General features: G+C 43.6%; 2 protein-coding genes across 3 annotated transcripts in view; both read left to right on the top strand.

The window, feature by feature from the left end:
* UROC1 (urocanate hydratase 1) overlaps positions 1–6,757 on the top strand; it is a 216,284-nt gene extending 209,527 nt beyond the window's left edge. For both annotated transcript variants that reach the window (XM_086950924.1, XM_086950925.1), the window contains one exon: positions 6,536–6,757. In XM_086950924.1, coding sequence (XP_086807050.1) covers positions 6,536–6,679 — 144 coding nt within the window. In that variant the 3' untranslated portion in view covers positions 6,680–6,757. The remainder of the gene's footprint in view (positions 1–6,535) is intronic.
* Positions 6,758–41,116: 34,359 nt separating this feature from the next.
* On the top strand, positions 41,117–103,244 carry LOC147662752 (zinc finger protein ZXDC-like). The gene is made up of 10 exons (XM_086950923.1): positions 41,117–42,215; positions 55,124–55,276; positions 55,409–55,487; positions 56,470–56,600; positions 56,921–57,091; positions 62,444–63,114; positions 73,318–73,402; positions 85,608–85,768; positions 90,319–90,420; positions 97,621–103,244. Exons 1-10 carry the CDS (start codon positions 41,225–41,227, stop codon positions 97,705–97,707), a joined length of 2,631 nt encoding a protein of 876 aa, XP_086807049.1. The 5' UTR covers positions 41,117–41,224; the 3' UTR covers positions 97,708–103,244.
* The last annotated feature ends 12,398 nt before the right edge of the window (positions 103,245–115,642 follow it).

Raw genomic sequence — 115,642 nt, 5'->3', positions numbered from 1 at the left:
AGGATGCCCGTAGGATTACAGTGCGCTTTTATAAAAGTTCATACAATAAAATACTAGTCTCTCTCTGTCTAACTATCGAACATACCAACCCAAATGTCTAAATTTCGGTTGGTGTGGTAATCAGTGCACACCATCCCGATTTGACTCTCCCCTGCCACGCCTGTATAGGGTGTACTGGTACCTCGTGAAGTAATTGTCGTACATTTGACCACTTGCAGCACCAATCCCCAATAGTGATGCCCTCCAGTTACATGATCACTGCAGTCCATGCCAGTTTGTTTTGGACATTGCAAGCTCTAATGCATAACCTTGCAAGCCTCATTAGAGTCAACACATACTTCAGTGGTTTACTTCGTACTTCTCTCACTGTCATCAGATTCCCTAGAAGAGCACAGACAAAGACCTAGACCTAGACAAAGGCTAATACCTGTAGTATATATTTGAAAGTCTCTTTATTTATCCATCATCCAAAAATAATGCTTTCGCCTTCTTAAAAACATGGAAGTCACCATTTGCCTCAAGTCAACAAAAATGGAATTTGCTATCCCAGGCAACTGCAGTAGCAGCAGCAGAAATGCCCAACGCAATAATTGTCTAGGTAACACAAAGGGGCATATTTATAAGATAATGACACAGGGCAGCGCCGAGCTGCGTCATTAGGAAAGTGCAGGGATGTATCTTATTTACATCAATACAATACATCCCCGTGCTTTCCTCTGCATTGGTGCACAATAGACTGCCTAGCGCCAACGTAGGTACCCTTGACTCCATGGTGCAGGGGTGCCTGCGGTGCAGGGATGATTGTTTTTTGCAGGAAGGGACACTTTCCTACACAAAAACAACCATTGATGGCTTTTTTTCTCCTATGTGTGTTGCAGAATGCAGAAACACACAGAAACAATAGAAAGAGGAAAAACTAGGAGAAATAAAGGTATTTCTCCTCGCTGCACCACTTTAATGCCTCCCCGGGGAGGCTTTAGAATCTGTTCAATTCCCAGGTTTACAAAACTTGTCAATCTGGAAATGCACCAATACCCATGGAACTCTCCTTTCATGCAGAGTAATGCGTGAAAGGGAACATATTTACAATCCCATGAAAAGCCATGCAGGGTGGCTTAGCACGTTCCTGTAAATATAGACCAGCACACTGTGCCACTGGAGCGCCCAAAAAAGTAAAGCTCCAGCGCCGCAAGAGGCTTGTGAATATGCCCCCAGACTTACATTCTAAAACAACTGGATGCTCCTCGTCAGTGACCTCTCGTTCAAAACATGCACCACCCTGACAGCATGTCCTGCCTTCCAGAACTGGTCCTCAAAGCCACAATACGAGTCCTATCCTCTCCTACGTGGATTGTGGTAACGACCTACAGATTATCATCCCAGACTCAACGCCTCATACCTCGGCTCAGCTAAAGAGCCTACTCTTATTTTCTGGTATTTGTTTACTTTTTGTTTTCTTGCTAGAGCACTTTACGCTCCATATTGGATTTCAAAGTCTTTATAGAATATATTGAGAGTAATCCTTTATTTAGAGGTGGGTATTTGTGTTTTGTTTAATTTAAAGAATTGTTTTATGTTTATGAAGCTGTATCTTTGTACACTGCTGCAAATCTGTGACCATGTCACTTTCATCACCTTCTGCATTCCATAGAAGGCTGTAGCAACCAGCACATCTGTCCAGCTCGGAAACAAAATAATTGTGGCAGCTGCTTGGAGCCAGACAAAAATCTAAGAGTTTGCCAGGCTAGAGGGCCTGAAGTGTTGGGACTCCATCTTAATCTTTGTGCGAAAGATCTTGAAAATAATCTTACCACGCATTAGACTAAACCAGGGGCGGCTCCTCCGCTAAAGCGGAAGAGCGGTGCCTCCGAGAGCAGGGAAAAAGAATCACAATAACATAGTTATTATCATTATATTTTTCGTAGTTTCGGGGCTGGGTTAGGGCGGGGCGGGCCAGGAGGCACCAGGGGAGGGGTGGTTTGGACACTCCAAATGTGCATAACTGTTTTGCCAGTGGTCTTGGTCCGGCCAAACAAAATTTGAGATGTCATCAGTGATGTCATCAGTGATGTCACTGACCATGTCATGAATGATGTAATATGTGACATCAGCAGTGGATTGCGGGTGCGCGATATATAGTTAGTGCAACTAACTATATATGGAATTTCAATGGTTTTGTGTGAGTAAAATAAGGTTTTGTAAATGCGAATTCCTAACTATATATGGTCTATAACCTATGGTTTTTTCAGTGAATTTTCAAGGTTTTGTAAATGCTAATTCCTAACTATATATGGTCTATAACCTATGGTTTTTTCAGTGAATTTTCAAGGTTTTGTAAATGCTAATTCCTAACTATATATGGTCTATAACCTATGGTTTTTTCAGTGAATATATATATATATATATATACATACATATATAAACATATATCATCTGTATATCTATATAAATACAAACATAAATGCATGCATACATATACTTATATGCATACAGATGCATGTTATTTACATGAAAGTTGAAAAAACACTAATAAAAGCAAAGCTAAAAAGCCACCTCATTACAAACCGAATGGCTTTAACTTAAACGAGGGCGAGATCTATTGCATTTTCAATGCTTGTTTACTTTGGTTCCATCAAGAAGGCATTCAGATGTGTCACACATTTGCCATAAATTCTGAATGTTAGCACTCTAGTTGCACATTAGATCACTATAGTAAAGCTACTGCTCACCAGGGACGTCTGCTGCTGGTTTTCAAAGTGCATGTTTCAGTCTGCATGTCAGAATGTTTTTAATGAAATAGAAGAGGATTTGAGAAGTCACTCAAAATGATCCCTAATTTTTCTTTCTGAAGCACTAATCATACTTTCTATGGCAAAATTAACCCCCTCATGTTGTTCCTTTTTAAATTGAGTGTTTTCAGACTTACCACTTCATTCCAATCAAGATGGCTTCTGGTGTGCCATACTTTTGTCATAAGTAGGACTGTTAGCGCTCTAGTTGTTCTTTAGAACACTCTGGGACATTCTGTCATTGGGCTATACTTGGGGTACATCTGGGTGATATTTGGGCTACATTTAGGCTCTTTTGTCTCTGGTGGCCATCTTGGGAGACTGTATGTCAGAATTTTTTAATGAAATTGAAGAGGGTTTGAGAAGTCACTCAAAATGTGCCCTAATTTTTCTTTCTGCAGCACTAATCATAATTCATATGGCAAAATATACCCCCTCATTTTGTTCCTTTTTAAATTAAATGTTTTAAGAGTTACCACTTTATTCCAATCAAGATGGCTTCAGGTGTGCCATACCTTTGTCATAAGTAGGACTGTTAGCGCTCTAGTTGTTCTTTAGAACACTCTGGGACATTCTGTCATTGGGCTATACTTGGGCTACATCTGGGTGATATTTGGGCTGCATTTGGGCTCTTTTGTCTCTGGTGGCCATTTTGGGAGACTGCATGTCAGAATTTTTTAATGAAATAGAAGAGGATTTGAAAAGTCACTCAAAATGTGCCCTAATTTTTCTTTCTGCAGCACTAATACCTTCTATTGCATAATATACCCCCTCATTTTGTTCCTTTTTAAATTAAATGTTTTAAGAGTTACCACTTTATTCCCATCACAATGGCTCCAGGTGTGCTATACCTTTGTAATAAGTAGGACTGTTAGCGCTCTAGTTGTTCTTTAGAACACTCTGGGACATTCTGTCATTGGGCTATACTTGGGCTACATCTGGGTGATATTTGGGCTACATTTGGGCTCTTTTGTCTCTGGTGGCCATTTTGGGAGACTGCATGTCAGAATGTTTTAATGAAATAGAAAAGGATTTGAGAAGTCACTCAAAATGTGCCCTAATTTTTCATTCTGCAGCACTAATCATACTTTCTATGGCAAAATATACCCCCTCATGTTGTTTCTTTTTAAATTAAATGTTTTAAGAGTTACCACTTTATTCCAATCAAGATGGCTTCAGGTGTGCCATACCTTTGTAATAAATAGGACTGTTAGCGCTCTAGTTGTTCTTTAGAACACTCTAGGAGGCTGCAGTAGAACACAAAGGAATCAACTGACAGTCTCTGTCCTTGTTGGATGTACATGTTTTACTGAGAATGTCAGACTTCATTTTCACATGACTGAGAAAGATAATGTGAATTTACAGAAAATATGCTTTCAGTTTAGCTTATAGATCCCCTTCCAAACCACTGTGGGAAAATCATGAGATATTAGTTTACTTTCAAACAATATTCATGATATCACAGCAGAAGTTTTTTTCACATGGTAAAATCACCTTAGAACCCACCACAATTCCTAAAACGAGTATGGTACCATCAACAAATGATTTATAATGTAACTAAAGTCCTAAAACCCTCTATTAACTACAATGCTTTTTATTGAGGTGCTATCATGTATATTGGTCCCAAGATGGCTGCCAACACTTCTTGGATGAAGTGCTGACAGCCAATCAGATCAGATGTGTGGTTAGGCTCCGCCCAGATATATATCTTTTTTTAAACCTAAATTACTCAAAATCCACTGGAGCACATATATTGAGACCTAGCAAAGGCACATCGGGCTAACCGTCCCTACAATTTTGCCAAGTTTCGTGCAAATCCATTCAGCCGTTCGAGCTAAAAGTGAGGCCAACCGCTCTATGGAAATTAACATGGGAAAAACTCGTTTTGGGACCCCCCTTTTTTCTCGGCCCCCCCTTGCTGAACCCCCCCCAAATTGTCAGGGGCTGCTCAGAAACAAAATGTTCCATTTTCCTGAAAATTTCAGCCAATTCCGTCCACAAACGCCAAAGTTATTAGACATAGAATTTTCAAAAATCCCATAGAGAAAAAATCCTAACTATATATACCTACTGGCGACCGCCAGTAGGTAATATATATATATATATAATATATATAATATATATATATATATATATATATATATATATATACTCCCAACCTCAATTTTTTAAATAACCTTTACCACCACATATCCCTAGCCACCACGAAACCCTAAAAACACCCTTACCATCCAATACCCCTACCCACTCCTAAGCCCTAAGCAACCTTACCACCCAATAACCTTACTCACCCTTAAACCCTAAAAATATCCTTCAACCTAATACCCATCACTAAACCCTAGAAACACCCTTACCAACCTTTATCCCTTCTCACCCTTAAACTTTAAAAATACCCTCCCCACCCAATACCCTTACCCACCACTAAACTCTAAAAACTTCCTTCCCACCTAATACCCTTACCTACCCCTAAACCTTGAAATACCCTTACCTCTCTATGACCCCACCCACCCCAAGCCCTAAAAACACCTTTACCATTCAATACCCCCACAGACCCATAAACTAAAAAAACACCATTACCTACCCACCGCTATAAAGTTTATATATAAATGTGTATCTATCTATCAGCATATTCATGGTAAAAGATTGTGTTGTAAAGGCAATTCGTGATTAAGGCATTGTGGATACGTGGTAATGGCATTGCACGGTTACAACCGCATGGTTAAAGCTCTTTCTCCAGGAACCGAACTGCATCGGTTAATAGACCCACTCCCAAAGAGATTACTCGCTCTACCCTCCCCCTCGTGATGATCCCGGTGCCAAAAGTGCATTAATTTGAATAGAGTGAGCTATGCTTTATACCCTGAATTTGCTTTTCTATTTGGATTGAAGCATAAACACGCAAAATATATACATAATACACTAATGGCGAATGAATAAATACATGAACAAGTTAAATAGCAAGAAATATTCATGAGACTTTTCCACCATGCTTTCTTTTTCGCATTTTAGGCAAAGTTTTGAAGTTTTTCCAGCTAGGCACCCCACATCAAGTCTAGACAGTTGTCCACTACGCTTGTAGCAATGTCCTGATGCAGAATTAGGTTGTTTTCTCAACCAAGGAATTGGGGACCAGTCGTAGGGAGATATTGATTTTTGTGCTATCATCAACCGGGACCCAAGGAGACCAAATCAGTTAAAATTGAGGATTACACTCCCAGCCGGCATACACTTTAATAGCATAGCTCGCACCAGACGAAGTGCAGCTGTAGAGCCATCTGTACCTCACAGATTTGACATGTGTGAAGAACATCCTCAAGCAAGGGCCCTAACCAGAAAATCTGAGGTCCATTTCCCATTGGTGTTAGACTGTGTACATGTAGTTACAAATATTTATCTAAAACAACTCATCCATTGCAGGATAGCAGGGCTTTGAGGACATGCAAAGCAGAATCTGTTAATCTATTACATGTTGTGATTACCTGTTTCAAGTTCAAACATCTGAGTGTAAGCGGGGAAGATGGCCTAGGACAGTGAGAAGTTGTAGAAACCTCTTCAGACTATATTGAGACTCACTGTCTCTTTGCCTAAAAAAGGGACAAAGTTTACCTGTGCGGGCCAGGGAGCATTCAGGCATGGAAAAGTGCTTCTACCTGTAATAAGAACTTCTGAAGTAAGGTTGCGTGTTCTTACAACAGTGGTGTGTATGTCAACTCATTATGAATTAAATTATTATTGCTTTCTAACAGGTGGCAAGGCGCTGCTGGTCTGGTAACACGAACGCGCATGAAACCATTCGACGAACCATGGAAGAGAACAGTGGACTTAGGGTGACTCTTCCATACCGTGTGGAAGATGAATTTATCCTTCAGAAAGCCCTAGAGGAGAACTGATCCCCGAAATCTTCTCCTTTTGTGACATGATTGTAAAGCATTGATTGAATTACCCATAAACGTGAACACCAGCTCCAACCAGTCTGTCTAGTATTTTATTCTTTTAATTATGCTCTTGTTTTTATTTAGATAGTAATTGGTGAATGTGGAAGACTAAAGCATTGGTTTTTACAGCTAAAACAAGGATTAGGAAATCACTATAGTAGACTAACTTGCGGTGCTGTTGACTTCATTGCCAATAGATGGATCAGTGTAGATGCCTTTTTCTTTCAGGCTTCCTTCATGTTAGCTTTTTATTTGTGTGGGTTTCCCCTTCCCTGATAATAATCCACCACCTCCTTGGGATTTAGATTTAATTAGAAAATAACCATGAAAGGCCACCTTCGTTTGAACAGGTGGTAATCGATGGTTCTACGGTTACCTATATTGAAAAAACCAAAGCCTCCTTCATTTATCAGCCACTTTTATAATCCACTGAAATTTTCTCAGAGATTTTGTAGTTATGTGGTAAATTATAATGTGGTACAATTTGTTACTGTAATATTTGCACTAAAATTACACCAGACACTACTCCATTGCCTCCATTTAATGAGGACAACTGTCGGACACGGGTTGGAGAGGGAGAGACGGAAATCTATTCTTGTGGGCAGGAAAAACAGTTGGACACAACACAGCCATGGTCTGCATGACTATTCATCTTGATCAGGACTTTAACACCACAACACATGAAGGACCATGACCTAACACAACCCTAAATGACCTAAGCGTTGTACTAGAACATGAAATTGACCTAATAAGAGAACCACGTCAAGCTAGAATAGGTTTAGATTGTACTCTGCAGAAAGGAAGGACCAGGCTCCAAGGGAGTAGCAATACTGATAAAGGCATGCTATGAAGAAGTTCAGGTGATCAAGACTGCTGGGATAAGAGCAGAATGTTCCTACATTATGCAATTGAAGGTACTTGCACTATCTTCCTACTCAGTTATTCTTATTAGCGATCTCTGGCATATATAGCAGTTTCTGGGTAATAGGACTATTGCCCGGCACTACAGTCTCAGTTACTGGTCCCCACCAGTATAGTAATTGTAATAGATGAATAACTTTGCTGGGAAGTGACCAACAACAAACAGTAATTCTTGTACTGTTTTCTTATGACTTTCTTTATTTTGATTCTTTTGATGAGTCAGTTATTACAGCCACAGAACTACAGCCAATATGTGAGTCGCGCACACTAGCGCTTCTTCAGGGCTATTAAATATAGAAATTAAAAATCTGTGTCCTACATACACAAATTCAAAACCTACTCGACACAAATTATAAGTGTTTCCCTTACAATAAAAAGTTTTTTATACACATAAAATTACGTAACCTACAAAATGTACATTCCTATGCATTTTTAAGTATACGTAACACATAAAAAAAATCAAATGATTAAAATCAAATTGCACTATGTTTCATGCAAAACAAATGTCAGGAGTCTATATTATTCAACATATACGCTTATAAAGATCTAAATTCCAAACCCAGGAGTATTTCAAGAAAAACTTAATTGCCTTTTTAGCTCTTCTCCTTCAGGTCCATGAAGTTAAGTTACAGTAGTGAGCTATGCATGCTCCTTCCTATTCAATTTGAATAATTTAGTGCTAAGCAATTTACCTCAAGTTCATTCTTGTTCAACAAGCTGAATCCTGTCAATTGAGTGAAATCTTCAGTCTGATGTATCTGCATTAGTGTCACTCACTGCAATGGGTAAAGGAAATTGTGACTATAGTTCAATATATTTAGAGATTATCTCTATAAAAAGCCTTTCTATATGCAAGTCAATACTTCAAATATCAATGGGATGTTAGTTCAACAATATTCCAGTAGATCCTATTTGTATGTCTCAATTGCACTTTCTGCACGATCTTCAAATTAATAAGTAGTAGCCTGAAGAAAAACATGCAAACTACCTTAAGCGTCCTTAATTATATCCCCTTTTCTGAGTTCCTCTTTGTGTATGTTATTTTATTAAGTTCTCATCTGTGTTAAATTCTTATAAGTCACTTGCCAACATGCATCTAGTCAAGGCAGTAAGGTGAACGATGGATTCCCCTGATCAGGAATACTGTAAATAAAATCGATAAGTTGCTCTTGTCATGTGTGGATAGTTATAACTTAAGATTTAAAAAAATATACATTTAACAACACTTGATTGCAATATATACATGCAACACAGGGGGTATCTTAATCTCTTCTTACTGGAATATTTCAATGCTTAGTTCATTATCGAGAAAATTGAGGATTGAATTTGTATTTTCACTGCATCTTATTCTCTAGCTAATATCCCTAGGACATATCCATACTTCCCACAAGTTTTGTAGTTTAGTGCTTATCAATAAAATACACAAAGAGGATGTAATAAAATACACAAAGAGAAACTTGGTAAAGGGGATATAATTAAGGACACTTAATAAAGGAGTTCTCATGTTTTTCTTCAGGCTGCTACCTATTATTAATTTGAGGATCGTGCGGAAGATGCAATTGAGGCATACAAATAGGATCTTTTGGATTAGTGTTGAACTAACACCCCATTGATATTGGATGTGTTGACTTGCATATAGAAAGGCTTCTTATAGGTTTCATCTCTAAATATATTGAACTATAGTCACAATTTCATTTACCCATTGCAGTGAGTGACACTAATGCAGATTCATCAGATTAAAGATTTAACTCCATTGACAGGATTCAGCTTGCTGAACCACAATAATGAAATTGAGAGGTAAATTGCTTAGCACTAAATTATTCAAATTGAGTAGGAAGGATTATGCATAGCTCACTACTTTAACTCCACTCCATGGACCAGAAGGAGAAGAGCTAAAAGGGCAATTAGGTTTTTATTGAAATACACTGGGTTTGGAATTTAGATATTTCTAAGTGTATATAGTGAATAATATAGAATCCTTGAATTTGTTTTGTAACTGAAATAGTGCAATTAGATTTTTTGTGTGTTATATAAGCTTATAAATGCAAAATAATGTACATGTATGTTACTTAATTGTATATGTGTGTAAACATTTTTTATTGAAAGGGAAACACAATTATAATTTATGTAGAGTATGTTTTGAATTTGTTTATGTAAAACACTGATTTGTAATTTCTAAAGAAGCGCTATTGTGCGAGAAACGTGTTGGCTGTAGTGCTGTGGCTGTATTAACTAACTCATCAAAAGAATAAAAATAAGGAAAGACATAAGGAAACAGTACAAGAATTACTACTTTTGGTAACTTCTCAGTAAAGGTATTTATATATATATATATATATATATATTGTGTGCAGCTCACGTTGGGACACCACGAGTTGTTAATCTATATGCGGCAACCCAGCCGCAGAGTCTGCACCACCCCATGACACCCAGGGGGCCACAGCAATGGATTCACCGTTTCCAAATGCGGGGCGACATGTCAGGATTTATGATGGACACGATGACTGGGGCCCAAGTCGGGCCTTATCTACGGCAGAAAATAAGTGCACCGAATTAAAGGAAGGCATTACAGGCACTACAACTCCCAGATTTCCATTTACGTGAATTAAGGGTGTGACATTATTTAAGGAGTTGTTGCCTACCAGCAGCGCGATCTTCTTCCAACTGCCTCTGATGAAGGGAGTATCCAGAAACGCGTCAGGCATACGAGAAGCTGCTTACAACACCAGTCTTGTGCCCATCAGTACCTGTGATTGAGGCTGGTAACCTACATGCCGTTCGTGTGCAGCTCACGTTGGGACACCACGAGTTGTTTATATATATGTATATATGTATATATATATATATATATATATATATACATATATGTGGGTATTTATCTGTTTACTACTGTCAGTGCGCAGAAGGTCATTGGCTTTAACCATGCTCCATTACCCTATGGTGCTTAAAGGCCACACATTTGCAGGGCCTAGCATATGCCATTCCACTATTCATGCGGCAGCCTTCTTTTGTGATGTGTCCAGGTATGTGCTTATCCTGCCTCACTTTGGTCATATGTCTCAAGTCTGGACTATACGCCTCCCTTCGTTCCTCAGTCACTCTGTTCCTGTGTCAATGTGGGACATCTGGACCACGACATCCACCTCATTGGGTGACGTCAAAGAGTTCATGAAATATCTGCTGGTTACCCGGGTGACTGTACGGCCTCTTGCAACTACTGTGGTCTTTTATTACAAACTTGATGTGCAGTACACGAAGAAAGGCACTTTATCAAACCTAAGCAGGGCACAGCATGGAGTGGGTCCTAGAGGTCTTAGCGAAGCATTCACCGCCTGACATCTGCCATCATTCGTGAAATAGGAGTCCCATTGTGACAAGTGGAATGGTGTGATGTCCTAGCCATGACATTAGGTGGCACCATGATTATTCCATTATAACTCAACCCTACTATGGCACTAATAACTGGCACTTGTGATCCATATGTGGTGATTTTAATATTTCTGCAGTCTGGATTGGAGGGCGTAGAGGGCACCAAGTAATTCAGTGTTTGTCAAAACCGCTGAAGTCCCTTGAGCAGTACTTGAGATGGAAAATGCTGAAGTCGTGGTTACAGCACCTACAGCAGATGGTGCTCGAGTGCCAGTAGATGCATCAAATCAGAACATTTTAGTATATGTCGCGAAAGAACCTACAACAATTTGAAGTTGTACCTCAGAGTTCTGAGGTTGAAATAAAGACCAAATCCCAAAGAACTAGTGACTACAAAGTAGGAGGAAGATATGTCATTACTCCCAAAACTCTAGACTTCATCAACAGTAAGAAACAAAATATGAAAAGCAACTGTGGTACTTTACGGTGGTAAAGATTTTCTGCAAGACAAAGTAAGGAGCCCAACAATACGTGTGTATGAAGGGTTAATTATAACATGCAAGCCCAGCGACAGGGCAAGGTACACAAGCGTTCAAAGGGAGAGGGTATCCATACGAGTGAATGAGGTCTTTTAAACCCGAAGTCTGTCTGCATGTTTATTATTCAAGAGCAAGCAATTAAATGAAGAGATGCATATCAGATGACCTCTTCAACTAGTTGTCCAGGTGTATGGGTGTTTGTGTTCACCAACTTTAAGGTGATACAGCGGAACCTAAAGTAGTTGTCGGGTGGCAGGCGGCATTCTCAAGGCACAGTGGAGATCCTGTTGGTATGATTAGACAGGGCGTTGCCTCTATTGATATGTGAGAATCCAGGGCCTAAACAACGGATTTGAATTTTCAATCTGGAAAGATAGGCCTTGAATTTTCAGAGTAGTGAGAGTTTGGGGCGTGCGTTTTGTCTCTTCTGGGCTGTGTGGGATTTGAAGTTTTCTGGTTTCAGTTTTGGATTCAAAGGAGGTGGCTTTATTGGAGAGTTGTAGAGTGAATTTGTTGAGGTTCACTGTGGAAAGCCAGCTCTGCGTTTGTTTGTGGTCATTGGCGATGAGCACGAACAACCTCTTCAAGGCCATAGCCTTGACGTCCTTGCCTTGATTTATTGTGCTGAGCAGTCCTTCAGATGGCTGGTGTCCCCTCAAATAAACCTGGATCTCAGCTGCATGGTGAGTTACATTGTCATTTTTTCCAGCCAAGGACTATATGCGGGTTTCCGTGTAGAGAATGAAGATCAATGGAGCTTTGAGGAATCTCAGGTTTATGGAAATGTTTGGAACTGGAAGTGCTGCTCCTGCTGTAAGGAAGAAGCCCATTGACTGCTGAGGATGATTGACCCTTGTAAATAATACCCTGGGCAACATAACGGCTGTCTAATACAGGATGACTATGAGGAGCTGTGCAGAAAGGACTGAAGCTGGTCTTCTATAAGTCGGACACTAAAATTGGAACTACTGTCTTTGGAAGAAGCACCACCTGTGACAGGTGCTGGAAAAAAAAAAGTTGCAGCCTTATTTGGCGGCTTTACCTCAAACCCCTGGTAAGGTCACTGCTGTGACCTGGGGTGAGCTCTGTTTTGGGTGGCATAGGAGAAAGATGCCACCCCTTCCTGTGCAAGCTATTGTGGATAGCCTGAATGTGCGGCCCATCCTCTACTGAAACAAAGGTGCACCTGCACATAGCCGGTGGGTGTCAACAAGGCTGGGGCAGAGTCAGCGCTGCCCAGCGTATTTTATAATTCAAAGGTAAATTGTGCGGCCAAAGCAGCAGGGACGGGCATAATCATCTCATAATCATTTATTTATGTTTGTTGCTGTATGAGAACTGAGAAGTGTTGCTGATATTGGCACTATGTCAGGCTGCCCGGGGTCCACGCAGAGGGCCTTCCTAACAGGGCGGCCGCCTTAGTGCCACAGGAAGGCACATAAGTCAGCGTATTAGGGTCCCCGGTCTAGGGACCAGTGGGTCAGTCGGCTGCGTCACTTCCAGCTGTGGCGGCGGAGGACAGGGGTACAAATACCTTCCCCCACCCACCACAGTGCAGCCTCTTTCCTGCTGCCTGTCTCCCGCCCTACCTACTGAGAAAAGAATCAGAATTTCTCCTAGTGGCATGGCCGTGATATTAATATTGAGGAATTGATTAGAATGGCATTCGTCAGATACACATTTGTTTAGGCGGACATGCAAGTGGATAAGAGCGAGTTGCTAATCGGATCTTGCAGAATATAGCCACATATTTTATCATTTATATATGCTGGCTTAAGTCACTGACTTTCTCTACTTCGTTTTTATCAAAAGATTATGGAATGCAGATTCATGCAGCACCGACCACTGAGCATATAACGATTCTACTTCCTAATATTTTTGTTAGATGGTCTGCATCTGTCTTTCGTTTTGGACAATACAATGCAGCTTGTTTCTATGGAAATATGTGACCAATGTTGTCAAACTTGAGAGAATAGCACTTTACCATGCCCAGGTGATGAGTAAATAGGACTATTAAAAGAAGATATTCAGGGAACTAGAACATATTACAGAGATCTGCAGGAAGGCATTCGGGAGTCTCTTGATAAATGTGGCATGACAGAAAAGACACCTTTCAGGGGGGTTTTGGAATAGGGTTTCTCTAACACTGATACCCAAAGTACGGCCCGGGGGCTGCATGCGGCCCTCCTGACCTTTACATGTGGCCCCCTGGTCAACAGCAGCGCTAGGTTTCTGTTTCTTGACTCAGCACTAACGTTGAGAAATATGTTAAATAAAGGGGTACACAATTATTTACAGCTTAACTGCAGTTAAAGGGAGTAATTAAGGCGTTGTGCACCATTTAAATTTAGGAACAACTTCAGTTTTTAAAGACACGTTGCAACTGTAAAAATGTGATACTTTTCTAATTTTGAAGAGACTATTTCATTAACATGCAGAAGCGTTGTGTCTTAGTACATTAGATGATATTAGTGCATTGAAAAACATTTTTTCTTTAAAGTGATGGTTTGCAAAGATGAATTTAGAAACATTCATGCTTCCCCTCCACCCTGGCAACACTGCAAATAGTGAACTAAGAGGCAAGTCAGTTGTTAGGTTTACCACCTGAGTGGCCAGGGTTTCTATTATACATGGATGACATTGTACTTTAGTAAATAAAACGCAAGAGAAGGTTTCATACAGTGCGGATCCTGAAGTCCTGTATTTCAAGGTTTTCTTATATGTATTAATGAAGAAAAAGAAGGTAAAGTGAAATAAAACAATTGTCTACGATCACACAATTTGGTAAAGTTGGGAAGCCAGGATTGATCCCAGGTTTTCTTGCTTCATAATGTGCAATTCAGTGTTTATTTGTACATGCTTTGCGTCCGCTATGCCCACCTTACACTCCTTACCCCCACCTGCCATCAATGCGTCCCTCGATCACGCGACAGGCAAACTTTTTGGCGCCTTGGAAAATGTTTGCGAGTACCCATGCAGTCTAGCAGATCTTTACAGTGGTTGCTTCCAGGGCCAGAGAACAGATTCTGGAAGTGATCAGATCAATCTGGAAGTGTTGAGGGATTTAGTTGGATGGTGTGGAGTGGTACGGTAGGAGAAAAGAACAAGCATTGGCAAAACCAATGGGTTTTGTATATGCGAGAGATTGGCTTTGTCATTGTCTTTTAGCCATGTCGTATAGCAGTGTGGCTGCTGTACAGCATGACTGAAAGTTAGAAAAAAAATAATCTGATGTAGCCACAGCTGGCCATGTTATAGCACATTTTTCCTGACAGGGTGGGAGGTGGCAAGCAACAACCGGGAAGGGGTGGGGCAAGCAACTGCTGGGCACAAAACAATGCAGGAGGCACAGAATAAGCAACTATGTGGGAGGGACAGGGTAAGCAACAATAAATTGATACTTGTATAGCGCACTACTCACCCGCAAGGGTCTCAAGGCGCTTGTACGAATACCGCTGTGGAACCCATCCTGGCTTTCCCAGTGAGGCGTCCCCTCCTGGGCACCCCCCAGGTGGAGGCCAGGCATCCTTAGCGTTGTGGAGATTAAGCAAGCTATTGCCCAGAGTTGCAGAGTGGGACTCCAAGATTGGAATAGGCACTGAGGCGTCCGTGGAATTTTGAGCCCAAGACCCGCTGAGGAGGGGAATTGGACCCTGGTCCCCGGCTAGACCTCTGCATCAGGGTCTGCCGCTCTAATCATTGAGCCACACTTCTCCACTGAGAAAGGGTTGGGTGCAAGTAACAGAAAAAAAAGTTATTCTGAAAGTTCGAGCAGTGGATGGACACTTTACAAGGAAACAGTACTTGGACTATGCTCCAGGAGAGGGAGAAACATACACTGAGGAAGTAAAGCTGGCACTCGCTGACCAAAGAGAAGCAAGGAAATGAGTGATGATTAAGTCAACCAGTGGTAATCAAATGGTGGGTTCTAAGCCCCTTGTAAGTAAACAAAATGTCATGCAAACAGTGCATAAGCTGTCTCAGGTGAGACTTTAAAACGCTAGCATCGACAATCTGTTACAGAGTTATGGAGAGAAGAAAAAGATCTGTGATTCAAATAACAAAACGGACATTCACTCCGAGAATATTTTCAAATATTCTGTGCCAAAAGTTGTTATAAATATGGCAAAACATGTCATGAAACTGCAGGGGTTGTCATCACAATGTGCAAATGGAAAAGGAGTACGTTGATGGGGTGGAATATAGTAATGGTGGATGTGGGAAAACAATCATAGCTGCAAATGAAGCTGGAGGCCTGTTGCAGTTACAGTTATAACATTGATGAAATTGTACGCAGAAGGATATATTGATGTTTCATGGCATGAATGTTTTCTGATTTCTCTACTAGAGTCACTTGTAATTTCCTTTTTTCATTTGCCTGTTATGGTGGATGGTGTATCCAGTCACCATTCTAAGGCATGTCATTGCATCAACATCACTGTACTCCAACCATCATTGTGTAGATTCCAAGTGCCTCCAGTTTATGGAAGGATGTACAGGTTGTACCTTTGAGTGCTGCAGGCTTCCTGTTGACAGAGCTTTGTTTCACTCGCTGGGTGTCGTGTAATCAATTATATAGACTCCTGCACTCTGGTAGCCTGTGCCAAGAGCTCCTTCCATATCTCAGAGCTTGTATAATAACACAGCTGGATCCTACTGCTTACAACACACCCATGACTCTACCTTAAGTAATGTATGTCTCCTCCCCCTTCTTTGCTAAGCCCTGCACTCTCTAACCCCAGATAATAAAATACAGGGAACTATACTTACTCGGCTGTCCACACTCCTTGATTAGTGGGCAAACATCCTTAATAGCCCATCATTCTGCAAATTTGGTGATAGTGGTATCTCCAAATGAGACCTACTGAAAGCAGATTATGCTACTGGTCCCACTATTCAAGCCCTATGGGGGCCAGCCTCACCTCTTCTGACCCATACAACATAACGTATTGCCCAGGAAGTCACTTAGTAAATGGTCACAAGCAGAAAATGATGTAGGATACCCCTAGGCACTTTAGAACACCAACATCCCTCCTTACAATGCAATGTCCACAGAATAAGTACAGTAATTCCAGGCAGTAAGTGACCTGCTGGCCTTGCTATGTGCACCTATAAGGGAAACGGCGTTTCAGAACACTCCTCTAATGACCAATACTCCTACATTGCAAATGAAATTAAACCACAGAAAGGGTCCATATTGAAAGTGGAATTGGCTTCTCAACCTATTGTTCTTACCCATTGGCTGGTCCAACCTCTGGTCTTCTGACACATACCACACAATGTGATGCTCAGGAAGTGGCATCTCTAAATGGGAGCAAGCAGGAAGTGACTACAGACCCCTCAGCCAGCACCCTTTGTGGGTCAAGGCTTGCCTCCACTGGGCCACACACCACAGCAAAGAAAGCAGCAGTACCAGCAGGTTTGAATGATGTGGTGCAACACTATAAGAGCACTTTGCACAGACTTACCCAATGTAATCTTTTAATATCAGAATAAGAGCACTGAGATATGACCTGATGCAGCTAATAATTTTAAAAAGTCAATAAGTTTTGCCAGTGCAAGATCTTTTGGCTTTGTCAATGTTTTTTACACATGTTGCACGGCGGCATGAGCTGCTGTGCAACATAAAGTAAATAAATAAAAGCGATATGATGGGGCAAGCTTGACAAAGCTTTCACTTTGGTCAGTCCCTGTTTAGAAGATATTCATGAGCTGTAAGTTATATAGTGCTTACTTCCCTTGAGGAGGCGTTGTAATAATTTAAATATCACTATTTCTTCTTTTAAAGAACTATTGGTAGAAGAAGTTTGCGCTGACAAGAAGCAACATTGTTTTATGTGTAGGGTACAAAAGTGTGAATATTCTGCCTAAATCAGGAGGGTTTGCAAGTTTACTCGAAATGTGCTCCAATGTACTCCTGGTAGACAATGTAAACATATATGTGAGGGCTTAAGATCTGATGTCACTTCTTATGATGCCACTTCCTGTGATGACATTTCTTGTGATGTCATGCGCCCTGATGTCACGCGGCATACTAATTACCTAGATTAGTCTGCCTCACTTTTTTTTTTTTTTTTTAGGACTTGTGCCCTGGCTGTTACGTATTAAGTGTGATGAAGATGTTGAGAAGCTTGAATCTGAGTAGGTCAAAAGGGATCCTGGGAAAGGATGTACTAAGGTGCACCTCTCTTTGGTAGGGGTATTTTTGAATGAGCTGTTGGCAAAGACTGTAATGTCCTCGTAATAACAAACAAACACATCTCCTGATGGATGTGCATTAAAGATGTTCTCAGCACGTGAGAGAAGGGTGATCTCTAAACATGGTACAAATTCGAACATAAGAATATATGCACCTATAAAAACCATTGACACTTCCCAGGTAGAGTCACCTGAGCAACAGTGGCGCCTCTCCGTATAATGCTCGTGACACATGATATCAGGTGATAGTTGCAGGTGAGAGTTGCATAATCAATGTGTCTTTACTGGTGACATGGCACTGATGTGGTACTACATATTTCGAGTTAGGGACATGAAATACAGATGTTTTACCAACACCCAAAACGTGTTTCAAGTCAGTTATCTGGGACCTGGACAATTCAAGGGCACTTAGGCAATCGGTGTAGCAAGGACTGTCGACTGTCTATGAAATGCAGAAACCAGATGCTCTTCCAAGCTCACTGAAATCCCAAATGAGGGTGGTCGAACATTCAAGGCATACTCTTGGAGGCTGGTGTGGATGTACAACCTCTAGTTCTGGCAGGGCGGGCGTCAGCACAAGTATCAGCCTGAAAAATAAGCTTTTTATTGCATTACGCAACTATATGCAGTAATTGTAAAGGGTTTTATGCATACAGATACATTTGAGGTCCTTCCAGTAAATGCAGTTCCACCACTTTCTCTGCTTAATCGGGGTTAATGCGCTCATGAAATCAGTGTCACGATTGCATAAGAATTTAACTTAAGATGTGGCCAACTGCAGAGTCTGTTTTTAGTATTTGCACTGGTGAATTTGTATATGGCTAACTGTAGACACGTCTAACTCAGCTTTGTTTGAGGCCATCGGGGCCTGTGGAGACAGACTGTGCCGCACAGTCTTTCAGTGGTGGATGGCAAGCTGGGCAGTGTCAGTCATCTTATGGTGGTGTAAGTGTAGGCACTGTGGCTCAACAGATGGTGCCGCAGAGTTGTGGCTGAAGTGGAAGAGTCCTGCTGGCCTCATGAACAGTTGTGGGCATGCAAGTGAGATGGCGTCTCCTGTGTCGTCTGCAGCCATCACTCCACAGATGCTGACTCTTAGGAGCAGCTACAGGTTGAGTCGCAGAGGTTCTGTGGGGTATCCAGCAACCATGCATGGTTTCACTTGCAGGGTCAAATATAGCCTATATGTTTGCAGTACCTTACAACAATCATGCGGAACATCACAATGTGCCCCTCATATGGTGACATGCCAGCCAGAGGCCTGCTGGGGTCAAGGCTTGCAATATGGGGCATTCGGAGGCCCGTGCAATGCGGGTGGGGCCCCAGGGTTCCTCGTTTTGGAGGGGACCTCCTCACCTCCCAAAGCCATGCCATTGCATGTCTTGCAGAATGAGTGCAAGAGCATGGACTAAGAAATAGGTAAATACTTGGGAAAGTAACTCTGAATCTCAGCAGGCCGCTAGCAGCATAGGAGGACCCGATTGAGCCCAAGGACAATGACTATCCGTGCGATCTGGGGGACGAATGGGCCCCTAGTCCCATTTTGCAGGGGGCCCATCATTTTGTGTTACGCCACTGCTCGCAATGGTGATAGGATATTTGAGGGGATCCGTCTTTGGGTGACACGCCTTTCACTGGGAATCTCAGTGCATGTTAGAGTTGGATCCCTTTATCTGATGTTTGAGGGGTTTTGAAACACATTTTATTGTATATTTCCTTTGTGTATATCAACAGTATACACAACAATAATTCAAAGAAATGTTATCCATCAGTTTGCGATTTTAATAGCTGATGACATACCATTAGGAATGATTTTGATGGTTTGGTAATCATATACATTGAGTCTTGACCCACAGTACCCAGTAGCCACTGGTCTTGCCCATCCCTGTGTCCAGTACCGCAGTACCCACTAGTACATGACCGAACTATCCACCATGTTACGTGCCAGTATCCCAGCTGGTGTTCACACACAGTACTGCCCTGGCGGGCCTACGAACATATACTGGGGTGCTCTGGGTGTGGCTATGTCCAGTAATCAGTACACATCCCGAAATACCTCCCCGTGCCCCATCTATCCCGTTCTCAAAAACGTACTGGGCACATGCCTTGTTACCAGTACACCAACCCTAGTACTTGCTGGACACAAGCTTCAAATGCACTGCGTTTTCTAAACTACATCGCTTCCCATGACTCTCTTCTGATGACCTAGTTAGTCCTGGAAAGTCTGCTGCGCTCACCTTGAAGCCTCACATGTGCCAGGCTTAGCTATGCAGAGTCCTCTACTTTCACCTCTGAGAGGCCATTAGTCACTTGTACTTATGGATATGGTATTTCTGCAGTGCAAATCTAGCAAAAAGCCAGTAGAGCTCTGTAAATGGACAAAGCATACAGTCAACGAGTAATAGGAGATGAGGCTGAGCTGTGGATTAATAATGAATTGTGATTTAGTGTTCTTTAAAGAAGTGAGTCTTCAACTCTTTCCTAAATCAGCTTTGGGGCGGTCCTCCTGGATATGGGGATGCTGTTCCAGGTCCTGGGTACATAGATGGAATGGGTCTGCTGTCTTTTCCTATTTTTTCTTTTTTACACTTCTAAGTATGCAGGCTGATGGTGTCCTAGCTGTGGGTAAGCTGAGAAACACCAGAGGTGTTGAGCTTTCCTGAAAGATGAGCAGGGGTGTTGGATAAGATGGCTTTGTAAATGATGCAACTGGTTTTGAACATAGTCTAAGCAGGCCAGGGAAGCCAATGGCATTTTATCAGGGTAGGGGTTATGTGTTTCTTCAGGCCCTGGATGAGTTGTGCTGCAGCTGTAGGATGCTCTTAATTGGAGGAAACCCTTTGTCTATAACCCTGGGAATGAAACCGATTTTTATTTGCCATTCCTTTCTAGTATTGTAGTTCTAAATCGTGACCGACAGTGATGAACACTGTCATATACTTATATATTTGTTCCTGAATAGTCTTGGCAGTGAGTGAAGTTAAAACGAAATGTAACTCTATTTGTAATAACAAATACACAAGTATCATAACTTTTATGAAACACGTTCTAAAATATTACATAAAAAGGGCACAATTATTGTGTCTGAGAATTGTGGACCAAAGACCAGGAAAAAAGACTGGTGAGTGATTGTCATTGTTAATTCCCACATTCTTCCAGTGGTGACCCTCTTTGCCGGAAGAAGGGTCGAGACTTGCACAGTTTTCAATAAAGCCACTCAATTTGGCAATTGCAACACAATCCAAATGTCCTGTTGAGTTCGTATTGGTATATGTTCCAGGAGGAATGGTTGAATGAATTGCAGCTTGATCATATGTTAGAGAAGGTGGTGGAGCTGCTGAATGCTGGTTGGGTTTCTCAGAAGTTGTGTGATGATTCCTTGGGGTCTATTTGGAATGTTAAAGATGAATTGTATTTGAAGGATGGGTTGTTGTTGAGAGGTGATAAGTTGGTGCCGCCTACGTGTTTGAGAGAGCCAATAATGTCTAATGCCCTTGAGAGTCACTTTGGCAGTTCTATAGTAATTATTGGTGGCCAGGCATGGATTTAATGATTGAAAGAAGGCTTAGGGATTGTGGTGAGTGTTTGAATAGTGATAGAATTTTGAAATCTAGGACTGAACAGACGGGTTTATGCAGATTACCTTCTGGTCCCTGTGAGGAAATAGCATTGCATATTTTGGGGCCCCTACGACTATCTAGCGTAACTTGATATATCTTGAGTTGCATTGGCATGTATTCTCAGTAGCGAGAGATGAAAATTGTGAATTCCATTGAAACCTGTGATGTCATTTGTTTCCTGAGTGAGTTGTTTGACAGAGAGGGTTTCCCTCCTCTTTGTTGAAGGATACAAGAGTGCAACTCACTTCGAAGTGATGTAAAAATGTTTTGTCTAACAAAGGTATTGTAAATAGAAGAACTTCTCTTTACCATCCCGAAGTCAAAGGGATGATCGGTTTAACACCTTGCGTGCTCATGACGAGCTCAGCTCGTCATGAGGCACGGTGGCGCTGTGCTCATGACGAGCTGAGCTCGTCATGACTGCTGCGGCGCTCACACGTGGGGATAATTCCCCTGCTGTGCTGAGCGTTCTACAGCAACGGGCGTGGTCATGACGAGCTCAGCTCGTCATGAGCACCGCGGCGCCCCGCCAGCCCCCTGCGCACAGTGGGGGAATTACCCCTGCGGCGAAGGGGTTAACAAAGTCTCAAAAAAACTATTCCAAGTGTGGTAGCTTGTGATAGAGTTGGGTGGAGGAGTTGAAGGGCAAGGTGAGATTGTGTACCATTCCACGACTGATGTTAATCCTTTTGAACTCTTTAAAGGGAGGAAACCCAACTGTGTAGTGTGTCAGAGTTGGGTTAATGAAAGGATGGGTTGTGTTGAAAAACAAATGCGAATGAGGATGTGGATGTGGTGATGTATAGAGAGTAACGTAAGATGTTTGGAGGAACTGTGAGTTGGATGGTTGGAAAAGAGTGAAAAGGGCGGAAGTTCAGGTTGGTGATTGGGTCATGGTTAAGCTTCCAACTCAAAAAATACATTTGTTCAAAATTGGGCAAAATTATTAATGTGATTAAGTTATTTAAGAAAGCAGTTAAAAGAGAAGATAATAGGATTAGGAATTTAAGTAGAATTAATTGTTATGTGTTCTCCTTTGCTTGTGAATTCTTGTAAAACTGGTGAGAGAACCTCAAGATCCTCGCAGAAGAATCTAGAAGGTTCCCTGGATTCTCAGCCATCCGTGAGGGAAAGCCACCAGAAAGGAAGAAGGCCTTCGCGTTTGAAAGTCTCTGTGATTCCATCCATTTTTGGCTGTCTCAGGATTTTATCTCGCATCACTTCTACGTTTATATCATGGTTTTTGTATGTTGGATTTAATCTTTTTTTCTGTTTATTCATGTTGGCATTGAGTGTGTTGTTTGTGGGGGAAAGGTGTGTGGTATCCTCAGCATGTCCATGTTCTAGATTCTGGAAGGCTGTTGTGGGGACTCTGAGGAAGAGAAGAGATGAAAAGGATAGGCAAGCTGGCTTAGGTCCTGTTGATTTGTACTTAACAAACACTGTGAATACCTTCCTTCTCTTTACTACAGCCAGATAGACAATTATTATTTTTTTGCCAACAAATTTGGCTGCGGTCTAATGACCCACCAGTGTACAGACCCAGCAATGTTTCAAAGGCCTGTGGCCATCACCTGCCTGCCTAGGGACTTTGCCATTGCAGTATATTTATGTGGTCAAAGCCTTATAACTATCCATAAAAACGTACATAGTGCACAGTCAGCTTGGAAGGGTTTCCAGTTGTATAAGAATAAACATGCAAGGCAGCAGAGGAAAATATTATTAAATGTTTTAAAGGGAAAACAAAAATAGAACAGAACCTATAAATAGTATAACTGTGGCCTATAAGCCTAGCACATCTGTGGACAAAGTGTATTTAGCTTTAAGAAAGATGAATTGTTGTCAAATTCATTATCTGCAAGTGCTCCAAACTGGTAAATCCAGATAGGATATTTTTGATGTGAACATTTATCCACTATCGAGAATGACGGGGGGACTTCAAGCTTGGTATTTGGCGATGCTCTTTCAGAACATGTTTGCTTTGGGCCATTCCACATATCAAATGCATGCATCAGATTCATCTCTGCAATCTGTACTTTGATACACGTCTTTCAACGTGGGATTTTGAATAAATAAATGGCTCACATGCTATTAAATGTTCCGGTAGTGCAGTTTTACTTTTCATTACCGAATTTTACTTTTTAAAGGCTAAGCAAATGAACTGCTAAGGGCCTCAGTGAAAGTCTAGCAAGCAGTCTGCCAGGTGTGGGGGGAGAGACTTTGGCCTCAGCTCTGTGGTGGAGTATTGCCTTCCAAGGTATGAATTTGTTTCAGTAAAATACCAAAAACTGTGCTTATGCATTGGGAATTTTTTCCCCCTGCATGGGGTCGGCTTCTTCCGACCAACTGGGTGGTCGGCTTCTTCTTTCTTGCGACCAACTGGGTGGTTGGCTTCTTCTTTCTTGCGACCAACTGGGTGGTCCGCTTCTTTAGGTGAGTCTTCATGCTTCCGGTGATCAGCATAACCGCTCTGTCGTCTCTCCGCAGTTGCAGTGTTTTGACGCGCTTCTGACTGCGCTCTCCTGTCCCTTCCGTGACTTGCTGCTTTGGGCTGCTGTCTTGTAGTCTTCCGCTCCTGGAGCTGTAGCCGCTGTCTTTGTGTTGCTGCGCACTTGTTGGTGCTGGGTTCCTGAATCACTCTTGCCCTTCTTGTGATGCTCTTGCCTTTAACTGCTGCTGCAGCAACTACCTGTGGCCACCAGGTACCGCTGCGCCTTCTGTCTCATTGTGTTCAGGGTTCCCTTCCAGCCGATACTGTTCTTGCTGTCTGTGGGTTCTGCGGCTCCTGCGCTGCCTTTTACCTCCTCAAAGTCTGTGTGGTGACTTGGAGCCACTTGGGCGTGGCAGTTTTCTTGCGCATACTCCATGCACCCACTGTTCAATGTTGCCTTTATTTTCTTCCCCTGGTGATCTGTGTCGTTTAATCATGTGCTGCACCAGTCTGTTCTAGTCTGTTGCTCTTCCTGTTCTCTCAGTGCTTGGACTGCAGCCGCCGTTACACCATTGGCGGCGGTGTTTCTTTGTTGAGCTTTCATGCCTCATGGCCTTGTGCTTGGGGACTGGCGCTGCCTGCATCAAGTCTGCAGGGACTCAGGCATCGGGAGTGACCTAGTGCTCCTCGTACTGTCATGCATGCAGTCTAGGTGAGTGTTTCATTTCTTTTTTCTCTGTGCACCTCCGATGGGTGCAGCTACACTCAATCACCTGCTCGGCAGCCTTCATGCACATTGGCTCCTGTGATTGCAGCTTGGGTTCAGACGGTCACCGCTGTGCTTGGGTGGGCCTAAGCAGCTTTACTCGTGCTGCAGGCCGCACTCTACTGTCTCTTTGGGCTCGCGGTTGCTCCTGCCGCTTTCTTTAAAACTCGTGTCCCCTGGCTGCACCGAAACCTCGCAGCTGCCTGGCATGGCCTGGCTCAGTTCAGTCACTGCAGGCCACTAGCGCCCACTTCCGGGTGGTGGCACGGACACCGGAGTCTGCTCTGAACCTCTCCCGCCTCCGGACTCCTCTTCACTGCTGCTGGCCTTTTCTCCCTGCGGGTTGCGCAGGGGGTGCCGGTGCCGCTCTGGTCAGCCGCGGGCCACACTCTGACTTCTCTCACCTACCCCTGCTGCTGCAGCCTCTCTATTCACACGTGCTGCGCAGGAAGGGGGGGGGCTGGCTTCAGGTCACGGTGACCACTCTGTACTGCCACGGGCCGCCCGCTGTCTTCTTCTCACTCTCCCCGCCCGCAGCAGTCTCCCAGTTCACACGCTGCGCGCGGCGGGGGAGGGTCGCGCTGCTGCACAAACCTGCTTGCTCCGTCTTGGGCAGACTTTCACTCCCTGCCGGACGGCATAGCGGACCTCCGCGGGGCCCAGGGGTAAATGCTCTTCTTCTCCCGCGTTTCTTCACGTTGTTGGTGCAGCAGCCAGCCATTCCCTTCTCACGGCTATCCGCCCCTCTCAGCATTCCTTTCCTCACACGGGCTGCACCGTTCACGCAGGGGGTGCCCTTTAGACAGGCAGCTCTTTCCCCCTTTCCCTAGAGCAGGGGTCCCCAAACCGGTACTGGAGGGCCGGATCCATGCCAGATTTTTTAGATATCCCCATTGAGATACATGTAGTTATTTTTAAAATCTGGCATGGATCCGGCCCTCCAGGACCGGTTTGGAGACCCCTGCCCTGAAGTTTCAGCTGTTGCACGCAGGGGCACAGCTTCCGCCTTGTCGCAAATGTGGTATTTGGGCCCTAGGCCCTCATACTGCTAAATGAGGTAACACAGGAATGATGGTTAGTTAACTGGCCATGAGCACGTGCACTCAGCCCCTTTTATTTGCAGGGTCATCTGACTGATGACGCCTGTGGCGGGTGGGTGTTCAGTGTGTGAAACAACATGCTGGAACACTAGAATGTATCCCACGATACTACATCATTGATGACACAGTCACGCAGCAAGTCATCTTGCTGCGTGACAGGAAAGGGCAGGCATGTACATTTTTTAAAAGAATATGGTGCATTCCTGCCTTTCTCCCTGGGCTGGTACCGTTTTGGCTGCCTAGCACCAACACAGGCATGGTAAGGTGCAAGTGTACCTGCGTTGTAGGGAGGATTGTTTTTGTGCAGGGGCACCTTCCTGCACAAAACGATCCCTTGAGACACTTCCCTCTTTCTATGTGTGCTGCATAGAAAGAGGAAATAACGAGGAGAAATCTGGATTCATGAAGCCGCTCATAAATCGTATTTTGGGCGTGCGTCGCGCACGCACCACGTTGCATGGTGCAAGCACCACGTAACTCTACTCATAAATATTCCCCCTATTTTACAAGACACCAGCCATTACAAGCACTTTTTACAAATGTGTATGGTGTTTATTTGCCACTAGAGGGAGCTGTTTTCGCATCTATTCTGTGAATTTCTCAGTGCTTGATCATGCTTTGTTTCATATGGTCGCTTTAGGTGAATAATTTATTGGCACCTAATGTTCTTTCTGGTTTTTTTTTGTATTATCAATTTTTGACTTTTTGTAGTAGATAAATCAGATCACTCACTAGCATTTTTTATAAGAGTGGCAATCAAACAAAAACACCGGAAGCACTCCATCACTTTCCCGCCACTCCCACTAATTTAGCCAGAGCACTACAGGCTTTGTAGATAAACTTCAGCATACTTATTTACTGGTTTCCTCAAACTGCCTTTGGAAAGATGTGGGTGCAGCTCATCAACATGCAAAAGTCATGGCTGTGTTTGCAGGATGAAGACGTGTTGGTAATTGGACACTCATTTATGGTATATCAATGATTTCTCATGATATCATCATGGTCTAAAACTACTCTCTCAAGTCCTCTCATCTGAACCCATCATCATTAGATGTGATTTCTCTTGATGTCAACATCCGGCTGAACGTTTTGGGATGTCATTTTGCGTGATATCGTCATTGCTGGCTGCAAAACCTGTAGAATCTAAATTGCTACTTCTTTTAGGATGTTGTCAGATATGCCATCTTTTAGGGGCTTCACAGTGTTTCAGCTTCCAACCTATTTCCCCAGACTCCCACCCCTCCCCACACCCCCTGGTGCTCAACCTTTGATGGCCACCCCAATATTGCAAAACAAAGGGCATCGGAAGAACATCTCGCTGCTGGCCCATACATTCATCCCTGTGTCCTTTTTCAAGCACATGCATTGCATCTACTAGTGCATTTAGGCAGCCCCAGCACTGGAAGAATCTTTTGATGCACTTCTGCACCCAGGGACACCCCAGGAGACCTATTCATCACCATGGTTACAAGTGGTTTGTGGGAACGGTGATGGTGTGACAATGTATATTATGGGATAAAGTACCCCCTAGAGTACATGAAAAGGCTATTGCAAGTCACCTTGGAGTTCTATAACTTTATCAAGGAACTCATCTTATTGTTATGGAACTACACAGCGACTTGCAATGTCCGTATAATGTACTGGTATATTATCCCCTTTAGAACCATTCAACAAACAACATGCCGAGGCTTCACAACACTCATAGATTTTCAGGCACTCTGTTGAGGAGTTTCATGAGCTATTGATGGATATTTGGCTACCTGGGCTGTCACCAACAGAGGGGTGCTCTTTGAGCAGGAATTTACTGTGGATGAAATTATCCAGGTGATCCTGGACTTATCCCCGAGTTAGGCCCTAACAGACTTGCAATCGAACTCTACAAGCTCACAGCCCCTATGGCAGCATCCATTTGGTCCAAATGTTTAAGGAAAGCCGGGACTTGGGCCATTTACCCCGAGACCAGAGATTAACCAACACCATTGTGAAATACAAAGAAGGAAAAACCTCTCAAAGATTGTGCCTCAGACAGCAGGCCTCTCTCGATACTAAAAGTTGAAGTGAAAACATTTGCGAAACTGCTGCCCACGAGGCTGCTCCAAGTGATAATGTCATTAATCCACACGATGACTCCGACTTTATGCCCGGGCGCAACACCTCACTTAACCTGCGCTGCCTACAGGGCATTCTGGGATGTGCTTGGAGGATGCCTTCGTACTGTCACTTGACGTACACATGGCCTTTGAAACTGTTGGGTGGTCATACATGTTCGAGGCCTTGGCCGAGCTGGGCTTCTGCCTGCGCTTTTTGGTGTGGCTACGTCTTTTACACTGCTCCTCTGGCCCAGGTGACTGTCAACTGGGCTATGTCCTTGGTAATTCATCTGCAGCGCAGGACGCAACAGCATTGCCCACGCTCTTCACTCATATTTACCCTAGTTCTGGAGCCACTTGCGGCTTGAATCAGGCAAGATTACATGATCGGAGGACTAAAATGGATCGAGGACTGGAGGGACTGCTTCTCCTTCTACGCGGACGACATTAAGCTATAAATATTTAACCCAGTCCTTACCCTTGATAGAATAATGCAAATCCTTACTCTATTCCGCCGCTTCTCGGGGTATACCATCAATTAGGATATGTTGGAACTGGGGGTCTCTAGTTGGCAGAGGTAGGCACCACTGTCCAAATAGGGACCCTTGATTCTAGTCAGGGTAAGGAGGAAACCCTCTGGGATAACCCCTGCTCACCCTCTAGGTAGCTTGGCACGAGCAGTCAAGGCTATTCAGAAGGCAATGTGTAAGTATTTGTACCAACACTCACAGTAACACAGTGAAAACACCACAAACTGACTCCACAACAGTTTAGAAAAATAAAGGAATTTAATCTAAACTACACAAGGCCAAAACGACAAAAATTCAACATACACAGTTCAAGAATATGGTTTCAAAAAGAGATCTTAAGGTTGTAATGTAAGTTCTTTAGGTTGCGATAAAATAATCCACAGATGCGTGAAAAGTTCACAGTTGCGTCACGTTTACTCACAGTACCTTTTAGTTGCGTCAAAGTTCCAAAAGCAGAAGCTGTTGCGGTGGAAAACAAGCGATGCGTTGCTCCTGAGACCCTGGGGAGGCATTTGCGACAGCCTTGCTGCAGCAGCGGGCGTGTGCGACGAATCCGGTCTGTATGAGGAGGAAGGCCACTTGTATGGATTCCGGTGCAGAGGTTCTGTAGGAAGTTTGTTCTCGCAAAAGCACGATGCGACGATCTTTGGAGTTGCGACGATCTCCGGGGTGACGATGCGCGGACCAGCGGGGATCTTCTGTCTTGCAGCTCCTCGGCGCGATGGTTTCTGCGCTGATACTCGCAGCGACGTGATGCGGTCCGCAAGCAAGCAGTGCAGCGATCTCTCCCAGCGACGACAGGATCTGCGACGACACTCGCAGCGATGTTCAACTTTCCCGCACCGGTCTGGTGCGTCCCACAAACGAAGGATGCGATGACTCTGGCAGCAGCAACAGACACTGCGACGATCTCGACCTTCGACGTGGTGGGAAACTTCTCGCCCTGTCAGGTTTTATGATCTCCGCAAGCGAGCGATGCAACACTTTTCAATTGCAGAAGTCTCTCAAGCTTAGTTTCAAGCTTCCCAGCACAGGTACAACTTCCAGAGGGCCCACAAGTGGATCAAGCACTCTAGGAGGACAGAACTCTCTCAGCAGAGTTAAGGGAAGTTGGGGGTGAAGTCCTTTTGTTCCTGGGACTTCAGAACAGGGAGCCAGCTCTTCTCAGGCCCTTGGAGATTCTTTCAAGACAGGGGACACAGCACAACAGCAAAGTCCTTCCCCTCTCCTTGGCAGCAAAGCAACAGGTCAGTCCAGCAGAGCAACAGCAGGACAGTCTTCCTTCTTCAGATTCAGCTTTCTCCTTGGCAGAGGTTCCTTCTTGATTCCAGGATGATCTAATTTTCTGTTGTCAGGGGTCCTGTACTTATACCCCTAAACGTCTTTGTTCTCTTTGTGCATGTGGGCCCTGAGCCCGGTGTGAACTAGTTCTGGGTGTTTCTTGAGTACTTTGTTTTCCTGGCTTCTCCTTTCCTTTCAGAGTGAGGTGCAGGATCGTCAGCTGCCCAGCAGGAGGTGGAGCCAGCATTGTGGAAGGCAGGCTCAGCCCTATTCAGGCCCAGGTGCTAACTCCTCCCACCACTCAGGTTGCAAATGCAGTCATTCAGCCTAGGGCTGACTCAGCCAGCCTCCTGGGGAATCCCCAGCCCCTGTCACTCTCAAACCAGACAGTCAATACACAAACAGGCCAAGGCACACAGGAATGTCAGACAAGAGAACAGCAACTTTCTAAAAGTGCTGTTCTGAAACACAGGATTTAAAAACAACCTTTCCTAAAAATGTGTTATTAAATTCAGAGCTCAGGGATACTAGACTCTTATGTCCTATTTTGTTCCTATGGGACAAAATGCTGGTAGCCACTGTAGCCAGCACCCCGCACCCCCCCCCCCCCCCCATGTTAATCTATGGAACAAGATAGCTTTACAATAGTGAAAAACGAAAATGGCTGTATTTTACTACCAGAGCATGTCACCTGCACCAGTACATGCTCTACCTTTCACATACACTGCACCCTGCCCAGGGGGGTACCTTGGGCCTTCCATAGGGGTGACCAATGTGCACAAAAAGGGACGGGTTAGGCCTGGTCAGTGGTGACACTGACCAGGACGACATGGCAGTTCACAGACTGCACACAGGCACTGCGGTGGCAGGCCTGAGACACCATTTTAGGGCTACTCATGTGGGTGGCACAATCAGTGCTGCAGGCCCACTAGTAGCATTTGTCATCACCAGCCCTGGCACACCCAGTGCACTTTACTAGGGACTTCATGGTGATACAAATATGCCAATCATGTATATCCAATCATAATAACAATTTACACAGAGAGCATATGCACTTTAGCACTGATCAGCAGTTGTAAAGTGCGCAGAGTCCTATTGCCAACAGCCACGGGTCAGGAAAAATAAGGGAGGAAGAAGCAAAAAGTTTGAGGATGGCCCTGCGAAGGGCCAGTTCCAACAGGATAAATCCCTCATTTACCTCTTTCACAGAGAATCCCCACGACTGACTGAGACTAGGCAGCTGAAGTCGCTGATGGGGGGTTCCAATATTTTAGGGTATGACATTACTGCGTATCCAGAGATTTTCTTTGAAAGAAACCTGGAGCCACCTCTGACACGCCTCCACGGCGATAAATACAACACCGGAGGATCCTGCCTTTGTCACTTTTGGGGAAAGCCGCCCTGTTAAAAATTATGGCACTGCCCAGATTTTTATATGCACTTTGTAACACACCTTACCTAGTCCATCCCTTCTATTTTAAGGCCATTGAAAAGCTACTTTGGGATGGGGGACTTGCACGCATCGCCCTTCCTGACATACAAAAGTACTACTGGGCAGCGCAGCTTATCAAGATTAATCAGTCGACAGAGATCTGGAGGGGATAGAAGACAAATGGTTGGAGGCATTGGCATCCCCATGTTTTAGGAATCTTGCTCTGCATATACTATACCAAAGTAAGGTATAGTGTGTACAGAGTCCAGTGGCACCCCAAAGGTAGGGAGAGGTAAAAGTAGATAATACCTTACTCTCTATTTGTGGTAGTGTGTGCAAGCAGTAAGGCTTTACCAGAGGGCAGTGTTAACCATGTATTGTAGAGACTCAAGCAAGAAATTATGTCACACACTCAAAGACTGAACTCCAACCAATTTTGTTTGCATAAAAATATTATTTAGTTATTTTATTTCTAGAACCAAGCCAGGCCTGCTGCAGGTAAGTAAAATAATACTTTGCAATCTTTAAGCAGTAAATTACAGTTGAAAGCAGGCTCAAATGCAGTTGGTTGATTTAAAAGTAAGTCACTAATCAGAATTATTTTTCAGTTACTTTGTAGGTTACAGTACACGTTACTTCTTGGATTACTTTTTAAGTTACTTTTGGTGATTTGCCTTTATATCACACTGAGACATATCCTAGACAAAAGGTAAGTAATTCACTTTTTACACACATACAGCTTTTCAATGTTTCGTACAAACCAACTCCACACTTAGAAGAATTTTCAGAGAAAAGAAGTCAATGCAGTTTATGGGAGGAAAGGTAGTTATCGGTTTGCAAGTAAGAACTTTGTTGTGGGAATTGGGTTTCTGGGGTTAGAACCATGGTTACCCCAGGGTCGAGGGTGCACTCTCTGAACACCCTCCGCGACACTAGGGTGGCCGGATGCAAAGTGCTGAAGCCCAATGTTATCCAGTTGGGGATAGGGGGCCTCTGGTTGGTGGCTGCTCACAAGTAGGCCAAAGGGTGTGGGAGCAAAGCTCCTGGTGTTAGGCTTAGGGAAAGGGGGGTCCGAATTAGCACACAAGGTGCACCCACAGCGGCACTGGGGCAGCCGGGTGTAGAGCACTGTTTTGCCATCGGTTGCCCTGTTGTTTTCAATGGGAGTTGCCGGTTTTGGATTTTGGCTGCAGGCTTGATCGAGGAAGACTTCGGGGATGAACCAACAACTGGGCAGGTAAGTTGGAGAGCTCAGAGACATAGGTGCACCTCAGGTTCTTTTCTGCAGGGCACAGGGCAGCTGGATGCAGGGGTGTCTTTTGATTTCGGATTTTCCCTTAGCAGGCGACTCGCTGTTGGTGGGGTTGGGTCTCCGTGCAGAGGCTGCAGGCAACGTTGGGGGAGACCTTGAGGGGTCAACCCACAGTGGACTCAGGCTCTGGAGCATTGGGGGAGCTCACTGGGACCGATGGGCCACTCTGACTCGGGCTGTAGGCATCGGGTGCACTGGTGGTGCCAGGCGTCTGGTTTCTTTCTCCTCAGCAGGCTCGGAGTCTTTCTTTTGCGATTCTTTTGAACAGCGCTGATGTTCACAGGAGATCCAGTCTTTGTTTAAGGCAGTCAGTCCAACCTTGTTTAAGGTTGCAGGCATGGCACACAGGAATTTGTGCTATGTCGACTCTGCACCAAAACACGTAGCCTGCAATGGCAATATGTGTGTGTTGAAGTACAGGGCCTCTAAGGTTGGCACAATATGTGCCGTAGCCCTAAGAGTTATATAAGAGGTGGGTGACCCAATATACCCTTGCGAGCTTGGGCTAGAGTTTGATTCAATAAAAATGCCAACAAGGGAATTTTTTCAAAGTTAAATCACAGGTGATTGATCGCTTGAACTTTTTTGCTTTTGATCAACTAGATTCAATTGTTACCTGTTATTATTGTAATTTGTCTTATAAATTCAGACATAGTAATCAAATTACTGAGGAAGAAGAAAAGCTACACGGTTATTGAATTTTTAAAATAATATCTCTTTATATATATATTTGTTTCGAAAGGGTACTGTTACAATAAATAAGAAAAATTCATCCAAGACAAATGGACTGGAAATAAATAAATTGTTCTTCAAATCCACTTGCGCTGTAGTCCACTCTTATGAATACATAACAATGAATCTTGAATAACCTAAAACAATGATTCGATTGTCTGAGTTATTTCAACTTAGACGATGTGGACAAAAAAGTTGACGTTTCGGCCTTGTAGTTGTTAAATCCTTAAGGCCATCCTCAGGACAATTCAATCTTTAGAGAGTATCGACCCCCTGTATATTGTCTGGATCCACCTAGTTCCAGATAATTTGTCTTGACTGTAAGTTTCAAGCAACCTGCTCTTGAAGAAAATTTGAGCATGAGAAGATGGTGGGACCGGCGTATTCAATCAACGTCTCCACAGCGTATTTGTTCAAAATCCAAATGTTCGGACCAGTCTCAAACGAGGCGTAGTCTCGCGAGAGAGTAACTGATTGAATACGCTAATCAATGATTGTCAAAGTACAGCCCGGGGGGGGGGGGGTCCGTGAGGTCCTCTTCATGCGGCCCCTAGGTGAACAACAGCACTGATCATGCTAGATTATCACAGAACTAGATAATGTTAGAGAAAGTATAAATTCTAATAAAGGCACAGTTGAGTACTTTCACACCAAGGGGAAAAAGTATTTGTATAATGCTTTCTTACTTTGTATGTATTTCTTAATATTATGAGCTAGCGTTCAAATGTAAACTATACTATTAAACAATTCGGTGTGAAATCATTGAGGATGAAGGTCAACTAGTGTATTGAGTATTTGGTTCTTTTTCCTGATTGCCTCCTAGATGTTTTCCAATTGTTGACTTGCCTTTCAGGTGATTAGCAGAAGAAAGAATGAGAGCGGCTACAGGAATTATAATTTTTTCTTTGAGAGTCCACATTCAAGATTGCAAAATTGAGTAAAAGGGTTCCAGTTGAGGTTTTTGCGACAAAAAGATGACTCTGTGGAGCTCTTTGTCTGTGTGGTTATAGACCGATAAGCATGCTGATTGTTGGACTCAGTTATGTTTCTTCTGCGTTCATTGCATTTACAGTTGTCACTATAGACTCGTGGAAATAGAAGTTGTAGAGCATGTTTGTAATATAGAAGTTCTTTGCTTCTGACAGGAAACAAAGGAAAGTAAAGCAGAATACTCGTCTTTGTCTTGTTAGTAGGATCTACACTTTCTTCAATGTTGGCTTGAAAGTGTTAGCCCTTACTGCCAAACAGCAAGCAGTGGAAACATGCAGAATGAGAAACTAGTTTTCAATGATAACACCAACACCTCAGGAACTGAACACTTCACCCCCAAATCATTCAAACTGCTTATTCTCCAGCATTCTGAAGCAACGTGTGCTGGGATCCACATGCACACACACTACAAGAAATGAAAAAGGAAGGATAGGTACATACATGTCGGATAACTATCCAAATACTTTAGTATAATATAAAATCCATATCTGTCCTTTAAAAAAAGTCCCTCTTCTCCAGACCAATGACAGCGCTTACAGCCTCATCTATGCATTACTTGCCTACTGTAATTGAATATATTTGCACAGTTAATAATGAATGAAATGAAATTTGATTTGTAGAGCGCATGGCTGCCCGGAAGCGTCCCAGCGCTTGCTTAGGGAACCCGTCCTGGTATTCCCCTGCGAGATAACCCATTACTGGGCATCCCCAAGGTGAAAGCCAGGCATCCCGCTGCGAGGGGCCGTTGTGGAGATTAAGCAAGCTATTGCCCAGAGTTACAGAGTGTGACTCCATGATTGGAATAGGCACTGAGGCGCGAATTGTCAGGTCCGGGGAAATTTGAGCCCAAGACCCGCCGAGGCGGGGAATTGAACCCTGGTCCGGGCCAGACTTCTGCATCAGGGTCTGCCGCTCCAACCAATTGAGCCACACTTCTCCACTGCAATAACCTTTGCAAATGACGAACAAGCATTTGCAATGCAATGGGTCTTGCATTTACGCGAGTTTAAGCTATTGTCATTTACAATGCTAATAGCTCAAACTCACGTAAATGCGAGACCTATTGCATTGTAAATGCTTGTTTTTAAAGAAATAGAAATGTGTGTAATATTTCTATAACAATATATTTCTTGGAAATCGAATTTTGCTGAATCTGAAAGTGGTGTTGATTGTGGCTGCTGTTCAGGGATGTTCCCCAATGAGTGGGTTGTGGCCTGGTCAGTATTTCCTGTTTTTCACCTTTCTGTTGTGGTGGGGAGAGGTGTTGTCATGGCACTCGCCAAGCTCAAGTAAGTTATTGAAGGGGCCCGACCTCTCCTCCTTTATATGTAGGTCCCCCCCCCCACCCCACCCCCCAATGCGGCAGGGCCCTCTCCGGGTTGCATTGTGCACGCCTTGCATTAGGCAGTTCTTCCTGCTACGCTCGCTACTGATCCTCTGTGTGCTCTTGTGCAAACAGTTGCGCTTTGTTTATTCAACTTACAAGGGTCGCTGGCACTTGATGCACACGTCACTCCTTTCAACACTTCAGAGAGTATCTAGCACCCGAGGCCAACTGGGGGTGGAGATGTGTGTGGTGAGGGGCGAGCTGACTGGGAAGAGAGGAGGCATCAGGCCAGGAAGAGGGGTGGAGGACGGTGGACAGCTCAGTGCCTCTCAACGGGGATGGGGGGGGGCAGGCGGGGCAGAGGGTGGCTTGGATTGGAACTGTGTGCCCGACAGGGGGTTACTCTAGCGGTCAGACAGACCATGCCCTGGTAAAGGGGGAGGGGTGGACTGGCTGTACTGCCCTCATTGATGTCCCTTCTCTGGCTCACGAGGACCCCAGACCCTCTCCATCCACTTAGACCCCTCAGTCCACTTCCAGCGCTCCCTCTCAGACCTGCCTACAGACCCCAAGGGTCCACCCACCGCCCAGTGCAAGAAAAGGTCAGAGAAGGTTGTGTGGTCGTTCACAACGCGTAGACGTGTGGAGTGTCGTCGGCATGCGATTTTACCACCGCGACTCGAATCTGCCTAACAAAAGGAATATTTCAATGACTGCAGCAAGCAAAGCAGAAACAAGCCGTTCCTTTAATTGCTGCAGACGGACACCCCACTGACCGGGTGTCAACCTGACTTTTAGAAACAAGCTCTCAGCATTGCGCAAAGGCAGACACTTTTTTATAATTGCATCGCGCTTTCACTTTAAGTGAAAGCACGATGCAAAAATAAACATGCAGCGGCCTTTGCCAAAGCCGAATGAGATCTAAAAAGTGCGTAGCGGCTACTTATGAGACACTGTCTCCCACTGCCAAAAAGAGATGCAATCCCGGTGGGTGGGGACAAAAGTGGACAGGGTGGTAACCAGGAGGGACTAAAAACCCTCGTGGGCAATCTTAACACCCGGTTTTGCATAATTGGTGACGCAAAATGACGAGCACCAATGCAAAATACGGGCGGAGCAGAAAGCGAGCTTCTGGAATCGTATTGATTCCAAGAAGCCCTTGCAAGGCCTAGCGAGACTTAAAAACAGATATAGAAGGCATAATTAATACATTACATGCATCATGAATTGTACAGCTGCATTGAAAAGAGTGGTTAAAAAAAAGTTTCAAAAACATCATGGTAGGCTAAAAAAGGGGACTTGTTTAAAAATCCAAGAACCGTAGAGTGCTGCAGAGCCATATTGCCCTTTGAGATGGTGTATGGTGGAAGTGTATATGCTGCTGATTCCAAACAAGTCCTGGCGGTATGTATTTTGAGATCATCTCTGCTTTGTAGCGAGAGACCCCGTATGTGATAACTGGATGTTCGGAGGATTGCTAAAGTGCAGTGCATTTTAGTTTTTGTAAAGTTTAATCAAGTAATAAATAGGAGAGGGAGGAAGGTTGTTAAAGTGTGTTGCGGCCTGCTTTTTTTCTGGTTCCTGCGGATTTGGTTGTGGATTGCTTAATGAAGAGTCCGCCTCTAAAAGTAATTTTGCAAAGCATGCCATGGCTTGTGGAGTTGACTCCTTCATGCATAACAGAATTGCTTGGTGGCAGGATCTGATGCCTTTTGAATTGAAGATGTTTCGAAGATAAATTTTGTACCAAGTTAATAGGACTAGGCATATGCGCAGTATATGCAGGAAGTCTTTACAAAGATGTTGGCAGAACCTGCAGAAAATTGCCATCTGTAGGATGATCCCATTCTGGAACAGCGTGGAGTGAAGGAAGCAGCCCGAGTCTGGCTGGAAGCACTTTTATATTTGTGTTTTCTTCAGTATGCAGGGTTTAACTGATGCTGCTATTTTCTCCAATAGTTTGAATTATGGGGCGATTTGGATGCAATTTCTTGCCATAATAAGGGTCTTAGTGAGTTTGGGAGTGCCTGCCTCAGCATGGATGCGTATTTAAGAAAATAACTCTACTGTTCCTACTGTAATATTACCTACACTGGCTTAATACCCCTCCAATTCACTGTCAGGCTCAAAATACTTAAGAAACAGTTAGCAAGTTGTTGTATAAACATCAAACCTGCCCCTAAAGAACTCCTGTCGATGGTAAGATGAAATGTAATGTAACTGGTGCTCATGCAAAATGCTCCAATACCTTTGGGTCGAATTCGCGATACATAAAATAACCTGCAAATGTAAGGGTTAGTGCACTATCCAATAAGCGTATCGGGGCAAACACTCTGCCCTGTGGGTTAAGCATTAAGCACCCTGAAGTAACCGAACCAGGGGCGCAACTAGGTCTTAACTTCGGGGGTGGCTAACATAGCAAATAAGGGGCGTGGCTAAAGTTAATCAAGGGGGCGGAGCTAAAATGGCAGACAAGCAGGATCAGGTAATGCTCAGGCCAAGCTGAGAAACAGAAGTGGCGATTCTGCATTACAAAACTGCACCTTGGTATTCATCATACACTGCATGGAGACGCTTTCCACAGAGGCTCAAAGCAAAGAAAACACTCTTCCAACCACACACGCATAAGGTGTAACCTGCTACTCGCATGGACAAGTGCTTCAGCATCGCACATAGGGGTAGTAAGTGCTCTACAAATACAATATAATACGCCCTGCATTTTGTCTCTCTCTTGGAACACAATGACTATGTGAGGACTGTGCCTGCCCTCTGCATTAACGTATCTCAACTATTGATGAAAAGTGTCAGAATTGGTAGGACTGATCTGTCCCGTCGAAGGAGAATTCCAAACAGGCTATGGCTGAAGGATGCACTGGTTGACAGTATAGATTGGGTTCACAAAGATGGAAACACTCATAGCACAGCTTTGGGAGAGCACTGGTTATGGGAGCAGACCCAGGAAGGGAGGAACAGAGATAGAATAGGAGCCGCAGTCCCCTGAGTATTCTCACCTGCGACAGCAGTTGGTGAGTTACCTTCACTCCACGATGCTCTATCACATGTTTGTGTCACTACAGTTTTATTTTGTTCCGTATGGGGTTGGCTCTGTGGACCTGAATCTGGAGCTTGCAGCTACTTCACTTCTTTCTATGGGGTTGACAGTGTCTTCCACCTCAGCAAAGTATCCTGCCTTTCTTCTCTTAGGTTCTCTGGCTGGATTCAGGCAGTTGGGAGACTGGTCACACTCTTGTGTTGAATGTTAGCAGTAAAATTCTCTGTGCTAATGTGGAGATCTTTTGGTTCACATTTCTTACCTTGTATTTGGTCATATTTTCTCTAACCTACTCCAGACTTTCCCTCGGATAGATGGACCATGGCAACGCATTGATTGGCGCGTCCTTGTGGTGATCTTTTGGGGGGTCTCCCTTTTCTCTCTCCCTTATCCCTTTTTCCTCCCAAGGGTCAGTGACAGACCTCACCTCAACCGCTGTTGATATTCACCATCATAGGAGACTGAGTAAATTTGACAGCAATTATGCAGTCTCGTCCATACTGAATCTCGATCCTAACACCATGCCCATGATGTCCCAGGTGCTCATGTACCATTTCTCTTAAAACAACCGTTGACATGTGAGGCCCCTGTGCCCAAAACAACATGCGCCACCTATCTTCAAGCATAGTTCTCCGTCTGGGGCCAATGTTCCCCTCAAAGCAGCTGCTGCCTTGCCTTGTTAAAACAACTGAATACAAATTAAACACACCAAAAGTGCTTAGGTGAAATCCCTGCATTCAGGCAAGGATATCACCTCGGTGGCAGCCCGTCTCAAACAAAACAAGAGGTGTGGGGCAGGGAGGGTTGTTGAAACCTTTCAGAGGCGGGCTGGCAGGGCTTGGTTCTGGGCCTCTCCGAAAGGGTAAATAAAATCACATTCCCAGATGCTAAAGCATCCGATGCTACACACAGCCTAAAAAGAAATTTAACTGGGGAAGAAAGGTTTCCATGCTTTAATTATTTTAATGCGTGTCAGTAAAGTGTCATGCGGTCATGATATCTTAGCCTGGCAGACATGTACACTCATCTGTAGCTGTGTACCTTCATTTTACACTGCCGTCCCCTGGCCATTCCACCAACAGCTTCACTAATCACATTCAGCAGAAGACGTACATTCTTTTTATAGTGCAGCTTTGAGAACACCCACTTTTTCACAACTGCTGAAGAACGTGGATTGTCTACAAACAGCAGAAGTTCTGCAGATAAAAGAGTACGCTTCATGTATTCCCTTCTTTGAACCTCAGCAATTTACACAACGTTCAAGCAGGTTTCAGGCCTCCTGTTTCTGTGCGCGAGTAGCTTTTCCAGTTAAGGTTTTTCTGTAAATTCAGGCACTTATAGAAGTGTTCATCCCGTTACAAATTTAGGACTACAAGAACCAGAATGCAGAGAAAACGTTAACTGGACATTTCTAGCGCAAGGAATGGGGAAACGTGAGAATACTGCATAATTTCCTTATTCACGTAATGCCTATTTACTACGAGACAGCTTTCAGGACATTCACGATTCTGAGTAGTCAATTTTGTTTTTCTTTCCACTGTCACGTTAAAACCTTCACACCTCCCAGCAAATAAAGTCTCGCTTCACGCCATCAGGCTGGGTTCACAATGCACCAGAGAATACCGAATCCCAGCCAATCCCACTGTAAACAATCAGCAGAGGTGTGTGGGTGGAGGCGACTACAGGAGGCAGGCGGGGGGGGGGGGGCTAATTCTTCCAGAAGTAACCAGAGTGGATGCAAGAAGGGCTAAAAACATAACAAAAGCCTCATTTACATTTAAATGGTCTTTTACAGACCTGTGAAGTACTCGGGCGCGGCTGCAATTAAAACGTCGCCAGCCGCGAACCTGTGTCAGCCCGGGCTGACACACACGACGGGGGGGGCTGAAGCCCGGTGAGCCCAATGGGTGTTGCGCGCCTGAACCGAACGGTGGTAGGAAGGGGTTATAAGGTGGAAGGAATTCACGTTCTGTCATAATATAACGTTTTTCTGCTTATTAATATTCTCAATGGTTACTTACCTACTGTAATTGACTGGGGAGTTATACTTGCAGTGTATTAGTAAAATGTGCACTTTATCGAGAAATTGGATCAATAAAACTGACACTGCCCACAGCACCTATATACATGGGTATTTTTACTGCATTTCATAATGTCAGACCCAAGACGTTTTAAGGCATGGGAAAAGTGGTCTCCGGCCCAGGGCCCCAGCCTTTTAGGGGGGTGGGGGGGGGCTGATAAAGCCAGCTCTGTTCTGCAAGGCTTACCCTGACCACCTTGAATAATTCATCAAGTTTGTTTTAAATACTATTTTTCTTTAATTTCGTATTGATGCGTGAAAGTCTATTACAAAGATTTTGCAGCAAAATGTTCTGTTTGTTTCTTGCAACATCCACAAATAAAGTTTCATTTAGATCAAAAGAGGACTTCATATATGAGAAGTGGGCGGGTGTCACGAAGATTATTTGCAGTAATGGAAGTGACCTGCTGCTGCGCTACAATATTGAAAACAGTCACCACTATCCATGAACATTAGATGTAACAACTTTAGAATTGGACGAGTGTGCCTGTGCACTGTCAGTGACCAATCGCATGAGAAGTAAACATCATGCCTGACCTCTCCATGCTAATGGGTGCACAGAGCACAGACTGGTTCGATTCCTGCGCGACGCGTGACGAAGACGCGCACCGTGACGCGTCACACGTCCACTTCCTGTTCCTGAAGCTGTCGGGCAGAGGATCCAGGTGTAAGAGCCACCGCCGGCCCCAGCGGGGAGGTCGAAGGCGGCCGGGGCGCCGTAGGAAGCCCAATGCGGGTTCTTGAGGGGGGCTTGGGAGCCTTCACCCCCTCGTCCGCCCTGCTGCTCCCTCCCCGCCTGCTGGAGGACGGCGCTGCCATGACCGAGGGCGAGGCGGCCCCCCAGCTGCAGTCCAAGCCGGGTCAGGAGTGCCCCGTGGGGGGCACCCAGAACCCGGACTGGGAGATGCACTCCGTGCAGCTGGAGGCCGCCCCCGGCCGCACTGGCACCTTCTATGGCACGGTGACCATAGACGACCAGCGGCTGACGGTGCGGATCCAGGACGGGCTGCTGAGCCTGGAGGCCCGCGAGCCCCAGGGAGGGGGCACCGCCGGAGGCATGGACCACGGAGGCCTGGAGCAGCTGGTGCTTGTCAGCTGCGAGTCTGAACCCAGGAAGAGCAGCCCCAGCCAGGGGCGGCGGGGGGACACCACCCCAGGCGGCCAGGGGGACATGCATGGGCATCCAGTGCCCGCAGATGCCCCTCAGAGGGACCCCGAGGCCACGGCCACCTTTGAGGAGAACGGCATCGCCCACGGGCAGCTGGCAAACCTGTTCGTGGACGAGAACGGCGAGGTGCGGGTGGGGGCCGATCACTTTGGCCGGAAAGGCATGGTGGTAGTCTTCCGCTGCCCGCAGCCGGAGTGTCGCAAGACCTTTGACAAGAAGCACAAGCTGAAGCTGCACCTGCTCACCCAGCACACCTCGGAGGAGCAGCGGCCCTTCCGCTGCAGCATGGAGGGCTGCATCTGGTCCTTCACCACCGCCTACAAGCTGAAGCGGCACCTGCAGTCCCACGGGAACATCCGGCCCTACACCTGCCCGCTGGAGTTCTGCGGCAAGACCTTCACCACCATTTACAACCTCAAGGCCCACGGCAAGACCCACGAGCTCGGGGACAGGTGCGAGATCTGCGGGGAGTGCTTTCCCAGCCTGGCCAAGCTGGCCGGACACCGCAAGGTGCACTACGAGCCGCATAAACCCTACGTCTGCGAGTTTCCCGGTAGGTTGGCAGAGCCACAGATGGTGCTGGAGCACTCTTGGGGTGTTGATCTCTCTCTCCCATCATTTGCTAAGTTATTGTGTATAAATCAGCATTGTTCCTTTCGTCCTAACGTTGCTGCCTGTCACGTAGCACTGTTTCCTAAGTTGATGGTTACATTCTTTTTATTACTCGCCTTGTATCGTTTGTAGAGGTATCTGTGATGATGATCAGGGTGAACGGCATCAGGCTAACATGAATATGTGTATGATGTACAGAGAAAATATATCTGGGAGCTGAACAGTGGGCGAGAGCCATGGATTACGGGTCATGCTGTTGACAACTACGTAGGTGACAGTTGATGTCTACTGCAATAGGGATAATCTAGTTCGAGTTTGACTGTGTAACAAGTCCATGTAGTCGAGGTGTATTATTATGATAAATACTTTATTGATACAATTCTTAGTTGTGGGTATCGAGCATTAAGTAGTATTGGGTAAAGAATCACAGGGTGAGCCCAACCAGGAGCAGCTTCCTTGCTGCTCAGCCCATCCTCTCAACTGACACTCCACACACAGGCATACCAGCATTCTATTACCCCACCACACATACCAACATTCCACAGTACATCCACACTGGCTGAGCAGCAAGGCAGAGAAGCAGGAAATGTGCATTACACTAAAGACCAGCATACTACAGACTGTAACCCCATCAGTAGACATACTTTTGTGTGTTTGTGGTTCAAGCTGCTGATCTTTAAAATGTTGTTACGTTGCCATATATCGCTTCCTCATTGATTCATACATTATGCAGTCGTTTCCTGAATTATCTTTTTTGCTTTTTGGGTATATGATGGTTGCTGGTGTTCGTGGCCCAGGTGGGCATATATGGTTTGGGCTGCCCTCCTAAAGCACACAGAAGACCCCAACATGAGCCACCTGCATTTTTAAACTTAACAGATCGTCAAAAGTTACCTTAATTAAATTTTCGTTGTAAATCAGGCAAAAACTTTCGGTGAAAGCCTCCCAGTCAATTAAAAGCACCTAAAACCAACCTTACTGATTTCTTATGCGCAGGAAGGACATACAAACAGTGCTGCCTTATTTTGCCTCCTTTGATTCCCTATTTTGACACGTTTCTTTTTCATTCCATTTACTCCCCTTTACTTGTTTTTCTTCCCCTTGTGTGCTGTACACATTGTTGAGTCCATCTGTTTTCCCTTTTCCATGTTTCATTCACACAGATGCCGGGTATTGCCATACAGGGCATAATCGGAGAGGGCATCCCTAGGAGTTAAATGTGCGTTATAGATGTGGTAAGTCATTGTATTAGTAGTAGTAAGTCACTTTCCCAGGTCCTTCCAAAATACTCCACTGCCATCAAGGTACTCCTATCATATAGGTACCATTATGTGACCTAGATCAGGTTCTTAATGATTAAAAGCATATGTTTTGTGCAGGGGTTTCTTGGCACTGCAAGGAGACAAAAACACATGCACAGATACTTCAACCAATGTATTGGCACACTTAGCCATGTATGGACAGGCATACCTCCAGGTTGGTGAGCAGCTACATATTTGGAAATGCCTGAGAGGGTGGGGAGGTGCAGGGGGGTGGAATGATGTAACCATAATTTGAAACTAGGTGGGATTGCAGGCATACGTCACAGTGCAATAGATGCTACATAGGTGGGGTGACGCTCCTTGCCTCCCACCCTCACCTTCCAGCCTAAATGCGGTGCAGACAACTTACTATATCTTTACTGAGTGAGTCATCTGCTGACCTCTAAGACCAGGACTGACACAAACAGAACTCAAACATGCCTACTTTAGTCCTGTACAAATTTCACTGGACAATAAGTGTAAAGCTAGGATAAAAGTTGGATAACATGTATTTGAAATATAATGTAAACATACAGCTTGACATAATGTCTGGATGAAATCAAACCTTAGACTACAGGTCCCATTGAGAACTAAAATGTTTATGGTGCTTGCGGCTGTCAACCAAAATGCGAGAAAGAGGCTCTGATTAAGAGCTGAGTCTGTTTTAGCGAAGAGATTGCTTGTTGAGTGTACCTACCAAGATGGCACTGCATTGTTACCAACTGACTGACCAGGACACCACACAGAAAATGCTGTGGTCTGTTCTCGCAAGGAGATCATATCACCTGGAATAGATGGCCAGTCTACTTGGCACATCTGAAATTCTTATGCACCAGATCTGCTTCTCCAGAAACCTGTGTAGGGGAAGAGGTATGGTGCTGCATGATTTAGATGCCAGGGCAAGATTTATATAATACTGGCATGGTGCTTTATACTGTTTGGCAGTATGGATACTGACATTACACTGTGCTTTGTTTGCATGAACCTCTTCACAGCATCTAAATGGAAAGATAGTTCTGCGGTCTGGAGCAAAAGTCTGTTATTTGTAAAGCAAGATCACTAGAATTCTTTACAGTTACATCGGTTAGATTATTATTTACAGGATACTGAGATATCTGACTTCATTTATCATCTCCTCATTGAGTCTTCAATGGTTAGTTTTAGAATCCTCAAGTCTGAAGCTGGTGACTCATGAGCCAATGTGTTAAGTAGGCCAGGTCTTGATCTATCTGTCTGGGACTTTGTTTTGACTTACACATTTTCTTAAGGAAGTTTTAACTCTAGCAGTGTGGTGTCGTTTTGTCTGTGTCCTTTAGTTCAGACCCTTTGGACTCTCTGAGTCATGATTAGGAAATAATGTAGATCTTTTCACGTGGGTAATATCTCAATAAGTTTTGGTAAATGGTGTCAATCATCATGATGGAAGAATTTAATACCCACAAATGTATATTACCATCATGCTTACTTGTCAACGCAACTGGGAAACCCACATAAAGCATTGTCTCTCCCAGCTATTCTGTACCATACCTTCTAGCACAGCTCTTAAGTCTTTGTGAACATTGATGAAGGTTGCATATAACATTTATCTGGCGTAGCACCGTTCTTAATTTTTTTTGTTAACACCTTTAATTATTTTCACCTTGTCCCTAAATACCCCAGAGAATGAGCTGCAAATTTGAATACTCAAGCCTGATTCTCGAATTACTACAATCAATTCTGGTGTACAAGCATTTCGGACTATTTTCAAGAGTTTTCAATCTCAATCCTAATACGCAACCACGTTTGAGGGCCAAATATCTTCTCCATAAAATCGTATTATTGGCAAAATACCCCAAAATGTTAGTAGTTCGCCTATCAAAAGAAACTAGTTTCACATGGGATTCAAGTAATTACTTAACTTTTTGACCCATCGCTTTGTCACTACTTTCCATAGTAGTAATGTTGTAGGAAGCCCTTAAGTCGGCCATCATTTCCAGATTGATTTCTAGAGCAAACAGTGAGCATATGGAGTCCCATACATCCTCAGCACTATAAACATCATCTTTAACATTTCTAACTATGAGCACCATGTCCTTGGCATTAAGCCTTTCACTCATTTCACTGAATGTCCATCTCCAAATTGTGCAGCTCTAGATTTAAAGCTTTTCATACAGTCTATAAAGCCTTTAGTTAAATGTTTTCTCCACCACCAAAATTGTGCGTCTGGTTGAAACATTTGATCATTTGGATCATAACTCTTTTTAATTACTTGTATTGATGGAGCGGTAATTTCTTCTGGTAATTTCTCAATGCAAAACCCTCATGCTACCTCTAATTTACCGCTCAAAAGGTGTTGGGCCCTTCACACCATGTAATACCTTCAGGAGACTTTAAATAAAGATGAACAGTCAAAAATGCAATTATTATTTTAAGCCAATAAAGAGAGTTGTTGAGTATTTAAAGGGTTTTATTTTCTAGTCAAAAGTTAATTTTCTCTGACCCTTTATTCATTAATAAAATATCAATCAGGTTACAGAATTTGGAAAACAGGAAAAATAGCATTAATACAGAGCACATTACAGTCTGCATATAGGCATAACATGTAGGAATGTGGCGCAAAATGTCATTCAAGACTCAAAGAGTTTCTAAGAAAAATATAGTCTTGCAAGGCTAATCAAAAATCAAATAGTTTGCAAAAATCTCCCATTAAGAAAAATAAATGCATAAGTCAAATAAATCTTTTCAGACCTAATTAATTTGTCTAAGCATAACTTGAAGTTTAGCATCTAATTCTATTTAATCAGCTGTTCTTCTGCATCTGTCTGTGTCTAAAGAGCAAGCAGGGAGGGAGACAGCCCGCCCTTCACGAGACCTCAAAGGAATGTGGCCAAGATATGACATGGAAGCAAGAAACCTCCCCCTGATTCTCCTCGGACGCCCATGCAGCACCCGTGACGATCTCGTACCTAACCCATAGGCTGTCTGGCCTAATCTGTTCCTTCTCTTCAAGAGCTCACACACCCCCTAATGAGCCTAGAAGCCAGCTGAGCTGAGAAAACCAGCCCCTGTCAGTTTTTTATACACAAAATGTTGGCAGTCTACACAAAATGTTGCATTTCAGGAAAACCTGTACGTTGATTGGTCAATCATGGTGGCATGAGTTTTCATCACCCTGACTCATTCTAAAAACCTGACCATGCCAGTTTTTAACAAATGAAGCATACATAATAAATACATTTTATAAGTTTGCAACAATTGCTAGGGAAAATTTTCAATAGTCTTCCTTCCTGCCAAAGCGCAGTCAGATGGACACTTTTAACTAACACTGGTACATTTAGCAGAATCACAAGGATGTACAGTTCAAGGTGTTCTTGACTTCTTGGCATGAGGAAAGCTGCCACAGTCTGCGCATGCTCCCTTCTCATTCAAAGCAAGCCATAGCTTTTGATGGTTTCACAGGCAGCCATTTAATGGTAGGCCCCAAAATAAAATAAACACAAAGATAATATTAGTTTCATGTAAATCAGCACATTATGTTTCCAAACTCCATATTAATACTCATTATAAATGTTTTCCTAGCCAAGCTACTAGTGTAAAGCAGCTTTTCTATTATTTATGACAACATGTAAAATAAATGTGCAATGTGCAACAAAGAAAAAGAGGCGTTATTAACGGAAAATATTTATCAAAATATGCAACAAGTCAAAGTCTCTTTAGACAGAAATAGTGAATGTAGATTGCATGGGATGAGCTGGGAAGAGAGAAACATATTCTATTAATCTTCAAAGCTAAAAAGGCCACTTTTCTCTACATTGCAAAAACACATGTTAATTCAGCAAAAGCATGTCAGACTGATTTGGCCTAACTTTCATATTTTTCAAGTTCCATGTTTATAACTTGCACCAAAAGGTGCGTGGCAATTTAAATGCAGTCTGTCTGAAGCACAACAATAAAACAATGCCTGACTGCAGAGGAAATCTGCTCCATCAGTATTACTGTAACATACGTTTCTTTTTGTATCACTCTACTAGGGTACATACCCCCACATGCCTCTTATTGGCAGTGCTCCTATCTACTAAAACAAACCGCTATTTCTCTCTCTATATTACCCATTCTTGCACATTCCCATCTCAAAAGCAGTAGAAAGACTGATCTTCCTTTGTCTCTCATTATGCTTATCCTCCAGCAAAACTCGTCTCCCTACAATTAGGATATTTATTCCCTTCATTACTCTGAAAATGTCATATTTTCTGCTCACCACAATGGTCTCTTTTCAATCCTTCTGTCTGTAGAACGTTCTACTGCCCTCAATAACATTGGCAGTCCTTTTCCTTTTGGGAAAATAATCCCTAGGTATCATAAGTGTACACATTAGACTGAGCAGCTCCAAACGCCAGAGCGCCAGTAATTGAACACAACCATACATAACATTCGTCATCACCATGGAATACAGAAGCAATATTTGTCTGTGGAGTGACATATAATGGCATCAAAAGTAAAGCTTTTTTGTGATACATTTTACTGCACTAATCTACTTTGTTCAGGAATTTGCCTGCTGTGCGTTCAGTTTCTGGACTTGGCAAACGGTTTCTTTTTAAACACCTGCACATATGGCACTGCTCTGATAGAGTGGGAAGTATTGGAATATTTCTTTAGATCACCATCAGATGTGCCTGTATAACCAAAGTCTTTTTTAGCCAAAATATTTTACGTTTTGTGCTTTAAACTGTATAGTTTGGCCGCATGTTATTTTTCCATAAAAGTCTTTTGCAGGGGAAGAGATTCTTACACATGTTCTCTTTCAGTGCAGTGTGATTCGGTATAGAGTACTGTCATTTCAGCTTTCTGCATGTTTGGTGTGCACGTGTAGTCCAGTCCGTAAACCATTCTTAGTCAATTCTATTGCTGTGAATAGCCGGGGCGGAAAATAGATAGACACGAAGGACGGAGCAAGATTTATCATGGTGCTGCTGTATACCATTTAAACTTAAGTGCTCCAGCAGCTGTGGTTTAGCATCCATGTTCTTTGCAAAACCGCCAATTAGTTAAAATAATAATAAGACCTATTCTTAGCCTCCATGTTTATGCCCAGCACCTTATCATATCTTGTGCTCTTGAACCCTGAACCACTGCCACCCATATTTGGCAAGACCCATATGTAAAACCGTTTGGATTTGCCAGGGCACGTATTTGAGTATTGGCAGGTCAGGTTTTTTGCTGGGATTTGGGCATAGTGCATTTCACAGCTGAGATCCTACAACACAGATTGTCTTCTCGCTGTGGGTCTTTTGGTTAAATCTGGCCAGAACAAATAGATTTATATTGCTGAGTGGGAAGACGGGGAATATACACACAGCATTGTTTTGGATGCTGACTCTATCTTTCAGCTTTTCTTGTTGCTACTTTGGAAACCTCTTTTGCAGTAGTCTTCGGAGACTTATGCTCCAATTGGGTTGCCAAACCAGACTTGCATTGTATTTACTTGTCAGAAGCTGAGGTGTTCTCCAGTTAGCAAGCATCACACCATCCTTGTTGTGAGTATCCTAAAGGAGAAGAGGGAGCCCAGATTCTCCTACATAAGGCATTTTTATCCTAATATTTTTACTATGAATGAATCTTAAATGCTCAGTGTTCGAAGAATGCAAGGCTAAACCAGGCTTGCTGGAATTCATAGATGCTAACTGTAGTGAGTAGCGTTAAATTAGGTAGCAGTGACGTATTTTGCTTTAATTACTTAGAAATTGAATTTTTGCAATATGCTATAAAACGTGCTCTTATTTTAGTAATCAAAGAGCTTCTAATTCTAGGTCTTTAATATCAAAGTAAGAATTGAGTTGAACGTAAGTTCATTTAATAGTCTCTCAAACAGTTGTTCCTGGTAAGCCTGCAGCAGAAGTACTCAATACCCAGTTTAATATCCCTGAAAAATGAGGCTTGGGTAGTCTAATAAAAATTATCTAATTCATGAAGAATGAAATAAGACTGACAACCAATGTGAAGTACAATAGGAAAAACTCTACCTACCACTGAACAGGTGTTGATTGGCAGCTTGTCACTGATAATATGAAAATGCGTGACAAGATCTCCTGGGATTAAGATTCTGTTGACTTTAGCGAAGCCTTTGATACAAAAGTCGACACGTGTCTTTGTGACACAAAGGAAGTATTTATCACCTGCCTATAAAGATTTGTATTCTCCCTTTGCAAAAATAACAGTTTAGATTTGGATCCATTCCCTGTTCGAGTAGTGCATCTTTACACAAGGATTAAAATACACACAATGGTTAACAGTCCTGTTCACCATCTCCCAAAACACCCAGACTTCTCGTAGTGGGATCTTTTGGCTTGTGGTACATTTGCATTTCAGGTTCTGTCAAATTCGTGAGTGGCAAAGACCCAAACTCCATATCCTCCTCACAACATCTGGCTGTATGGTAATGTCCAGCCTTGAAGAAACCCTGTGGTACTGGGTAAAGCAGATTATTTCATCAGAAAAGTGTGGATTACTAACCTTTCAGAATAATCATTTCTAATACTAAATCCCAATTTGCTTTTCTTCTGTAAAAGAAGTAACCTGTTTAATTGTAAATGCTACTGTTTGACCACTGCCATTCTTTTGAGTATGACACTAAATTATTTGGCGACGCTGAATACATATCAGCTGGGTTGATGTCTTTTACTCTCATTCATCGACTATTCACGTATGCAACATCCTTCTAAGTGTTATAACATGCAGAATCTTGTCTTGGTTGCATCTGGACAAAATGAATTGAATGCTCATTTCATTGGACATTTAGACAACGGAAGAACATACATTTGTTGCTACAGAACTCCCCCCTATAAAAGCAGAGGATTAACATTAGTACTTTGTTAAATCATTGGATGTGTCTGCTTTCTTCAGTCAATACCCTCCAGCGGACTCCTAGTCTAGCACGTCTACATTATTGCTGCACAGCTTTCCTTGAACAATAGGAGTGCTTACATAAATACAAATTCCTATGAGCAGAGCTTCCTAGTAAATATCTGGGGAATTATGTATATAGAAATGACCCTTCTTTTTGCTATTGAGAACATTGTTGAGGTTTTCAGCAGTTTCCCTGAGTAGAAGGGTGCTGCAAAAGTCTGTTCTCTGCACAATTGTGAGATCTTATAGTGCTGTGTGTGATTCATTAGCTGGTGGTGGGGTGTGACGGTTTACTATTTCCACCTTTACAGACACTTTACAGTGCCGGTGCCACTGCCCATTTCATAGCGATTTCACGTGGTGCCCCAATCTCGTCCTGTTTCGCTTTTGGGCTCGCTGCCATTTTGGTGTTTGTTGTTGTGCCTCCCAGCCCAGCTCTCCACCCCGCTCCCGCCTCCCAGCTGCTCCTCCCTCCCACTAAAGTTTAGGCTACACTCGATAGTCCGAACGCTGTGACCGTCCTGCCTAACCCAGAAGCGGTCGCTCCTCACGCTGCCCCCTGCTAAAAGAAGTGGTATCGTAGCGCTTCTGCCAGACTGCTCACTGCCACTAATTCGAACTGCGCTCTGCTTACTGTATTTATTTATTGTGCCTGAATCGCACTGCTCGCTCTGGCCACTGTATCTATTTATTGTGCCTGAATCGCACTGCTCGCTCTGGTTACAGTATTTAATCATTGTGCCTGTATCGCACTGCTCGCTCTGCTTGTCGTATTCAATTATTGTGCCTGAATCGCACTGCTCGCTCTGCCTGCTGTATTTAATCATTGTGCCTGGTGATATCGACATCGTAGCGCTGTGCTGGTAGACTGCTCCGCATTTGTTTAGGAGCTGTGCACTGATCGCTTTGCCTGCTTTGGCTGTTTATGCCGGTGCCACTGCCCATTTCATAGCGATTTCACGTGGTGCCCCAATCTCGTCCTGTTTCGCTTTTGGGCTCGCTGCCATTTTGGTGTTTGTTGTGCCTCCCAGCCCGGCTCTCCACCCCGCTCCCAGCTGCTCCTCCCTCGCCCCTCCACTTTCTACTTATGACAGATGCTTTTGCGCGCAGCGGACGCGCCCCATGCGCTCCGAAGGTGCGCCAAAGGTAAGCCCGTCTACGCCAGGACCGCGCCAGACCCCCTGGTCCCTGCAAATTCCTCTCCACCCGCATAACGTACGACGCCGCTACCATCTCAGCACTTAATCCCGGTCGACTCCCAAACTGCTACCAAGCCGCCCCAGGACACACCCATGGACCCTTCACCTGCCACTCCCGCAAGTTCGACTACATCAAGACCCACATCAAATCCACTAACTCCAAACAGAACTCCGACACTAACCACCTGAAATGCATCCTACTCAACACCCGTTCAATCCACAGACACGCCATTGACCTTTAGAACCTCCTCGACACTACATCGCTGGACGTCGCCTTCCTTAAGGAAACCTGGATGAACGCCTCATCAGCTCCCGACATCGCCATAGCCATCCCGGACGGCTACAAGATCGTCTGAAAGGACCGCACCAACCAAATAGGAGGAGGCATCGCCATCGTCCGCAAGAACACCATCCGCATCACGACCAGCTCCGACAACCTCGCCACAGCCGAACACCTTCACTTCCAGATCCACACCGACCCCAAAACCACACTCAGAGGCACCCTCATCTACAGGCCACCGGGACCCCGCACACAATTCAGCGAAGACATCACTGACTTCATCAGCCCACACGCCCTCCCCTTTGAGGACTACATACTACTGGGAGACCTCAACTTCCACCTGGAAAAGACAAACAACAGCAACACCACCACCCTTCTGGATAACCTCGCCAATCTCGGACTCAAACAACTTGTTGACAATCCCAACCACTATGCCGGGCACACACTCGACCCAATCTTCACCTCCAGCAAGCACATCTCCTTCAACCACGCTACAGCTCTCCATTGGACGGATCACAGCTGCGTTCACTTCAACTACAAAAAGACCACAACCCACAACCTCCCACATCCAGTCCCCCGAAGAAACTGGAACAAAATTACCACCGACCAGCTCTTCACGTCGCTCCACCAAAACCCCCCTGCTAAATCACTGGACCCAAACCAAGCAGCCACCAGTGCCAACGAACTAGCACCCTTGAAAAACCATCAAATCAAGCAAGGTAGCAAAAAAGCCCCCTGGTTAAACGATGACCTTAAGAAATCCAAGAAGTTCTGTCGCACCCTCAAGAAAGCCTGGAGAAAAAACCCCACCACTGACAACCTGACCACCTTCAAGAACGCCACCCGCAAACACCACCAACTGATCCGATCCACCAAGAAATCAGCATTCAAGGATCGTCTTAACAACAATGCCCACAACAGCAAGGAACTATTCAACATTGTCAAAGAATTTACCAATCCCACCGCCGGCACCAACGACATCACTCCCTCCCTAGACCTCTGCGAATCCCTAGCCTCATTCTTCCACAACAAAATCGCCGACATACATAACAGCTTTGAAAACCAGTCCGGAGACCAGTCCACTCGCATCCGAACCAAAATCTCCTTCTAACAACCTTTGCGCCTGGAACCCAATCACCACTGAAGACACCATCCGCCTGATGAACTCCATCCACTCAGGATCGCCAACCGACCCATGCCCCCACCACATCTTCAACAAAGCAGACTCCATCATCGCACCCCAGCTCCGAGACGTCATCAACTGCTCCCTCAACTCTGCTACCTTCCTGGAAAGCTGGAAACAGCGCCCTTCTGAAGAAACCCACTGCAGACCCCACTGAACTCAAGAACTACCGCCCCATCTCGCTCCTCCCATTCCCTGCCAAAGTCATTGAGAAAGCCGTCAACAGTCAACTCGCCGCCTTCCTCCAATCCAACAAATCCCTCGACCCCTCACAGTCCGGCTTTCGAGCCAAACACAGCACCGAAACCGCCCTCATCGCAGCAACAGATGACATTCGAACACTACTGGACGACTGTGAAACTGTTGCCCTCATCCTACTTGACCTCTCCGCAGCCTATGACACTGTCTGTCATAACATCCTCATACAACGCCTCAGCAACGTCGGAATACAAGTAAAAGCGTTGGACTGGATCATCTCGTTCCTCGCCGGAAGAACCCAAAGAGTCCGCCTTCCCCTTTTAGATCAGAGGCCACTGAAGTCATCTGTGGCGTACCACAAGGATCATCACTCAGTCCCACCCTATTCAACGTATACATGAGTCCCCTCGCGTCCATCGCCCGCCAACACAACCTCAACATCATCTCATACGCAGACGACACCCAGCTGATACTCTCCCTTACCAAAGACCCAAACACCGCCAAAACAAACCTTCACGAAGGGATGAAAGAAGTAGCCGAGTGGATGAAGAACAGCAGTCTAAAACTGAACTCAGACAAAACGGAAGTGCTCATTTTAGGATCACCCCCCTCCGCTTGGGACGACTCATGGTGGCCACCGGCCCTAGGAAACGCACTCATACCAACGGACCACGCATGTAAACTGGGCTTCATCCTGGACTCCTCCCTCTCGTTGACCAGACAAGTCCACGCCGTCTCATCATGTTTCAACATCCTACGCATGCTCAAAAAAATCTTCTGTTGGATCCCCACCGAAACAAGAAAAACGGTCACCCACGCACTGGTCACAAGTCGACTGGACTACGGAAACACCCTTTACGCCGGAACCACAGCCAAACTACAGAAAAAACTCCAACGCATCCAAAACGCCTCAGCCAGACTCATACTAGACATACCTCGCCAAGATCACATTTCCGGTCACCTGAAAGACCTCCACTGGCTCCCAGTCAATAAGAGAATAATGTTCCGTCTCCTCACCCATGCACACAAGGCCCTCTACAAACTAGGACCCGAATGCCTCAACACGCGCCTGTCCTTTTACACCCCCACCCGACAACTACGGTCATCCAATCAAGCCCTCTCCGCGCATCCACAGATCCACCATGGAAGGTAGATCCTTCTCCTTCCTAGCGGCCAAGACTTGGAATTCTCTCCCCACCCACCTCCGCCTTACACAGAACCACCTCTCCTTCAGAAAGCAACTCAAAACTTGGATATTCGATAAGTAGAGTACCCCCCCTCCCTCAAGCGCCTTGAGACCCTCTGGGTGAGTAGTGCGCTATGCAAATTTCTGAACTTGAACTATCCTTTCCAGTCACGAGATTAAAGCTCTCAAATAAAAGAAGGTTTTGCTATTGTATAAAACCAAAAAAGAAAATGTGGCTCCCGTTTATTTCCCTCACCACATTTGCTTATCTTTAATCACTGCAAACCGGACCCGTCTTTAACTTTGGTCAGTATTTTCGTTAACAGACGTTCACAAGAATGTAAAGTGGTGTACTCCAAACTGGTGTGCGAGACATCGTAGCCTCTAGCATTCACCCTCTCATGTTCTGACTGGAAGATGGGGGAACGGAAATCATACAGTCTTGGGCTCTCTACCCGTAGTTTCATAAAAAACCTAAAGCCAGTCTCCTGATATTTACATGCTTCGCTAGCTGTTGTCTGCCTTTCAATGGTGTTTCTTATTGTTAAAATGAAAAGCGAAAACATGTTAGTCTTGATGCCTACTAAATGTTTAATATGTATTTTTTCATTTTTTTTAAGAGTGCGAGAAGACATTTACCACTGTAAGTGCATTATTTTCACACAAACGTGCTCACTTCAGAGAGATCGAACAGTTCAGCTGCTCTTTTCCTGGCTGCAATAAACAGTACGATAAAGCGTGTCGCCTGAAAATCCACATGCGAAGCCACACAGGTATTCCATACCTTTTGCCTACTTGGAGGGTAACTAATGTAGTTTATAGAGACACATTTATGGTTTCTTTAAACCACAGTTTAAATGTACTTAATGGTCGCTGTTTTTAATGAAGGATACTTTTATTCGCAGGGGAAAGGCCCTTTATCTGCGACTTTGAGGGGTGTGGCTGGTCCTTTACCAGCATGTCCAAGCTATTAAGACACAACAGGTATGTTTTGTTTCAGATGTATGGCAATGTTTAATGTAAGAACAATTTTCTAAGGTTTTTGTTAGGGTGACTTTTTAAAGCGTTTTTCTGAAGCTCCTATTGGCAAAGCCACCTGTTCCTTTGAGTGCTTTTATGCTCTTTTGAGAGTCAATGGTGCATGTCTGTAAAAAAAAATATACCCCCCCCAAAAAAAAACCTCTAATATAATTTACAGTTCCCTATAGGATAAAAGTTTACCGGCTGCAAAATAGTTGGGTGTATTCACAAATGGGCATATCAATTACGTTTACAAATATAATTCATATTGTGTTATGTTCAAAATGTCTTATTTAGTCTGTAAGGCGTCCTGCTAGGTTTTTCATTTTCTCTCTATTCTCCTTTCCTTTACTAACATTCTGTAACTGAAAGAGACTAATGGCCAAGAACTGAACGTGTTTAATATGTTAGTCGAATATTGGAAAAATAGATTGCTTCTGCAAAATGCTTTGACCCTCAGAACGATGCATGATCCCAGACCGCCCTACAACTGTGTGACTTCGCACATTTATTGAACCCTGTATGAGTAACATGGACAATCCTAATATGCAAAAATAATTTGATGATAATCCGTGAGACACCCTTTTCTGATCTGTGGGAAATTGTAATTGAGCTTTCAGGTGCTTACTTTTTATTCCCTCGGTAATGCCCTCCAAACCCGAACTCCTAAACTTATTTTAATGAGCATTAGGTGGTGTCTGCCTTTAAGCTAATCTTACCAAATGAGCAAACGGATGAGATATCAATCAGAAACCAAAATTTGGACTCATGGGCTCCTCATGGCAAGTCTTCGCTGAAAATACGAAGCCCTTAAGCAAATAACTTGCGCGTTTTTCCAGAGCCCAGTTTATAATTGCACATAAGTAATAGCTTTCAAAATCCAGACTCGTATTTTTTTATCAAAAAGTTATTGTTTAAATGACACACTCTTGTTTGGCTCTTTCAGGAAGCATGCAGATATTCGACGATTTACATGTCACATAGAAGGTTGCGGAAAATCTTTTACTCGAGCCGAGCACTTGAAAGGGCACAGTATAATTCACCTTGGTACCAAGCCTTTTGAGTGCCCAGTGGAAGGTATTTGGGTCATTTTATATTTGTGTTCTGTACTGTGGAAAAAGCTAGTTTGTGATTTTTTTTATCTTCTTTTAAAATGTGTAGTATTGCCAATATTTTATGCCACCAGCACTGTGTATCAAATGTTAAAAACGTATTTGTGTTTCATTCTTAAAAGAAACGGTCTCTTGCTGCTTTAACACCTTCTTCTCCTTTGCATTTCATTATGTATCTGCAAAGATTTGTTCAGAGTGATCTGAAACCTTTGTTTAATGCGATGCAACTGATTCCTTTGAAGTGATTTATGTTCATGCTAGATTTCTTTTTTTTCTATTTTTAAGGCTGTGGTGCAAAATTCTCAGCACGCAGTAGTTTGTACATTCACTCCAAAAAGCACCTGCAGGATGTGACTACTTTGAAGGCACCCTGTCCAGTGTCGAGTTGCCATAAAGCATTCACCTCCAAGCACAGTATGAAAACTCATATGGTCAAAGAGCACAACTTTAGCCAAGGTACAGTAAGCAACTTAGAAAACGTTTACCGTGTAAATGTTCAATTCAAATCGTAAATGCAAATACGTGGAGAAGTGATATATCCACTTCACTTTTCTGAAGCCAATTAGAATGTCATAACTGACTTAAAACACAAAAAATAACCTAGCACGATTGCTACTTGATTATTGCATGGTTAGTCATATGTTTTTCAGCTGAGTGATTGAAACATCAATCACTTCATTTGACACTCAAATTTAAACTAGTTTTTAGTTTGTGTAGGGTGTCAGATAGGAACTCCCCGTTACACTGTTGGTTTTGCATCACCTAACTTTTCCAACATGAGAAAATAGTACCATCTTGTAGATAGTGTAAAATGTGCTAACACTATGAGCCGAATAAGGATGATGACACTTGCGCCTCTGTACTCCCTTCAGTGTATCCTCTGCTCTTCTATTATGTATTTTTCAATGCTGTACTAGAACGGTAACAGATTATTTGAATTGCGGAGACTCAAACATGATTACCCCTCATGGGAGTGCTCTTAGAATACCTTAAATTGTCTTGTGAGAAAAACTTGTTAACAAAAATATATACATCCCATCCAGTTGAAATGGTTTGTCTTGATTTCCGGCCTGCCTGAAAGACCATCCTATATATTTACAGACCAGGGAACCCAAACTAATTGGCCAGGGACCTTGGGTATCGGTATGCTACAAACACAGTGGTCCCTCACAAGGACAGTGGGACAGAAGTAATAAATATAGACATACAATTAGATCTATATTACGCTGTCCAGCCGGACAGGAATATCTTTAATATTTCAGAATTTGTGACACAACAATATTGACTACTTATCTCCCATTGTCCTTGTGAGGGACTACTGTGAAAGTGGCATGTTTTTAATCTGTTGCGTTTTGGGTTCTTATATTGGCATTCCTGGCTGCAGAGTGTCTGCTCTCTGAAACTCCAGAGGTACAGTAAGGGTGATGTGGGAGAGACCCAGGATGAAGGCAGCTGAAACCCTCCATGCGTCTTCTTTCTCGAGTATCTCTGATACTTTAGAACCAGACGGTTTCCCTGTGGGAACCACCACCAAATAAATGACCTTTGTTGGAGGTGTTATAACTCCTAGCTCCAGATATGAGTGGAGTCTCTCTTCGCATGGAAGAAAGTGAGCTCCAAATGAATATGCTTTCTCTCTGGATATCTCCGAAGTTGTCAGTTAATTTTGCCCATTGCAGAGCTGATCGGCGTGTACCCCTTCAAGATGGATTCTAGAGTGACTTCTGGTATTTTTATGTTCTTTTTCAACATGCGCTTGGTATTCAGAAGGGTTGAATTTGACCAAGCAGCCGGTTATGCAACTCACTACAGGCACAACATACTGTCATCAGGACTAAGGCGAAGCAGTGGACAGAGACACAAATGTAGCCTCAGCTCGGAGAAGAAAAAAGTGGTGGCATCAGGTTTAGGACTTCTAGGTAAGGGGATATATGGTCGTTTTTCGGACGTGTAATCTAGCACTAGCAGAGGAAAGGCCTTGAAAGTGACAGCCATTGGATATTCCATGTCACTAAGTACAGTGTTCCTCAGAGTCTGCCTTAGCTGCAATTAGGTATCAAGTTAAAATGAGATGTAGGGAATATTAGTGCTCTGCAGTCATTCAGTAGCCATTTAATTAATTAATTAATTAATTGTTGTGTCTTGTAAAGCGCACTGCTACCCGGAGGCCTCGTAGCGCTATAGACCGCTGGGGAACCCGTCCTGGCTTTCCCTGTGAGATAGTCCCTCCTGGGGGTCTCCAAGGTGAAACCAGGCATCCCCGGCGTTTGTGTGGGGCCGTTGTGGAGATGAGGCAAGCTAATGCCCAGAGTTGCCGAGTGTGATCCCTGGTCGGAGTAGGCACCGATGCGAGAATTATCAGTCCGCTGATCCTGGTCCAAGACCCTGCCACGTCGGGAATCGAACCCTGGTCCCGGGCCGTTCTCTGCACTCGGGTCTGCCGCCTCTAACCAGTGAGCCACACCTCTCCAAGCAAAGAGAAAGCTGACCAGAATGGAGGTGAAGTTCCAGCCCGCACCAGTAAATGGCAGTGTACACATGCAGCGTCACTTTTAGTTATAATGAATGGCAGGCTCTCCCCACCCGTCCTTGTGTAATTCAGTTTCGAGGAGTATTTTCTGTCAGTCTCTGGCAGCTCCAGTGAAATCAATAAAGGTTTCTAGTGCAGCTACAGGAGTGTAAAGTGGGGTGGTCTAGATTTATTTCTGTCCCTGCAGCACATTCCTCGCCACATCATCATCTGATCCTCTATCTACTGTAATGAGCTTGCATACAAAGCCTTCTGGATATTGACAACTCCACAGCAATGATACCACAAGTGGAGAAAGGGGAGCAACATCCCTGTAGCTCTCTCTGTGGCAACAGTACCAGGGCACCTTAGGGCTAGTCTCGGACCGACAAAAGGTAGCTAGTAGCAATAACTTCCAGCAGCATTCCAGCCCACCGTGCCAACTCAGTTTGGACGGAGCCTTATGCAGCAAATCAGCCTTGATCCGGCTCCAGTTGGAACAGTCCAGCCCGAACTGCCTGGCTAAGGTCCTCCCTGAACTGAACCCAAGCAATCGAAGACAGGTTTTACCCTGATTGGGGCTAACCTCAGCAGCTCTGGGGTACGAGAGACTAGAAATTAGGCTGTGGTCTCTAGGGGCGTGCGGGTCGACTGGCGGGCGTCCCATCCCTTTATAAACCCCCCCCCCACCCCCACCCCCTTGTGCCCCATATGACAGTTGTTGTCACCACAGTTGTGCATAGGGGCAGTGTCATACTATCGGCTCCAGGCCCTGGGAAGCAGACGGCATACAGAGCTCAATCGCATCACCTCTGCAGCCAGGAGATAACTCTTGAAAGTCAACCAGAATTAGAGAAATCATTACCAGGTTTCTTAATAAATGGGACTGGAAAATATTACTTGGAGAAAATCAGAATCTAAAATCAAAACTTTGCCATGATGTAATATTTGTGTTTTCTGCATATGCACCCCCACTCCATTTCCTGTTTCATATATTCATTTACTTTGAGTGCACATGTTCTCCTTTAAAACATACATTGCATTTATTGCTGGCACATTTATAATGTATAGCATTTGCTTTGTTATAGTTTTGATATTTTATCAGTAGTTCGCATATATTACATGGTTTATGAAGTTTTATAAAATTATGTGAAGGTCCAACAAGATTAAAATGCTAATTCCTGCATTAGTCATCATTGGTATAGGGCCCGCCCTTTTCAAATTCATTTGAAAAGTGTATTTAGGCTGGGTACCGGCAAGTACAAGTCAAGGAGGCCCACTGAAGCCGAGCAAGTGGAAGCTGCAAGCGCCCTACTTGAAGGCATCATTCTTCTTCATTGGAGCCAGCGTGACCGTACTGCCTTGCTGGGATACCAAGGCAGCTGAGTACAGAGCTAGACAACGCCCTTCTTCATTCCAAACAACAACATGTCTATTGTTCTGCTAAAGTATGCAGTTGAGAGGCTACTTTAGAAACTGAATAAAAATCCTAAAACATATTCCTAATGCTTATTCTGGAATATCTGTTCATGATGAAGAGGTTCTAAACTCACTAACAATAAATATTCTTCTAGTTCCTGAGGCCTGATCGTTGCCCAGAATGCTTATGCAGTTTGTGGACTACAGTTCACTTGATTTCATGTCCACAGGTGGTAAGGTGGCATTAAGTCTGCACTTTTTCAAGTGGGTTAGAAAACCTAATCTCGAAATGTGTTTTGCTTAGAAAAACAAAAAACTTATAGTTGGAGTGTAGAGCTGTTCAATTGGTTTCACTTCCCCATAGCCATTGGTACTCTCGTACATTTTCAGAGGGAACAAAAAGTTTGGTCTATGGTATGACAGAGGGCCGCATTGATGCCAGCATGATGGCAGTCATTGGAGTAAGGTGGGGACCCATGCATGTGCATCTAGTGGCTGAACTGTTAAAAACGAAACCAGAAAACGTGCGATCAGTCCCGGATTCCCAACTTGACCAAATTGTGTGATTCTATGCAATTGTTTCATCTCACTGTCCCTCCTAATTTTCATTATCACAAAAGAACCTCGAAGTACTTTACTAAATCATGCCGCTCTGTTCAAAAGTCCTGTTTTTTATTTAATTAACTATAATGTTAGTATTGGATAATAGCAAGCCAGGCATATTACAACTGATTTGCCTCTTAGTTCGCTATTGTCATTGTTGTCAAGGTGGGGTAAGCATGAATGTTTCAGATTTGATGTTTGAAAGCTATCGCTTTAAAAATAAAATACTTCTAAATGTATAATATGATGTACTAAGTTGAAAAGGTTCTGCATGTTAATGAAGGACACTAACAGACTACTGTATTTTACACTTTTGCTGCAAGATATCTTTGACACTGAAGGTGTTCGTAAAGTTTAGTAATGCAGGACACCCTAGTTGCATTTTCTTTAACTTCATTTAACCTTTAAATAAATGCTTGCCCGTTTATTTAGCATAATTTTATAATTGCTGCTGAATTGGTGCTTTTGTTGTGTAGGGGGCCTCATGTAAAGTTTATGGGGTTGTGCTTTAGAGTATCACTTGCTCTAAGCAGACTAGCAAGCATGCCCTTTAGCCCTAATGGCCATTCCACCTTTGCAGTTAAAACGGATACAAGAATGGCTGGTAGGTAGACTTCCCTGTTTTATCTCTTTCCATGCCCGTTGTCTGGCATACAACTCTGTCCCACTTCCATGGTCTGCTTTTAAATACAGGAGAGACTGGCTTGTTTGAGAAAGAGAGGTTATTTAACTGTAGTCCAGGTCCTCCATCATGGGTATTCTCTCCAAATTCATAAGCACATAGTTTGTCTTTTGGTCTCTACATTGCACTTCTCAGACTGACTTCCAATGGCCTAACATGCTGTGAAGGGTATTATGGGATGATGCAGCCCCTAGAATTCTGAAAGTGGCAGAGTATGTACTTTGATTGTGTTTGGTTGTATTTGATATTTTGTTCTTTAAAGAAAGATATATTTTCTTTAGAAGCTTTTCAGAATTGAAAATGGCTATTTAATAAAAATAGGTCTTGGGATCTCATAGACGTGCCATAATCTACTGTTTAGAATTGGCATAAAATGTTCTATAAGAGAACTAAATATTGTGTAATTAATGTTCCTTCATACTGCTTCAATGTAGTGTGTTGCACGTTTTGTGAAATTTTTTCGAGTAGATTAAATGTAAACTGTCTAGTAAGTATATAGAGTGCAACTTCTCTGTAGGGTAAACAATGAATATGTGAAACAAATTTGTGTTTGATTATGTAAGTGTTTTAACATAAAACCTTTTTATGTTTTTAGATCTTCTGGCCCAGCTTGAAGGAGCAAGTTCTTTAACTCCCAGCAGCGAACTCTCGGGTTCTGGACAAAATGACCTCAACAACCTAGACCTTTCATCTCTGTTTTCAAGCACATCTTCCAGCAGTCCTGGCATCGCTACAGACATGGCTCTTGTCAACTCAGGAATCCTAACCATCGATGCTGCCTCTGTGGGTTCCACTCTTGGGGGAAACCTTTCTGTTGTCAACAGTTCCTTAGGACAGCCGGTTGATCCTTTGATGATAGTTGGTAATAACGACATGCCACATAGCCTGGACAACACTTTGTTACTTGGAGCTGCAATTTCTGGTCTTCAGCAAAGCACTTTAAATTTGGATGATGTGCAGACTGTGAATGCAGAAGCTTTGGGCTCCATGGCAGCTCTGTCGATGCAGAGCCCCAGCCGGGATCTTCATGGCTTGACGATAGACACCGCCACATTGACACCATCGACCAACCTGGCTGGAAGTAATGCTGTGCCTGAACTATTAATGACTGTTAAAGTTGAACCAAACCTGTTGGATGGCTTGGATGTTGCGGCCCAACAAGAAGGAAATAAAGTAGTGACACAGTTTGTTTTCCCTAACCCTACCGGAACCTACAGTGCACAGAAAGAAGTAGATCTTAGCACAGTGATTGGAAGTTCTTTTTTGGTACGGAATAAGTATATCACATTACCTCCCAATGACTGAAGCAAAGTGAGTCATGCTTAGCTTGGTTTAAGTTGCAGTTTTGTCATGAGGCTGACACACAGAACTTTTTTTATTTATTGCAATGGGTGTTTCTCATGATGGAAGCAGAGCAAGTAATGTTGGTAAAATATATTGAATGCCAGGATGAAATAACCTAAAGTTTTCAAGTTTGTGAGAAAGTAACTGTTCTTTGTAATAAATTATATATTAAGAATTTTAGACTGTTAGTTAACTGTGGATGAGAGAAATGGAGGAATGATGAATAGTCTTCATATTGTTAGAGACAATTACTCTGGCACTACTTCTAGTCTGGTGGCTTAGTGAACTAATGTGTCCACTGTAGGGGCCTATGTTCGACCTCGTGGTCAAGGTTCAAACCCTGGCAGGTCCACTCAGCCTTTCATCCTTCTGAGGTCGATAAAATGAGTACCATTGGGTTGGGTAATAATAAACATCTATTTTTCAGCACCAATATACCCTGGGGTTAATGTGCGCTTTACAAGTACACGTTATGTGCATTATGTTCTCGGTGCAGAAGCACTGAGATTCTCATGCCTCCACATTTGTATCTAGACCTTAAATGTTGTGAAATTATGTAACATTTTAAGGTACAGTTTCCTACACCAGGTTGTATCAGCTATTTTTAATAGTGACCGATTTCCATCTTACGGGATCAAAATACCATGTTTTGACTCTTATGTCCTAGCTTTTGCCAGTATACAACATGTGGGTATTTACGCTAAATAGGGGCAGGACTAAAAACCCACTTACCGGGTTGAGTTGAATTGAGTGTGGATACTGCGTACGCATAGGTACATCATAGATTAAAATAATCCTAGACCAATAGAACTTGCAGTGGTAATGGGATGGTTAAACCTTTGAAGTGGTCTCTGTTGCAGTCCCAATCACCTGTGGTAACCCACTTGCTTCACTCTGTCCCCACAATGTACTTTGAGTCCTGCAGTGTGAATTTGGCTTTGAGGAGTGCCATCTAGCCAAAGAGCGAAGAACTTCAGCATGAGTTGAAGAGCATTAAGCAGGCTCCTCCATGACGAAAAGCGTCATAAGAGAAATTTAAAGCTCTGAGGTGCCCTCAAAAGCTGTTTACCCTGGAAACCAAACCACACTATTCATTTTCGCCCTAACATCAGAGGTTCGCCATACCAAGAAATACATGAAGAGCTCTCTGTCTTGCCAACCCATGACCAGGAGTAGCAAGAGTTGGTAATGTGCCCTTCAGTGCAACAATTATTGAGCACCAATCAACCAGGAATTATCAAACCCTTTGTCCATGAATCCCCTGGCTCAAGTTTTTGATTGCAATGTTTTCAACAAAAGGCAAAACGTTTGCCTCCTGCTAGGTTAAAGAGTCTGAAGCCATGGGAAGATGTTATACTGCTCCAGTTACTCCTTCCATCGTCCAGTTCAGTAATGTCAAGCTAATTGCTCTACCATTAATTTCACCGCACGGTCTCTTGCTCTCGGACTATGACCAGTGTATAGGTTCATTCTTAACCTGGATGAGGAAACTGCACAACCAAATCTTCCTAGACACGTCCATTAGGACTGTTAACTCTGCTCTGGGCATTTACCTGCAGTCGTGTTTCAATAACTCTGAACTGACGCTTGATGCTCGGAAGTCGTCTACCTCCCCTTTGCCAGGAAGACATTGTTTAATCCCTCTGTGAATGGTGTCTTTAAAGTTGCATACAATGGTGACGCCATATTGCTTGTTGTCATTGCAAGTATTGCTGGCCAGACATCCTCCTCTGCTGCCTAGGGTGTTCCAAATTCATTCTTATTGAGCATTCTCGCTCTCAGAAGCAGAGAGTAAAGAACAGATGATTCATGAGCAAGAACAGACCTACTTGCAGCATTTTCCACAGTCTGCTTCCTGGAATAGCAACTCCCTTCTATACCTTTTTAAGAGGCCCACTTCACTCCTGTTGGATAAGGCGTATGGGGCATTTGGAAAAGGAACTCTCCTCTTTTTCTCCCCTAGCACCACAGTACCCTGATACCCAAAGCTGCATGGGCCCTCACAGTGTTGAGGAAGACTGTGACTTGTTCACCGCCATCCTTGCAGCCTCTATATCCATATAGGTATGTACTTCTAAGTGCATCTGCAGAAGGTCGCTAGGCGTTTGGCTGCAATTACTTCAGTCCCTTCCTTTAGATTGTGGAAAAGGATACTACTCCTATTATGTCTTTGTAAGGCCACACTCGACAAGTGGATAATGTCTAGATGCACTCCACTTGGACACTGAATAGAGGCTAGAATCAATGCTAAGTTGGCGTCTGTGACATGCAAGAGGCGTGCGCCTGATTGACATATGTGCTCAGCAGCTAGATGCATTGGCGCACATGTACTGTGATTCAACCGGTCTTGGAAGTTCTGTGAAACCTCTACTAAGGCCTAACTATTTCTTCTCTTCTGTTAATGGATCAGTATGCAGTCTACCTGGAGGATTAAAATGGAATAGAGCCCGGTTGTAACATTGACATTTAGTTACTTTTAGACGATAGGCTGTTTTCCATTATCAATGCCCGTCCTCTCAACTCTCTGCCACTGCTTAAAAAACCACGCTGCAAGGGAACTGATGTGGGTGCATATTCTTTCCGGGCGATGATGTACCTTTCATGACTCATGTGGTTCCAGGAAAGAAAGTTGTGGATTTAAAACAGCTGTCTAATCAGTTTTGATGCCAGCATTGGCTGGCAGAAATAACCTCAGGTTGATAATGGGAAGAAACTATGGTTTAAGTGTAAATGAGTTCCCAAGATAACCATGTTCTTTTGTAATACTTTAGGCTCAGTGCCTAAGATTCTCTTCATTAGTGTGTTCTGTTCAGCAAGTTCAGGATCTGCTGCATTTTCCAAGTTCTTCTTCTAACCCTCCGTTATCAAGGGCTGAAAATGTTTGGGCTGCTATGAAATTTTTTCAGGGGCGTCAAGTCTGAATGTATTGCCTTGATTTCGTTTTTGCTGCTTTTCATCAAGAATAGTTATTCATCTCAACAGTTCTCTTCTACTTGTTTGTCTGCAGCCACGAATCTCTCTAATGACAGTCCTGATTTGTTTTTTTAGATCTCTCAAATACTTTTTATGATACTAATCCAGTACCCACTGATATTTTCATTAGTCTGTATGTTATACGCTGCTGTAGTCAGAGCAGCAGGTTGAAGTGAGAGAAACAAGGCTGGTTTTTGGTGCTGTTGGCATGGTGTAGGTGCCTTTAAAAAGCCAGCTATGCTACATTGTAAATGCAAAAGTACCAGGTTAGTTTACTAAATGTAGCTGAGTGCAGCAGCAATGCAGAGGTTGGGTATGGATTGCGTACGGTCCCACTGCGCAGATGAAGGGTCAGTGATACACAATAAGATAATTTAATTTGTTGTCTAGCACAAAGAAACAACAATCCAAAAAACTTCCTTTAAAATGAGAATATTCTCTCCAGATTTTGTGCAAGCCTTTGCTGCAGCAAAAAAGTAGTCCGGTTGTCTGTCACACCCTTTTAATGACTAATACAGGGAGACTTTGTGTATTTAGTAAACCTTCCATAAAGAAATTGTATTGTCTCACTTCCTCGTGCTGCAACTAATTTGTGTAGATTGTTAATAAGAGCATTGTTTACATTTCCTATGTATCTGTATCCTGTACTAGCAATAAGTCTTGGAGGAAATCCAGAACCTTGTTTTGGAGGCAAAGTATGTACTGATGTACTAGATGTTGAGATTTACATAATTAGTTTTTTGAAATTCATGACCAATATTTCCTGTTCTTCATTTGCTAGTTTACACAGTGTCTGCCCTTTAAATTGTCTTGCAGGCCTCTTCCACTAGACAAGTCTGTATATTTTGGTGAGGAGTCACTCTCCAGAGCTTAATTTTCACTCACTAGTTTTGTTGACCAACGTTTTGACCACTGGTAGTGGACCGTAAAAGAGAGAGACTGCTCACCCATTTCTGAGAATTCTCTTTTTCAATTTCTGACATGTTGCCTTTGCAAGAGTTCTCGGACACAGGAAAACTGTTAAGTCTGCAATAATCTCCATCTCATAGTAACTGTTGCCCTGCACCAACAGTTGTAATCTCTATGGAGACACTCTGCCTGAGGCTTTTAATTTTGTTAGACAAAATATAAGAATCTAATTTTGATTGTTTCTTTAATCCATACATTTCATGTTTTAGTTGACTTCATGTGTCATTTTACAATGACATATGAGCCCTTTTTGTTGTCCTAGGACAATTATCTTAATTTAAATGATTTCAATAAAAGTAAGGCAGGAATGGATAGGCAGATTTTCATTGTGAAATTGATTTTTTTTCCGAGGGCAAGAAAATCTTGTGAAGAATACTATGAACACTAGAATGTGACATGTCATGTGTTTGTCTGTAAAATCTAACACGCGGATATTAAAACAATTAAATCCAAGATACTCATCACATCACAGTGTAAATGACATGTATCAAGAGACAGCAAGTAGGATTGATGCCTCTACATTTTTAAAAATCACTTAATGTATGATTAAAATATTTGTTATTGGCATCTTTGCAGTAAGCCTGCACTGTGGAGGTCTACTAAGTGGCATCAGCAGCTGTGTATATTATCTTGGCAATTTTAAGACATTTTAGATTTGGTACACTTTCTCTTTGCAAGGACTGATTTACACACATTGTTGCTCACCTCCAGGGTTCCATATGGGACATACGCATGTTAAGAATGGTTTAGTATAAGATAGGTAGATGTCCTAATGAAGTAGCATATGACCTAATGAGTGCAGGGTGCCTGAGTAAACCAAAAACACATCTACAGTGTTCTTGTTGTTTGTATTGCAGTGCATTGGCGACATACTAATGCCTTGCACTCCATCAACCTAAAGGTTACTAAGAAGTTAAGAGTATGTGCTTCCTGCCACCGATCTTTATTTTTAAGAAGTTCTACTCTCATGTCCCTTAGTGTGGTTTTCGTACTTCAACAAGCAAAATAAAGGTTGATAGTTGCTCAGCCTGATTTATTTTCAAAATGAAGTGATATTTGGGATCTCACTACTGTGTTTTTTAGGGGCTTTGCCACATGGGATTATTCTGTAATTTGTCTGTGGGTGAATTTCTTCAGCACAGGAGTGTTCGTAAACTGTGTACGTTTCTGAGGGATGTAAACTATTTGTGGAGATGAATCTTCCATTAGAGAACCCACACGCGGTGAACTTGACATAGCACGGTCTGTGAGGCGCTTTCAGCAACTTCATCATTTAGACTAGTTCGGTTTTTGTTCATTGAAATCGATTGGGCTTTTTATCAACTGTGAGCCAAGAAGCTTGAGGATGCCGGAGGCTACAAAATGTTAATTTTAGTATAGTAAGACTCCGTCTTTTCCTTGGAAAGGATCATGAGCTATTATACAGCTGATGAGAGAATGGTGCAGAGTTCCAGATATTTGGAAGTTCCTCCAGATCAGGGTATATGGATTCCTTGGATTTCTCATACATATTGGATATATGAAAATAAAAGTAATGTGAGGTTTCTACCTTTAAGAAACATCCGATTATAATAATAGTAAATGCAACATTACCTTTTGCTGCGCATGGCACGTCATCGCCATCCTTTATAAAAGGTTTCTGATGTATTAGGTTGTTCTTGCATCAATTCTTTCAACCTGAGAGCACCCATTACTTGATATTGATTGTTATGTTTCTCGACACACTTTAACTGCTTCCAGAGTTTTCTCTTTTTTCCCCACCAAGTTCTGTAGTATACAAGTATTACATTTGCTTTACATTTGAGTCACGATATCATCTTCAGATACATTTGTTATAGGGTAACACTTTCGGAGCAATAGTTAGTATTTAACACTTGAAGTATACAAGTATTACCATTTCTGTACATTTGAGTCACACAATCCTCTTCAAATACATTTGTTATAAGGGTTCATTCTTTCTGAGCAATAACTAATATTTAACATGTGCAGTAACAACTTTGGCGTATTGCTAGCAATAATTATCCAGATAAGTAGCTTCTTTCTGCTTATTGTGGTGTTTAACATTTTGACTATGTACTTAAATACTGTGAGCATTTCAAATTCATCACATATGTAAACATTTTGATCTGCATGTCGTTTCATACTTGCACTCTTCATCAGGCCATTTTCATATATTGGTCGTTGTTTACGTGATTATGTAGATGCATCACCTGAAAATATCACCATATAAACAAAAATAATTTATTTTTAAATTAAGTACACAGAATTGTGATGGATGGAATGTTTGGTGTAGCCATATCGTTTTTTGACCATCTTAGGGCAAGAATCATAGTGCAGGAATACTCCGTATGGCATAACCAGGTGCTTTACCTATTGTTAACCTGCTTGAATAAATCTCAGCAACTGCTAATCACTCGGGCAACATCCCAATTCGTTATTATATACAACATGCCAGCTTGGGGCGAAACTGGTTCTAGGTTGCTTGTATTCCGAGTCAGGGAAGGCCTGGCATGGCAGTTCAGGCTGGACTGATCCCATTGGAGTAGGGTCAAGACTGATTTACAGATGGCTGGGTCCAAACTAAGGTGGCATAGTGGCCGAAAAATTATGCATTGGGATGCGGTCCAAGCATTTGCTAGTGACTGAGATTAATTAAAGCATTCCATCCATCACACTGTTGTTTCTGTTTTTAAATTGGGCATTTTACCTCAGTCAGTACTTTTTATAAAGTTTCATTATTGATTCTAAGTACCGCTTTGCATGCGTCTTGAATAAATACTCTTATCGATCTGTTTTTGCAGACTATACCTACAATGCAGTCCATCTTGAGCAGCTGGATTGCGTCTTATCACAGTCGATATTTTTGTTTACAAAATACTGAGTACCTTGTAATGATCATGAAGCTGTGGTCTGAATCCCCAGTTTCCTAACTGAGTATCGGTTTTAGATTTTGGCGAATGGGTTAGTTTACCACAAACATGATGGATATCCCATCTGTTTTATTACATGGACATTTGATATAATGCACTTTTAATAAGGCAGACACAATGTTCGTCACATTTTTCACCTAGTAATCCATCTACCAAACTGTAAATTAGGCCCTTAGTCCTATCATACTTCAAGGTGCCTTGCTTATTAAAATGTAATCTGTTTTACTGGAGAATAGTCTTTACTATTTATGCGCGTCTTGTAGAACACAGTACTAAATTCTTCCTTGTATCTGGAGATTGTGTTGTTTTTATACCAGCACTTCATAATAATCATTGCAAGGTAGGTAATAGCGCTCAGATACACATTTGATTCACTAGTGTGACAAGGTACTATTCCCCATTCGGGTACTGATGTACACGTAATCTAGTTGAGCTCTGCAGAGGTATAACTTAAGCAATATCTAACTTGCAACAGGCTTCTTCATAATTTCATTTGAGAGATGCTAAAAGCTTGAGTAATATCAAAAATGACCAAAACTTTATTTGCTTTTTTGCCAGATGTGCATAAGAGAATGTACATATATGAATCGTCAATACATTCTTCATGTATAGATAGGCTACACAAATGCAGTGCTTTGGCTTAATACATAAATAACACACAGATCATTGGTGACCAATTGCAGCGACTCCAGATCAGAAGGGATATATGATCAGTGAGCAACCCACAAACTGTCTAAAAGTTTAGAGTGTAGAAATGGTGCTAGAGACCCAAACTAGTCTGCTGCACTAATGCTAATAACACCGGGAAGTGTGCAGATGTAATAAAACGTTTGTTAATTATCAATGCTGGAAGTAACCAACCGGGGTTACCACGTTTTTATTATTGAATAGTAGATTAAAAATTGTATCTGGTTTAGAAACACAATTGAAGATAATTTTATGATTCATACTCTAATGTAAATGTAATGACTAAGAATTATGTGCTATAGAACTTGGTGTATACGATGACTTGCGTTTTCTGATTCTCATTGGCTTTGCAAACCAAGAGGTGTTTTTTTCAATTCGTTATTCTTTTTTTAACTAGGGAGTGTTGTTTGCTTCTTTATGATGTAATTGCCATATTTTTGATTGGCCGTACAAAAAAAAGTTTATATTCAAGACTAATTACATTGGTTCTGAAAATCTTGTCTCACCCTCAGTATTCTCATGTCATTTTTATGACCGATGTAGTTTTTGTGAAGTGTTAGGATGTAATTTAAGTTATATGCCGGTAGAACACACTCGATTTAGAACACTTCTATCTTTAGAAATCAGAATCTTTTCTAGTTAAAATGTATAAAAATACTTTGCTTGTGTATGACAAAAAGTGAATGAACCAACGATAAGCCTTAACTCCAGTGTGGAGAAGTGTGGCTCAATGATTAGAGCGGCAGACCCTGATGCAGAGGTCTAGCCCGGGACCAGGGTTCAATTCCCCGCCTCAGCGGGTCTTGGGCTCAAAATTCCACGGACATGATAATTCTCGCCTCTGTGCCTATTCTAATCATGGAGTCCCACTCTGCAACTCTGGTCGCTTGCTTAATCTCCACAACGGCCCCCACAACGCTAAGGATGCCTGGCCTCCACCTTGGGGTGCCCAGGAGTGGACGCCTCACAGGGAAAGCCAGGATGGGTTCCACAGCGGTATTCGTACAAGCGCCTTGAGACCCTTGCGGGTGAGTAGTGCGCTATACAAGTATCAATTTACATTAACAATCTTCATTTTGGATTCTATTTATGTAGTGTGTATTTGCGAGTCTTGGTATAATAACGGTTAATTTAGAATGCCATACTTTAAAATTACAATTTACCCAGTGGTTCGTTTTGACTGCAGCTAAATGGATAAGCAAGTTTCTATATATTGCAAAATTAATGTTTGTGCACGTCTTGAATAGCATCATTTGTATTTGTTACTTCAAAAGTGATTGGGAAATACTTTAGTCAGGCCATTTTAGAGGCAGTGTATACATTAAAATCACCTGCTTTCATATACTTCCTTGGCGGCCTTCAGTTTTCGGCACTGATCAGCAAGGCAGTTTTATTTTCATGGGATTGTACTGTTGCGGCTCAGACGATTACTTCTAATTACTATTGCACCCTCTTCACCAAGGTGGAGTGAACCAATGACCAGATCTTCATTTTAGGACACCCTGAATACTGTGCTTGAGATTTGCAAATCCCAGCATCATATTACTTTCCTAGATTTCCTTGGCTTTTATTCATCGATCTTAAAGTTTACATCCTTTGAGATTTTGGAGCTATTTCACTACTGTTTGTTTACAATGAAGGTAGATTGTTTCCGTTGTTGACTCAGCCCCCAGGTTGCTCAAAAGGTGTCTGCTATGAGTCGCGCAACTTCAGTGTGTAGATGGTGCCTTGTTAATTGTAGCCGTTTATTTGTTAATTCGTTTGACTTTTTGATTTGTAGTGAGGGCATGCTTCGCAATATGTATCACAAGTTAAATGTTGCGTCTACTTTTACAGTTAACACTCGTAACTAGGGAATGTTTGAAGTCTTCAGTTGTGTGGTAGAAGTATCTGATTCCTTTTCATACAACATTTTATACAAGTCTGTAAAAGCCTGTAAAAGCAAATATTTGACTTGCACTATTTTGTTTCCCTTTCAGAGAGCAATCATGTTGAAGACTGCAGTGTCAGTTCTTTCATAAGCATTGTTGATATGTGAGAAATGTGCTTACTTTGCATCATTTTTCAATTGAATGTTCTAGCTCAGTTCATACTTTCTATCCTTTCCGTACACAGTAGTGATACTTATGCCAGATATTTTGCACAGCTTTAACAAACCAAATTACTTCTGGTCACTTAAACTTTAATATATTCTCATCTGAGTGTTATGCATTGAAGTAATATGCACTGTTAATGAAATAAAGATAATGGACATAGATGAAGTATGTTCTTCTACTCCTGTATTGTATTACACAGCGTTGTCTTGCATCTGGTTCCCACCTCACCCTCTCTTCCTTCCCCACTACATAACTACCAAAATACCGTGTTTCCGATTGATAACAATGATTGGTTCAGTTTCAGCTGTATGACTACAAAGGTATTGGTAAAAGTAGTGTTTACTCTTTATTGCTTCCAAGGTTTATTTTTTTAAATTCATGTCTTCTGCAGAGCCAGCATAGTCTTGCTATGCCTCTAAAGTGCACACAGTTGCCTTCTCTAACTGAGTTTTGGTGTTTAATCTCTTTAGGAAAGTGGGGGATCTGCAAGGACGGATTACAGAGCCATTCAGCTTGCCAAGAACAAAAAGCAGAAAGGGTGTGAAAGTAGCCCAGGTGAGTAATCCCTCTACCCCCAAAGTATTGAAGGGGAAAATCTACCTTCTGAATGTCATAATACCTAAACTTCACAACTCTATGTATCCACTTTATATACATTGTGATGACTACTATTCAAAGTAGTGCATTTTATTGTGGAATCTCCATATTAGATATGTCTTCAATTTTTGTAAGCTATCGTTCTTTTGCATTGACTTGCTCTGCTTCATGTTGTAAAGTAGTAACCTTGCTTAATCTACAGACTTTTAACTCTGGCTTTTCGAACAAAATACAAATCATACATTGTACCAGTTACATCTGTAATTAGTGGTTTCACCATTGATGCTGTCCCCAGTTAGCAGTTAAATTTTTTGGTAGCTGTCTTAATGCACAAAAAAAAGTTCTCAGATATACAAGGGATGCCTTTGTATGAGCATGTACAGAGACTATCGATCTTGCCTTTTTCCTCAGCTGTCAGAATGCTGGCTTGTGCTTTTTGCCACAGGTTACTGTTTTCAGCTCACTGTACTTGAACAATGACACCAACATACTAGTAGAATGTGATTTCCCTTTGCAATAGGACCTTGAAAAGCTGGCTACACCTATTGTCCATTTTCATATTTCCTAGTAGTTTTGCTCCCAAAATAAAAGGTAAGTAAGCCTATTTTATTTTTAACTTCACTAGATGTTCTGTTTCCTCTAGAATATTCATGTAAACTGAAGAATGACTCTTCAAGTCAGAACAAAAACAGAGGCGGAACCCCCTTTGAGTTGTGTCATAAGTGCAGCCTGCTGGCTAAACCTGGAACCATTGTGAGGCACCTATAAAGTAGTACTAATAAGTCATCTCGACTATTGTAATGCCCTCCTGATCTCAGCCATCGAACCCTTTCTTAATAGAATTTGTTGGACCTGGCCCTTTTGGTAGGTTCACCCTGAGACTTTTTGCTTTTTCCTAGCCTGTTTTTGTGACCTAGTGTTGGTGATTTTAGGCCTCTGCTCACTTTTTCACTGTGGTACAGTGTAAAGTGTGTGAGCTCTCTGTGTTTGTGGGGTGAGTGACCTGCCCTCCCATAGGAATGCATGGGGAGTACGTGTGACCATGGTAGTTCCTGATGTGTGGGGAGTGCAGGGTCGAGTTTGGTATGTGCGAACTCGTGAGATTGAATGCTGTGCAATGATATATGCGGCATGATTGTGTCTAGTGTAGAAGTGCCACTTTTAGAAGTTGGCATATTTGTGTAATTTGTGTCTGACGTGTGATTGGCTGGGGAGCCTGGCTCCAAGAGGCTGGGTGGACCTGCTTGTGGATTGACTGTCTGGTATGAGGCTGACAGGGGCTGGGGAGCCCCCAGGAGGTTGTCTGAGTCAGCCCTTGGTTGAATGACTGCATCTGCAACTAGAGTGATGGGAGGAGATAGCACCTGGGAGTGAATAGGGCTGTGCCTGCCTGCCACAATGCTGGCTCCACCTCCTGCTGGGCGGCTGTCACCTGTGCCCCTCACACTGAAAGGAAGGAAGAAGCCAGGAAGCCCAAGTGCTTCAGCAACACCCAGAACTGGTTTAGACCGGGCTCAGGGCCCACTTGCACAAAGACTTCAAAGACTTTTTGGGGTATAAGAAAAGGACCCCTGACAACAGAAAGGCAGATTCTACAATCAAGAGGAACCTCTGCTGGAAGAAGAACCGCTGAAGAACTGAAGGAAGATTGCCTTGCTGGGTGCTCTAAGGGCTGACCTGTTCTGCTGTTCATCTGAAGCTAAGGAGAAGAAGGGACTTTGCTGTGTGCTGTGACCCTGCCTGCTTGACCTACAAAGACTTTGCTGTGTGCTGTGTCTCTGAATCTCTAAGGGCCTGAGAAGAACTGGCCTCCTCTTTTGCAACCCAGGGACAGAAAGGTTGCTTAAGACTAAAGGACTCTGCTGTGCCCCCCCACCCCCGAAGCTGCTGTGTGCCATCAAGATCGTGGGCTGTTTGACAGAGTTTCTGCCATTTGCCCAGTGTAGTGCGCTGGCTGCTCTCTGACCCGAGTGAGCGTGCCGCGCTGATAATTGCCTGCAACCAGCTGCCGTGTTGGGGGATCGATGTGCTCATCGGCCCGTGTGTGGTGGTGACCGTGAGATCGTGGGCGTCCCCAGGGCCACATAATCCCCTGCGACGATTTGCGGCTTCAAGATCGGCCTGTTAACCCTGGGTGCGTTTTAATAATGTGCGCGCATCTCACCGCCGCGGCCCGGGGGCCTGACACTGATCAGAAGCTGCCGTTCGCATCCCCAGAGCCGCGGAGAAAGCACCGGAGGGGCCGCGCATTGATTGGCTGCCACAGAGGGTTTGCTGGTAAGAGTCGCATTCTGATTGGCTGCTGCTGTGGGCCTGTCCCGGAGAGTCGCGCTCTGGTTGGTCGAGGTGCCCGCCGAAGCTCCAATCTCACCGGGGGCTCGCCGCAAGGGCCGCACTGGGATTGGCCCATCGCTCGTGACCTGCTCGAGGAGGTCCTGCTTCGGAGAAGCTGTCCCGTGGGTCGCCGAAGCCCGAGTGACCTTCTGCCTGCAAGGAGATACTGCGCCCGGCCCGAATCCTGGTGAGTCCGTGCATCAGAGAAGCCTGGACTGTGAAGTCTCAAAGAGGGGGGCCGATTGCCTGGATCATCGGGGAGCGCTGTGTGAGGCATTTCTAAAGTGCGTCTGGAAGCGCTATGAGCATGTGAAGCGTCTAAGGGCATATTTCATTTTCAAAGCACTAGTGCGCTTCAGGTGGGCACATGTTATTGATAGAGCCAGATGGCTCCAACGTGTTGCCGCAGTGCTGTACTGAGGGTCAGTGAGGGCCCTGCCGCAGTTTTTGTTTGTCCCAGCTGCCCACCAAATTAGTGGGCAGCTGCACCGTTTAGGCGCTTGGGATTGTCCTCAGCTGCCCTGCAATTAGTGGGCAGCTGCAACGTTTAGGTTTTGCCCCTGACTTGCGCTGCATGGCAGCGCACCCTGACATTCTGGACACAGGGCTCTTTAGTCCCTTTATTGAATGGCCAGTTGGCCTGGGGGGCTGATAGATGAATAGGGCGCAAGGCCCTAAGGTGATTTTGCGCAATGTTGTTACCTGCTATGGTTATGATGGTAATTGCCTAATGTGAGTTTGCGCAATGTGATGTGGTGCTAGGAAATGTAATGCATTTAATGATTACGCACCTTGATCTTACACCTCTGAATGTTTTTATGCATCATGTCTTCCTTGTTCTTACACCTCTGAATGTATTGGTTTATGCATCATGTGTCTTCCTTCCCTGCACCTCTGAATGTGTTTTTGATGCATCATGTGCCATGTTCTTACACCGCTGAATGTATGTTTTATGCATCATGTGTTTTCCTTCCCTACACCTCTGAATGTTTGTGATGCATCATGTGTAATGTGTTCTTGCTTATACTCCTAATTGTACTGTGATACTTAGGTGGTTGTTCTTTCTAGTACAGGTGGTGCTAGTGAGGTCCTGGTTCACTGCATGACATTCTCCTAAGGTATTTAGGGTTGCGTAGGTGGTACTTACCTGTTACCAGTGATTACTGGTTGTGTGCTATATTTGCTAATTTGTGCTACAGTAATTTTATATCTTCTATTCTATGTTCTAGAAGTGCTATTTTCTACTAAGTGCTGATTCTGGCAGTGGCCCACGTGGCCCTGTCCTGTGTAAATAATCCCTTGTGAATATGGCCCGTGCCAGGTGGCACAATGTATATTGTGTGATTACTATCTGATGTGTTTTGACAATACAAAAGTTATTTTTATATAACCTTGTGTGGAGTTCCTTTTGTGGTGTGCCTAGGATGTTGTTGCTGTTGTGTGCGTGCTCAAATGCTTTACACATTGCCTCCGGGATAAGCCTGTCTGCTCGTGCCAAGCTAACAAGGGGGTGAGCAGGGGTTATCTTGACGTGAGACTCCCTTGCCCTGACTAGAATGGTGGTTTCTGCCTAGCTTTTGCGTCAGCCTTAGCCAACCAGAAATAGCCAGTTCTAACAGACTTCAGGTGGTCCAAACACCGCAGCCCACCTAGTTTCCAATGCTCCTGCCAGGACTACCTCTTTGCTGCTAATCTTTGGACTTCCCAAGCTACCCATCCGCAAGCAGATCCGTTTTAAGATATGCTGCATAGTGCACAAAGCACTAAATGGCAACGCCCCAGCTATCTTGCAGATAGACCCATACGTTATCAGCCCATCAGACTCTTCGGTCTGGTTCTAAATCCCTCCTCCTGGTACCTCGTGTAAAGAAATATCGCATAGGTGGAAAAGCCTTTTACCATCTAGCCCTCTCTTACTGGAATCCACTTCCCTTTCACCGCCGGAATTGCAACAATTATCTGCAATTCCATAAACTTCTAAAAACTGAGCTCTTCGGAGTCCTTCTTCATGATCCTCGGTAGCAATCCTGCAGCGCGGAGATACCCCTCCGGGGGGGATTTGGATGCTTAACAAGGCAAATAAATAACTAGCAAAAGGGAATTGGTAGATTGTATAAACTGTGTTCTGGACACTGCCCTTAAATATTCATGTGCCTGCTGGCATCGGTCATGGTGTGAAAAAAGAGAAGTCTCATGTAGCCAAGCTACGTTCACCATGGATGCTAGTGAGGATTTCAGTCAAGTAGTGTGATGTACGTAGTTTACACTAGAAACAGGATCTAATGGTTATACTGGGGAAACCTCAACAGGATGATGCAGCCACCGTAATTCTTGCTTTGAAGATACCTTTAGCTGATGATGAAGTTGACCACAAGCCTTCACCAGTAGTGTTTCTTTTACCTCAGTCTCCAGGCAGCGGGAATTAGTTATTCCGAATCTGTGTTTGTGCCTTTCATGACAGGAACCAGAGTACTCTTCTGTATCCATATACAAGAATGTATAAAAGTATGAAAAGCAAGAAAGTTTTTTTTTTCTTGTGATCTAGTTCAAGATGACTGAGCCCAGGTTTTAAGTAATTTGTGTCATCCTATTGGTGAAAGGTTTGAACACCAATCCACAAAATGCATCTTATCAACTGATAAGACCATATTCGTAATTATGAACCTGTGTGCCAACTTGTGTCGGAGGATTCCCAAAGCCAAGCTCTTGTCCCCTAATATAGTCTGGGGTCGCTGGATGACCAAACATATTTTGAAACTATTGGGAAATGGTGCAGCATATTGTTATACTATTTGGACAGGAAAAGGCATTATTCCACGACTGCAATGTTTTAGGAAAATACTATTCAAAATATCATTCACCAAAATGTATATTTCTTTTTCTTGCATGGGAGGTTTATGGACATTATTTTAAATTGTTCAACCGTTTCTGCACCACAGAATAAAATAATTTGTGTAGAAGAGAACAGTCTCAGCAGAACGTACATATGCATAACTAGTAGTATTCAATTGTTCAATTGTCTTTATTCGGTCTTCCAAATGAGAATCCTAAAAGATACACACAATAAAAATAAACAAAGTACATACTATACACACTTGTTAAAAAGTTACAACCAAATATTTAAAAAAAGATCGAATACATTGTGCAAATTTACGATTATAAGAGTAACAGTCCATGAATTAAAATTCCAGGTGTCTCAATTCTGGTATGGTAATAAAACATGTAGATTAGTGTCCCATATTTTGTCAAGGGAAAAATCGTTATGTTGGTTTAAATTGAATAAAGTGACATTGCAGAAGGTCTGATTCCAGGGGCGTCATAGCTAGTATAAAAAGGTGCCTAATAAATAACATTTGAAAGCAGCAATATACACTCAAAAAGGCAAGATCAATGATTATTTTTAATAGAGAATATTGAGGCTATTTGATCAAAACAGCAAACTCCTTCTTTTAGCTAAAGTGCACTTAAAAAAACTAGCAACTGCATAGCAAACATTACAATCATTAAGTTGCAATAAATAAAAGAGGGTGACTTTGCACTTGGCAAATTTTTGTCTGCGCATAAATACTTCCTAGTGTACGGCAGATAAAATTGACAAGACAAAATGCAAAATAGTTTGGTTAGATTGCTCTTCACAAGGACAAATGGCATTGGTGTCTGAGAAATACTGGTCTAAGAAAAACATATTAACCAGCAAAAGGAGCCTAGTCTAAATCGTGCCAACAGTGTTGGGACTGCTTGAATAATACACTAATCTCTGACTGAAGGTTTAACCACTTCCATGTGTTCCCCAATGGCTTGTTTGTGCTTGCGAAAGGTGACCCAGGCCCAATTTTCTTTTCCTTTTTCTGGATGGACTCTGGATGCTCGAACAAAGTGGCACAGCCAAGTGCAGAGAAGCAATTTTTTAAATATTGTAGCCATGGAATGGCCAAACCATCAGCACAGGTTCAGTCTCAAATGACTGCCAGTTTGAATTTGGCTTCTTTGTTGGACCAAATTGAGCACCAGGGAGCAGCATTGATAGTATCTTGGACATACTCCATGCTTAACTCCAGGTATAGGGAGAAATACGGGGATGAGGGAGTAACGCCTAGTAACCAGCGACCGAATCTATTCTCCTCTGTCTGCATCGCAATTGCATCCCTGCAACCCCAAATACCCATTCCATAATTTAAAATCGGCAAGTATTTCTGGTTGTATATCTCCAGTATAGGAGCAATAGGCTTTGGTCCAATAGACATGGCAAGTGAGGAAGTAGTACCTACAGTTTGAGTATATTGGGATATTCTATTTTTGATACAAGTAAGCCAAGTACATCCTTCCTCAAACTCCAGGCTTAAGTATGGAAAGAAAAGGACTCTGGTTGTGCCATCAATATTTAGGGTAAGGGTTTTGGCATTTCTTGGGCCACATATGATAGTAAATGCTTTCTTTAAATTTGGCTCCAGGTCTCATAAAACTGACGTAACTAATGATACTTTTTTTAAGGCCATTGGCTGCCCTTGCCAAGAAGACCGCATCGTAGGCATATAAGAGTGCGGGCACAGCTCTTTTCTCCACATACGGAACGTCAGCCCCAACAGATACCAATGTTTTATCCAGGTCATTCGTATAGAGGAGAAAAAGGATTGGGGCAAGGACGCAACCTTGGCGCACCCCACTCTTGGTGCTGAACTGAAGCTATGAGGTCATGGTTAAGAAGCCTTAAAAATGCAACCAGCCCCACATCCACACCCGTGCTCTCTGGGATGGCCATCAACTTTGATCTGGAGACGTAGTCAAAGGCGCTTGAACGGTCCATAAACGCCAATTGGTGGAAACTCCCTTGTATTTATATTTTGCCACAATAAGATGGAGATTGAGGCACTGTTCAATGGTCCTGTTCCTCTTTCTAAACCCATAAAGAATTGGGGCGAGAATACTATTAATATTAATCCAGTCAAGTAGACTGTCCAAAACTACTCTCCCAATGATTTTCACTTTGGAGTCTAAGAGGGATATTAGCCGATAACATTTAACATCATGCATTTTTCCTTTTTTTTTAAATAGCTGATAACATTTAACATCAAACATTTTTCCTCTTTTTTTAAAACGGGGACAATTATTGATGAACCAGCGACCTGGGCACTCTCTGACTACAGGCAGAGCTGAATACAGAAGTGAGGCCCGGCGTCCTAAACAATGTATCTTCCCTAAATTAATTAAGCGGAATACCATCCGGCCCGAGACCTTCTTACATATACTGTCTACAATCGCTTTAAAAACTTCATCCTCTTTAAAAACGAGGTTTGAACACTGGGGAATCATTGGCACAAAAACATCGCCAGCCTTGCTGTCAGTAGAATACAACCCAGAGAAATGCGACAACCAAGCCTCGGTCGAGATATGAACTGTTACTTTATCTTGGGGTGAAGTGGGAGATGAAACAGACTGCATTGCTTTTCAGAAAGCTTGTGGGTCTGTAGATTGGCAGGCATCAACAATGGTCTTCCAGGTCTCCTCCTTCATGGCCGATTTCCTTCTCTTAATAGCTTGCTGCTATATCTTTCTGCTGGCTATAATGATACTCTGATTTGCTTTAAGGCCCTACGTAAAGAATCATTAACTGCTCTACATACTTTGTCAAACCATGAATTGGCATTACGGCGTGATTGGGCAACTAACTAGTAGTAAAAAAAATGTCTTTTATTCCATGAATATTTTTTAAGACGGGCTTATTCTTTCACATAAAGGGGCTTCTCGGAGCATTCTTTATATAACTTAAAATAGTATATTACATCGTGTAAGTGGCTCCATAAGAAAGCTTTTTAAAATTCAAGAACCCCAATCTTGCAAAGAAGCAAAATGTTAGAGCCTGTTCTATATCTTTTTGGCCCGTTGAAATTTAATGCTGCTTTGTTTTACATCCCTGTTATATAGAAATAATTAGTAATATATATATATATATATCAGTGCTAATAATTATGATGTTAAAGAAGACTCCCGTACTGGTATCAGAAGAATGTTTTCCTATTGTGAGATGTAGTTATGGGACTGAAGGAGATGTGTCACCCATTTGGAAACCAGTTTGTCAGTTCCTTGAACTGGACATGCCATAATAGAAGGTGCCTTCTGCCCTTGAAAGTATTTTCCAGGCTATCAGTTGCTAATACAGTGAAGTTAGGTATTTGTAATCTTTCCAATTCACCTTCCCTCTCAGTTAAAGTATTTCCATTTCCAGAAAAGTTGATCTCACTTTCATTAATATTGGAGTCTGCAGTAAAACAGGAGACATTTGGACACCGTCAGCCGATTTTAAAAACTTCCCTCCGTTTTTACAGTAGATTAAGCAGTTCTGCGTGCATTCTGACAGCTAAAGTACAATTCCCTATATACAGAGAAGCAATTAATCGCCATCACCACCAACTTCTCATTTTTATGATCTCTTAGCTGTTGTCTAGCTGTTGCTAGACAATTATGTGAGGATCACTAGAAATGGCCAGTGGCTTCACCCACATGTTGGGAGCCAGGAGTACATGTTTTGATCGGACAGTTGTGAGCTTCCACGAAAAAGTGGTTGCCTTCCACGCAGCTGTGATTTAGTTTATCGGGCTGCCTTCGCTGCGTGATGTTTCACGAGCACACACATGACATTGGCTTTTTATTTAAATGTATTAAATAACTATATAATTTGCAATCGTTTTCTCTAGTTTTTATTCAGTATTTTTTAAGAGTCTGTGAAGTGTGCATGCTCTTATTGCAGGTAAGACTGATCTACGTGCCAGACAGTCCCGGGGTAACTTGCCTGCCATATAGTGATTCGGCACTTAAACACTTTTGACCTGAAAAATAGTCCAACTTCGGGGATTCAGGCTACTAGTGGCCCTCAACCTGAATGTTGGGTCTGGTGAATGGTCATTTCGTTTGAAAATGTGGTGTCTGTAATGGCAGTGCGCTACTACTCCATGCATACTCCACACTATTCCTCTCCACTCTTTTCCCTTCATTTCTATGCTACGCCACTCCATTTTGTGCCACTACACCTTACGACGTGCCACTGCACTCTGTCCCTCCACACTACAACACTTTGACACACTGCTCGGCTCATTCCACTCCAATCTAGGCCAATCACTCCATGACCCAACATGCAATTCCACTCCCCTCCATTCCAATCTACTCCTCTCCATTCCGATCTACCCCACTCCTCTCCACTCTACCCCCAGTCCACCCCACTCCACTCTACCCCAATATATCCCACTCAACTCTACCCCAATATTTCCCGCTCCACTCTCCCGATCTACCCTACCCCACTCTGGTCTGCCCCAATCTACTCCACCACAGTATACCCCACTCCACCCCAATCTACCCCAATTCAGTCTACCCCTCTCAAATCTACCCAACCGTCGAATGAAAAGACGCTGGAGAGCAAATTACGACACAGCGGATTAAGAGGTTTATAAAATGGCGTTAACCCAATATAAAAACCTACTGTTAGCTGAAAAAAAGGATTTTTTCACTAGACCGATTGAGAAAGCAAAAAAATCCTCCAAAGAATTGTTTGGGGTAGTAGACAAGTTGGCATCTCTACCTAAGAATAAAGGTATTAAGGATGATCAAAAACTTTGCGATATGATCGCAGTAGCCTTCAAAACCAAAGTTGTGGAGATCTATAACGGTTTTGTAGACACGCTAGCCCACTGCCCCACCAAACCACTTGGGAGCCCTGAACCCAAGAGAAACACCCTTCATTGTTTTTCCCCATTGTCATCGAAGGCAGTGGAAAAATACATAAGAGAAGCTAAGTCGTTCTCCTTTCGACTCTTGCCCACCTGCTTTTTTGAAAGAGATAGTGGAAGTGGTGTGCTCTTGCTGCTAATACTGTGCCTGAGGTTATAAGTTTGAGTCTTGATAAAGCAGACATAGCCTTTTCACCCTTTTGTAGGTCAGTACATAAAGTACCACAAACTGGGTATGGATAACTTGCTATTTACACTGCTCCGAAATGTAAAAGTGCAGTACGAAGCACTTTATACAAAATAAGTTATTAATAATGGTAATGTATTCTTGGTTGTCACCATAGTTGTGAGTGGTATGCTGGTGACCACCACATTGCTTTTGTGCTTTTAGTCTTTGCAATTAACCTTAGTAGATTTGTTGTTCTTTTGTGGTGTTATCTTATTAGGAGTCGGGTGATAACAATCTCCATATTCGTGGATCTTTCATGTCTGTTGGGTGTATGCAGATAAAGAGTGTGCATGTGTGTAACTTAATGTTTTCTTTTCCATTGTTCTCCCTCGCCTATTTTCTTAAAATCAGTTGCTGAAGCTAATAGGATCAGAAGTTTTGGCAGTCAAGTGTAAGCGCCAGTGTTTAAAGCTAACTGAGAAAGATTTTCCATGTCTCACTGTTACTGCCATGCTTGTGAGTGGCATGTTTGTATTTCTTTTGTAAAGTGTTGTAAACCACCATGTTAGCTACAGAGAGCTTTTGGTTTAGGTATTAGAGTAGAAGTGGAACTACATGTGTATGATAACCGTAATCTCTAACCACAATCTCCCCACAGTTGAAGTAAGATAGTAAAACCTTATGAGGTAGGGGTGGTTTCAGGTGTCTAACCAGTCTGGGTCAGGTGCAAGTGAAGACGGCTGAGGGTGTCAACTATAATTTGCATGTTTAAATTGGTACGTTTTTAGATGTTTTCTTAATCTGCTGTAGTGTGGTTTAGGATTTAGTTGGTTTAGGAGAGACCTCCATAGTGATGATCTGTACGTGTGAAGAATCCCGATTCCAGACTAAATACATCAATGCAATTTGTTTGAGAGAAAGGTGATGGTTGACAGATCATAGGCTTGCAGATGGAAATAAGGGAAGAACATCTTAAGCTAGCTAGCTGGTGAATGGCCCTGCAGTGCTTTGCGGACGAAGCACAGTCATTTGAAGTTAGTTCATACCTCAACTGGGAGCCTATGGAAGGAATCTAATGTAGGCAAGATGCGGTCATAGCGATTACGGCCAAACATGGAACAGGTATCACGATTCTGGACCCGTTAGTGCGTAGTTTTTGGTTTATGTTGCCAAATATTTGCACACATTCTAAGATCTGTTACCAGGAGAGGAAGACTTTCTACGAAATTGCTATTGAACTATAGAAACCTGTTTAAGCTAAGATTGCAATTTCATTGAAAATGATCCACTGCTCTTATCATTGCAAAAGTAAAAAGCCAGCATGGACCTAAGCAGGGGCCCTCTTTGAACATAAAACCTGCGATATTAATGGGTTCTTTTTAGTTCAGGCAAGCATTCGGGTACCTAGGATCTTTGCAAAAATGCTGTCACTCAAGGTAGCAACTCTATTCTTTACCAAATGGTGCAGTTTTTGTTTGGATGCAAATACTGTACCTAAGCTCCAATACACCTTGTATGCAGTTGCAATGCCTCTCTCCCACTATGTCTGTAGCCCATATTTTTTCCAGAAGCCCAGTTTAGTTGGATTGGGAAGGCATTTAGTGTTCAGTAACCCAGCAGCCTTAAGATGCCCAGGAAGTTGAGCTTCTGTGCCAGGTTTTCTTCCCATGCATGGATAGTGCACTTGCATAGGGGCAACATAATTGGTGGGGCTTAAGGGGTTCTCCATGTGCTCTATTCTGAAAGTGTAATGCAGGACCGTTCATTGTTTGGTAGCACACTAACACCAGTGACTCTGGTAAGGAATGTTCTTCTGTTGCTTACCAGAGCCACTGGAAACTGCTGCTGCATCCTGAGTCGCAGAATGTCACTTCTGTTTTTAATCCTTCATCATCCTTCCTAAAATACTTACACAAAAGTATGATCTTTGTTTCCACTTTAGGTTCTTCAGACCAAACGCAGAAGAAAACTGACATCACTTCTCTGGGTACTCCTTCACCTGGTAACGGGAGCCAGTTTTTGGCCAATGTTTTGCCAAGTGAGGGTCTTGTAGTAAATGACCAGGAAGCTGCATCCCAGTGTGTTAAGATACAGTTATTGCAGGTAGGATGTCAATTTTTTCTTCATTTTTTAAATAAAACAATTTTATTGATGGTTTTTGCTTTAATACAAGAAAACGCATCGGGTAAAAATCACAACTTGACTTTTAGCATGGACCATAAGATCAGCCACTGAATGGTACTCCATGATAGCAGTCCAATAATAGTGCAGCTTTAAGTTTTGAGATGCAGATTGATTGGTTGTAGATACTTTAAGGTAGATTGGGGTATTGTTGGCTTACTGATGGATGTTGATGATGTTGTCTAGGACTACAGATCCCTTAGGATCCATATAGAGATAGAAAAATATTAAGGGGGGATTGAACCTTGTTCAAACCTTCTATATGAATTGCTGGTGATTGGCATGGTAGGAGGTGAACCCGTACAGGAATGTCAGAGAAGCCTGTCCATGTTTCTAAGATAAGCTCTTGATGTTAACTGTGTCAAACTCTGCTACTCAACTGAAAGACCGGACACTCCTTGAAGAGCAATATTCCCTTCAGTAGATAACAAGCACTGGCGTTGCCAATAGGTCTTGCAGTAGGAAAGTTGGAGCTATTACAATTGCAAATAACAATGCCTTTTATTTTTGTTTTCATTTTAAAAACATAAAGGGCTTTGTCATTTACAAAAGCAATAGCTCCAACTTTCCTACTGCGAGACCTATTGTGCACTGCACAGTGTGGGTGAAAGTGGCACTGCGTGGGTGTGAGTGGCGTTGCGTGGGTGATAGTGGGCTTGCGTGGGTGTGAGTGGTGTTGCGTGTCTGAAAGTGGTGCTGTGTGGGTGAAAGTGGTACTGCGTGGGTGTGAGTGGCTTTGCGTGAGTGAGTGAGTGGCGTTGCATGGGTGAGTGGCGTTGCATGTGTGAGTGGCGTTGCGTGGATGAGTGGCGTTGCGTGGATGAGTGGCGTTGCGTGGATGAGTGGCGTTGCGTGGATGAGTGGCGTTGCGTGGGTGAGTGGCGTTGCGTGGGTGAGTGGCGTTGCGTGGGTGGCGTTGCGTGGGTGAGTGGTGTTGCGTGTGTGAGTGGCGTTGCGTGTGTGAGTGGCGTTGCGTGGGTGAGTGGGGTTGCGTGGGTGAGTGGGGTTGCGTGGGTGAGTGGCGTTGCGTGGATGAGTGGCGTTGCGTGGGTGAGTGGCGTTGCGTGTGTGAGTGGCGTTGCATGTGTGAGTGGCGTTGCGTGTGTGAGTGGCGTTGCGTGGGTGAGTGGGGTTGCGTGGGTGAGTGGGGTTGCGTGGATGAGTGGCGTTGCGTGTGTGAGTGGCGTTGCGTGTGTGAGTGGCGTTGCGTGTGTGAGTGGCGTTGCGTGTGTGAGTGGCGTTGCGTGTGTGAGTGGCGTTGCGTGTGTGAGTGGCGTTGCGTGGGTGAGTGGGGTTGCGTGGGTGAGTGGGGTTGCGTGGGTGAGTGGGGTTGCGTGGGTGAGTGGGGTTGCGTGGGTGAGTGGGGTTGCGTGGGTGAGTGGGGTTGCTTGGGTGAGTGGCGTTGCGTGGGTGTGAGTGGCGTTGCGTGTCTGAAAGTGGTGCTGTGTGGGTGAAAGTGGCACAGAGCCTTTGATGTGGCCTGGCGCAGGACAAATGCTGCTGCTGGGAACAGATGGCCTGGCCGTGAAGCAGGGGGCGGGCAGCGCTGGGGAAGCCTGTGGGAGGGTGATTGATGCCTTTGATGTGGCGATATTAAACCCCCTCCCCCCCCCCCCCATGACGAAGTTAAACAGTGGAAATTCATTGGGAGGGCAGACTAAAAGTCACGTTTAAGGCTGTGATTCGGACCTTTTGAGGAACGCAGAAAGAGGAAGATTCTTCCTCGTGTTGGCATGGATGGGTTAAAAAAATTGTAAACAACTTAAATCTCCGGTTTTAAAGTGAAGTTATTAAATTAACGTAAATACCTACAAAGTGGCCTTTATTTTATTATTTGCAATCCATGCTTACTTTAAAAAAAAAAATCCTGATGCAATGCGAGTTTGCTTGATATGATAAAGGTGTAATATCAAACAGATTTAAAATGCTACACAAACAAAACGACTTTATGTAGTATTCTGCAGGCCTTCGCCTTCACAACAGATTACCAACGCATCGCATGCAGCTACGCCCGGCCACACAAGTGAGAAGCCGAGTCATACGTGTCCTTCCATTTACAACAGACAAATGCCGACCAAGTGCCATCTTATAAATACTTGATCATTTTTAAATAATTCAGGCTTCCATCAGGGGTCATTTTACTTGTTATTACATAAATTATTTACACGATAATTAGGAGAATGTACAATAGAAAATCTTCATCTAATTGTTCACTTTAGAGTATTGCAGTTCTGTCGCGTGTCACTGACAGTCCGGTCTCCATGTGCGCGGGTGTCCAGTTACCTGTCCTTTTTCCGTTCCTTGGTCTACATGTCCCTGGTGATCAAATCCCATTATATAAACTTTAACGAGAAATGTGTGCAAGCAATCTATGTGTTCTTTGTATGGTGGCCATGTATGTGTTTTAGCTTGAGGGCACACATTGTTTCGTTTGGCGATGGTGGGTCGCAGATATAGGTTGGTGGGTACCACGACTAAGTATCTTTTGACTGCATTGGTAGTTGGGTTTATTCATTTATAAGTAGTTTTACAAAGCGTGAACTAGACATGGGCCAGCTGTGGGTCTTGGGGGGTTGTTTCCTCTCACTGCATGCAAGGCAAGGGAAACAGAGTACGGCCGGCCTGCGGCCGGCCATGAATAATTAGGGGAGGAGAAGCCCTAGGGGAGGAGAAGCCCTTTGATGTGCTGGGCTGTATAGAGTGCAGGCATGGTGAAAGGAGATGCGTGGAGGATGGGGGCGGGCTTGGGAAACTGAGAGTACGGCCGGCCTGCGGCCGGCCATGAATAATTAGGGGAGGAGAAGCCCTTTGATGTGCTGGGCTGGCCCTGAATGCGCGTGCTTGTTCACGTGAACTTCATGAAAACCGCGAGGCTGAAAGCCCTTAGTTTGACGATGTTTTCGCCACTTGAATTCTCGCTCCGCTCGATGCGCTTGCGCACATCGATGGGTCGCGAGACCTAATAAAAACTGCTATGGAGGAAGACCTAATTGAACCTGTTTCTCTCTGCTAAATCTATTGTGTGGGTCTTTTTTTGTTTCCTGCTTTTATCAAACCATTTTGAGCTGCTGCCAGATTTCCCATTTACCAGAAATTGGCCATGTTCTTCTTTAACTTCTTTCTTGATGATGTACATCTGAATTACTTGCCATGTTACGCATTGTGTATTAGCTCCTCTGTAAAAAAGACAAAGCCACCTAGCGGAAAATGTGACTGAAACACCACAACCATAATGCATCACAAGCTGACTTGAATTCCAGTGTGCAATAGTAACTCGGCAAGTGTGGCTTCGCCAGGCTCCTGAACATTTTCCATGTCCACATCAATGGCTGAATGTGCACCGCTGTACTAATGACATCATAATGTAGCTTAATGGCTAGCCTAATGGTTTGCCCATTTTTGATGCATTTTAGCTCAAATACTCAACTCTGTTTTTCACTCTTGTTTAATCTCTCCCTTTCAATACCTTTTTACTTCGTCTTGCCGTTTTCATTAACACTCAAGGATTGAAGGGTCTCCGTTTGAGATTGTCGTCAATATCCACTGAATAGAGGCCTATAGCTTGCAGGTACATTACGAGATTTAGCCAAGGGCCTTAGAAATGGATGGGCAAGAAAAGCCCACACCAACTTCTCACCTCATCCCTCCTTCTCCAAAGGAACTTCACCATTAGCCATTTGGCCTGTTTCGTCCTTCACTCAAAGAATTGAGAATGTACTTGAAAGATGAACTGAACTTATCCTAATACATTTCCACTGTATTAAAACACTTTTCAATTTACAGTTTAGGTAAACCTTCTCCTACATCGAAACAGAGCTAAACCCAGCAGTGGTCGGTCGACAGGAGCACGTTGGACTACACCAGCATGCTCTGTTGGCAGGCCAAAAGAGCTATCTGGCATTCAGAACAGCCTAAGCACTGATTTCAAATAAGACCACTTCTGTCCCCCGCCTTGTGGCTCCTTGTGAAAGAAAGGATTATGTTCCAACCCAAATACATTAAAAGCTCGGTCATCACAGGTATCCATTTACAACCCTCTATATGGCAGTCTTCTACATCTAGTCATCCCTCACCGTGACAGAATTTTAGGCATACATTTAACTTTCAAGCCCCCAAAGTATTTAGCTGCTAGGCCCTTTATATGATATTGTGTAGCACTTTCATAAATTGCTATAAATGTATTTCTCTTCTGCAGACAGCAGTCTGTAATAGTCTCCTTTACTGTCAGCTGTCCTACTAGAGCCAGACCCTTTCCTAAGTCAGTGGACTCTGTGTGAAGTTGGCGAAAGCACCTTGAAGTGTAGAGTGTGTGAGAAAGAGAGAGAAAAAGAGAGATGCTATGAAACAAATACATATGTTTTTATTAAAGACTGTTTATTTAGTTATTTCTGGCAGTAGGAGTGTATTCTGAGTGCCAAAAAGCTGTTCTATCAGAAAAGTAAGAAATAACGTTTGCTTTTTTTCTTGGTAAGGATGACCATCCAAGAAATGGAGAATTGCCATTTCCACTTGGCTCTGAAGCATCTTCTTCACATTCTCAGTTGACAGTTGATCTGCCAGTGCACATCCTTCAGGTAAGGTTCTAATATACATTAAAGAGATTTATTCCTTTCATTGTTTTTCTTTCCAGAAACAGAAGCCCCACAAAATTTTGACAAGCGAGGGTTATTTTATTTTTTACCTATCCAACCTTTATTTTTCCAAACTTTCAAAAGTAAAGAATACCTTACTATTAGATTGAGACTAAATTATAGTGCAAGCTGTGTGACTGCAAAATACCTATTCTCAACTTATCAGGACTTTACAGGGGCTTAAATCCTGCTCATTATTACCAATGATGAGCTTTATTATCACTCTCATTGGCGTACCTTATCCATCTTATGAATGCCCCTCCCCTGGAGTATTGACTCTTTACCTGTGTCGTTGCACTGTTCGTATTTATGGAACTACTTTTTAGGGCTCACCTAGGCTGCGCTTAAGCAGCCTCTCGAGACCTGCTGTATCTACTGTATGGGCTTTCAACACACCTGTCTGTTTTTATTCGTCCCTTCATGTGCCTTTCGAAATTCCGTTGTTTTCGTTGGCGAATCGTGTACATTTGTCTCTCCTTTTGCTGTTTTCGACATGCCCTGGAAACTGGCCCGGTTACATGGATCATTTACTATTGTTCATATGTTAGTTTAGGCGCAAACTTTTTATTTTGCTTGGGTTTGTTTTGGCTTTCTGAACGCGCTCAGGCGAGGGCTGCAAATATATCAACCATAGCTTGTTTTCCACTGTCTTTGGTTTCACAAGCGCTTTTTTAGCCGGAGTCTGTTGTTTTTCATCCTATGACGTTTTGGTTTCATTAGCTCAAACGTCCAAACCTTAAATAATATATTTACTTAATGGAAGTTTAGTTTAAGGAGATGGCCGATAGTAGGATCAACCTGTTTACATTGTACTTTTGACAGCTTGATTAGTTGGATACGATTGAAGAGGTAAACGTGCTGTTATTCCTCCATTTTATGCAAATGGGAGCAGCGTTCAGTTGCATGCATTCAACTTTTTATGCTTTCTTTCAATCTTTGTTAAAATAAAACCAATATCAAGGGATGCCTCCTTGTGCTCTACAAACGCAGCATGTAACGTGAGATTACTTAACAATATATCCCGCAAGTAGACAGTGCAACCCCACCCCAGCACCGCCTCTGAACCAGCATAGCACCGCCTCTGAACCAGCACAGCACCACCTCAAAATCAGTGCAGTATGAATGTAAAATATAAATCCAGTATTTATAAAGTGCACAGCTACCCGGAGGCATTTTGGCGCTGGGGGCCGCTGGGAAGATTAAGCAAGCTATTGCCCAGAGTCACATGATGCTGGGCAGACCCCTGCCACCGGACCCGGGGATCGAACCGTGATCCCCAGCGTCCGGTGTCAGTCGCCCTGGCCACAGCACCACACCTCTTCCCTCGCAGCACCACCCCAGCATCATTCCTGCTTTGATCCAGCGCAGCACCGTCACCTCAGCATGACTCTGCACCAGACAGCATCACTAACCACCAGCTTAGCATCTCCTCACATCACTCAACAGCACTACCTCCGCATCAGTGCACCACCACCATCAGCACAGCACCACTGCAACAGCAGTTACCACCTCAGCAGTAGGTCAGCACCATTTCAGCATTAGCGCAGCACCACCACATCAGCAGCTGTGCAGCACAACCTCAGCATCAATAATCACAACTTCAGCACCACCAAAGCCTTTCTCACCACCATCTCAGCATCACTCAGCACCAACTGAGCACAACCTCTGAAAAAGCTCACCATCACCTCTGTACCACTTCACTATCACTCCACACTAGCACTGCACCATCATAACACCACCTCAGCATCACCTCAACATCAGCACAGCACCCTCTCAGTGCACTACTACCAGTGCAGCTTCACCTCAGCACCCACACAGCCCCATCTCAGCACCAGCGCAACCTCACCTCAGCAGTAATTTGGCATTATCGCAGCACCACCCTCTGCATCAGTGCAGCACCACCCTCTGCATCAGTGCAGCACCACCCTCTGCATCAGTGCAGCACCACCCTAGCACAGCATCACCTCTGCACAGCATCACCTCTGCACAGCACCAGCTTGGCACCACTCCGCACTAGCTCAGCACCACTACCTCCGCATGACTCCGCCTCGCCTCAGTGTGACTCCGCAACACCTCAGTATCATTCAGCTTCACCTGAGCACCACCAACTCTGCATCACTCATAATGGTCCACAACATGGCTCAAAGACATTGGTAAAGCCAATAACTCGTGCTAAACATTTGAAAGTTCCCAGTGCGAGACCTATTTGCTATGCTAATGCTTGTTTCTTTTTGCTTAAGCACTCCACAACTGTGTGTTTTTCAGCTTTTTCTCGTGTTCCTCCTGTCCCTCCTCCCACTCCGTGTTGCTGTCTGTGTGCTTCTCTCTATAGCCTTCTCTACCTTGCCCTCTATATGCTGCCCCCCCCACCCATTCCTCCACTGATACCTCTACTGCTGATAAACAGCACTTATTTTGCCCAAAAGCTGTCTTTGCTCCCCAGAAGCTTGCTGAAGCGTGGGCTTACTCCCCTTATGCTGAACATTACCATGTGCACATACGCCCACTGTGCACTGCAATGTTAAGCTCCGAAACTCTGCCACCTTTTACATATATGTATACCAAATAGGTCCCTCCTGCTCACACATGCAGTATACATGCTAGAGTAATGCTCACTAGCAGCCTCTTCCATACACTTAGGCAGCCTACAGGTGCGATGGTGTCATGCCAATCTACTTTGCAGCCAATGTCCCCTTTGTGTGTACAATCTTTTTACAGCCTCTTTCGCATACAGCATACTATCACCTATACACATGCAAAAAAAAAATGTACTTCAGCATGTAGTTTTATAGTATAACACATGCAGCACAATTTGCCCTTTCATATAGACACGCAGCACACTGCTTTTCATATACGTATGAAGAACACAGTCCTCTTCCAGCCACATTTAAGCACACTCCTTTATTTCTTATACATTTCTTATCCAGGACCAGATCACTGTGTCCTTCCATTTTGTTTTGAATTGCAGTCTCATGTACACGTCACTCTACTGTTTCCAATGTCAAATGTAGCACAATATCCAATCCCCATTGTAGTGCAGTATAATGCTTAATCCTTCCACATGGAGTCAGAGACAGCCCTCTTGGAAGCATTTTTGTTAAACTGTAACAAAACCTATTACAAACGGCCACCGTTGCATATGCATGAGTTATCAACACTGGACACTTTGCAAGTATACTTTTACAAAAATAATTCCAAGATGGCCACCTGTGTGCCGGAAATGTTGTAATGCTTTGGCTGCAGTTGTGCCATATCAATCGAGTACTGGCAAAGTCACTGAGGTCTATGTCTTCATATTAAAGATGACTTATTGGTTTTGCCAAGGCTTTTTTTATGAAAAATTGTGATGTTACTCAGAATTACAGGGTTATATATTTTCTGTATATTTATTAATGCCATAAAGTAAGATGGTTAAAGCGACATTCTACGAACAAAGGCATTTCAAACTTGGCTTTGTATAGAGGCGCATTTATATAATACTAGCAGCCCGCCCGACCTTGTCCGGGAGCAATCAGGCTTCCCCGACCCCCGCCCGCCCCGACATAGCAGCCAGTCCCGAAATGATTGTTCAGGGCCCCCACCCGCCCCCGCCATGAGTGTTTAGGGCCCCCGCCTGCCCCGTCCCCCGCCTGCCCCGACCCCCGTCTGCCCCAACATTGTCAGTGGGTCCCCCGGAGCCTTGCCTCCGCTCCTCCCCCGCGCTCCGCCGCTCGTCACCGCTCCTCCCCGCCTGTCTGCCGCTCCTCACTGCTTCTCCCTGCTTGTCCGCCGCTCCTCCCTGCGCCATGTCCGCCGCTCCTCCCCGCTCCATGACCGCTGCTCCTCCCCGTGCTCCTGACGTCAGCACGCAGGTCGCGGCCGGCGCTTCTTCCACGGGACAACTTTTTTTTTCGCTACATTTTTTAAATAGCGTATATTTTTTAACTTTATATAGCCTATGTCCATCTGCACACCCTGACAATTACAACGATGTATCGGGTGTGTGGATTGGCGCTGTGGTTCCCGAGTTTACCCGCCTCAAAGGTTCAAAGTTCTTCCTTTATAATAGTAGTATAGATAAATATTGAGTTACCTAGTATTCTGCCTCTCTCTGACAGGTTACAACCTGGACCCAGAAATATTAAAATCAGTGACGGTACAGACATTGACTGAATCTTGATCTGCATGACACTCTTGGAATGCATTTGGGATTGAGGTCTATTTCAGTGTGAATTGATTGATTATGACCGTATTCGTTTTATTTATTTCAAATATAAATGACATTCATGCTTAAGTGCAGAAATGTTAAGAAAAATAATTATCAGTGCTAATAAATGCAGGTTATCTATCAAGGTTATCTACGGCGTTTTTGCAGAAGACGTTCTTATCTTTGCGCAATCCTGGCAATTCAAGAACAACTCTAGCCCCAAGTTTTACATCACATTTGAACAGAGTCAGACGATGAGGACGATTTCAATATTTTAACGAAAGGTTAATTGCAAAAAGTATCAAGTACTCTTCTATCAAGACTGCTTTGAAAATTATATCGGGAACAGAGTGTTCTTATCAAATAAATCGAATATCACTTCTTCGAATAAAAGATTTTAATACGTGGCTTCGTGAAGAAGGCGTCTGCTCTACGCCGAAACGCGCGTCGAAAAGAATAAATTTCTGCCACAATTTGATTTTATGATTCACAGTATTATATTGTTTATTATTGTAATGTTTTTTTGATGCATATAATTAGTCAATGTATGTTTTGGTATTAATCCTTAGATGAGGATTTTTTAATTAACTTTTTATAAAAATAAAATAATTCACTTGGATCTTTTTACTTTTCATTTTTTATTGGCTGTTATTTGGATTTATAACATGTACACTAATGTTGGCTGATTTATAGTTTGGTCTTCTATACACCGTTATACATTGAAGATTGCCTAGGAGTGATAAAACATTGACAAAGCCTTTAAGTACGCATGGCGCTTTGAAGGTAGGGCCTGACCTGATGTCAAATCCAGAGAAGTATATAGCCGAATGGTGTAAACAGTTGAAAATAGTGGAATATAAAAAAATTTGTTTGATATAGTATTTCGTCAAAAAACACAATTTGAATAGAACCATGGCTAGTTTAACAAAAAACTCAGAAATATCCAGAGAAAGGCATTTAGACAGGCATTAATAAAAAAAAAATGCAATTTAGAAATTAATATAATTGAACAGTTTTGGAATGCTGTGTAACCCACAACTCTCTTCCAGTGATCTATTCTCGACCTCACACGTAAAAATTACATCACTATTGACATCACATATTACATCACCATTGACATAATGACTAGTATGGATCCCTATTTATTTGAGTATGTCTTGACATTTATTTATGTTGTGTTATTTTTGATCACATATCTCACCTTTGGCCATCCACCGTGCCCAGTCCTGGTATCTACATAACGCATGTGGCCTTTGGTTTGGTGCCTCTGTGTGAAGCGCCCATATGGACATACAACCCATTGCTGGCCTCCTTCCTTCAGCTAGGCACAGTTGTGATTAAGTGAAGGCCTTGCAACTTCTGTATGGGGCCAACCCACGTAGTCATGCCGAATTCAGGTTTAGTGCAGCATCTGTACATGACCCTTGCTGAGCCCAAGTATGGAAATGCAAATAACTTTCGGCCATGTGTTCTGCAAGGCAACTCTGCAAGGCAACTGCACGATTAGGTCAAAGGTCATAAACCATTTTTAAGTGATGTATCTTATCAGCTGTGTGAACCTGTGTAGCACTTGTAAATTGACACTTGCTTTTGTGGTGAGGTATTCCATGAATGTTAATTCAGAGACCTTTCCATATGCACCGTTTTCATCCAAAACATTCACGTTTGCATATGAACCAAGCTTTTCATGTACTTGTGTTGTTTGCAAGCCACACCCTTTGAAGAGCAAGTTTTTATACAAATGATGTCAAACAAGCTGTGAAATATTACCTATGCAGAACTCTTGAGTTGAGAAAATGTAAACACTTTTTTGTTTGTATGCAATGTCAGGAACTGGGGCCCATGTTCCTAATTGGTTGATATATCTTTGCATATAGCTTCATTACCAAAATTCAGCGAGCCCGTTTCGTTAGGCCTGGTGTTACTGCCATAATATCCGTTGCTGCTACTTTGGTGGTCAATGTATATTTTCACTTACCGTTACTTTGGTGAGTAAGATGTGAAAACTGATCCGCTGAGCTTTAAAGCTGCCATAAAGTGCCAGTCCAGTTGATCCTCATGCTCCTTAGGGGTTTCTGACATACGGGGTTACTTCTTAGTATGACAAAATTCCCATGATGGAGAAGGAAATGTTTTGTAGCCCTCCCCCCCCCAAAACTCCTGAACTGCGCATTATTTTTGTTCAACCCTGTGTCTTGCAACTGATCTGTAACCTGCCTTCATGCAGATTCACAGCAACATTTGGTGACACCTGACGAATGTGTGAATACAAATATTTGTTAAGTTATGTGTATTTGTAAAGTGCATTACTGTCTACGAGGGTATCTTCGCCCTGGGCAGGTGTGTGTGGAAAGCCTTGTCTACGGGAGATTGGTTAATTGAAAAGGTCTACTGCTGCTTGCCGAATTTAAGAAGAGAGGAGGCTCTGATGTGCAGTGGGAGGTCACTCCACGCTTTAGGAACAAGCTAAGAGAACATCTGTCCTCCTAGTCTGGTTCTGTAAATGCGTTGGATGTGTGCGAGTAGGAGTCCTGCGGAGCGGTGGTGTCTGGGTGGTTGGTGGACAGAGATGTGATTGTTCGTGTAGGTGGGGCCAATTTTGTGTAGTGCCTTGAATGTGTGTATGAGGAGTTCGAATTGAGCACAGTGTTGTTCTCTGAGGTGTGGTGAGATGCGAGTTCTGCGTGGGACATTAAGGATAAGTCTGGCTGCTGAGTTCTGGATGGTTTGTAGTCCTCTAATGAGTTGCTTGGAGATCCCGGAGTAGACTATTCCTAGTGTAGCGGGTCCTTCCATAGTCTAACTTGCTGGTGACTAGAGCATGAGTGCCAGCTTTTCTAGTGTTGCTTGGGTGCAGTGGGATTAACAATATGGAGTTTCTATCAATTTTTCTGCATGGTCTATTTATAGCGACGCGCTGTGACATGGAATAGTGACATGTTTCCCTGCTTTTTCAGGAGCCTCCAGCATCCACAGAAGAGGCCACTGTCCCCACCAGCTCTCAGTTCACTGGAAGCACCATCAACCTACAAGATCTTCAATGACCCATCCGAAGTAGGAAAAAGGAAGCGGTGAAATTGTATCATGTTGATATTGGTATTTATATAAAGACTACAAGCACAAAAGATAAATCCGTGCCAAGTTTTGACATGGAATGTACATTTAATGTGCTTGGGAAAATACACACAGAAAAGTGCACTTCTACAGAATGATCGTGGTGGAGGGTGCTCTGGAGTGGGTGGATGGAGTATTTATTGGACGATATTCCAAGGCTACAAAAGGAGGAATAGAATGGACTTTAAAATGTATTTTAAAAGTGATCCAGGTATGCTGTCCAGAGCACAACTGCTCCGTCCTCCAGATCCTTCTTTTTGTAGCCGTGACTGGTAGAGTTGCTCATGTATTGCCTGTCCTTTGCATCTACTGTCCCACCTTCCTGGAAGCCAGCTGGGAATTCTTCTCGATATATTTTACTTAGTGATGCCATGTCATCTGAAATGCTGTCATTTGTTGGTGGTATCATAAAAAGTAGTAGTCGGTGCGTTAACTTTAGCGTTCCTGTTGTCAAGAATATTCGAAGCAATGCACCATTTTTTGTAGAAGTCCACGGTGAGATTATTGTAAATGTTATTAAAAGAATGCTGTTATCATCAAATGCACTTTACAACCTTCCACCTGTGAGTTTCTAAGATGGTGTAGCTTTCGCTCTTTTTTTCCAAAGTATAAGCATATTGTCACCACACTCCTGCTGCCTTCAGCATAAAAAGATTTCTAAATATGGTTTCCACCTCTGTGTTTGCCTTAGTTTGTTAAGCAAAGGGAACACAGTGCGCGGATAAAACTGATACCACAGGTCATGTTTTTCTTAATTATGCAGTGCTCTTCACTCTTTAATTTCTTGTCAGTAGGACCTTTTTTGTTTGTTCAGTTCTTTCAGTTACTTGAATATAAAAAATAATATAAATTACAGAATTCATTTGCACCAAACAAAAGATGACCTCTCTGCACCAAATTGTTAAAGTAAATTGATAGCGATGAATTAGTCTTATTAATGTATTTTGATTATTATTTTTTTTAATCCATAAGAGGATGATCACTTGCATGCACTTAATTCCCAACCAATCACGGTGCCTGGACAACTCATGGTGTTATTCAGGAATATTCTGTATCTACTTAAAATAAGCAATGTTTTGTAGTGTGAATTTATTCTGGATTCACATGCTGTGCATTACTCCGTCATCCAATGTTTGGGGTACTAGATGGCAGAAAAATGTGCAGCATGTAGACAAAGAAAATTCTTTAAGCTGCAAAGCTACTCCTACCAGTAAGTAATGGTTTTGCCTCATCGATTGGTAGGGAAGTATATTTGTCTCTAAACTGTACTCCTTATTATGTTGACCACTGTAGAGCATTAGTGTGCATCTTTAATTGGATTGTCTGTGAGGGGTGACAGTCTTCCCTCATTTTACTTGAATAAGCATACATTTAATCTAAAGGGCCTGCAAACATACTTGATCTTGCTTCTGTGGGTCACACTAGGCCGAACTTGCAGTGTAAAACAATTTAGATGTTAGCCTGGCAAACATCCCTCCTTTTGAGCTTGCCCTTTTAATGCAACCTTCCTTTTTCACCCACTGCTTGCAGCTGTATGTCCTATGCATAGCTTCTTTTCCCAATTTTCCTTTATTCTAGGATAGTCTTCAGCCTTCACCGCAGACTACAAATTTCTGATTTGGCATATAGTTTCTGTAATTCATAAGATATGAGGACTATTAAGGCCAACTGATATTTTGCTGCCTGCACTGCAGCGTCTAATTACACATTGTTTTTTGAGGCGATGGAATGCCACTGGGCGCGTGGGAGGGGGGTAGCAGAGGAATTTGTGGGGCACCCTCCCCCTGCAATAAATAAATAAAGGGATTCACCATGTAGAAAATACAGGAGTCAAGAGTGACTCCCACAATTGCAAGTCTGCAAATCATTTCATAGCTTGTTTCATTTCACACTGCTTTTGTCTGCCCTGTTTAACTTCATTATGTGTGTTTTGAGTGCCAGTCCCAACAAGCCCATGGCCATACTGTAACTTTTTGTGCTTCACCTTATTTTCTGCTTGACAAATGTCTTTGCTGGACCTTGATTTTAGAGTGTGCTGCTTGGGGGAACTCCAAGACTTCACCCCGCAGAAAAAGAGACTGGTCAGACAATCTGTTTTTCCAGCATAACACTCTGGTGGGCCAGTTTTTTTAATGGTTCATTCGAGCTACATGCACAGTTGTTTTCAGTCTAAGCAGCACTGAGCTTTGTCATAAAGTCTGTTTCCTCTTAATTTGCACCTTCCATTAAGATGCAAATACATGGATTCAAGCATTAGCGGTATGCAATGCTTTCTATGAGTGATAACAACATATGGCAAATATTTTTCTGCTCAGCCATGCCCTATAAAATGTTGATCATGATGTCGTGGATTGTTGGCTTGTCAAGCTAGCCTGCTTTTACTGTTTTATTATTATAATTTGTTTTAATGGGAGAGGAGCTACAAGGGCTACTTGTTAGTGTAAGACAAAGGGAGAAGAATACCAGGTATCTGACAAATCTAAAGAAAAGCACTTTCAGAAAACTTCAAGTTGTCTGGGGTCCTCCTCCAGAGTCAGCTCAATCTCTTGGACTACTGAAGTAAACAGCTGAAGTTGAGCACTGGGCTTGATAGGTGACCGAAGAATCTCTTGAAATTGTCAGCGTTTCTCTAATTTATCTCCTTTTCTTGACCTAAAGGTGATTCTGGGGTGCCCAACCCCGGGAAGAGCAAAGGCTTCCAACCATCCATTGACCGGTGAGCAATCCCAGTGAATCCTCGAACTTTGTCCTTGGTAGTCCGTGGCTTCAGACACTATTAAGTTCGGGGATGGATACATCCCCATTTCTATCTGTAACCCAAAGCAGACGTTTCTGAGTTTTGCTGGTTAAAACTCCATACCTCAGGTCTTCCATAATGTCATCCCCTCCAAGCTGGACATCCACTGTTACCTGTAATGCACATTGACCTCTGTGAGTGGACATGCTGGGTGGTCAGGTCTTTCTCTGCCCTAAAGGTTAAAGATTATTTCTTCCTTGTCTTTGAGCTTTTATTTTATTTGGCAATTTCTGCCGAAATCTTCAAATTTGCTCAGGTTCCATCATTGCACTTTCCCTTTACTATGGATTTGAAATTTGGGCACACGGACCGCCTTCTGGGTAAGAATTTGACTATTGATATTTACAACCACTTCAGCTCTTAGACTACTGTGTTGTGATTCTAGAAACCATGGCTCATAAGGCATATGTTTAGGATACTACACCAGCCAGTGGAGTGCACTTGGGTTGTACCTTGAATGATGAAGATTCCTTTCATCCTGTGTGACTTTTTCTTGGTTGAGTGTCCTTCTCTGGTTAGTAATAATATTGAAAAAGTATTCTTTCGTTATTCTGATGGGTTGCCCTAAGGCCATATCTGTGTCAATGCTTTATATTCAGTATGTGCTACACCCTTCCAGGTGAGGGGAAATCTTTTCCTGTAGACCAAGAGCCCTAGTCTTTCATGACCCTTTATTTGTGGAGCTTTTAGAATCCTCTCCTACGTTCCAGAGGAGCACATTTGTTGGCATTTCACGATGTGTACAACATATCCATGCTAGGAAACTGGCCATAAAATCAAAAATGTTCTCTGTCGGGATTTGGCTAGACATGTTAGCCCCCTGGAATGGTATTTTGATGACTTTCTGCTTTTATCCATCCATGCCATGGCTAGTATACAGGTGGAATTCTATATATCCTATTTGGTCTGCAGTGGTGCACACATAATTCTAACAATCCGTTTCTTGGCAGAATGCATGAAGAATTATCAGTTTTTGTCAGCTGTTGCATTTCTTTGCTCAAATTGGACAGCACTGTGCAGAACTGGTTTAATCTAAACTGGGGATCTGGATGAATTTTCTTTTACTTCTTTAGTAGATATCATAAAAAGGTTAAACACCCCTTCCTTCTGTTGGATTTCCTCAGCAATCATGAACAGTTTCTCTTAGTTCTTCACCATTCTCTTATTTTTAGGCAGTTTTAACTGCATAATTTAATCATCAGCTGCTTTAATCTTATTTTTACATGAAGTACAGCTGGTCCATTCATTGAGCTTTTTGTTGCCCATTGCTAGCTTTCTCGTGGCAAGTAAGTTTCATTATATTGCTGGTATAGCATCCTTGAATGCTTTGTAAAGTTTGTGAGTATCCTCACCAGAGGGTACCAAGCTTGCATAGTGGCATGTTTAGACTTCAAGTGCCACGTTTCTCCTTGCCATTTTGTTGCCAGATTGCTAGCTATTCTTATAAGGCACAAGAGGGAGGAAAGGTTACAAGTTCAGGAGTCACTATGGCACATTATATTTTCCTCACATCTGCAACATCTTTAAAATATCCTATTAAAAATATTTTACTCGAGGGTGACAGAAGTCCACTTTATTGTAATTTAAACTTCTGTAAAGAAGCGTGTGACGTTCGGTATCAGTCATGGGTACAAACACCCATGCATTTACCATTAGAGTTGAAATCACCAGTGTTACATGCTTTGAGTTGGATCAAATGGCTTTTTGTAACATAAAATATCCAATGGAAGATGTTTTCAGAAGACTCATGTCTTTTCGTGAAGAAGGAATTTGTCATCTGCATATTTGCCTTTGAGACACTAACACATCCCATTGTGTTAAAAATTCAGACTGAGTTTTGCAGCATTTCTCATTCTTGTGTAAGATGACAAGATATTGGGAATATCAATCTGATCTGAAAACAAACACTTTGGAATAAACTAAAAGTTGTGCGTTTGCTTGGTTAGTAGTAAATAAAGGCAATTTAAGGTGATCCATCTCTGTAAGGAAGGAAATGTACATCTTTAAAAAAAAAAAAATTGGGATTGGGATTACAAGCTGTAAACTGTAGCAAATGCTTCCTACGAACTAGGTCCGTTTGAATACCGACAAATACTCGGTAACCTATTGAAGTCTGGAATATCGTTTACAGAGCTTAATAACAAGCACTGGGCAATTAAAATCCTGTCCAAAGAAAGCATTGGTGTGACATTCCTGAAAGTTGTCATGAATGTATTTATGTGCCTACTTGTGAAACGTAGGGATAACAAATTGTGTATATACTTTTTTAACTCCTTTGGACTAACAGTTTGTATATAAATACATATATTTTTTACAGATTGAAATGTCAAAAAAAACTGAAGGTTTGTTGATATTGCACATATTTATTAATTGCATTTATGAGGTTATTTTACATAAGCAGGACAACATGGAGAAGTATGTGCCTTCATATTGATGCTTGTACATATATATGTTTACATTTAATTGCACATGTGTGTATGTGTTGCAGACTAGTTTCTGAAACGTGTTGCCTGTATTATATGCTTGCTTTCTTACATATGGTTTAGTGCACAGAAGTTGAGAAATCTACATATTGTGCATCTTGTAAATGGTTCTACTGCCAATTCCAAAGGTTATGACGGTTGGCTTTATAATTAATTTACAGCTCCAATAAAGATTTTTATATGGGTGCTTTCTCTAGTGTTTCATGAAATAAACTTCGTTTTCAGTCTTATACTTGGAGCATTTTAAAATGTGATGTTTTATCGATAGAAGTGAAAATCGATAGGTTGCGCTGTAAGTTTCCAAGCCGTTTATTCTTTGTGTGTGTGTGTGTGTGTGTGTGTGTGTGTGTGTATATCCCATGTCGAAGTAAGAACACTATTTCGTGCAGGATTTTGTAGCCAATTTACCTTCTTTTATCACAGACACTAGTGATTTCATCAGGAAGATGAAATAAATCAAATGGGATCAAGAGTTTTTTTCTTGGTCATGGACACATCTCTTTACACCAGTATCCACCACAAGGATGGGATTGCTGCTGCCCAACAAAAGATCCATTCATCTATATGAACATAACCAGATGATCTTCACTATGATTGAACTTTGCCTCAATAACTATTTTTTCCTTTTCAACCGGGACGTGTACCAACATTTAAGGGGTGTGGCTTTGGGGGCATGCTTCTCCCCCCAGCTAAGCAGGTCTTCATGTGGGTTGGTGGGAGGAGCATGTCCTCAAGACACTACATAAATCAACTTGGGATACCCATGTCATACATTGGTGGGGATACATCGATGATGTATGTGCTATACGGCAGGGCACCGCACCAAAGAGTATTTGTATCCTCTATCAATAATAATAATTAATAAAAATATAAATTTCACGGCAAAAATTTGCGATCAAAGCCTAGAATTCCTAGTTCTGTAGTAGGGGATCTCTGTGTATAGTCATAATCTAGTGAATAGTCCCGCCCATGTGCGTGGACCCCGGAGCAATCAAAAATAATCTCTTAAAGTGTCGAAAAAATGCAGAACTGCACAGACACTGAAGAGAGAATTTAAAGACCTATAATGCAGCCTAAAAACAGGCTACACTGTCCAGTACTTCAACTAGAAATTCCACCAAAATCCACAAAACAGCAAAGCTTGTCCAGATTTCCCTTGCCTTCAGCAAAAACCCCTCTGGAATGATAGAGAGGAAGACATGGACAGACAAGCCCCATAGGCTGCCATTATGTGGCTCAGAACAGGATACTGTGCCTTTAAGAGAAGTTTCTAGAACTTCACAGTATCCCAGAATGCCCTGCAGGTCCCTCTTACTTTCAGTTCTTTTTTCCGGCTCCTGCTAGCAGGACCCTGGAGCATTGAGCTCTCCCTTTTTGGGACTTATTTGGTGTTTTTTCACTAATTTTCACAGATTTAGTACTTTATTGTGCTGTGGGGCTTTTCTTCTTGGTTTCTCACTGTTTTTTATCGAATATGCCTGCATTATTCGACAAATGCACGGAGTGCTCCAGGAAAAAGGCCAGGTCGGACCACCATGAGGTGTGTATCCTCTGCCTTCCAGCTTCTCATGTTCCAGAGGAGTGGGTTATCTGCCAAGGCTTCTCTGGAAGGACCCTGAGGGAAAGGAAGAAGATCAGACTTCAGGGTCTTGAAGAAAGAAGACTGAAGGCACAAGGTGGGTCTGAAGGGGCTTCTTCTGCCCATGCTGAGGCCCCTGGGGGGCTCCCCAGGGGCAGGAAGACCAGCAAGCGTCACCATTCTCCGCCTGGGTCCATTGCGCCCACTACGGCGTCGAGAGGAATGACTGCTGTCTGTTCCCCATCGTCGGAGACGAAACGACGTCGAGGCTCGGCGTCGAGGGATATCACTAGACCTTCGAAGTCCCCGGTGACTGTTTCATCTACATCCTCGTCGAGCGATCGACGTCGACGAGCCAGGCGTCGGCACTCGCTGTCGAGGCGATACCGCCGTTCGCCGTCGGCGAAGAGGAGGCGGACGTCATCGCTGAGGTCCTCGCCGCCAAGGTCGCCGTCGAGGCACAGGAGGTCACCGTCGAGGCACAGGAGGTCGCCATTGAGGCGCCGAGGATCGCCGTCGAGGCACCGAGGTTTGCCGTCGAGGCGCAAAAGGTCGCCGTCGAGGCACAGAGGGTCGCCGTCGAGGCGCAGAAGGCGTTCAACGCCGAGGAAGAGACGCTTGACGTCCAGGGGCCGACGCACGCCGTATGGACGCCGTTCTTTGACGCTGAAAAGAGGTGGAAGGAGACCCGACGCCGTGGGAGGTTCACCTACGTCCCAGGCTGAAAGAGAAGGGGGTTCGCCGCACTCGGTGTATTCCGAGGTGTATACCCCGTCGGGGAAGGTGACTCCCCCCTCCTCCTTTACCGAGGGGTCCCCCTCCGAGGACGCCTACTCCGCCTCCGTTGCCTCCACCGCAACCTGGGTCAGGGTTGCCTGAGAAGCCACCTCCGGTTCCACCGAGGTCGACTTCGTTACCTAAGCTTCCGACGCCTCCCAAGGGTACACCTAGACCGAAGGCTCCGTCCAAACCCAAGTCACCCGTTCCGGTGGACCCGGTTGATCGTCCTCGGCCGAGGAGGTCCCGTTCACGCTCCGGACGGAGAGGAAGATCAAGGAGTCGACATAGATCCTCCACCAGATCAAGGCGTCGCCATAGGAGGCGGGGGTCTAGGTCCCGCACGGACTCTTACAGGACCCATTCCTACTCGCCGACCTTATCGGACTCTCCTGAGACCAGGATCTCTCCAGTGGACGACATTGCCACATTCCAGGAAGTTCTCCTGAGGGGAGCTGCGAAGCTAGGTATCACGGTGACGGCTCCAACACCTACGACGTCCGTGATATTCGAGACGCTTCACAAGAAGCACTTGTCTCGCCCTCTTCTGCCTCTGGTACCTGGATTGAAGGAACCTGCGTAGGAGCTGTTCCTCACGCCAGTGGTGGTGAAGGCCGCTCCGTCCCGGCTTCTAAAGAAGTACAGGGCCCCGGATTCAGACCCTGCCTTTCTGAGAGTGGATCCGGTACCGGATTCAGTGATAGTGATGGCGGCCAGGAAATTGCATTCTACCTCCCCGTCATCCACAGTGCCGCCAGATAAAGAGAGTCGATGGATCGACTCGGCGGGCAGGAAAGCGTGTGGGACCGCTTCCGCAGCCATGAAGGCTGCCAGCGATACAGCTCTGCTGATCCGTTACGACCGGGCGCTGTGGGACTCACTACAACGGTTTGTGGAACTGCTACCGAGAGACAAGAGGGAGGACTTCCAGGAGATCCTCAAGGAAGGGATGCTGGTATCAAACCAGGTGATCAGTGCAGCGGCGGACGCCTCCCTGTTGGCCGCACATGGTTATTGCCATGGAATCAATCAGCGGCGGCATGCCTGGCTACAGCTCATGTCACTCAAGCCGGAGGCCCAGCAGGGGGTGGCCAATCTGCCCTTTTCCGGGGAGACCCTATTCGGAAAACATGCAGATGATGAGATGGCCCGCATGAAGGCGGAGGCGGAGACCCTGACGGCTGTGGGCTTGGAGAAGCCCATAGAGAAGAAATCCTTCAGGCCTTTCCAGAGGCGCTACGGCGCACAAGGAAGAGGACGGGGGCAGTCTTCGGGACAGCAGCAGCAGCAACAACAGCAGCAGTTCCGGAGACCCTTCCAGAAACGTCAGAAGGGTAGAGGGGGACAACAGTCCTCTACCGCGAACATGGGCCCGGCCGGGTCTCGACCCTGAGCGGTTACTTGCCCTTCATCCGTTACCAGCTCCGGTGGGGGGAAGCGTTCAATTTTTTCTGGCAGAGTGGAGAAAAATTACTCAGGACAAGTGGGTGCTGAATATTGTTTGCAATGGATACAGTCTTCGGTTCATCAGCCCTCCTCCAGCGATCCCTCCGGTCAGCTCGCAGTATCAACTGCGCGAGCTCCAGGCGGAGGCCGATATCCTGTTAAGGAAAAGGGCGATAGAAGACGTACCTCTGCCTCAAAGAGGAAGAGGTCTATACTCCCGGTTCTTCCTGGTTCGTAAGAAGGACAAGAACGAGTTCAGGCCCATTCTGGACTTGCGGCAGGCAAACAAGTGGATTCGCAGAGAAAAGTTTCGCATGCTGTCGTTGCATCAGATTTTTCCTCAGTTGCAACAGGGGGACTGGCTTTGTGCCATAGACCTACAGGATGCGTACTTCCACGTGCCCATCGCGTACAAACACAGGAAGTTTCTGCGATTTCAAGTCGGCACCAACCATTATCAATACACAGTGCTGCCATTCGGGCTGAAATCTGCACCAGGACATTCTCGAAGTGCATGGCAGTGGTAGCGACACACCTCAGGAAGAACAAGGTGTTTGTCTACCCGTACCTGGACGATTGGTTGATCAAGGCCTCCTCCTTCTCGGAAGCTCAGGCAGACTTCCAGAAGACGTGCGTTCTCTTGAACAAGTTGGGGTTGCACATCAACATGTCCAAGTCTGTCCCGGTCCAGTGCATTCAATACTTGGGAGCCACCATCAATACGCTGTCAGCAAGCGTGTCTCCTTCGGAGGAGCGACGGCGATCGATCCTTTGGAAGGCTCAGGCTTTTATGACCGCTCCAGCTACAACAGTGAGGACGGTGTCTTCTCTACTGGGGTCGATGGCCTCTTGTATCTTCCTCACTCCTCATGCACGACTGCACATGAGACCTCTGCAGGAGTGCTTGGAGGACCAATGGGACCAGAGGAAAGGATCTTGGGACGACAAGATATGACTGTCTCTGCATGCTCTTCAATCTCTGAAGTGGTGGTGTTCAGCGGAGAATCTCCTCAGAGGGGTTCCCTTCCACAAGGACATTCCTACTCAGACTATCGTGACGGATGCTTCTCTCCTAGGCTGGGAAGCGCATTCGGGAGACTTACAGATTCAGGGAACGTGGTCTCAGATGGAGTCCACGTATCACATCAATTTCCTGGAACTCAGAGCTGTTCACTTGGCACTGAAGGCCTTTCATCCGTCCTTCCAGACCGACTCTCTGCTTGTACAGACGGACAATATGACCACGATGTATTACCTCAACAAGCAGGGGGGGGGGTCGAGATCGCGCACCCTGTCTCGGGAGGCGCAGACTATCTGGCGCTGGCTTCTGGCCAGAGGATTGACAATAACGGCTACCCATCTACTAGGTGTGCAGAATGTTCAGGCAGACGCACTGAGCAGACTGATTCAGGAAAACCACGAATGGGTCATAAACGACGACGTACTAGGAGAAGTCTTCGAAAGGTGGGGGACTTCAGACGTAGATCTGTTCGCCACCGCCGAAAACAGCAAATGCCGAGACTTCACCTCCAGGTACTACCAGCAAGGGACGCTGGGGAATGCACTCTGGATCAACTGGTCGAACAGCTTTGTTTACGCTTTTCCGCCCATTCCCCTGATTCCAGCGGTGCTAATCAAGCTGTCAGGTCCAGGGCACGGATGATCCTGATTGCCCCGGAATGGCCCAGACAGTGGTGGTTCACGGACCTTCTACACCGGTCTCTCCTTCCACACATACGTCTGCCGTGCAGGCCGGACCTTCTCACGAAGTTCGGGGGGCAGATGTTGCACCCCAACCTCTCGTCCTTGAGTTTGGCGGCATGGCTCCTGAGATTGTGCAATATGGCCATGTGAATCTGCCCGAAGATTGCATGGACATACTGAAGGAGTCTAAGAGACCTTCCACTCGGACTTCTTATGCTTACAAGTGGAAGAGGTTTTGTATCTGGTGTGTGTCCAGGAACTTTGACCCAACGACGTGCAAGGAAGATGTCATCCTTCCTTACCTTCTGCATTTGGCGCGGTCTGGCCTTAATGTTTATTCCATTAAGGTTCATCTCGCTGCATTGACTGCCTACAGGAAAAGCCCTTCACAGGCCTCCTTCTTCCAGATCCCTGTGATCAAAGACTTTTTGGAAGGCTTGAAGAAAGTGTTCCCTCCTGTCAGGCTTCCTTCGCCTTCATGGGAATTGAATGTGGTGCTGTCCAGTTTGATGAAGGAGCCTTTTGAACCCATTCATAAGGCTTCGTTGCAGCACCTGTCCTGGAAGGCGGCGTTCCTCGTGGCCATTACATCGGCACGCAGGGTGAGTGAAATCCAGGCCTTGTGTTGTAATGAATCTTATACTGTATTTCATGCTGCTAAGGTTGTTATGCATACTCACCCTAAATTTCTTCCCAAGGTTATTTCTGATTTTCATGTCAACCAGACTATAACTTTGCCTACGTTTTTTCAGAACCCTTCATCTCCAGCGGAAAGGTCTTTACATTCCCTGGATGTTAGGAGGGTGTTGAAATTTTATCTGGATAAGACCAAAGGTTTTCGTAAGTCAGAACAATTGTTTATCAATTATGGATTGGTCAGGACGGGTCTTGCGACATCTAAGCAGTCCATCTCTAGGTGGATTGTGTCCTGCATACAACTGTGTTACCAGAAAGCTAATAAGACCTTAGGAGGTAAGCCTAAGGCTCATTCCACCAGGGGCAAGGCTGCCACAACAGCCTTGCTCCGTAATGTGCCGATTGCAGAAGTTTGCAAGGCCGCCACTTGGAAGTCGGTTCATATCTTTGCTAAGCATTACTGTCTGGACACTGATGCCAGGGCGGATGCTCAGGTTAAACAGGCTTCGCTGCGGAATTTGTTCGCACAATAGTGGTGTTGATTTCTTTTCTCCACCGCCGCTTTGGTGTGGGGATGGGCTTGCCATTCTATTCACTAGATTATGACTATAGACAGAGATCCCCTACTACAGAAGGAGTAGTTTCTTTTCTGTAACTCCAGTTCTGTAGTAGGGGTATCTCTGTTATAGTCATAAGCGCCCGCCCTCCTCCCCGGTGGAGAGATAGTCATGTAAGGAATGCTACAGGTCTGGCGTGTTACGCCTTCAAAAAGAACTGAAAGTAAGAGGGACCTGCAGGGCATTCTGGGATACTGTGAAGTTCTGGAAAGTTCTCTTAAAGGCACAGTATCCTGTTCTGAGCCACATAATGGCAGCCTATGGGGCTTGTCTGTCCATGTCTTCCTCTCTATCATTCCAGAGGGGTTTTTGCTGAAGGCAAGGGAAATCTGGACAGGCTTTGCTGTTTTGTGGATTTTGGTGGAATTTCTAGTTGAAGTACTGGACAGTGTAGCCTGTTTTTAGGCTGCATTATATGTCTTTAAATTCTCTCTTCAGTGTCTGTGCAGTTCTGCATTTTTTCGACACTTTAAGAGATTATTTTTGATTGCTCCGGGGTCCATGCACATGGGCGGGACTATTCACTAGATTATGACTATAACAGAGATACCCCTACTACAGAACTGGAGTTACAGAAAAGAAACTACTCCATATGCAGGTCTATTTAGACATGGGTGAGATTCACACTTAATTCCACCGTAAAATCAGTGCTGGCAATTCAGTCCTCCTCGCAAGCAGTGCACATCCTAGGCATTTGATACATAGTATTCCCTACGGGTAATTTGTAAGAATACATCACATTTGTGGCTCTGATAAAGATCTTAAGCTATGTCAACAAGAAGCTCTTAGACGCTTCATTTCTTGAGGGTACAAACATAATGAAATACAGGGTGCCCTTTCGAAAGCAAATTTGCATACTAAAGAGGCTTGCTTATCATCTAAGGCTGTCCCTTCCAAAATCTCCACCTCGTACATAAGCCCAGTTGACGAGAATACACATGAAATCAGACTCATTACACCATTCAGTATGCAAGAGAAACATATGACACATCTTCATCGGCGAATTGTCCTCACTGACATCACTATGAAACAAATCCTCCCAGAAGTACCATCTATCACATTTAGACACGTACAGTTGATGAGGGACGCAATAGTAAAGAGTAGCCCTGAATTCATTCACAATCAAACATGGCTAGTCAACAAAACAGGGTTTTTCAAGTTTAGCACATGTCAAGCCTGCAAATTTGGTGTCAATACCACAGAATATAGAACGACGTTCAGTCCAAAACATGTCCATATCATGGGCCATTACACATGTCTTACTGACCATGCAGTCTACATCTTAGAATGCACTTGTGGGCTCAATTTTGTAGGGAGTATTAAGCTTCAAGTATTTAATAGGATTTTACTACACTTGAGCACAGTGGCCAATTCTGATCCTAACTATCCTGTGTCCAACACTTTAAGCTAGTACACCTCAACAATCTTAATGAGCTTAAGTATTTTGTAATCGGGGCTAATCCTACCTCAGGACGTGGAGGCAATAGAGAAAAAAACGTTTAAGACAGTTGGAGTCACGTTTTATCCTTGCACGGGACACTAAAATGCCAAATGGCTTAAACACTAGTGAGGACCTGCATAATTTTCTCTAAAGGAACACCGTAGCCAGTTGATATCTATTACTCTTGTTGTATTATCTCCCATACCTACTCTTAGCAGTTGTGAGTTCTATATTAATAGATATCCACAGAAATCAAGGATGATAGGAGTTGTAGTACTACCATATATTTCATAGTAAAAAAATTCGCCTATTGGGTACCTTTTAATCGATTTTTAGGGTTAACTAGTTCGGTTTCCTTCAGCAATTGTGACCGCATTTGTATTTTAACTTCGAAAATTAGGTTTACTATGAATTTCTGGGCTGTTTCACTTTCTAAAATGTTACATTTCGATGGACAACACCACAACACTTTTTCTTATAGCGCTTTAGGGATTTGGGATTATTCAAGCACTTGCACTTTATAGCTTTGCTCTAATATTTTCGGGAGATATAGGGTGTTCCATTTAATGAATACATGCTACCCATTCTGGTTCAATTGATTGACTGTGTCGATGTTAGATCAACATTTTTCTCATGACGACCCTAAAGACCTTTCATTAGTGTTTCTGTCTCTACATTATAAGCAAATTTACGCACTAGCACTTTATTTTTTTACTAGCATAATATGATGCATATTCTTGTTGTCTTGGTCTGTATACACGTTGTTTGGTCTATGTCCATATGACAGAGACAATATAATATGTTTTATCTTATGATGCAATCTGGAATAGGCCATCTGTTTACATTTAAGCACTAGCATTGTATCACTTAATCAATACATCACGATACATATTTATGTTTTGATGTTTTATATAAGTATTGTTGGGTCCATTTCATTACTGCATGACAAGGACCGTGTAACCCGTTTTACTCAATGAATTTGGTCTGGTTTTAGTGAATGTTATGTTATGTTAAATGGTTTATAAAGGGCTCAACTCGCCCTGGGGCATCTCGGCGCTGTCTAGAACAATAGGATCCTGCGAGGGGAGCACGGAAAAGATGGAGGGTGGATTAAAACAAAAAGGCTTTCAGTTGTTTTCCAAAGATGACATAACTAGGGGTTTCTCGCAGAGCTTGGGGGAACTGGTTCCAATATCTTGGAGCAAGATATGAGAAGGCTCTGCCGCCAGTCTGAGTGAGGCGAATTCGGGGAACCTGAAGAAGACCCCACGAGCTGGATCTAAGTCTCCTAGATGGGTAGTATTTGAAAAGTTTTCTTTGTAGGTAAAGGAGACCTCTGTTATTCAAGGCATTGAAGGTTAGGCAACAGATTTTGAAAACAGATCTTTTTTTTCTCTGATAGCCAGTGTAATTCTCTGAACTGTGGCCTTTGAAACAAGATAAACATTTGATTATCGTTTTATATTGAATCGTCATTTGAATCATACATCAATAGTCTTTTGTCTATTTCTATGAGCATTGCTTTGAAGTTGAAGATTTTTAGTGAAATTCTCTGCTTCTTGTTCTGCCACAAGAATTTGTTGAAAGTGACATCAACTATCTTCAGAACTTCTTCAGTTAAGGACATAGGAAGCATACTAATTATATAATTAACCAAGGGGTGGTCATCATTTTAAGTGATTCTGCTCTACCCCACCTAGAGATAAATTTAGTTGACTATCTTTTACAGTAGTGTCATTTTGTTGGGGTGTAAGGTAATTATGTTGTTATTGAATTCTATCCCTAAGTATTTAATGCAGCCTGTCTGTCATGCCATCCTGGAGTTGCCCAGTAGATCTTTATTTCCATAGTTGTTGAGGAGTTTAACTTCTGATATGTCTTTATTGAGCTTACATCTTGATAGTTCTGAAAATTCCTGAATAGATGATATTGGGGCGGTTATGGAAATGTGGGCATTCTTGGTGGTGACCAGCACATTGAATACATAAACTACTATTTTCACAGTGGTTTTGCCAAATGGGACACTGACAAAGTCCTTGTTCGCTCTTAGGTGCCATACAAATGGTTCTAATGCAGGTCGGAATGGGTAGAGTTGAGCGGGGATAGCATTGCCTGTTTACCTGTTTCATGGAAAATGTTGATGAAGGAGCACAACCTACTCTGACTTTAGGAACTGTTTTATGGTAGAGTGCCATGATCATGCGGAATAGGGTTTTTTCAGTATTACATTTCTCAAGGATCGAACGTAGGTATTTTCAGTCCACCTTAGTGAACACTTTTTCTGCGTAGAGTGTGGTGGTAACAGTCTATGATTGTTTTTTTTCTTTTTCTTTTCTGGAACATGGCAAAGTATTCTTGTGTTGTTGTCGCTCAAAAGTCTTATTTTCAAGAAGTCTTCTTGGGAGGGGTAGATGAGTTTAGAGATTTATTTTTGTAGTGTGGCGGAAAGTATCATGGCATATAGTCTAAATTAATTAGTAAGATAGGTCTATAGTTTTTTTGGGATTAAAGTACCTTTGTCCTCATTTGGTATCACTGCAATTCTTGGTTAGGCTAGTGTACCGTTCATTTGCCCAGAGTTGGGAAAATACGTATCTATAACCTTAATAAAGGAGGGATTAGAGTTTTGGCGAAGGATTTGAAGAATTGTGAGTTATACCCATCCAGGCTGAGTCCCTTGCCAGTTTAATTTTTTTTAATGACATTTGAAATTTCCTCTTTAGTTTTAGGGCCTTTGACCAATACTTTTCCTCCGTCTATTAATTTGGATAGTTTTGCTCTTCAGGATATTGTTATCCTCGTAGAGAGTTTGATAAAAGTCCTATAGACTGCGTGGGACAGGTAGCCAAAGGTCGAGTCTGTCCACCAGCAACCTGGCAGCCACAGCCTCCAAATCCCATTAGTTGACCTCCGACCTTCATGGGCATCCAGTGGGGGGCAGGGTACGCCATCACCTGCACCACTGGTGGTTAGAAGCATTAGACTGTTGGGTTTTATAAATTGACCAAAGGGACTACTCCCTTATCTTTGTGAGTACCTCGCCACCCATGCCACCCACTTATGACCACTGATGGAGGCTCACCTTTCCTTGCTCCATTAAAGTGCTGGCTCTCTTGGCCAAGGAAGCCATAGAGAGGGGGCCAGTAGGTTGTGGTGGCTATTCCTGCTATTTTCTGGGGCTCAAGAAGGACGGAGGCCTTCATCCTACCCTAGACCTGCACCTTCTTGACCTCTTCCGGGAAAAGTAATAAATTAAAGATGCTCATACCCGCCCAAATTCTGTCTGCCCTTGTCCCAGTAGACTGGATGGTAGTGTTGGAGTTGCAAGACGCATATTTCCCCATCCCCGTCTTGCCTGCCCTGCGATGTTGCCTGCAGTTCATGTTGGGGCAAGAGCACTTGCAGTTTGCCATGCTCCTCTTGACCTTATCAGTGCCCATTCGGTGTTCACAAAAGTGACGGCGGAGGTTGTAGCTCATCTGAAGAGGTTGGGGGCGTTCCAGTCTTCCTACCTCGATGATTGGCTGTTGAAGGCGGGTTTGCCCCAGGCAGTTCCCACCTCAAGACCTACGGTGTACCTTCTGCACTAGCTTGGGTTCACTATCAACATGCTGAAGTTACACCTGACTCCATCTCAGACGCTCCCTTTCATCGCTGCTGTTCTGGACACAGAGCCGCTTCAAAGCTATCCTCTCCAGCTGTGAGTCTAGGATATTCTGGCTTTTATACCAATATTTCAGCCTCTAGCCTGGATTTCTGCTAGACTGACCCGGAGGTTGTTGGGCCTCATGGCCTCCTGGTTGCAACTCATGCCCGTTATCATTTGCAGGCTCTGCAGTCGGACCTGAAGTCCCAGTGTGTGGAGGCTTCGAGGAATCTCTCGGACATGGTCCTGATCTCGGAGAGAACTGCGAAAGATCTGCAGTGGTGGCTGATGATTCCTGACTGGGTCATTGGCAGAGCCCTCTTCCTTTCCCAACCAGAGCTGACTGTGATAACAGATGTGCCACTTTTGGGGGAGGCAGCCATCTGGGAGAGGTGGAGATCCGAGGACTCTGGTATCTGACGGAGTTGAAGCTCCACATCAATCTCTGGAGGTTCGGGTGATTCGCTTCACATTCAAAGCCGTTCTTTCATCGATCAGGGGAAGGCTGGTGCAAGTGTTCATTAACATCACCTCTGCCATGTGGTATACAATCAACAGGGCAGGGTGAAGTTGTGGACCATTTATCAGGAGGCTCTGCATTTCTGAACATGGCTGGAACACCAAGGCATTTCAGTGGTGGTTCAACATCTGGCAGGCTCTGTGAATGCCAGGGCATACAAAACTCAGCCAAAGATGCCTAGCAGATCACGAATGGCATAGTCATCTGGAGTTGGTGAAG

Source organism: Lissotriton vulgaris, unplaced genomic scaffold (assembly GCF_964263255.1).
Source record: "Lissotriton vulgaris unplaced genomic scaffold, aLisVul1.2 SCAFFOLD_1244, whole genome shotgun sequence".
NCBI lineage: Eukaryota > Metazoa > Chordata > Amphibia > Caudata > Salamandridae > Lissotriton > Lissotriton vulgaris.
The sequence above is the reverse complement of the archived record's forward strand: the minus strand, read 5'-3'. Positions and strand labels throughout refer to the sequence as shown.

Bases quoted from the DNA above. Each gene is read 5' to 3' on its own strand.
- LOC147662752 (XM_086950923.1), top strand. From the start codon at position 41,225: ATGCGGGTTCTTGAGGGGGGCTTGGGAGCCTTCACCCCCTCGTCCGCC. The intron at 55,277-55,408 runs GTATTCCATACC...TTTTATTCGCAG, and splicing joins CCACATGCGAAGCCACACAG to GGGAAAGGCCCTTTATCTGC. The intron at 56,601-56,920 runs GTATTTGGGTCA...TCTATTTTTAAG, and splicing joins TTTTGAGTGCCCAGTGGAAG to GCTGTGGTGCAAAATTCTCA.